Below are 120943 nucleotides of genomic sequence, written 5' to 3'. Positions count from 1 at the left end.
GTCTAGCATTGCCGGATTCTATTTGAATGTTATAGCCCTGAAGGGATATCATTATGACACTTAAATGCTGATCCAGACAATGTGAGAAGAATCGAGTGTGTTGGTTGTGAAACTGGTTACCCGGTTAGATGGGCTCATCTGGTGAAACTGGAGCGTAAGGAAGGTGTCCCTGCCAACCGTCTTTAGGTGTCTTGCAGGTGCCAAGTTAAGGCGATTGTGACCCATACCTGTGATGCAAAAAGATGGTTGCCTAAACCAGTCGTGGTCTTTACAGTGCCACTCAGAGCTGGACAAGAAAGGGAATTTGAATCTTGCTGGAACTGAGCTGATCTGCTTGACATGAACTGGATGTTGTAAACCAGTGGTCCTGAAAGTAATTTGGGCACGGGTATAAATTGATCTTTCTTGACTGTTTGCATGTGTGCGTGTGTGTGTGTTGTAACAAACTTGTGGGGTACCCTGCGGGTTACTCCTTTGCTGCTTTCAGGCAAGTAACTTTTATTTACAATAGTCAGACACCAACACTTTCATTTTATAACTTATTGCCCTGTACGGGTCACTAACTGACTCACTTCTTCGCCCCTCTCTAACTATTCCAGAATACTGTGTCCTGCAGGCCGAGGCCTGTACAAGTCCTCCCAAGAGGGCTGAGTCTACGGAAAGGGGTCACCGTAGGCTCTCCCAGCGGTAGTAGCTTTGTATTCCAAGTAGTCAGACAGGCTCCCTCAACTGGCGTGTTTCTGCAACACGGGTAAGTATCCACAGACTCCCCCTTGCTGGAGTCTCTCTGCAACACAGGTAAGGACGGCGCCGACTCCCTCTGCTGGAGTCTCGCTGCAACACAGGTAAGAATAAAGAAGACACCCTCTGCTGGAGTATGGAACGAGCCCCTCTGAAGAAGGGCTCCTGGAAGGCCACTCCTGTGACCCACCTCCAAAAGACGTACCCAACAGTGTTAATGAATAATATCCAGACTGTGGGGAAAGGACCCCGGCAGCCAATGTTCTATTAGATTCCAGAACACACACGAGCGTCCCAGAGTCCACGCCCAATGTCCACACACCTGTATATAATGTATATAAACTAAAATAAAAGAGGATAGATAGCAGATGCAGGTAATGCACATCACTCGAAAATGCCTCACACTTTCCAGACACTGGCCAAACTAGCAAGGTAAATGCTACGTATAGTGATCAACGTTGTGTTTTGTTGTCATCCTATTTTCTGTTATGAGGCTAATAATAAAGGAAAACCAAAATGGTGTTTTTTTTTTCTTTGTGCAATGCCCCCTTTTCCACATTTTTTCTTGAAGAGTTTATTTAAGTTAAATGTCAGTTTTCACTTGCATGCACAGCTAAAAAAAAAAAAAAAAAAAAAACTCAGTAATGCTATTACTTTATGAAAATGTGTCATTTGCCACTTTGTTTACTGCGAAGAAACTAAAATGGCAGGTAAAAAAAACAAGAAAAAAGCGATTCTACTTTTGTACTGTTTATGCCTGAAATACACACAATTTTAAGTTTTGACATCCTCTGCTTTATAGTTAATTCAGTGAAGCAAAATAAAGCCTTCCCAACCTATTCTGGAATATTACAGTTTTACATATAGTTTTAGGATAAATAGTATTGGAAATCGCTTTAATTTCGCTAGATTTTGCTGGGAATTGTGCAGCATGTGATTGGAACATGAAAGTGAAAGTAGTTTTTGTAGTGATTTAATTTAAATACGTTAGCAATATACTTTAGCTTAGGTATTATATTAAGTTATATGATTGATTAACCTATTACTTTTGACCTGGTGACAGAGCTTTTTTAAAAAAAAATCTTGCAAAACATCAGATTTTTGTCTCCAGTATTACAGAAAGTCTTGGGAAGTTGAGAGGGGATGCTGTATGTTTTAAAATGAGAAACAGTTTGGCTTATAGACATACATGAAAAACGTATGTCTATATTTTCTTTATTTTTCATATGGTAAACTAAGTATGCGGCCACCAGTAAGTGTTCAGGCACAGGAAGTTAGCAAAAGAAACTGAGCTTGTCAAAGATCAATTATTTGGCTTAAATAAAAACCTGTTTGGCAACAGTAAGACATGTACCTACGGCACGCCTCTCAAAGATGGCACGGTGGATATGCACTTAAGTTTATTTTCCCTCTGTTTACTGTCATGCCATGTGTTTAATTTATAAACTTTTCATTGACATTTAAACACATTGGAGTTAGAACATGCATATTTAGACACTGTGCTACACTTTTAATCAGGCGCTTAATAAGATGCTTATACAGCATAACGTGATCACTTTACTGACGTGCTTTCATTAATTAACTTGAATGCTTGCTGCAGTCATTTTCAGGACATTTTCTAGTTTTAATAAAATTAAACTGAGTAACATGCTGGTGTAATAGCATTACAGTGGGATTGGTATAACTATTTGTTTGCAAGATGTAATTTGTCAAAAATATCAGGAAAAAATATATTTGCTTTCTATTTATTATTAAATGGCGATCAGACATTGTATCAAATTAAGTAGTTATTTCTGACATGTATTAGTTGATTGGTGCAAGTGTAGTGTTGCAAAGTTCTGTTACTGTATGTAAAGTGTGATTCGATAGTCAGCTTTTCATGACCATTTAAACAACCCCCCCCACCACCAGCGCCCTGTGGCCCCCCCAAGGCCCACCAGAGAGTACCCCTGATTTATAGATTTTCATGAATTCCGTCCTGTTTTATTTCCAGTATTTAATACATATTCTGCATAGCAAATCAAAACCACATACAATTCATCTTAAATAGTCACATTTATTTTCACTTTGGGGGAGGCTTATTTTACAGTGTTCTAATATCTGTTGAAAAACGAAATACAAAAAGTAGAGCCATAATGGTGGATTATTTTCCTGTAAAGACACCAGTTTAAATACAAATAAAGGCAGCTGAGCTACTTCTGTGCTTAGTCATTTCTTCTGGCAGTGGGCAGGGCAGCACGTTAGCTCTTGGGGTTTAGAAGGCCCCTGATGCGTCTCACCAGTGCCTGAATGAATGTATATCGTGAGCGGACCTGGCAATAGAGCCCTTCCACCTCTAGAAGTATCTTCTGAAGCGATTCCCCAAAACTACAAGCCATGTCGTTCTGCAACTGGAAGAGAACAGAGAGGGGCTCACCATACTGCATATTTTTTAAGTTATATTTACAAATAAGGTTTGAATTAATCTGTTATTTAAGCATTTCAAGACACTGCTCCTGATCTTTAATTGAAACAACAACAACAACAACAACAACAACAACAACGACGCTCTCATTTCATTCAGGGCACCAGCATTGGATACACTATGGTGCTCGTAAAGGCCTGGTCAACTTTTGTTGACACAACAAGGGGGCGACAGATGTTACCGGCTTGTTGCCTCGTGTGACCACCCTGGGCAAAACCCTGGCAACGTGTCTCCCACTTAGGTTCTATTTTTCAGGCGACACGAGGGCAACATTTTCAATACCAGCCATGATAATAAGGATACCCCATAACGTCAAACAGTGTATATGGTACATTATGATTCCTGCATTTCACCCAATTAATTATATGTAGTCTATAGATATGCAATACAGTGTGTATGTGGATAAGCTAATGTTAATGTCCACGACTACAAGAACATATTTAAGATATGAATCAAATTTCTTACAATAACTACACACGTGTAGGGTATTTTTACAAATGTTTTATTTTAAATTAATTTACTGTGTATGCGGTATGCCTTTCATTCCTACATTAACCCCCAATCATAGAATCTTCATATATATATATATATATATATATATATATATATATATATATGATGTTGAGATCAGGGCTCTGTGGGGGCCATACCATCACTTCCAGGACTCCGTGTTCTTCTTTACGCTGAAGATAGTTCTTAATGACTTTCGCTGTATGTTTGGGGTCGTTGTCATGCTGCAGAATAAATTTGGGGCCAATCAGATGCCTCCCTGATGGTATTGCATGATGGATAAGTATCTGCCTATACTTCTCAGCATTGAGGAGACCATTAATTCTGACCAAATCCCCAACTCCATTTGCAGAAATGCAGCCCCAAACTTGCAAGGAACCTCCACCATGCTTCACTGTTGCCTGCAGACACTCATTTGTGTACCGCTCTCCAACCTTCGGCGAACAAACTGCCTTCTGCTACAGCCAAATATTTCAAATTTTGACTCATCAGTCCAGAGCACCTGCTGCCATTTTTCTGCACCCCAGTTCCTGTGTTTTCGTGCATAGTTGAGTCGCTTGGCCTCGTTTCCACGTTGGAGGTATGGCATTTTGGCCGCAAGTCTTCCATGAAGGCCACTTCTGACCAGACTTCTCCGGACAGTAGATGGGTGTACCAGGGTCCCACTGTTTTCTGACAATTCTGAGCTGATAGCACTGCTCGACATCTTCCAATTGCGAAGGGAAGTAAGCATGATGTGTCTTTCATCTGCTGCAGTAAGTTTCCTTGGCCGACCACTGCGTCTACGGTCCTCAACGTTGCCTGTTTCTTTGTGCTTCTTCAAAAGAGCTTGGACAGCACATCTGGAAACCCCTGTCTGCCTTGAAATTTCAGGGAGAGACCTTGCTGATGCAGTATAACTACCTTGTGTCTTGTTGCTGTGCTCAGTCTTGCCATGGTGTATGACTTTTGACAGTAAACTGTCTTCAGCAACCTCACCTTGTTAGCTGAGTTTGGCTGTTCCTCACCCAGTTTTATTCCTCCTACACAGCTGTTTCTGTTTCAGTTAATGATTGTGTTTCAACCTACATATTGAATTGAATAGCACCTGTTTGGTATAATTGTTTAATCATACACCTGACTATATGCCTACAAAATCCCTGACTTTGTGCAAGTGTACCTAGAAGAATTGATGCTGTTTTGAAGGCAAAGGGTGGTCACACCAAATATGGATTTGATTTAGATTTTTCTTCTGTTCACTCACTTTGCATTTAGTTAACTGATAAATATAATCTATTAACATATCGATTTTTGAAAGCATTCTTACTTTACAGCATTTTTTCACACCTGCCTAAAACTTTTGCACAGTACTGTATATATATAAAATCTCAGGCCTGCATTCTTGCTCTCGAAAGCCTAGAATTAAAAAGTATTGAAAACATTGTTTAGGATAATGCATACCGATATATTTATTATGTTTGGCATATTAAATACGTAGACCTACTAACTAAATAATTCTACTAAAGTACACCTTTTTTGTTTAATTAAGAAGGCACTAGAGGTTTGTTAATGTAATTAGTACATTTTTATATTGTTGTCTTCCTTCGCATCATGTTGACGTCTCGTGACAGAAACGTGCATTATGATTGGGTTGCATTACGTTGTTGCCTGTGTGTTGCCAGCTGTTCGACTGCATGCTTGTGTCTCGTGTGACCACCACAAACTGCAAGGCAACACGCAACACGCCTTAAGAGAAATTCTCTCTCTGCTGGTAAAGGCCCTCCCAGTGATACAGGATTTTTTTTTTTTCCCATCAAAACAATAAACAATATATTGTAGCGATACAGAAAACACAAGGTGCATGAGGTGCAGCAGGGGTGTGTTTCTTGCAGGGGTTCTGTAACACGAATATCAGCAAAGATCAAAAAATGGCTGGTTTCACTGACACAGATTATTATTAATCTTCAACTGCCTTATCTAAGGCATCTTTCGGTTGTCCCAAATTAGTGCTATCTGGGGTCTGCAAAGCCAGCTGTAATTGTATTCTTCCAGTGATTGTTTAACAGTCACTAGCAATCTGCTAAGCGTGCTGTACATATCACCATGTAGCACTAAAGACTGTCAGACTGGCTGAGAAGCAATAATTAACTGCAAGGAATGGACCCGTTTCAGCATAGTTAATTCCTGTGTGACACAAAACAAAGACATGTACTGTATTACTGTAATGTGGGTTTCTAATTTAAAAGGGTAGGTTGTCTTTTGTTGGTTCCACTCAGCCTGGTTTCCTTTAGCAACAGCAGCAGACACCTCCCTGACCCGTCATTCTTCTTTTACATAAATAACGTTCATTATTTTTAAATCTGCATCGGAATGTGGAAGGGTGGGTTAAAAACATTATTACAGTAAAAAAACAACAACATTTGAGAAATCTCAGACTGTTATTTGAATTAGGTCCTATGCCACAGCAATCAATAAAAAGCAAAAAACAAAAAACCTGATTATCAAGTTACATAACCAACCAGTTAATGCAGAGCAGTGGTTCCCAACCTGTGGTCCTCGAGTAAACCCTATGGCTGTGTTCAGTAGGCAGAGCGCTGTGCCGTGGCACTACGGAACAGAAGCTAGCTCTTATTGAACAGTGTGGTACGAAGACAGAACTTGGTGATGGCGGAAAACACAGCACTAGCATTGTTTCTGGATGAATTTATGGAAGATTGTGCAGAAAATCTGCCGTTTAATGCCTCTATTGCACTTGCATCGCCAGCCAAAACCATGGCTTTAGCGGCAATGAATTTAAACACATGCGAGAGTCCTGTACAGATTGAAAACTACGTTGAGAGCATTGTTCCTCAGTACTGTGATTGTTGCATATTATATGCAAGTATTGCTGTACATCAAAATAAAATACAAAACCTTTTTCAACAATTATTCAACCCAGTAAAAAAAAACTTTCCAAAGTAATTATTTCTTCAACGATTGTTCGAATACATCTGTGAATGACTTAAGTTTATTTGTTTTGCAACCTCAAGTGCAACCTTCTGCATTTCCATGCGCTCCTGCATCTGCCTTTTCTGTTCCTCTGCAAAGTCTTACAATTGAAGCACTACTGTTGTTTTTTTCTCTATAATATGATTATAGTACATATATCATTTTGTTTATAATGCGCTCTTGGTTATATAGAAATATAACACTGCAAAAGTACATGATCTTAGTAAATTTCTTAATGTAGCCGACAGCACAAACAATAATAAGCTGAGCATTTTGAATGTTGCATGCGATGCTGCAGATTCACTTCGTTTAAAAGGAAAAATAGTCAAATAATTACGCTGGTAATTTAAATAAAACTCTCAGATTTTATTTTTTTTTTTTAAGAAAAAGAATGCATACAGATATGTTGGTCAAAGTCCAATATATGGGGAAATTACACCACAGCCTCCGCACTGTACCTACGTCATTTTGAAACAACCAGAGTCAGCTCCTCAGAATGTTAGCTAACATTACAAAGCGCTCTCAGCGTGCAGGTCGTTCAATAGAAAGCACCACGTAACGCTCTGGAGCTCTCTGCCTATTGAACGCTCCCCAGGTCCGCAAACTCCTCCCAAAATTCGGTTAAGCAATTCTTGCAAAAAAAAAACAATTTCTACACAATCACACGTTGTGCTGCTAATATTACTAAACCAGCACGACAAATAGCTTTAACCAAATGGTGTATACTTATAAGATATGTATATAGTCTGCATTTTTCCCCTTTATCTGTTTTCTTTTATTACAGTTGTGTTTAAAAAATTAATATATAGTACAGCTCCCTTTGATGCAATACCAAGCATTGCCTCTCCTGTTTCTTTGAGCCTGCATGTTCACTGCAAGGATACTTCGTCACCGCTCGCTGGCACATTCGTATTTCAATCACAGTGAAAGCCGGATGTGCAGTTGGAAGTAAATTTCAAGCTGGCGATCAGTGAATGCAATGAATTACGTTAGAGACAGATAGATGACGGTTGCGAGGACCAGCACTGGTGCCCCAGTGCATTATTTGTGAAGAGATTTTGTCAAAAAAAACCTTAAACCTGCAAAATTGAAACACCATTTACCTACAAAGCATTCAGACTGTAAAAAAAACAAAGAAACAAAAAATTTTAAACAAAAGAAACAGGAAATTTGCCAAATGACAACATTCCTTGCTGACCTGGTAGCGAAAATTCAAGCCCAGTAATCTCATTAAGTTAGGTACGTTATACAAATACTTTACTTTCTACATGTACTTATACACATACAAATTAGTTTCAAATTGCTGTTGTGAAATAATGCATGGCAAGTGGTCCGCAGGAAAAATCCAAACACCAAAGTGGTCCCTATATTGACAAAGGCTGGGAACCACTGATGTAAAGTATTAACCATAGCCTGTATCACACTTCTGACCCTGTCTAACTGTCAGCTGCGGAGTGAATACTTGACCGAAATGCTAGAGGAATGCATGTTTTAATTACCCAGTAAGAAAGCATCCATGAAAAACTCAAGAAAACCCTGTGATTTTCACTGAAGAAAAGCTGTTTCACAGGTCAGCAACAGTTTTCAGGATATACCCTTCAGTAGTGCAACCAGTCAGGGTTATAAAGACAAGTTATAGCCATATTTGGAGGCTACCAACAGTCCTTTTTACATTATATATATATATATATATATATATATAGGTTTCTAAAGATTTATTAACAATTTGAGGTATAACCTTTCAATATATATTAACCTATATCTGTGAGATGGCTGCCTTCCTGCATATTCTACGTAACATTGTTGCTAGGTAATTCACTCCCATTGGTTCTGGCGTACACCTAACAGCGTAAGAGTTTAAGGTGCTTTGTTGGGATGAAGATGATTAATTATTAAGTAATTAATTTAAAGTCAGATTGTATATTTTTTTCTGAATGCCAGTCATAATTATTTACAGCCCAATTTGTTTGTTTTGTGGTATTAATTTCATTTTGAGTTTTTCCTAGCACATCAATGTTACATTTTTGTACCTGTAAGGAGAGTGAGTGCGCGGTAGTAAAGGAGAACAGAGACCGCGAATAAAGGCAAGTCAGATGGTTAAGACATTTCGTGTAGTAATGTAAATACTGTTGAAAGAGGCAAGATTTAAAATAAACTAAATAAAAAATGTAATGACTTCAATGTTGGGCTTGGTTATTGAATAACTGTAGGCAGCATAGTTTAGACTTCACAGTATACACATTTTAAAAACTCTATTCTGTTGATTCAATGTGAAGTACAGGAACAATTGAAGACACAGCTGTTTTAATTTGTGAGGGCTAAGAAAAGTTGACAGTAGTGCAGCAATCAGCACAAATACAAGCAGCTCTTCCTTCAATGGTCTCCACTGTAATCCAATCAACACCACTGACGCTCACCCGGATGCAGCGACGAAAAAAAAATCTGTCCAGTCGTCAGTTTGAATCTTAAAACACAATTCCATAATAAGACATTTTTTTTTACTAATCTCAATGGAAAAATGTTAAATATCACTACTGGCATTCCATAGATCTCAGTGGTTATAATTTCTTTTCTTTTTCTCTCTCAAAACGCACGCACAGTAGTCAAAAATTATGAAGCAGACAGTTCACACTTTCTAAAAAATGTCAGAGAAAATTAGACTTGCGTGACAGCAATTATGTTCAAAGGACGCAAACTTGGAATTACAGGGGACAATGCAAAGAAAAGGAAGCCGTTACAGCAGCTATGCAGACTGTGTGTTACCTTGCCAAGAACAGCCTGAATTCAGACTTTGGGGATCTAATTATGTTCCAGCGAAGTCAGGCAAGAAACATGTATGTAAAGTAAAATCTCACTTAACAGCCACGTTAGAGTTTACCGTGAAATTAAAAAGCCAAATTAATCCAGATTTTGCTTTCACTGACTTCATAGATCTCTAGTAGAAGTCACCATTATTGCAGCCCCAAACCAAAACCTGTTAATTACTACCAGTACCTCAGTAGTACCACCTAGCTTTCCCTGCATAACTAAAATCGCCTCCATTGACTGCGAGTGTGGTTTCAGCCGCTACAACGCAATAAAAACAGATCTAAGAAATCAGCGTAAAGTGACATGTGTAAAAACCTGCTCATGCAAATGTCTGTGGACACACCAAATCTATCATGAATTTGCCATTGAGAAGGCTTTCCAATACTGGTGCAGTGACAAGAGTTCAGGGTTATGGTTTGAATGTATCGCAGAGCTGCTGAAAATTAAAAAAGGTGAAGCAAATGCATATTGTGCCAAATGCATGTTATATATCATTTAAAATTTTAATTGTATCAATGGAAAAGTCTGATTTCTAGTAAATGATTAAGTAAATGAATGACTACATTAGAAAGGAATGTTGTTCTAAATAAGATTTTAGTTACTGCCTTGTAACAACTGTAATATTATTGCACTATATATGTTATTTAGAGAAGGAAAACCTGAAATGAATAGGATTTATATTTTTATATGAAAAAGCACTTGGTAGGCTATACAAATTACCCTGGAATCTTTCTGGTTTAGTGCAGTGTATGTGCTTTATTGCAAAACAATTGCAAAATAAGCAAGGAAGCAAAATCCATTATGATTAATTTATTACACAACAGTGTGTATACAATATATCTATCTATTTATATTACAGTCATTTACAGTACAGGTGGAATAAAAACCATAGGCGTAACACCCCTTGAGGACTGTGGAGTTTTGTACCTGTACCAGTAGTGATGACAATTATTCCAGTAACTAAAGTTTATTGAAAGGATTAGTCACCAGTGACTATATAAATAGAAAAGCCAGAGAAAACCCTGCTGGGTTTCAGTACCAACGTGCTGTTTAATAAAGATCAGTCTGGATTGTTAAAAATTATCAGTTTTGTGTATCTGTCTGCTAATTTAAATGTTTACATTTTTATTCAAAAGTAAAACAAAAAGAGGCACTAATAATTTCATAATACAAACTGTACTGAAACTTGCTGCACAATCAAGTTGACTTAACAGCTGCATCACTCTCCTCCCGTTTCCAGAACCCCAAAAACTGCCAAGAAAATAGATTTCTACACCTTTGCAGCAATTGAAGCACTGATTTCTTTCAACATTAAAATCTTCTTACCTGATCCAAGTCCTGCTGGCTCACTCGAGAGAGGCCGGAACTTCTCACATCAGTGGCTGGAAAAACTCCAAAGGAATCTGAGAGATATTTAACACACACGCACACACACACACACATGCAATATGAATATATTTTATAAAAATACAAAAACAGCAGAACCTGCAACAAATACATTGAGAATGGAAGACGGTCACAATATTGAAAAGTCTGTAAATGTGTGAACCATTTATTCAATAAATGATTGTATGTGTAATATTATTAATAAAAGGTCTACGCCTCTAACCTGAAGTAAAATAAGAACACCCCAGGACAGCTGTGTAGAATCTGAATCTCTTTTTTGTTTTTTTTCTTGTTTTGGTTTTTTATGGAGCTCTCATTCCAGTTTCAATCAGTTGACCAGTTAGTTTGTAGTGTGACCTTGAATGAAAATACCTTCATAATTGGTAAAAGCATGTATATATGAATTGCATAACCTCTCCTATTAGTATTAGGTCCTCTGCTATTCCTAATCTACATTAATGATTTTGATTCTGGTATAGTAAGCAAATTTGTTAAATTTGCAGACGACACAAAAATAGGAGGAGTGGCAAACACTGTTGCAGCAGCAAAGGTCATTCAAAACGATCTAGACATCATTCAGAATTGGGCAGACACATGGCAAATGAAATTTAAGAGAGAAAAGTGTAAAGTATTGCACGCAGGCAATAAAAATGTGCATTATAAATATCATATGGGAGATACTGAAATTGAAGAAGGAATCTATGAAAAAGACCTAGGAGTTTATGTTGACTCAGAAATGTCTTCATCTAGACAATGTGGGGAAGCTATAAAAAAGGCCAACAAGATGCTCGGATATATTGTGAGAAGTGTTGAATTTAAATCAAGGAAAGTAATGTTAAAACTTTACAATGCATTAGTAAGACCTCACCTAGAATATTGTGTTCAGTTCTGGTAACCTTGTTACAAAAAGGATATTGCTGCTCTAGAAAGAGTGCAAAGAAGAGCAACCAGAATTATCCCGGGTTTCAAAGGCATGTCGTATGCAGACAGGCTAAAATAATTGAATCTATTCAGTCTTGAACAAAGAAGACTAGGACCAGGGGACCAGGGGTCACAAATGGAGATTAGATAAAGGGGCATTCAGAACAGAAAATAGGAGGCACTTTTTTACACAGAGAATTGTGAGGGTCTGGAACCAACCCCCCAGTAATGTTGTTGAAGCTGACACCCTGGGATCCTTCAAGAAGCTGCTTGATGAGATTCTGGGATCAATAAGCTACTAACAGCCAAACGAGCAAGATGGGCTGAATGGCCTCCTCTCGTTTGTAAACTTTCTTATGTTCCTTCCATATTCTTGGATGTCTCTCTCCCAATAACTAGGAAATGAAAGCAGGAGCTCAGCACTCACCCTCTGGACGCCTGCTTCTGAAGGAGGGTCGGGCACTCAGGAGGGTCCTGAGTGTTAGCAGGGGTGCAGTGAAGCATGTAATACTCCAGGTGGCGCCAGAGCACAAACAGGCAGGTCTCAATGATGTCTGAAGGGAATCGAAGGTCAAGGAGTTTTAACACAAACTCCTGGGTGAATACTTCCCATTCTCCTAACGACTGTGTTGTTCTTTTAGAGGGTAACGTTTATGTATCAGTTATTCCAGTCCAAATACTATACTATAGAGGCTGTGCTCCCCTTTATAACTTTGTTAATCGGGAGTCAAAGTTAAGAGATGGGCCATTTGTGTTCCACCTTAAAACAAGAATACTAGTGGAATGACATTATGGAGCAAATTGGAGCCGTATTATAACTAGGGCTTCTGATTTTCGGTTTTAACTGATAAAACCCGATAAAACAACCCTGATACAAAAAAAATTAAATCGGTGGAGAGCCAATAAACACCGGAAAAACTGTGGAAATGGTTAATCAATTCATGTTGACTTTACCCTTGAAATATTAAAAAATAAAATCTACTACAATAATAATAAATACATTTCCCAGCAATGTCCCACCTCTCTGACTTGCATCTGTCATTGATTCGTTCTGAATACTTTAAACCTGACCCAACTACTGAGTGACAGCACATGCCTACATTTCTATTGGAGACTCCACTTGCGATATTTAAAACGAGATTACAATCAGAATGGAGTCTTGTTAGCGGGATTTAAAGCTGTATTACAGTTAAAATACAGAGGGTTTAAAATAGAATTGTGGCGAAACATACAAAAATGCTTACATACAAAACCCCCAGAAGAATGTGCCTGTGACCATAAGCATTTCGTTGTGGAAGACAGCAGAGGAAAGAAGTTACAACTCATGTGTGCAAGTACTGTCAAGTTACTTCTATACATGTTTTGACAGAAAAAAAAAACCAAAAAACGCTCAAGCATTTTGAAAAGTAACCGAAAACACTAAATTTCATACAGTATATGAAAAACAAAAGCCCCGAAAAAAACTATTTACATAAAACTCGAAAACTGCTAAAAATAAGCACTGAAAAATAAATAAGAAAAACAGAAGCCCTAATTATAACCTATTCCACGGTATAAAGGTCACCTTAAAACAAGGGTTGATAAAATGTCAAGATATTTTCATTTTGGTTGTGTTCCTGTCATAGGCGCCAGGTTTGGTAATTTTTGGTGGTGCCCAGCAGGGGTCAGCCGCCCCCTATACTTGCTGTCCGATAAAAAAAATTAAATAATGTACGGATGGATTGGAAACAGTAAAACGCTGAACAGTTTCTCTATATTGCATAAAACCACTAAAACAAATACTTGTTGTCGTTGTACTTAGACTGTTTATTTTATTTTATATATAGTATATATTATTGCTTACGTATGACATACCGAGTTGGAGTACATTGTCCTATAAAGTGGTATATTAGAGGATAAACGACAAAGCTCTGCTGAATACAGTGACAACCAAGTGCTCATGGGTCCATAACCCACAAAAGCAAATACTTCCTAAAATTAAATAAAACAAGTACCCCCTTCTTTTGCGATGTTCTGATCGTTTCCAGGTAAACTGACAACGTTCTGTGTTGCTGCTCTGGCCGCCCAAACACTGTGTTTAAACTGTAAATGATTAAACCAGCATTTCATTTAAAAAACAAGGAGTGTAAACAATACTTCAGAGTCGTTTTAAAGCAACAACACAGACAGAAACAAAATAAATGATATGGTACACAATAGGGCTGTCAGTTAAGCCTCAAAATAGCGATTGATGAATTGGGCACACAAGTAAATATCGATGATTGTACCGCCCACATACATTTTCTCTCCATTCCTCTCCCCGCGACGTTATTATTTTAATATCATTGCTTTTAAGTAAAAGCTTGTGCACAACAACTGAATGCGAGCGGTATGACTGCTCTTCAATTCTAGTGGCCAAACACCTTAACAGAGACTTCTCTAAAAATAAAAACACATAATGTTTGAGTAACTACAATAAGAACCATTCCAAATGTATGCAAATATCATAACGAGAACTTAGAAAATATACTCTTGTCTTATTAATATTACCATCATTATTTGCCACTCATGCTTGTTGGCCAAGATAACTAAAAGCTGCAATTTGTGCACACTACCAGCAATTTAGAGCTAAACTCAAAGTTCACTGTTCAGGCAGGTGAGAGGTAGATTCTGTGCCCCTCATTGACCGGGGGTTGAAAGGTAACAGTAATATCTAAAGGATACAGGAGCAGAGCGACAGCAGTTTTGCCCGGTTGTTGATAATCTTCACCAGACGCCGCTTGGCCAGGATGTAGCGCTGAGAGGAGGAGATCTTATCCACTCCAGAGGATAGGCTGACCAGGGACTGACACAACTGAGACAGAAACCAGGAACAAGAGTTAAAACACATCAAAACAAAAACACACATTCCACATATTACACCTTACAAAGTAGAATACAAGCAAATCCAAACGGTTATGCTTTAAAGGACACCTTCAAATAGCACACCTCACTCATCAGGAAAACAAGGGTTAATCTTACATTATGAGTCCCTGTGTAATAATTTCAATTTTGTACATCACTCTTAAATGGTAAAAATGTACTTCAACTCGATTCTGGCAGAAAGTGGGCGGTGATGCAGACACATCACAAGAGGCTTCTCTGCTGTCAGTTTAACTCATGTTTGTCATTGAAGTCAGTGCCTGGACTGAAAGGAAACTATTCCGGAACTCATCTGATGGATGAGTGAGGCAAAAAAATAACAGTGTGGTAAAGGAGTTTCGGATTTAAACTTTCATCATATTTCTAAAAAAAGTCTAAGTACTTTAGTACAGATAGTCATACAGGTTTTATCCATGGCTCTTTCTTGCTCTTTTGCAGTGTGTAAATACCGGTGCAACAGAGGCGGTTTAGTCCAGTGGTTAAAGAAAAGGGCATGTAACCAGGAGGTCCCTGGTTCAAATCCCAGCTCAACCACTGACTATTTGTGTGACCGTGAGCAACTCACTTATCATCCTTGTGCTCCGTCTTTCAGGTGAGACGTTGTTGTAAGTGACTCTGCAGCTGATGCATAGCTCACACACCCTAGTCTCTGTATGTCGCCTTGGATAAAGGCGTCTGATTAATAAACAAAATACATTTCTGTTCAGTATTAATGTCGATAAGTATGTGATTAACACATTTAGTCTCTCTTGTTAAGGGACCAGCAAAAACATTCATATTATGGAGGAGTCTATGCCACCGCTTACTACTCTTACTACTAGTACTACAACAGGTATTCATATTTAATGCATATACACCATCCACTGAACATGTCTGTGTATTATTAAATAAAAAGAGCATGTTTTTTCTTTATTCTGTTTACATACAAAGCAGGGAGCTTTGTACTTTTATCCACTGCTGGAATGGCATTTGTGCCGTTTCTAAATTCCTCCTAATCTGAAACAGATCGGACGGCCCGTACCTCCTTGACATCGTCTGGGGGAAGGTTCTCCACCCTCTGCATCTTGCTGCCACTGCCAGTGGCTCTCATAGAAGCAGAAGAAGTCGGTTGCCGTCTGTTTGAGAAGGTAAATGATGAGCCCCATACAGGGAACGTGGGAGTGTGGGACTCCTGTCATCTGGACATCGAGAGAGAGAGAGCAAAAACATGAGACGTGCTGGTGTAGCATAAACGAATTAGAAATGTGTGTTGTGAACCCAGACTAAGCTTCTGCCATGGTATAACAAACTGCACCATTTCGGAATATATAAAATCAGACACTTCTGTTTGTGGCGCAATTATCGGCAAGAGATAGCTACTACAGTAACTACGGTACATGTGCTTACACAATGCTAGAAAATAGGACATCAAATCAGTATTAAAACCTGACATTTGGCAATGGCATTTTGAATTGAATATCAGTCGACTTGTGAATGTATCAAGTGGCATAAACAGCTCACAGTGGTGAATGGGAGTTCAGATTATCCATAGTGGATTTTTTCCACTTATGCTTTACTCCTCAGAGAAAACATCCTATAAAACGAATTCTAGAGGTACCATGTAACTGCATTGAAAAAACAACGCATGGCACCTGATAATGTAAAATATTACTTCAGAATATACTTTTTTTTTTTTTTTTAACTTGAACTACATTATATGTTTAATCAATGCAGACCTTTTTTATGCATTTTCATTACTGATACTGTTCTGAAGGTAATGAAGGATAACTGAGCCTCACCCGCTCTGGGTCCGTCCCGGCTCGCTTACTAAGACATTGTGGGGCTAAAGAGACACACGCTGAACTGGGATTCAAGGGAGCTCTGGAGAAGCAGGGACTGGCAGGACTCCATAACGTTGGCACAAATCTGTGGGGGGGGGGGGGGAGAAAGATGGAGTGAGAGAATTAAGTGAGTCTGGACGCAAGACGCTGAACAGCGGTCACCCCTCTGCTTGATTTAGGGGTTGATTTGACCAAATCACAGCTGAATTTTTTTCAGCTAATATATCATTAAAAAAATAAATACAAAAAAAGCATGAGAGGGTGTGGCAATGTGCCCTGCCCTTGTGTGCGTTTATATGTTGTATGTTGCGTGTGGTGTGTTAAATGTTGGTGTATTGTAGTTGGTACACGGGATATAAATGGGTGTGTGCAGCACGAGTATTTAAATTGTATAATTGTATTTAGGCACGGGATTGCACTATCACTTCACGTGCATATAAAGTATGTAATAATATGTGAGCACGGGGTTGCATGTAATGAATTCACGTGCTGGGATTCGTGAATAATTAATTAGTAATTGAATCCCAGCAGAACAGTATATATAGAGACACGTAGCACTCACTCGGGGTTGGGTGTTCGTGAGTGGAGAACGGGTGAGAGAGAAGGAGAAATTAAAGCTAAAGTAAAGATAACAACTGCTACAGCGTGCTGGAAGTGCCAGCACGGTACTTGTTAACGTTCGTCCACTTGTTTTGTGTGTTAGTACGTTTTTGTTTGTCTCTTTATTTTGGCGTGAAGTGCCGTGTCCTGTGTTTTTGTTTCAAACCTTTTATTTTCTGTTCTGTCTGTTAATCATTAAATACTGAGCGCGATCACGCGCTCAGCTTCACCAAAACCCCAAGTCTCTGTCGTTTTATTTCCTGCTTCTGGTCTGACACCACCCACCCCGGCCGTCTTTGTGACACGTGGAATTATACAATTTAAATACTTGTGCTGCACACACCCATTTATATCCCGTGTACCAACTACAATACACCAACATTTAACACACACCACGCAACATACAACATATAAACGCACATTGCCACAGAGGGGCAAGTTAAAACTTATAAGAAATATGATTGGATACCCTTCAGGGACAAGCAATTTACAGTATTAGACAACCCACCTGGATTGCATTAAGCACTTCTTTTTATGGGTAATCCTGCGATAACCATGGTTCCCTTTCAAGTTGAAAATAACCATCAAGGTATGGGATATTGCCGTCAGGCAGTAGCGATTGGCTGAGCTTTATAGCAAAGCTGCCGTGTCTTCTCTCTTTTGTCTTCAGCATCGGTAGCGGTAGGTACTAGAGCCTGTAACTGTCTGTACTCATTGAGCTTAGGCTTGAGAAGCTGTTTTTTCCCCCTTCTCCGAGTTTATTTCAGTTGCATTTATTATTGGTTAAATTGGTTATATAATTGTGTATATATATTTTATATATTACTTTATATATCCTTTCACACTTTGCTTCGGCATCGCGTTTTTGTTTAACCTCGTGGTCTTCGTCTTTTCTTTATTAGTATATTATTCTGATATTAATTGTGTGTTTTTTGGGTTTTGTATATATATTATATATTTGTTATATATATATATTTTACTTGGACGCGCGCCGTTGGCCTTGGCCACGCGTGTATTGCAGCCTCGGTCTTGCCTGGCTAGACCGCGTGTGTAGGTGGAGTCTGCACTGCAGCCCTCTATAATCTTCCACTGCTGTGTGTTCCCCACCGCGTGGTAGCTGTACCAAAAAAAACAAAACAAAAAAAAAAATCCCTTTTCACCATTAAGAAGACGACCACAAAGCACAATACTCCTTTAAGCACCAAGGTAAGTATTCACCAAATAAGACACTGTACCAGCACTAGCGTCTCCGCTCTGCGGGTCAGCTGACGCTTAGGCATCTTGTGCTAGCGTCTCGATGCTCGGTACTCACTCTGCGTGGTGTCAGCGCTTCGGCGCTTGGTGCAGCGCTTCGGCGTTTGGTGCAGCGCTTCCACGCTTGGGACTCAGTGCTCGACGCTCGGCGCTTCGACGCTCGACGCCTCAACGCTACACGCTCGACGCTCGGTGCTTTGACGCTACACGCTCGGCGCCTCGACGATACACGCTCGGCGCTTCGACGCTACACGCTCGGCGCTTCGACGCTACACGCTCGGCGCTCCGACGCTACATGCTCGACGCGTCGATGCTCGACGCTCGGTGTTTCGACGCTAGACGCTCGGTGCTCGACGCATCTTCGATGTCGTGCTCGATGGAAATGTCGGGCTTCCATCGTTGCACGTCTTGCCAGGCGAAGCTGCCTGCCAGTGACCCGCACAATGAGTGCGTGGCATGTCTTGGGCCAGAACACGCCGCATCCGCGCTGGCGGATAGGGCTTTTTGCCACCGTTGCGCTGGTTTTCAGACACGCACCCTTTGGCAAAGGGCTAAGAAATCAGTGGGTGGGCACTCTCCCTCCTTGGGATCTTCCCACACCATCTCAGCCATGCCGTCGTCTACGGCGACGCCGCCAGGGCGACTGCAGCTCTCCACGAGCCTGACCTCCCAGATTACAGCTGGTCAGAGGTCCCCCACCAGACGTGCTAGAGCTCGCAGCCCCTCCCCTTCTAGCGTATGCCCTCGTCGGGAGTCTAGGTCGCCCTCCAGATCGCCTCGACGTAGAGGACGTTCTCGTTCCCCTCGTCGCGACAGGCGATGCAGAGACAGGTCAGGGGTCGTAGAGCTCACCTCCAAGATGTCTCAGTTCATGGAGATGATGATGGGACAGCAGTCTCTTCTCATGTCCCTAGCTAATGCTCAGGCTCCAGAACAACTCACTGGGCCCGTCGCCAACCAGCCAGTGGCTCCTCTACAACCTCCAGTGGCTGTTTCCCTTCCACTGCAACCTCAGGACTGGGATATCGATGCCATTTCCAGGGATGCATCTGACATCCTGGAAGGGGACAGTATAGGGGCTGAAGTAGCCTCCCAGGTGATGGATACTGACGACCCTGTGTGGTCTGTGGTGGAGAGAGCAACCCGCCACTTGGGCATCGATTGGCCTGGGACAGAGCTTCCCCGGCGATCTCTGTTCGAGTCGCCTTCAGCCCAGTCCCATCAGTCCAGGATGCTTCCGGCATTCCCGGACTTTGTTAAAGAGGTGCAGTCTACTTGGGGGGCTCCGGCCTCTGCTCCTGCGACGTCTCGCAAGGCTTCGGCCTTTACTCTGCAAGGGGCTAGTGAGGCCGGTTTAGCGTCCTTTCCACCGGTGGACGCTGCGTTCGCCGCGTTAGTGAAGACGCCGACACTATCTGGGCTTACTAAAGACCCAGCTTGCCCCAATTAGCAGTGCAGGACCACAGAGATACACCTCAAAAAAGGGTAATCTGTGGCCACGGAGCCAGTTAGACTGTCTAATATAGCCAGTCTACTGACGGTTTACCAGGCGGCACTCCTTCGAGACTCAGTCAGCTGCTGGTGAAGCTAGCCCAGCTCAACGCGCGGGCTCAGGGCAGGAGCATCGCGTCTATGGTGGTGGCCAGAAGACAGCTCTGGCTCTCGCAGGCAAGAGTGCAGGAGCCTGACGAGGCCCCTTTGCTAGATGCTCCGATTACACCCGGACACACATTTGGTCCGGCGGTGGAGGAGATGTTGCAACGCTCCGTCAAGGCGCGGGAGGCATCGCTGCAAATGGCTAAGATGTGGCCACATAAACAGTTCCAGTGGCCTCAGGAACAGCCATGGCGTAGGACACCGCCACAGCAGCAGGCGCAACCACGGGGTAGTGGGACCTCCCCCGTAGGTCCGTCAGCGCGCGGCCAGCCTGGGTTTGCAAGATCACGGCGCGTAGAATGGCGCCCTAGAGGAGGTGGCAGGTCACGTCCTCGTGGCTCTGGCCAGGCCCCTCGTGAGCGAGCACAGCCAAAGCAGCCCTGAGGCATCCAGGCAGCTATTAGCCCACCCTTACACTGTTCTACAGCTCCAGTTCTGGCAACAATGCACCAATGATATCTGAGTGCGCAAAACTATACTCACCGGGTACACCCTTCAGTTCCGGTTAAACCCCCCCCCCCCCCCCCTTCAGGGGAGTGGTGGTAACTGCAGTGAAGGACTCGGTTCAGTCCTCAGCTCTAAATGTGGAAATACAGGCATTGCTCAAGAAGCGTGCCATTCAACAAGTAGACCCTGCTCTGATCGACCAGGGGTTCTATTCCAAATACTTCCTAGTGCCCAAAAAGGATGGCGGGTTCCGCCCTATTTTAGATCTGCAAGTACTGAACAAATACCTACGGCGGTTATCGTTCAGGATGCTTACGCACAGGCACATCATCCAATCAGTCCGACACGGCGACTTTTTCACCTCCGTGGACCTGACAGATGCGTACTTTCACGTTCCCATCTGCCCGGGTCACAGGAAGTATCTGCGTTTCGCATTCCAGAGCAGGGTGTACGAGTTTTGTGTCCTCCCGTTCGGCCTGTCACTAGCTCCTCGAACCTTTTCCAAATGTATGGATGCCATTTTAGCTCCCTTGCGGGCTCAAGGCGTCCGACTGCTGAATTATCTGGACGACTGGCTCGTCTGCGCGCAGTCGAAGGAGCAGTTGGCACAGCACACAGTGATGGTTACAGACCATCTTCAGCGGCTAGGTCTGAAGGTCAATTCAGAAAAGAGCCGCCTCGTGCCGAGCCAACAGACCGAATTCTTGGGTCTGCATCTGGACTCGGTGTCCATGTCAGCGACCCTGTCGCCACAAAGAGTTGCCTCGCTGGAACGGTGTCTCTCCCTATTCAGGTTGAGAGAAACAGTCAGCATGGAGCTGTGTCAGCGCATGCTGGGGTTGATGGCTGTCGCCTCGCAAGCCCTTCCTTTGGGCTTATTACACCAGAGACCTCTGCAGGCCTGGTTCAATGCCTTCTCGTTGCATCCGCGGAGAGACAAACACCACAGGTTGAGGGTATCCCGAACCTGCTGGGAAGCACTGCGCTGGTGGAAAGTTCCGTCGAACATCCGCCAGGGCGTACGCTTGGGTCCCATCTTCCGCAGGGAGGTTATTACGACCGACGCTTCCAACCACGGTTGGGGAGCAGTCTGGAACGGGTCGGGGACTCGCGGAGTGTGGTCAGGACCCTGGAGGTCGGCCCACATCAATGCTCTGGAACTCAGAGCGGTGGACCTCGCCCTTCAGCGGCTTGCGGTCCCCCGGTCTTCACCGGATGGTAACACGGCTGTTGCTTTGGGCACAACCGCGTTTAGCCTCTCTGCGTGCGGTTCACCTACCGGGCAGAGTCAATTACGCAGAGGATCTCCTGTCCAGAGGAGGTCCTCTTGCAGGCAAATGACGTCTTCACCCTCGGGTGGTAGAGCGCATCTGGGACTGGTTCGGCACAGCGCAAGTCGATCTCTTCGCTTCGCGAGAGACCACGCACTGTCCCCTATGGTTCTCGGTGAAGGACCTCGACAGCTCCCTAGGAGTCGATTCACTGGCTCACGAATGGCCGCCAGGGATCCTGTATGCATTTCCACCGATTCCGATGCTCCCCGCCTTCTTGTAGAAGGTCACGGTAGAGCAAGCGACAGTGATTCTGATCGCTCCTCGGTGGCCTCGGAGGATATGGTTCCCGAGTCTGGTGCAGTTGTTGCACGGTCGCCCGAGGGAGCTCCCTCTGCGAGCGGACCTGTTGTCCCAAGCCCAAGGAGGGCTATGGCACCCAAACCCCAAACTCATGCAGTTATGGGCTTGGCCCCTGAACGGGAGCGCCTGTCAGCCTTAGGGCTTTCGACGGCGGTTATATCGACCATTCAGAGTGCGAGAGCGCCCTCTACTCGGTCGCAGTATGCGTATAAGTGGCAATTGTTTCAGAGTTGGTGTCTGGCTGAGGGCCATGACCCGGTCTCCTGCCCTATGGCACTGATATTACAGTTTCTGCAGAAGCTGCTAGATGAGGGGAAATCTCCCTCTACATTTAAAGTGTATTTAGCCGCTATTTCGGCTTGCCATGTACGCATTGACGGGTTATCACCTGGTTGCCATTTTCTGGCATCTCAGTTCCTAAAGGGCGCAAGACGCTTGCGGCCTCCAAGGTCGACCAGTTTACCGTCATGGAGCCTTGATGTGGTGCTAGAAGCCCTTACCAAGGCACCGTTCGAGCCTCTCCACAGTGTGGATATGAAGTTCGTGTCTATAAAGACTGCGTTTTTGGTATCAGCAAAACGCGTGGGCGAGTTACATGCACTTTCGGTGCATTCATCATGTACTCGTTTCGCAGGAGACGGTTCTAACACAGATGCTCCGTCATTTGGAGCATCTGTGTTACACTCTATGACGCCTCAGGTTGCGGACGTGTAGAGTGGTTGACAATATGGTGTGACTATTCCACCTTAGGACAGGTGTCATTGCGAGCATAGACGCTGAGGCGCAGCTCCGCATATGCGTAGATGTACTGCCTACGCAGTTGCGTTATGACGTAAGTCTGTCCTACTGCCGAGAATCCTCCCTCGCGACGGCTTGGGTACACTGTTCCCATACCTTGATGGTTATTTTCGACTTGAAAGGGAACGATAGGTTGCGGATGCAACCCCGGTTCCCTGAAAGAGAAAATAACCATCAAGCCGCGAGGTCGCTCCGGAAGCCTTCACGGCCTGAAGAGCAAAAGAGGAAGAGAGTCTCTGCGCGCTGCGTGTATTAAGCTCCCAGGGGGGCGGGCTTACACGGCAGCTTGCGCGGAGGCCTATCGGCAGCTTTGCTATAAAGCTCAGCCAATCGCTACTGCCTGACGGCAATATCCCATTCCTTGATGGTTATTTTCTCTTTCAGGGAACCGGGGTTGCATCCGCAACCTATCGATGTAGTTGATGCAATCCAGAAGGGTATCAGATTCGATTTCTTATACGTTAACATACCTCTCTCTTTTTTAATGATGTTTGCAATCATCAGGTTTAATTATAGGCCCAAAAGATATTTCCTAACATTGTATTATCAGAATGTAAGACCACAACAGAATTCACAGTGATGCACCCTCTATCAATTTAAATGTTATTTCCATGGTGAGTAGGAGGCAGATTGTGAACAAGATGGTGGTGAAGAGACCTCCACTGCATGCAGTGTCACTCCTCAATGAATGCTGTACCTTTGTTAACCTCTCCACCTGATTACAAGGGGAGACAACAATGAAGGGAAATCTGTCTCATGGGAGATGATACCCCTCTACCAAAGAACTTTCACTGGAGCACGGGTCTGAAGTCAGTCCCTCTGTTTTTGTCATTTTATAGAATGCTTCACAAATATAGGTCTAAACATTCTGCCTCAAATAGTCATTCCATGGTTTCTAATTCTTATACAGTATACCTGCTGCACTGTATCCAGCTGAGGGACATACCGTTCAAAACTTGGTCCATCATCGGACACAAATTCAGAACCTCTCACTTGGGCTATATATTTAAACACATAAATGTAATAGTGCAACGAACACATTGTGAATGGAAGATATTCATAGTTCTGAAATGTCTGTAAATGTTCTTGCTGGTTGTGCTGTTTTTATTTGAGTACTATTACATTAATTTGTTTGTTAAATATAAAGCCTAAGACTGATTCAGTTTCAAATAGTATTTCCTTCAGCTGGATACAGAGCACGAAGTATACTGTCTAAGAAACCACAGAATGACAATTTGTTTAAGGTCATTCACACCTAAATTTTAGGGACAGTTGCACCACACTGCACATTGTAAAAATCAAACTAATTTGCACAAAATCACAAAGCGAGCAGACTGGATGAGCGACTACCTGCTGGATGGAGGCTTCCATCATCTCTCTCTGGTCTGCAGAGTCTCCCTGGGTTGCTGTTTCCTCAGCCAGCTTCATCTGTCTCATTCGCTCTGATCCTGCAAAGCGACTGAGTAAGGATAGGCACTGGCGCTGAAAACACAGAACAAGAAAGTGGTCTAGAGTGTGTGGCACAGCAGTGGTGCTGAACAAGCACAGCAAGGTTAGACACACAGCCCATGGTATTCAATCCCAACACAGAGCTAAGTATTACTACCACTTCATAGATCTCACACTTTCCAATCTGAAAGAGCACACATATATAGAATGCTATTTTTTACTTCTATTAGTGAACACAGAGTTGGTGAAAACCTTTTAATTTTTGCGACTGCATTCCTATATTTGCCCTCGAGTAGTACACAGTGAAGTGCCTGCATGGAGCAATCAATCAGAAATAATACTATTAAAAATCAAAATCACCTATAACATTATGTTTTCATCATTCATATGAAAATGCAAGATCTAAGAAATGATGGTAATACATATTAGGTAACATTCACTGAAATGATTTTGTTAGCTGTGTTAATATTTTAAAATGGAAGCAGAATAAAAGGCTAAATAGGGCATTAAAACAGTTTGCAACAGTGTTCATTAATGAAAGTGTCAATATACTGTCTATTACACGGTACACTTGCAGGTTTGACCATATTTGTATTTTACAATAATGAGTCCCTTAACATGCACTTAGAATTTTGTTTGGAGAAGTTGGAAGTTCCTGTTATTAGTTACAGTAAGGGAGCTGCATGCTAGTATCCACTTTACATAGTCACATTGATCTTCTGAGTCAGGCCCAGGGATCTTAAACAACCACAAGGAAGACTTCATGCCAATTTGCTGGTAGACATATTCAACGTAATGGAGTGAACAATATATGGAAAGTTACCTGGAATCGGCTAATGTGCCCCTCATACTCCATTAGGGATCCGCTGTTAACATCCTGGCCCAGGGTCCACAACAACACCTGGAGCACGAAACACACAAGTTAGGTGAGAAAAGAACTGACTGACATACAGCAAGGGGTCAAGCAACCATCATCACAACATCCGTCATCGATGGCAAATATGTTGCTGTGAAAAATCCATGGAAAACGTCATCAACCCCTTTACAGCTGACGTCGGCTATGTTTGATTCTTTTATACATCCAAAGTAATATCAATAAAAAGACACAAATACATACAATACACAAATATATTAAAAAGATCAAGATCTTTATATTATAATAATAATGTCATTACAACTAAAACAAGTTCACCTCAGGACGCAGATGACGCTGATCAGCAGTTTTAAACCCGGAGAGGCTTGATAATGACACAATGGAATCCAAAAGGGCATTCCATAACCCCAAGGCTGTGCCAAAGAAAGAATAACGACACAACTGAAGAGACAAGGACTGATGGTCAGAGCAGCTCTGTAGAGGCCTCTCAGCCCAGGTCTATTACAAGCACAGACTGACACAGAGGTAGAACACAGTGAATGCAGAACCTTACAGAAATGAACAAGAATAAAACAGGACCTTCTGCCATTTAATGGTTTTAAGAGAAGAGCGACTAAGCAGGTTATCATAAGTAGAATCCCAATTCCGTTCATTCAATATAATCCTACAAGCACATTTTTGCAGACTTTTTAGTACTGTATTTTTGAAATGAGTCCCAGACAAAACAGTTGTACTCTAAAGTAGGTCTTACTAAACTCTTGTAAAGATGTGAAACAACATTTGGAGGGGCCTCTCTAAAGGAACGAAAAATAAAATTCTTCTCACTTTGACACAAATATAACTGGCATAGTGTGTCCAGAGCAAGTTATCAGAGAGACTACACCCCCCCACCCCCACCCCCCACAAATGTTGTGTTGGTGGATACACTCCGAGGCCACCAAAACATTTAGTTTGAGAACCACTGCACGAAGCGACGCAAACAATGTTCCAAAACAGAATACACCATTTCTCAGGGAGTTTCAATGGTAAAGAAAAAAAATCTACTGAAGCTGCAAAAAGTTGTTCACTTACGTACATTCTATGTAAAGCTTTATTATTACCATAACTAGCTATAATAATATTCTATACTGTCTAAAGTTTTTTTGTAATTATGAAATTAATACTAAAAGTATGGTTTATATAGTTGATTTTTCGTTTAGGAAATGGGACAAAAATATGTACACATGTGTACCAATGTAATACACAAATACAATATCGGAAGCAGGGTGTTCCACTATGATTTAGGTGTATATATTTCTTTATATAATTATGGGCAGACATATAAAACTAAGAGAACTGCAAAATGTAGGAAGGGGTCTGCAGAATGTAGGGATGTAACATGGCAGTACCTGTGCTGGACAGTGCACTGACATTTTAATACAGACACAACAATACAATATTTAAAGTCTTATGTTTAAAGTTTTGCCACTTCCATACACTTTGTATAGCAACTTGCAGGTAGAATACGAAAGGAAATGTTCCTTTTGTTCTTTCTTTTTTTAATATACTATACTACTTTTAAAGACAAAGACAGAAAATGCTTGGGTATCGAGTGACAAGATATTCAGTACCCTGTGAAAGTCAGATGAGTGGTTATGAAAATATAAATTGGATGAGTGAATATGAAAAAACATATGAGTGACATATAGATAGATTGGTACCTTCCAGAATATTGCAGTCAACAAGAAAACGCATTTCTCAGCAGAAGCATATGCTTCATTAATACTTTTACATTCAATAGAATCACTCCAATTCATTCAATTCATCAGTTAAAGACGGAACTGACAATCCTGCTACCCTTGGCTCTTTCTGAAAGCAAGCCCCTGTACCTGGCAGCACCACTTTGCTGATGATGCCCGTCAGTGGAGACAGCTCCTGTAGGGAGCCGGCCGTTACCTCCTGGCAGCGCAGAATGGAGTGGACTGTGTCAGAGTGGACAATCAAGAACTGCAAGAGATTAGGAGGGGTAGATGTGAGGCTAGAGAGACAAGCAGTTTTATTGAAATCTGTGCATTTGTATTTTCATTTAAAGAGGACAACATGTTGTCGATCTGCTTCAAAATCTGTATAAAAAAAATCTGATGTATCATTTAAAAATAGCAGACTGATAGGCCATGTGGTAAATGTCTTTGAGGTGTCTTGGACCACGCAAACCCCTTCTAAATATCTGTGCAGTATCCTACCACTGATTTTGATTAGCAATGTGTAGCTTATCCTAAGTTATTCTTAGTCATGTTACTTTTCATGATAATATATTTTTTTTAAATCCAGTAAATCATGTATTTACTTAAGTATTCAAGTGAATTCTTACTTGCATATATAAATACAAAAATACCCAATTGATCATATTTATATTCAAACTCTTACCTGTGCTGCAGCCTGCTGGTGCTGTGCGGTACTGGAGGTGAGGATGTCTTACCTGTGCTGCAGCCTGCTGGTGCTGTGCAGTACTGGAGGTAAGGCTGTCTTACCTGTGCTGCAGCCAGCTGGTGCTGTGCAGTACTGGAGGTGAGGCTGTCTTACCTGTGCTGCAGCCTGATGGTGCTGTGCGGTACTGGAGGTGAGGATGACCTGGCAGAGACGCAGCACTGGGAGGAGGATCTGTCTGTAGCGATCGAGTGGATTTGGAATAAAACCCGAGGGGTCCCTCTGTCCATACACCCTGCTGAGAAGAGGGACACCACACTGAACATTCTCCTGCATTTGACCTGTACCTCTCTTAAGACCTGGACCTGGCATCGCCACCAGACCTGGGCTCAATCACAATTGTTATTGTGTCAGTCACTGAAATTACAATGTCATTGTAATTAGTTGAATCTTGGCATGTCTGCATAGTTGTAATTACACACCTTTCTAAGCTTAATCATTCGCATTTCCATGTTGTGTTTCATATTAAGCGATCGTTATCCTCGTATTTTCAACCACTTTCAGTGACACCCATTTGTTTGAAAAAATGTAAGTTATATAGTATGTTTCTGTATTTGTACCTGTGATTATTGCTTGGTTATTTAGAATAAATAAGAGTAAACATGTTAATGTGTGTAGTTGTTTATGCTACTCTAGTATAATTGGAATTACTGCAGCGTAATTGTAATTGAACAAAATATAATTAATTCCAGCAAACAATGTGGCTGTAATTGTAATTATTACCCCAGGTCTGGTCCACACTGCATTGGAACTCACACACAATATAAATGTACTGGGGGCTAGCGATGCCATTCACCTGTCAACATCACTACTACATGTTCTTTCTTACAGGGTGAAACATGATAATAAAGATATAATAGCCCGATATTGATGTGATACAACCATTTGACTTTGTCTTTGTATCATACAGCTTGTATTAGATGGCTTTCATCATATAGTTTGTAACTGCTATAGTGTTTAATTATCTCCTAACTCTAAATTAGAAAAAATATAGTAGTACCTGGCGTTGCCCGGGGAAATACAATATTTCATGCATGACAAATTGGGGAACGGTAGCCTTATGGTTTCCTGTAAGTTACCGATCTTGGGTGTCGCACAATGCCCTTTCCCTTTTTTTTTTTTTGGTTTTTGCCATTTTTAAATTTTTATTTATTTTTTGGTTTTGTGGGTTTCTTTAATTTAAGATACATGGCTACTGTAGTGACCCAGCAATGGGGTTACTAAATAAAGTACCCTGGGGGTCAAAATTTTGGATCCAAACATAGCTCTCGACCTTACCCTGGATGAAAGAGGAGGCCATGCAAAGTTTGGTTGCACTGGCTCCTGCGGGGTGTGAATGCATAAAGGAACAGACAGACAGACAAACTTTCTTCTTTATATATTAAGATAGGGTCCTGTGCAATGTACTAACATTAAGTCCTACTCTGACCTCTTGTGGATATCAGCTTCTTTGTGAATTTGCCAGAATCAATACAATACGTATGTCTATACTGAGTTATACCACAACTGGATAATCGGTTTAAAAAAAAAAAAGAAAGTTGCAAGTGTTAAATATGTACATATGAGCATCTCCAATCTCAAATGACCTAGGAAAACAGCACAAGCTCTTTCAGTCAATAGGTGTAAGAATCCCAGTCCCTTACCTGTGAGAGTCTCTGGACGCATGTCATACACCTCACACTGCACCAGCTGCACAGTCAGCCGACAGTGAAGTAACTCTGCTGCCCCCTGGTGGAGGGGAGAGAGGAGTCAGAATGAGCAAGGAAGCAGGCTGACTGTTCTGTCAAACCTTCATGAAAGTTTAACAAACTCTTAATGTGTAAACCATGTCAATATTTCAGTCAGTATACACTAATGCTATAAAAAGAATATATTATACACTGACTCGCTAGAACATTACAGAATACCCTTAATATCTGTAATTAGACTATAATAGTAAAAGCACTGGTTATCAATCTCTCAGGAGGGCCCACACAAATAGATACACAGTACTGATAACCAGTGTGATCGGCTCTTTCTCTCACCATTTTCGACTCATAGATGTAGAGGGCTTTAAGTAGTGGAGGCTGGGGGCTGAGCAGACTCTGCAGGGCCAGGTCCTCTTGTCTTAAGCTTTCCACCAGGACCATGAGGTAGCCGCTGTTAGACATCTACAGCAGCCAGTGACACTGTTTATCGATGGAGACGATACGGTATAGCACAGCAAGGGCCAGCATCTAGGAAAGAAAGGCATTTTATTACATCTACACTATATTCCAACAATAAGAAGGGCATGTTTATCCCACAGCTTTCTAGATATCTGGTTATCCTATTTTTTTCTGGATTTGTATGTATCCTCTAAACATGGAAAAGACAATGCAACGGTTGTAGTACAACAGTGATAATGACATTGCTGAGGCGTGTTCCTCTATAATAAATCAAACTTTGTTGTTCAAATAATGCCCTTAACCTCCGGTCATGTAATTTATTGACTTGGGAGTTCCATTATTATCTTCTAACAAGCCACAGCAATGCTATTATCCCTTAAATATAAAACACATTAAAGTTGTCACTCTAAAAAAATCAATTTTGAAAGCAGTGAAACCAGACTGCCAAAGGCAAGGCATGAAAGCAGCTCTTAGTTAGGCTGCTGGAGCTCTGCTGTGTGTCCTATCTGTCTCCAGAGTCTCTGGTTCATCTGGCTTCTGTGCAACCTGCAAGTAATAGAGCAGAGCTCCATAGAGGTGAGCATGCAACCGCTGGAACCCTCCACCTGCAAACACAGGAAATACCTTCAACAGCATGCGAAAATACTGGAAACACATATTACTATATATACACACATAGGGTCCCAAAAATAGAATCATATACACCAACTGTAAGCTTTTATGAAGACGTGGACCTCAAACATATATATATATATATATATATATATATATATATATATATATATATATATATATATATATATATATATATCAAGTTTATTTCTACTGTATTATTATTATTAATTATTATTATTATTATTTGTTTATTTAGCAGACGCCTTTATCCAAGGCGACTTACAGAGACTAGGGTGTGTGAACTATGCATCAGCTGCAGAGTCACTTACAATTACGTCTCACCCGAAAGACGGAGCACAAGGAGGTTAAGTGACTTGCTCAGGGTCACACTATGAGTAAGTGGCTGAGGTGGGATTTGAACCGGGGACCTCCTGGTTACAAGCCCATTTCTTTAACCACTGGACCACACAGCCTCTTATGTAGGGGTCAATATCCTGAGAGACACAAAAGAGCAATCAAAAGGACTGCTTGTGAGGCCCCCCAACACCCCATGACTCCTTAAATGACACGGCTTGATTAAAAGAAGTTGCATTCTTGGATTTTGAGAATGAATTTGCCATTTTGCTATTTTTTATTGTTGTTGTTTAAAATAGTATAAAAGGCAAACAAACCTTTTTTATTATCAGTTATCTTGAGAATAAAGCAAATAAACTGACAACTTTCTTTAACCTAGAACAGTACCAGATAACATGTTTTAAAATGAAAATACATATTTACTATAACACGTGTTTCTTTTAAAAATGCACATTTGAAACTAGCGAATGGAAATACAAAGAAATATAAGGATTCTTTTGTTAGCTACAATTACTTTAAGAGGAAGTGGACTATCGAACCAAAGGTCTAAATCTCATCGTCCAAATAGCAGACATTCTGAACTATACTGTGAAGTCTGCAGCTCTGGACATACCAACCCCTATCCAAGAGATTTCCTACCAGTACAAAGGATGAAGTCCAACAGTTTTCTGAGGATGAGGTGCAGCGCAGAGTTGGTGATGGAGGCAAATCCTGAGGTCGTGATCCCCTCTGTACGCACAGACTGGCTGAGGTGGGCAGTGAGGGTGAAAACTGCGCTAGCTACCACTGGTGAAGAGCAAGGGGAGCAGTATCAGACTGGTGTGAGCGGAGCAGCAAGGGGAGCAGTATCAGACTGGTGAAGAGCAAGGGGAGCAGCAAAAGGGAGCAATATCACATGGTGAAGAGCAAGGGGAGCAGTATCAGACAGGTGTGAGTACAGGTAGGTACTGGACCACAGGTCTCATTTCTAGGATTTATCACTTAATCCAAAAACACAGTTAGTTTTATGCTTTAAAATAAAAAATTGAGATTCCGTAAGCAGAAGGGCACAAAAAGAACCTGCAGTGCAAACGCTGAATAAAGTCCCTAAGACACATGTATGGCGTGTGACAGCGAGAACAGTGTGTTCAGAAAAAGCACAGATACCAATATGAAAGTGCATCCTTTGAATTAGGGATGCAAGTCGGTTATGATCAGTTAAGTTTTTTTATCAATTCTTTCAGCTGTTTTTTCGGTAAAACCAAAATGAAAGGTCAAAACCAAAACACCGAACTGCATCTGTGCAGCCAAGGAAACAGGACATAAGTTATTGCACACATGCCATTTACTTTTAAAACTGTTAGATGAGCGCCATACAGTGTTATTGCATCACTCATACCAATGTATTATAGAATTAGACAATGTAGAAAGAATAAAATTAAGTATTATGAAACAGACTTTTTTATTATTATTTTCCTGGTACCCCCATTGTTACTCCGTTGTAAGTGTAAGTCACGTCTGAGTAGAACTGCAGCTCATGGTTTTCAAAATTCGAATTATTTAATCAACATGCTAGCTTTAAGTGACTGATGTTTGGCAGCATTTTGATGAGGAAATATTTATAATTGTCACCTAAACTGATGTCAGCAAAAAACTAAAGCTACAACTCAGGCCCACTCAAAAACTTCCAGCTTCAGCTTTTCATTTTTTAGGATGAATTTCTCGAACAAAGGGTTTAAGTTAGGGTGTGCCTGCTAGTAGCACCAGCACCTTTCATCAACAAACCATTTTAGAAACCTAAAAAGAAAACAGCCATTTGAGGCCATAGTTATTCCTACTGAGAGCTGTCAGAATAAATCATAACACTTGATTTATGTTATCATATTAAAATTATGCGACTATGAACTGTCAACTGGATAAGGGCGTCTGCTAAGAAATAAATAATAATAATAATAATAATAATAATAATAATAATAATAACATGCAGCAGTGTGTGTGATGAGCTCCTGAAAACGCCTCCAGCTTAGTGCTGAAATCACCTGTCTGTGTCATTCAGTTCGGAATTTTATGCAAATTATGGTTTCAGTTCAGGAAAATCGTAATCTTTACATCCCTTCTTTGAATATTCATATTTTAGGACCCAAAGCAACACAAGCAAAAACAACTCCAAGTAAAAGATTGATACGTTCCTGTGTGATGGTCAGTATAATTAAAAAGTTGGTATAGAATATTAAAGAATAAGAAATGTCAATGAAATGTTTAAATCACAATTAGACAGAGCTACGGACAGACAGGCACCTCCATCTATCCCAAGATCCTGAAAAAAGTTAATATCCACTTTCATGACAACTGGATAAGCGATTCTCCAGATACACACAGAAATGTAAGTGTGCCGTGCAGAAACCTCCATATACCCTGACAATCTGATACTCAAAGATGTTAGTCCCGAGTCTGAAAGAGCCGCTCAGTGAAGCCCACCTTGTCGTGCAGGTCCAGAAGCAGGTCCCTGATGATGAGCTGCCTGTCCTCAGTGGGGATGAGGTCCTGGGGGCAGGCAGTGAGCACCGTCTCCACCAGGTTGCGCTAGAACTGCAGGGTGTGCCGCTTGGCACTCAGGCTCTGCCGCATGCGGGTCCGCTCCACAACGTGCTGCAGGACCAAGTTCACCTCCTTAACAAAGACAACAGAACAGCTAACATCTGTGCTACACAAACAAGGAAAGACAGCAATACAAGTGAACTACACTGAGCTTAGACCAGCAAAGCTGCTCTTAGGGATTTTAATTACACCTTGCTATTTTTGTTTTGCTAACTGGTTACACCAACAGGCTGAGTTACAGTAGGTCTCTTTTGTTCCCCTATTACATAAAATAACATTAAAAAACCAAAAGAAAACCTTAAGAATAAGTACCTTTACTGGCCATTACTATTTTATGATGTTTGTAATTATTCTGAATGGTTCTTATTGCAGCTGCTCAAACAGCATTTTTTTCAAGCTGTTTATGTGCTTTCATCTGACTTCACCCGCCACCTTGATTCCTTTTGTTTGCTGGATGTGCACTAGTTGGTCTTATGAGTATAAAGACATTGATATATCTACAGCAAGGAACTAAAAAACTAAAGAGCAGCTCCTGGCTTACAGAATGGTATAGGGACAGTAAAACAAACTTTCACTCCTTAAAGATACAAAAAAAAAAACTAAACATACACACGTCAGATAAATTAGTAGTGAATTTTTAATTAATGTATGGTGATTATATTGTATATACATATACAATTAGGTTAAATGCATGGTTTCTACAGATATTTTTTGAGGTGTGCAATAATACATGTTTTAGATGTCTTTTACACCGTCAACAATGGCATATGAGGTCGTTTAAATCTATATTAGCCACTAAGGTATCTCATCCCAACAGACACTGATCCATCCCAATGGATAAAGAGTTTTAACCGCTCTGACTTGCCTCCAGCAGTAAAGGCCGCTGTCCAATGGCTGCCATTCCCTGCAGGGCATTAACTTCTGCAACCAGGACTCTATGAAACAGCTGTCAATCAAAAGAGGAGGAGATACAGCATGAACAAAAGATACTTAAATACAGAATAATCCACTCACCATGCCAACTACTTCAGGTGGATAGGGTGAAAATAGTCAAGAAATGTCATTGTAAAATTAAGCAAACATTTAGAAAGTTTACAAACGAGAGGAGGTCATTCAGCCCATTTGGTTGTTAGTAGCTCATTTGGTTGTTAGTAGCTTATTGATCCCAGAATCTCATCAAGCAGCTTCTAGAAGGATACCAGGGTGTCAGCTTCAACAACATTACTGGAGAGTTGGTTCCAGACCCTCACAATTCTCTGTGTAAAAAAGTGCATCCTATTTTCTTTTCTGAATGCCCCTTTATCTAATCTCCATTTGTGACCCCTGGTCCTTGTTTCTTTTTTCAGGTCAAAAAAGTCCCCTGGGTCGACATTGTCTATACCTTTTAGGATTTCGAATGCTTGAATCAGATCACCACGTAGTCTTCTTTGTTCAAGACTGAATAGATTCAATTCTTTTAGCCTGTCTGCATACGACATGCCTTTTAAACCCGGGATAATTCTGGTTGCTTTTCTTTGCACTGTTTCTAGATTAATTTGCAGAATTGTGTTATGATAAGCTTATCCCAGGAATACCTTCACAACATCAACAGCTTGTTTAGACACATTTCCATGTGCATCAGGAAACCAGTCAGTAAAACTAAATCTCCTCTTGTTCCAAATCAAACTGGGAATGCTGCCAGTTCCAATCCAATCTGCACCGGATGTTACACAAGTAAAACATCTCCTTTATGTATCACAATTCAGCCTACATCATTGTTTCTGCAGTTGGAGATTTAAAGCCTGCCTTTGACATCTGTTACATTGTAAACTCATTAATTAACTCTTTAAGGACCGCGACCGTGTTAACACAACCATACTTAAGTGGGCTTCTAGGACTGTGATTGTGACACGTTTGGTGGAGACAGTTTACAGCAGCCAGGCAGAAACAAAACATCACAAGAACTTGTTTAGAGCAAATAAAAAAGGGGGAAAACTATAAATCTGATGTATTTGACTTACAATTATATTAGAACATTTATCCTGTCTCATGTTTTAATATATATGTTTTTACAACATTTATAAATATCAAGAAACGAGTGGATATAAGCATATGCTATTTCATGAACTAAATGTATTATTTTATTTATAAATATTTATTTTGAGAAAATAAATCGAGAGTAGTGTCCATTAATGCTTACCCTGAGAATAAATGTGTATTACGTCATTGCAATAAGTCAGGTGAAACAATGTCTTGTAATCTGCCCAAACAACAATATTTTTCAGCAAGTACTGTAAGGTCCCTCGGGTCATAGAATAACACGTTTTTATAAATGTATCTCTAAGCAGAATACATTATAAAAATTACTTAAATAAAAAAAACAACACAAATATTATGTTGAAAAAAAAAGTTTGTATGGTTTCTGAAGTACTTATAATGTTCCCCAGAGTGTTCTGAAAAAAGGACACCATTTGCAAGATGCTATTGTAAAAAATAGATTTTTAGTGAATTTGTATAGGAAGAGAGTCAGCTACAGCCAAAAAGCGCCTGGTCCTGGGGGAGCATCCCACTGAAAAATGATTGGTCCTGAAAGGGTTAACATTATTGTTATTATTATTATTATTATTTATTTCTTAGCAGACGCCCTTATCCAGGACGACTTACAATTGTTACAAGATATCACATTATTTTTACATACAATTACCCATTTATACAGTTGGGTTTTTACTGGAGCAATCTAGGTAAAGTACCTTGCTCAAGGGTACAGCAGCAGTGTCCCCCACCTGGGACTGAACCCACGACCCTCCGGTCAAGAGTCCAGAGCCCTAACCACTACGCCACACTGCTGCCCCACTTCCACACATCCACCATCAGTTGGAAAGATTGAGTTCTCCCAGCCCACAATTCTAACTGTGGCCAATTTAAATCCATTTAATCTTGATCTGCTGCAGGTCCTGGTACTCTTCCGCCTAGACTACTGCAACTGCCTCCTGGCCGGCCTCCCTGCATCTGCCACCCGTCCGCTCCAGCTCATCCAGAACTCCGCTGCTCGCCTGGTCTTCTCTGCCTCATTTCTCCCACGCTACTCCACTGCTGCGCTCACTCCACTGGTTCCCGATCACCAGTTCAAAACGCTTGTACTCGCCTACCGCCTTGACTAGACTGCACCCAGCTACCTCCAGACCCTCATCTCTCCCTACACCCCAACCCGACCTATCCGCTCCGTCTGCACTAGAAGACTGGCTGTACCTCCTCTACGCTCCCCTGCCTCAAAAGCCCGCTCATTCTCCACCCTCGCTCCGCAGTGGTGGTACGACCTTCCTATGGATGCCAGGACTGCCCAGTCCCTCACCACCTTCCGGCGCCTCCTCAAGACACACCTCTTCAGGCAACACCTGTAAAACTCAACTCTTCCCTTCTGGACTATATATTCGCCACATAAAATAAAACACAAAAATACGCATTAAGTTTTTGATTTAGAGCAAGGTTTGCATCACTTTTCTACAGTACTAATACTGTTAATATCTATACCCTGGTGTCAATTATAATATTAAATACAATTACAGCAGAATTACAAGGCTGTTTTGTTCAATTACAGTTACAATCATGCTGTCATAATTATACTAAAAAGTAACAAACTACACACATGAATATGTTTACTCTATTTATTGTAATTAACCCAGCAATAATCACAGGTACAAATACAGAAGCATACTATCTAACTTATTTTTTTCAATCAAATGGGGTCACCAAAAGTTGTTAAATACAAGAAAATTGTTGAATGACAGATAAATGTGCAACTGAACTGTAATCAATCAATTATATAGTTTAACTACAATTGCAATATATTACGAATTGCACAATTACAATTGTGATTGACCCCAGGTCTGGTGCAGATACTGATGACTGTTCACTCTGTTGAACTTGTTTTTGCCAGCAGGTATTATAAATGAAACAAGTCTTTTAAAAAATATACTTAAGAAAATCTGCCCCTCTTGTTTGCCCAAATCGATACCATTGATTGCCAATCGATGGAAATTAACTTCAAAGTTTAGTGAATTCAATGTCGCTTTGAAGCAAATTTTCATTTCATTGCTGTACAGATAGGTGGTGCCATAAACTAACAGATAATATGCTGTGAAACTAGCAAATACCACTGATTTATCGGCTATTTCCTTAGGCCTACATTAACAGCTAATCAACCATTGCGTAAGCTGGGAGATGTCTTTTTTGTCAAGGTTAGTCAGAGGTTCAAATCAAATTTATTTGATATCAAAACAGGTAAAAACAAGGTAAGACACAAAATCGCAGATAAAATAGGAGTGGTTTTAGTTAGTTTGATCATGACAGGTTCTGTACTAAAATCACTGTCAGATGGTTATTGATCGGTACAAAACAATTAGACTTTGAACTGTGCTGTGTAGTTAACTTTTTATTCCATTTAATGAATGTTAACATGGAACCGCTCTGGTTTTTCAAGTATCTGTTCAGCCCTGGTGGCTCAGAATGTTTTTTGCATCCAAATATTTGTCAAGCAGTGACTGTTTGAATAGCTGAATATTTATCCCAGCGCAAACAATTTGCAGTGCATCCAAACAAAAAGGTAAACTGTAGTAAAAAGCAGGGAGGGGTGCTAACCTGAGCTCCAGGGTGAAGGTCTTGCTGCGCCAAGACTGGATCAGGGATCGTAGTGAGTTAGCAATGCATCTCTTCCCATCCCAGTAGAGCAGGACAGCGACCAGACCACGAGTCAGGCCAGGGAAATGAGCCTGCTGGTGCTCTCCTGGCATCAAAATAAGAGAAAGGAGGAAGGAACCAGGGAAAACACAAGTTCAAAATATACGCCACTTTATAAAACTAACAAATAGCAAGTATTATTTTCATTTTTTATGTAGGTGATGAGTTTTCCTTACTGTGTAACATTTGATAGAGAAAGCCACATCATTTTACCAGACAAATGCTAGGGTGAATTTCATTGATGATTTTTATTTTGTTTTACTTGGTATATACTAGAGTTCTAAATAACAAACGAGACTTGCTTTTTTTGGCTTTAAAAGATGTCTTGTACAAAAAAAAGTAATTGTCTGCAGTACTGAAGAGTGAAATTAGATCCATTTAGTGTTATGCAATACGGACAGGGATAAATGACCTGGTGTGTTCTGGCACACATAACCCCGCCCTGCCCATCCCCGTTACCTGCCAGCAGCAGCTCCAGCGTGGCCAGCTCTCCGATGTTGAAGAGGTCGCTCAGGATGAAGGCCTCGGAGAGCAGCCGGGTCCCCTGGTGGCCCTGGACGGAAATGCAATCTGCACTCGCCTTCCTCACCTTTTCCTTCTGCTCGCTGCTCTTGGGCTGCCATGAGCCATTGCTTTGTTACATGTTGCAATTCGTGTACAATAAGCTGTAGCTTACCACAAGCCATTGCTTTGCTACATGTTGCAATTAGTGTATGATTTACTTTACCTTAACCTTAGGAAGTGAAGATATAACAGACTACCTGAAAATAACGCATTATCTTAATCGATGGACCTCTGGCATGTGTCATTTCCACATGCTGCTACCAACTGAACGGTACCAATGGAAACTGATCAAAGGACATTTTATTATGGGTCTAAAACAGTAAATTCAACTCTTAGCAGGACAGAATGGATTCAGTTACAGAAAAAAAGACTGTATGGTTGAATTCAGTTTCAATTTTTACATGCTGTCGATTCACGTAACTGCCCACTTTAACCATGTTAAAGAAAACAATTACTGTAGCGTTCAAAAGCTGAAACAAGATTTTTTCACGAATCTCCAAAGCCAGTTTGTGTGCGCTTTCTTCTTGTTTCTGTCTCGGGTTAACACGGTGCAAATATTACTTTAGCATGGACTGAGAAAACACGACAAGAACTGCTTTTGGAATACTGTTTTGTAAATTGCCTAATATTACAGTGCTTCGTTTTGCAATAATTTTCACAAATTTTCTTTGTGTATAGCATACGTGCAGTGCCGTTCTTCAGTGCTTTAGACACACTGATGCCCCGACGTTAATAAAGCAAGAATGTAGTATAACGACTCCCTCTGAGATACAATATTTTTTATATCCTATGGACCCTATATGAGAATCTCTGTCTGTACATCAGTCCAACTGCATTACTCATATATCTTGAAAAAACAAGTTATTCCACACACAGAAGAGTGATTTTAATATACCAACACCTCATTTGTTTACCTAATGACATCTAGGTCAAACATTGTACAATGTATCCAATTTTCATTACACTAGTCATTGCCACGTCTTATTCTATAGTTACTATTCTCTATATATACTGTTGATATCGGCATGATAGCGTTATACTAATAGCGCTAATCTTGAACTTACAGTTGTGGTGGGGGGTGTACGTTACTGCATGCACATAGCCCTCCACTCAGGGTCGTTATACAGGTAAAACATTACAGACATGTGCATATGAAGTAAATTGCAAACCACAAGTAGTTTTTCTATTCTGTCTATGATTTGGTTTTTTGAAGTTCGCAACACTACCTATACAAGTAGGTATTAGCAGTAAGAATAAGGAGGCGTGTTGTAGCAGGTTTTATTAACAGCTGCTAAATATATCTCAGAAATTATATGGTGAAAAGTCATTTAACCCTTTCTTCCAAGTCTGTTATAATGAATCCGGGTATCTCTGCCTCTATATGAAAGCATTACAGTGGCTCTATCACTTCGAGTGGTGTTACTTGAAGGCAAGACCGTGACAACCCTAGGAACAAGAAGAGGCTACTTCTAAACTCGACTTTTAATAATACAGGCCTGTTCTCTAAAAATACATAGTATGATCTGTTACTTCATTGTGATTTAGTGTGTGTGTGTAAACTTCCCACGTAGCGAACCAGAGTAACTGAGAATTAAGTTTCAGTTCGACACACACACATAGCCCACTTACGTCTAACAACTCGTAGCTTACTTTTTACATTCATGTTGCGGTGGGTAGTACTTTTTTAGGTTTCAAAAACAACACGAATTCTGCACGGTGCCTCTTCCCCGCCCCATGTTGTTGCAGATGGAATGATCCACATTAACCTCAGTCTGTGTTTGATGCACCGGTACGGAACGACCACGCCACAGAGCAACACAAATATAACCCAGTTACGGAATAAATTAATCAGCGTAAAATAAAGTAACCAAGTCGTTATTAATTTAAAAGCATAAATTCAAAAACCGCCATCTGCCCTTCCATGTTTGGAGGTATGAGACACAGGCCCGGTTTTTGGGATGGAACCGCATAACAGTCTCGCGTTTTGATTGGTCCATGTCTGTCACATGAATATGTCGTCACACGAGTGGAAAAGCGTGCAGGCATTTTTAACATTGTGATCAGATAGAGAGAGTGATCTGCTTTCCACAACCTTACCATTAAAATATAATGTTGTATTACACTGTACTGATATTACAAACTATGAGGAATTACTTTATATAAATTATCATGTTATGCACGAATGTAAGAATTGGCTTTCTGTGGTGGTGTACTTTTTTCTTTCAAGTAGCATATATCTATAATCGTTTTTGCGATATATTTTAAAATAAAACATATACGCTATTGCAGTTTTGTTACAGGATACATTAGTTTATCTCTAATGTAATCACAGTTTTACATATAGACTGCCCCTGTTTTCATTTACGTCCCAAATTCTGGGCCGCTTTACTTTTCAGATAATGTCCCAAATTCTGGGCCGATTTGGTTTGCAGATAACATCCCAAATTCTGGGCCGCTTTGGTTTTTAGATAACGTCCCAAATTCTGGGCCGCTTTGATTTTTAGATAACGTCCCAAATTCTGGGCCGCTTTGGTTTTTAGATAACGTCCCAAATTCTGGGCCGCTTTGATAACATCCCAATTTCTGGGCTGCTCTGGTTTTCAGATAACGTTCCGAATTCTGCATTTTCGAATTCAGGCCAGTTTTTGAGATATTCTGCTTAGCTGACAGCCGAGTTTCTAAGTCATGCATGCACAGTTTACCATAAACTGGACCGTTAATTCATTTAAGAATACATGAATCAAAGTTAATGTATTTTTTACTCTCCTCAGAAAACATTTAGGAACATGGTATACCAAAAAAAAAGAAGGTCATCTCATTTGCTTATGTAATGTCCATCAATATATAGTGAGGCATAGGGGTTTATCAGAACTTCTGGGTTTAAGAGACCAGTGCCCTTCAACAACTTCAAATAAATCCTATTGTATTGTATTAGTCAGCATTTCCCTTATCTATTCCTGATCATTTATACTGTAGGTCAGGGGTTTTCAACCTTTTTTTGAAACTGTAGCCCTTCTATCTGGAGGTTTCAGCTCGAGTACCCCTTTACAATTTTCGCTCAACTGAATGGTACCTCAGTTACAATAAAATGGAGAATAATCTGATGACCCCCCTTCCCCCCCCACGTTTATTTAATAAATCTGGGTGACAAACTGCTGGTTTAGGACAAAACAACAAATCATTCCAAAAACACTTGAATCAGTTAGGCACTACTAGTCTGACACTACAGGCCTTTAAATTGCAGTACCAATTTGCAAGTTGCTAAGTGGTTGCGTTCCTCAAATTTGCACTGCAAAGTGATATCTTAAAGAATAGGGTATATAGTGCATTTTTTCGCCTCCCCTCGCTTTTGGTGCAAAACTGTGCTCCGATACACTCAGGCTGATACTGTGATCACAAAACACTTGGAATGGACTTAAATGGGTGCTTCTGTACTCTTTTTAGATGCACAACAATCTTAGCTAAAGAAAATGGGTTCCTTCGAGTTCGTAAGACCCACGACCGCCATTAGCTGAGCCTTACCCCGATGGTGTTTTTATAATGGGATTTGCCATAGGGAAGGGGGTGGTCTCTTATCGTACCCGTATCTCCACGACCCCTGGGCCAACAAACTCAGGACATTCTTTGCGTGCACAAGAGTCTTAGCTAATGAAAGACATCAGCCACAGGTTCAAACGTCACCCCACCGCCAGATGGTGGGCGTTGCCCCAAAGGGGTTTTATAATGGGATTTCCCATAGACATTTTTCAGGGTGCTGTATCTCGGGTTCCGGGGGTCCCCAAGACTTGAAAATCGGTATGGAGGTCCACCTCGGGGCCCCTGTCGATCCCTCCAAGCGACGTGTCCCCAGCTAGAAAGGACACCAGTTTAGACTTTTTTTGCCAACCTGGAGCTCAAAAGCTATTGGAAATACAACCTTGACATGCCATCATGCTGAAAATGTGAAAATTTGTTGAAAATGTAGCATTTGAAAACGGGTTGCTCCCTGTGGAAGAGGACCCCCAGACATGACCCTAGGAAGTTCAACCCGATTTCTAGGCCCCGGGGTCATGGAGATATGACCCCAAAAAGGGTAGTTTTTGGACATTTTTGACAGAGCGTATCTCGGGTTCTGTGGGGGTTAGGAACTTGATTTTTTTTTTGCGTTGTGGCCCCATGGGGCCCCGCACAAGGAGTCACCATTTTCATGGTTCAAATGCCAGGACAGCTTGGCAAAGTGAATTTTTTCATCATTACATGAGTTTTTGGGTGAACCACCACACCTTTTTAGGGGGTGGTTTGGGGTGCTCCCCCGAGTCTATATCACTTTGAATGGTGGTTCTACGTGCTCGGTTTCGAGAGATATGCCTGAAAATGTGTTTTATAACACTGCCATAGACATGAATGGGGCTGAATACCCGAAAATATATTTTGCAAAGAATTGCTACGGTGGGTGTATGCGTGCAGGGGTTGCATGGTGGTGTGTGCGTGCAGGGGTTGCATGGTGGTGTGTGCGTGCAGGGGTTGCATGGTGGTGTGTGCGTGCCAGGGTTGCATGGTGGTGTGTGCGTGCAGGGGTTGCATGGTGGTGTGTGCGTGCAGGGGTTGCATGGTGGGTGTATGCCTGCAGGGGTTGCATGGTGGGTGTATGCGTGCAGGGGTTGCATGGTGGTGTGTGCGTGCAGGGGTTGCATGGTGGTGTGTGCGTGCAGGGGTTGCATGGTGGTGTGTGCGTGCAGGGGTTGCATGGTGGGTGTATGCCTGCAGGGGTTGCATGGTGGGTGTATGCGTGCAGGGGTTGCATGGTGGTGTGTGCGTGCCAGGGTTGCATGGTGGTACACGTGTGTGGGGGGGAATTGGAGTTCAGGTTTTGCGCACAAGAGGGGCGGGGAAAAGACTGGGAAGCGTAGGGTAAAAGAAAAATTACTACAGTCATTTATTTTCACTTTCGACTCCCAGTCTCCTTTCCCTCACTTTATGATTTTATTTTGTGATTATTTAATTATTGTCAAAATAAACGGCCGTCATCTACTCACAGTTGCAGTCTCATTTCTGTCCAAAAAGAACCTGAAACACTACAATATATTGATGGACGTTACATAAGAAAACGAGATGTCCTTTTTTCGGAATACCACGTTCCTTCCCAAAAATGTGTTTTAATATTAGCCTTTAATAAAGGAAAACGACTGCTTAAATTAATTTTCATGTATCTATTTCAGTGCATTGTAGTTTCTTCATATAATAAGAAATGCGTTTTTTAACATTTACATTTTTGTTTTTTTCATTAAAAAAAAAAAAAAAGATTTCTGGGGAGAGTAAAAAATACATGAACTTTGATTAATGTACTAAGGGTTACTCTCAAATGAATTCACGATCCAGTTTATGGTAAACTGTGCATGCATGACTTAACAGCTGTCAGCTGATTCCCCTAAACTGGGCTGAATTCGGAAATGCAAAGCGGCCCAGAATTTGGGACGTTATCTAAAAACCAAGGCTGCCCAGAATTTGGGACGTTATCTAAAAACCAAAGCGGCCCAGAATTTGGGACGTTATCTAAAAACCAAAGCGGCCCAGAATTTGGGACGTTATCTAAAAACCAAGGCGGCCCAGAATTTGGGACGTTATCTAAAAACCAAAGCGGCCCAGAATTTGGGACATTATCTGAAAAGCAAAGCGGCCCAAAATTTGGGACGTAAATGAAAACAGGGGCAGTCTATATGTAAAACTGTGATTACATTAGAGATAAACTAATGTATCCTGTAACAAAACTGCAATAGCGTATATGTTTTATATTAAAATATATCGCAAAAACGATTATAGATATATGCTACTTGAAAGAAAAAAGTACACCACAACAGAAAGCCAATTCTTACATTCGTGCATAACATGATAATTTATATAAAGTAATTCATCATAGTTTGTAATATCAGTACAGTGTAATACCACATTATATTTTAATGGTAAGGTTGTGGAAAGCAGATCACTCTCTCTATCTGATCACAATGTTAAAAATGCCTGCACGCTTTTCCACTCGTGTGACGACATATTCATGTGACAGACATGGACCAATCAAAACGCGAGACTGTTATGCGGTTCCATCCCAAAAACCGGGCCTGTGTCATACCTCCATGTTTGACTTAAACCTCACAATCTGACACGGCGGAAAACCGCGGTTGCCCAATGCGTGCCTAGATAGAAAATAAATAATTCGCTTTTTTAAAAATAACTACCTCACTGACAATTCGCTTTACGTTAACAGGCTATATAAATTACAAGATGGTACTTCATTCTATGCAGACATAAGTGCTGTAATTACATGAGGTCAGACAAAATGTACTGCTCTATGTTTTTTTCTTTAGGCGAGGTCCTGTGATACTGAGGCTTGGAAAGGGACATTCTCACTGCCTGTTGGGAAATGTAGTCACGAGGGGGGGGTGTTGCAGTGTTGTCAATTCATTTGGCCCAAAAAAAGCATTTTTGATACGATTTAATAAAAGACAACGCAACCTTCAACATCAAGAAACAAACCACGTAAAAGGCAGTTCATTGTCCTTTTAAGTAGAAAAAACAGACAAAATGTTTACACAAGTATATAAAAAAAAATACAGGACGAACTCATATTTCAAGATGATCTGTTTGGGAACCGAAGTCTGTCATGTTTCCTTCTTGACTGCTTTACGTACACACGCTGACCATGGAATGAAGATAGTTAGATAGAGAACAAAGTCGCAGGTCAGCCAGTGAGCCCTGTGTAATATCGTATATTTATATATCATAAATCAGTGTATATTCTCTAAGAATGGCAAAAATGCTGAAAATCATTCAGACCCCGAGGAATCACTGGAAGAAGTCTGTGTTCGGGGTCTGTGTAGTATCCTACGGGGGGCATTGGCTCTATGATAAACACTTGTGAATAGGCATTTTGCATTGGTCAATAATTACAATCATAATTTTATTACGTTTTGAACATAAGTACTTGGTAATTTCTGAAAAAAAGTGTACTGCAGTATCTTTCCTATTAGCTACGTTATTTACTTAGTGGCTGCTTATAATATACTTATATATTCATATTATTAAGGGGTCCGAGTAAGCAAAGATGGGCAAAAGAATCTCCACTCGCTGCAAATAGTTTGTGTTGGCACTGTGTCTCCTTTTTAACACCCATTCGCCTAGCTTTCATGAACTTAAAATGAAGACGTTTCTTTAAAATAATTTATTTTAGTTCATGAAAGACAGCTTCAGCCTCCAATTTGATGTGACAGTGAAGGTAGCTGTTCTATTGACAGCTGACTGACAGGTGTCTTTGGTTATATTTTCAGTGACCATTTATTGCGGAGGGCAGCATGACAGGAAGCTTTGGTGAGAGATTTATTTGGTTTTTTTAAAATTTTTAAATAGATGAAAAGTTAAGGAGAATAGTTTTAATAAATCAGATATTTACATTTACTTTAAGTTTATTGGCTATAAAGACATTACATTTTGAGTTATTAGAGACCATTCAATTATATATCCCACTCCTCTTGTATATTATTTGTGTAATACCCTGATGTATTATACAAATAGTTGATGTTTTATTTATTTCTTTACAGAGTAGACTTTTTTTATACACATTATACACCGTTTTTGTTCTAAATTATAGGCAATTATCTTTAATTTTTCTTAATTTGTTTGGGTTTTCTTCTGTTTAGAAATTTGGCCAGCAGCTGATCCCAGCGAATGTGCAGCTTAAAAAAACCAGCATCATCCTCAACCCCGCAGCCTGCAGTAGGTAAGCCGACCGTCACGAGGGTTCCTCGTTTTCCGTGTCTATTTTTGAGGAGCTTACAACGCGCCACAATAAATCACTCCCCTCCTAGAGTAATGTATTTGTTTCTTCAATGAAACATCTTGAAACCTATTAATTCTCAGTTTCTGCCACTTGATGCAATAACGAGCAGATATACCCAAGTAAACAAAAAAAAAGTGAATTAGTTTCATATCAACTTCTAAATGAAACCCCCAGTGTACTAACCAGTTATTCAGTTGTATATTTCTCTTTTATGTAGAATAAGTTCTAAACTTATTACCAATACAGTACTGTTATTTTCTTTAGTGTCTCTCCTGGCAGAATTCTCCAATAAGGGCCTAAGGGGCTTCCTACATGTCTTAATCATTTGGTGCTTGTCCGACAGGGTTTGTGCTAGACATGATCCAGACCCAGCTTCTCTGCTTACAGCCTTATATGTCTCTGCCCCTGCTACTGTGCATTCAAGTCAGGCTGTGTTTCAGAGTCAGAAAGGACAAATACATTGAAAGACAGGTTTTTACAAGAATTTCTGTCTCCCTCTCTTCCCAGGAAAGCAAGCAGTTTTTCTGAGAAAAATGCAGGTCCCATATTACACTTGGCAGGCATAGAGGTGACACTAGTTAAGGTAAAAGGAGATCAAGCATACATTATTTCCTGTCAGTAACCAACCAGCTGCTTCCCCAGATGACTGACATGCTTTGCAGCCAGTAAGATGTTTTGACCGAAAAGACACTGCTGGGTTGAAATGACCTAGGAAGTATGTTATGTGGATCTGTTTGCGCCAGCACTTCCTGCATCATTTTACCTCAGAAGTGTCTTCTGAGTCAAAGCATGCTACAGGCTGAAGGCTTGTTAGTCAGTAGGGAAAGCAACGGATTGGTTATTGACAGGAAAGAAGCCAGTGAAGAGGTGGGGACAGTTTCACCCTCCAGGTGAAATAACCCATGAAGTGCAAGACGGTCTAAAAGCTTGGCTTGTAAACAGTTATTTCTATAATGTAATGTAGTACCAGATGTCGTGTTTTAAAATGAAAAGATATGTTTCTTTTAGAACTGCACATTTGAGACCTATATAATGAATGGATGTATGTAGTGGAAAAATGTATAGAACTATTTTGTTACTAAGTTACTTTTAAGTTGGCACATTCTCAGCCAGTTTTTAGTCAAGTATACTGAAGCCCCAGACTATAAAGAATATATTAGCCTGTGAGATTAGCAGTTTTTCTGTCACTGACCCTGCACTTCCTGTCACCCTCAGGATGGTGCTGGTTTCTACAGCATTGACAATGAGGAATACAAGGCCATGCCGGTCGAGGTCACACTGTTGCCATGGAAACTTTTTCTGCAATTCCGCCCGTAAACAGGAGTTGCTGAACTAGGCACAAGGCATGAAAGGAAAGGAAATCAGAAGAGTCTACTGAAGCAAAACTCCTTAGACTTGGTAGTGAGATGCATACGCAGTGTTACTGTACCCTGTATATGGTTTTGCCCACTATCCCTTACACAGACGTTGTATTCACAGTCTTTGGATAAGATACTTGAATAGCCAGTATGCATGCTTTCCATTTATGATCCATATCAGAACGTCCAGTTTTGCTTGCATGAGGATGGGCTTCATATTCTGACTAAAATGAGTTATTCTATTTGGGCCGGGCCTACTTATTAAGACTCCATTGATTTCTCTGTGTCTGAGAGGCTTACTGGTTCTCATTTAAGGGTCTGTAAATGATGGATCCTCATTGGCTGAGGCTGTTAAATGTAACCTAAAAACATCTGGTTTCAGACTCTGATCACTAATTTTGGATTATTTTATCTAAAAGTAGTTAATCAGTGTCTGTGAAACTAGCTGTAAAGGTTTAAACTAGCATATACAACTTCAATGCGAAAAGTTGAGTTTATTATGCCATCTTTGTTTAATTCAGTGGCTTTTCACACCATATTCAATTACAGTGGTTTACAGTGTGCCAAGACTATAAATGAGGAAACTTTTTGCTGAATGCAAGATCCTCCTGAAACAGGTCAATTTGTTTTAACGTTTAAGATTTTTGTTTTCGTTTTACTGTCTTACAGCCTTACTTCAGATTCCCTCAAAATAAATTTAGACTCACCGAAGAATTTTGCCTGAATATTGAATGTTAAGATATCTTCTTTTTTTTTCTGTGTATCCTAATTATTGTCTTATTTTGTAATGTAAATATCATGCATTGTAAGATGATGTACTGTATTTTGTATTAAATATACAATGTATGTCACCATCCAACAAGTATTAGGACTGATGAATAAATCCTAAATACCTCGGTATCCCTGAAGAGATTTTTATTGTTACACCAGTAATTTCTGCCAGGGGGAGTGTCCCGGTGTGGTTCAACAGCCATGTGGTGTGCAGGGGGACTCGTACTGTACAGTCGCCTTGCAACTCTACAGTGCCCCCTACTGGACAGATGCCTGGTGAACTCAGTCAGACACCTGCAGGGCTGGCAATTCCACTCTAGGAGACTGTATCCACTGTCAAGCTCCTGGGTATAAAGAGGCAATTGGCTTACCGAAAGGATCGGAGGTTGTCCACTGACCTTCAGTTCTGAGCGGTTGTAGGGAGTTGCTGTGGTGAGGGAACATAATTGGACATTCTAAATTGGGGGGAAAACGTAATGAATGTAAAAGATGCCTGCCAGAAAGAAAAATGTCTACTGCAGACTTAAAAATAAAATGAAACACAACAGCTTTTAGAATTATGAAAAAAAATTCACAGCTTTTATTTATTTACATAACTTAATGAAACAGGTTTGTCCACTCACTTGAACCTTATGAAACTCATTAGCAGATCATTTTTTATCCTTTATCTGCTTTAAATATTATGTTTTGCTGAATCATCCCCATCTCAAATACCGTAAAATATTTCCATTCAGTTTCAAACTTTTCCATTCACCCACATACAGTACATACAATTACAATGGAAATATGTGAATATAAAAACCTGGCTACTGGTACACTTTGGTTAATTTGTTTTTAGTGGGATGTTTATAAAAGGTCAAGCAGCCAAATAACCAGAAGAGTTTAGACTGGAAAATAATTTTTGTTTTAATTTTACAGACAGTTATGTTTTGTAATTTAGCTTAACAGCAAAGATTAATTGGACTGTATTTTCTTTCTTGCAGCTTGATTCATCCAATATTCAAACTAGGTATTTAATAGACTGCAGGTAAAAAGGCCCTTATTCCTGACCCAAAAGCAGGCACTGGCTACAGCATATCAGGGAAATAGCATGGAAATTACATTTTTAACTCTTATAACTGTTTGAAATAATGAAGCATTTTTCCTTATTAATGTTGCTCCTCCCCATATTCTGCTCGGATAGATTGCACTTGTGGTTATTTTCTAAGTTGGTTCCCTGGTCCAACTCTAGGCCATGTTTCTCTGCAGTCCTTAGTGGTTGCAAATTCACTGATGTAAGTGGTCAATCTGGCCTTCGTCTATCACAGGGTTCTTTTGTTTTTATTATTTCACACAGAATACCTTCATACAAACAACTTTGAGTAACATGCTTATGGTGAACTAATGGCAGAGGCTTTGCTGCTTTACGTGATATTACATTTATTTGTTGTTTGTGACCAGCTGAAACGCAGCCTGATTTGAATGTAGCAGGAATGGAGAAATCCAAGACTGTAAGCAGAGAAGCTGGGTGTCAAGCATATCCAGCACCAGCCTTGACGAATTTCCAGCAGAATGACCCTAATCCGCTCCAAACAAAGACTTTATTCAAGAGGTGAGTGATTTATCACGGTACTTTGTGCACTCCTCAAAAACAGACACCAAAAACAATGAACCCTAAATCAGCCAGCTAGTAAAACCCAGTGCACATGTGCAAAAGAACATCACTCTACACAATCCCTCCAGTTAGCTTTAAGCCTAACTGATATAAAACCTTTACGCAATCAATGTAAAAATTAAAAACACATACAAAGAGAACATAATCACACAACAGCAATGACTGTCACTTCAGAGACCAGATCAGTTGACAATACCACTTCCCCACAGGGAGAGCATCAAGAAATAAATATATTGTTTTTTTCTTAAAACATTAAATAAATATGTTTTCCCTTGATATATATATATATATATATATATATATATATATATATATATATATATATATATATATATATATATATATATTTATATTCACAAAAGCTTGTTCCAACAAGTCTCCCCAAGGTACTTTACAGTTCTTTTGTGCTGCTTGTACAAGGTATTTTAGAAAGTTGGTACACATCACATTTTGTTACGGAGTCAAAGGGTCAATTTATTATTATTTTTTTCAAGATTGTTTTAAAGAAACCCCAGAAATGAAGATATGATCCTGACTTTCCCAGGAAGGAAAATGGTCCAAGATAAGAATCTTTCCTACAAGTGACATCCATAAATTAAATATTTACTATGGAAGTTATTTTAACCTCTGATGGAACTACCATAGGGTTTATTTTCAGTAATGGACTAGTCTGTTGTAGGGATGGGGCGAATACAGCGGTTCCGGATAATTTTCCTTTAAGGTCTCACTGAAGCGACACATTTCATTTGAAAGCCGGTTAAACTTTTAAATCACACAATTAGGTTGTGCTCCAAAGTGCTTTCAATTAAAAACACATTGTCACCTTTTAATCTGTAGACAGGTGAGTTTCGCGTGGCCGAAGCAGATCCACATTATAAACACATAAGCATAACAATAGTGTGTAACATCTTCAGGTAGGGTTTAAAAAAAATAAAAAATAAACTGAACCGACATTTAATTTGAACATGGTGACGCTCTTGAATTATGTCATTAGGTTCTGCAGAGTGCTTTCCATTCAAAGGGAATTGTCGGCTTTTAACTGGCCAGTTATCATCGTGTATGTTTTGCCTCATCTCAATTTAAAACTTTTAAATCTCAACATCAACAGATCGAAGAATTGTAACAAGATGGATTTTTTTAAACCCTACCTGAAGACGTTACACACTATTGTTATGCTTATGTGTTTATAATGTGGATCTGCATCGGCCACGCGAAACTCATCTGTCTACAGATTAAAAGGCGACAATTTGTTTTTAATTGAAAGCACTTTGGAGATTATACACACAGCACAACATAATTGTGTGATTTAAAAGTGTAACCGGCTTTCAATTGAACTGTGTTGGTTCAGTGAGACCTTAAAGGAAAATTATTCGGAAATGCTGTATTCGTCCCATCCCTAGTCTGTTGCAATATTATTTTTCTATGTGTACTGAATGAGGTCCACTTGTGCAATTTTGCTAGCTTTTAATGCTTTGCATCCATTTTTAAAACAACATCATACTTATACAATATATACATACTTCGTGATGCATCACATCTTGCAATGCTAATCAACAAACTGAACACTGAAGTTGTTTAACAATGGCGCTCACATTAAGCAAATTACCCCAAAAACAGCCTGCATAGGATTCGATACACAGGAAAGAAATATGAATGTAACAATAAACAATTTCTACAAATGTAAGCTTAGTTAGTTAAAACAGCTTTCATAGCAAATATTTTATTTTTGGCCGTCACTCGTAGGCAAATGTATCATATTGTAGACCTTTGCTTTTTCTTTTTCTAAAACAGTCATGTGCAAATGTATTAGAACACCTCAACAGTTGTCATTTATATCCTTTATATATGTACCTGCATGAAAACCTCTGGGGGTGAGAATTTCAATTTTTTGTCAGTAATCAGTGATATAGAACAATAGGCACTCATGTGGAAATGTTCGACCACTTTGTGATTTAATTAGACATCTTAAACACCTTCTAAGTCTCGTGCATTTTATCATTTGTGGCTATGTATTCCTTTTCTCTTACCATTATAAATTAATTGCATGTGTAGCCTATTAAAGTCATCATTTAAATTAGACAATCACTAATTTGCCTATTTTGACAATTTTCCAAGACGTTCATTACAGTGGTCTGATTTCATATGCACAACAAATCAAAACAACAGAAGCAAAGGGGTGTTCTAATACATTTGCACACTACTGTATATCCAATAGCTTTGTGGATACAGGTCACAGACACTGAGCCACAGTCACACAGAGGCACACAGGCGGACAGCCCCTCAGCTCAGGGGCAGCAGGGGTTGTCTATGACCAGCATGACATCGATGCCGTACACCTCCAGCAGGTCGATGAGGAAGCTGCGGTCTCCCTGGGGGTCCAGCCCCATCCCCCGCATGTGCTCCTCCGTCAGCGTCTTGTCCTGGCTGGCCGACACCTCCGACAGTATCTGGAATATCCGGTTATTCTGCTCCATGAAAAACCTGGAATGCAGGGCATGTCAAAATACAAAACACAAAACCAATCACATGAAAGTCATTAATATATTCTGTAACACATTGATCACAAAATGGTGGTGCCAGAAAACCCCTAAAGTGTGATTACAGTAGGAACGCCTCCACTAAGTCCCCCGTTGCTGAAGGATAATACAGCGATGTCGTTGACATTAGATCAAATTAGTGCAGTATCATTAAAAAGCAAGTCACGATGCTCTAAAATCACTGTAATCACATGGAAAACTGACATAATGTACATGCCAACAGACGTCCACATGCAGATTCTGATACATTAATTGGACAAACAGTTCTCGAGATATAGGAAAGATCTATAAAGTGTGACCAAAGTGCATATTGCAGGCTCCACTATATCCAGGATAATAACTACAACATGGGGGTTTAATGATCTACATAGTGGCTAAAAACACTATATATGATTAAACAAAAAAATCGATATGAAAATCAGGTTTGTAAACTTAGAACAAGGGTATTACAATCTGCCACATGCGCTTCAATTAGAAGTCTTGTTTGAAGACACTGAGACTCTTCTCAAGAAATTGTATAGTTTCTTTTAGTAAGTCAATAAATTAATTGGGCATTATTGATATTTTTACAATAATTTATTGCTCTTCCAACCACACACAGCATTGCATGACCCTCCCATGTAAACCACAGCTACTTACAGAATGAAGAGGTCCTCTTCATTGGAGCTACAGTCCCGGTCTACCTCCTGGGAGTAGAGCAGCATCTGCCTGTAGGGAAAAGCCCAAGGGCAGGAGCTTGTTAAACACAACCCAGTTACTGTACAACCACCTTCCATGTGCATTTCAATTCCACTGCGCTTGTGGGACAGGATCAGGCCGTGCATATAGAGTACATTAATTATTTCATTACAAAAGACGATTTAAATATATTTTGTCCACTTCTGTTCAGCAGAAACCTGGTGTAGCAAATACTACTGGTTAGATCAGCCAAAGTGTCTTTATATTAGTAAGCGCCAGCCTCATCTGGAGCACTGCAATATATTGCCAGGAATACCAAAGGAAACTTGATCCAAAGTGGCAATCACTCGATGGTGCTGGATCTCACTTCTCTGAAGGTGTGGCTGATCTAGGAGAGCAGCTTCTGAACTCTGGAGAAAGCCCCTTAACAAAGACTCATCAAAAAATGAAAAAAAATACCAGTGTTTGAGCAATTTCAATAAGAACCACTCAGAACAACTGCAAAAGGTCAAAAGGAAAGAGGACGGTATAAAAAAAGTAAAGTGTCATTTGAAGCTATTTACTTTTACGTTTTTTATGCATTATTCAGCAAACGTGAATCAGAAGCATCTCTCATTTATATTTAAAGCGTACTTTGCCCAAATTTATAATATTCAGCAGTAGGCTGCTGTACATTTTCTATTTGATTCCTTCATATTATATTATGATATTCAATGACCCTTCACATGTTGTGTTAATTAAGGTCTGAATTAAATCAAAATGTATGACCTTGCCATTGCCTTTACAGTGGCTATGGCACCGCCATAAGTTTGATATAATCAAGTCCCCAAACGTAAGTACGCCATTTCTAATTAATAGTGATAACAAAAATAGGTTAAACAAATGCAGCAAAGGAATGAACCAATGAACATTTTGGCCATTTATGGCACCCAGGGGAGGATAATGTTTCATGATGTACATAATCTGCAGTGCAGTCTGCACTCCGACTGTTAGTTGTATGAAGATGAAATGTCATTCCAGGGCAGCCCCTACGCAGATTAGCATGTTCTGTGTTCCGGTACCTTTGTTCGCTGAGTTTACGATACTTGTCTCGGTCGGCACCATTTATCCTCAGCAGCGGTTGCAGGTTCTCGTGATGCGTTCTTACATTCTGATTGTCCACATATACATCATACAGACCCTTCTTCTCCTCAAAAATCTTCTCTGTCGTACCTGAGAAAAAAACAGATGCCAACTTATGAAAAGAGAAAATAGTAGCATGTGCCGAGCGTAGAGAGGCAGACATTTCTGCTGCTAGCCCCTAGAAATTAAAAGGTTCTTAAGCTCTGGCAAGCCAATTACCTCAATTTTGCTGTTCAATTTATAATTTTGCTAATTGTAAACACACTGCATTTAGAAATTAAAAAACCTAAATAAAAATATTTCAACACTTTTTTCTTTTTTTTTTAATTTGAAATTCTATTTTTTTTATTAGAAAATTGTGTTTTAGGATCTCTTACTTGTTTTTTACTTACATTGTTACTAGTCTGCAACTATCAAAACATAAAATGCTGTGTAGTATCCAATAATTCATTATTTAAACCTCAAAACCCATTTGCACATACAGTAATGGGAAGTGTCAGATTTTGCCTATTGCTGGTGTTTCTTCGTACCCACATGAGTGACACAGTCATGATGCCCACCATGTTCCACAGAGAAGTCTGTCCTTCAGTATTCACAGTAGACGGGATATGCAGACACTCGACTTCTTTTAATGCATGACTGTTCTGTGGTAAATTCCTCTCGATATTTCTAACAAGCCAACCTCGACCTTTTAGATGGAGGACAGTCACAGTAAAAGTGTTCAAAATCACAGAGGAGGGGGGGGTGTAAAGTTACGTTTTTGTTTGTCTTGAATCCACAACCCTCTCTCCCTCCACATCAACCAAGACCCTTGGTGTCACCCTCCCCCCTCCCCCCTCTTACTATTATTATTTGTTTATTTTATCCTAGGCAACTTACAGAGACTAGGGTGTGTAAACTACGCATCAGCTGCAGAGTCACTTACAATTATGTCTCACCCGAAAGACGGAGCACAAGGAGGTTAAGTGACTTGCTCAGGATCACACAATGAGTCAGTGGCTGAGTTGGGATTTGAACCGGGGACCTCCTGGTTACAAGCACTTTCTTTAACCACTGGACCACACAGCCTCCTCTTAGCACATCTCTACTCTGGCATGCTCCTGTCACTTCTTCCTCAGCAACATATGCAGAATTCGCCCCTTCCTCACTGACTACTCCACACAGCTCCTAGTTCAGGTCCTGGTACTGTCCAGCCTTGACTACTGCAACTCCCTCCTGGCCAGCCTCCCTGCCCCTGCCATCCATCCAGTCCAGCTCATCCAAAACTCTGCTGCTCGCTCTCCTCGTTTCTCCCACACTACACCGCTGCTCCGCTCTCTGCACTGGCTCCCTATCGCTGCTCGCATCCAATTCAAAACTCTTGTCCTCACCTATCGCTGTCTTGACCTTTCTGTTCCCTCCTACCTCCAGACTATCATTTCTAATAATAATAATACATGTGCACATATACCACCACTAAACACTATTTACAGGGTCCACCCCAACTTCCAACTAACAGCTCAAAGGCATTAGTCTCTTGGCAAAGGTAAGTATATATCTTTTTAGGATTAGTGTTACCACCCCCTGGTGGTAAAAGCTGGTATACCATTCTCTGCGATTAGAGTTCAACGGTCCACCCGCTGGGCTACCCTGGAACCTTGACTTCTTCACGGACCAACCAGGTAAGTAATAGGTTAAAGCTTGTTTCTTGTTCAATGTTTCCGGTGATTGCAGGGTGCTGATTGTGGTTTCCTTTCTCTTCCACAGGTTCCTGAGAAATAAAACAGTCCAATCCCAACAATGTAGTTTGTCTTTTCTTTGTCTTTGCTTCTGCACTTAACACCCAAAAACCATGCCAGTATTACCAATACAAATAGTATCAAATGTGAGGTTCAGAGTGGTAGTCACACTGTTTGCCTTGGTAAACCGACAGGTCCCGTGTGTCTTCTCCAGTGATGCTCAGTCTGGACTCCTTGTTTGTCATGGCTCCCTGCCTGACACTTTCAACACTCTTTCAGACAGGCCTTGAAAAGACCAGGTCCGCTGTTTTTTTTTCTTCTTTTTTTCCTTCTCAGACAACTCACACATTTCAAATTTAAGTTACTCTGCATTTTCATGGTTTATTTGCGCTAATAATACACAATTGTAAGCTAACCAAAACAACAAACAATACAGCCTCAGTATTTTCTTCTTGGGTCTCAACGGTAAGTTTTGTCTGCACCCTGCATCCACCGCAGCTCTTCTGGCTTGCCTCCCCCTTCTGAGCCCTGCCAGTTTCCTTTATTCTTAATATGGGTGGGACTTCCTGTCCCCAAACCCAATCTCTGCCTGGCTGGCTGGCTCAGAAGCTAGCCATTAAACCACTGGCCCTATTCACAAAGCTCACCTGTGACTGATTTAAAAGACTTCTTAAAGGTTGTTTTGATTAATTAAATAATGTTTGCTATTCAAGAATGTTTACTAGACTCTTGTTGCATTCTTTAACAATTAAATCTTTCATGAACATCAAATGTCATTTAATTCATGTCCTCATGGCCTTGATTTTAATTACTGCTCATTCCAAGTTATTATTCTGACAGTTGGAAGAGTGGTTCATAAGCTATACTTAAAATCTCTATTCACTAAATCTCTATTGACGTACATAGGTAACACACATTTCTAGAGTGTTGAAAGATACATTTTTTGTATTAAATTCTACTACATTGCTTAGCGGATGCGGAACTTCATATAGGTAAAGTAATTCTTCAAATTAAGCTGTTTAATGTGGCTTAATCCTTTGCAGTCCTATGTTGGACCAGGTCCGACATTACAATTATTCCTTTCCGGTCCGATGTCGGACCCTGTCCAACATCATCAAAAAGACGTCAAGCACAGGTCTCTAGCTGTTTTTTCTCCAGGAAAAAAAGGAGGGGGATCTGAGCAATACACATAGTCCTTTCACCACAGACATAACACGGACATAAACAAACAAGATAGCTGCTTCCGCTTTACTTTTTGAGATGTTATAGTAATAAAATAATGACTTGGATAGCATTATTGAGGAGTTTGGCGATATGGGGTGGGGCTGGAGATGCAGTACTGAGTGTCCTGTTGCTATGCAATGCCTTTTAAACCTGTTTTACTGTGAATAAAATTACTTTTAAACAGCGTGTGTAAAATAAACCGTGCATGTGAAAATAAATTGGACCTTACGCGCCTGACAGGTGCTGAATAAATGGACCACAAAGGGTTCAACATACTTTTCCATACATTGTACTTGGTATTGCATCAGTGGAATAACCACTTGTACTCCATGAATGCTCGTGGAGTATCTTTTATATATGTGTACTGTGAGGAAAGGATTGCGTCGCCTTTAAGAAATGGCGGCGCTAAGGAAGAAACTACACAACCCAGAAATCCGAGTGTCAATTAATGGGGTGGGGTTTCTGGGTTTAAAAAGGAACAGGGCAGAGCCATAGAGGAGAGAAGTGTGGGGAATACGGCCTGGTTGTGCTGAAAGGAAATAGCGTGCAAGCTCCAGTGTGTTGGGAAACAACTAAAAAGAAAGAGATCACAAGGTAAAGCTATCGTTTGTGTTAAAATACAGTCGGCGTTTAGTTTTTTTCAAAGTGCGGTTTTTCCTCTTGTTGAGGTAGCCTTTTGTTTGTTAAAGCTTATTTTTATTTTCTGTTGTCGGGGTGCGAGATAGTGTACTCCGTAGCAATTTAAAAGAGACCCGCGGTATTCTGTGCTATGCGGTTGTGCACCGCCACAACCATAGTATGTTGTGCTATATGCTTTATAACCCGGAGAGGTATTGGTTATTTACGTGGTGCTGAGACAGTAAATAATAACCAGAAAGAACGGGCTTGTGAGACTGGAAGTGCAAGACATTGTTTATTCATAACACAGACACAAGATACTTTGCATATAATGAATACAGGAAAAATGGACACTGGCTTTTAGAAGAAGCACAATTTACTTTTGTGGATGACCGGGAGTTGGCTGCAGGAGTTCTCTCTCCACAGCCCGGATATAACTTGTTTTATCCTTGTTCACTTCTCTGGACGTCTGGGGTTATCACTGTTGTGTTCTTGGAAGTCTTCATTAAAAACAGATCCATTCTTCTACTTACCTGTGTTACAGGACCACTCCAGCAGAGGGAGCCTGTCTTGTTCTTACCTGTGTTACAGTACTACTCCAGCAGAGGGAGCCTGTCTTGTTCTTACCGGTGTTACAGGACTACTCCAGCAGAGGGAGCCTGTCTTGTTCTTACCTGTGGTACAGGACTACTCCAGCAGAGGGAGCTCAACCTACACCTACCGGTGACTCAGGCTAGCTCTAGGGAGGAGAGCTGGCCCTGTTCTTACCCGCGGGCTGACTCACTTCAGTCGGAGGATCCTTGGACTTCTTTTGCTATCTCCCTATCCTGATATAGCTAGAGAGGGTTGAAGAAGTGAGTTAGTCAGTGGCCCGTACAGGGCGAGAACCGTGACAGAAACTGTTTATTTTATGTAAATATTGTAAATAAAAATTACTTGCCTGCAAACGTATTGAGTCTGTGCCAGTTGGTGGAACGGGAAAGCAACGGTTCAGCAGCACGTGTCTACTGGATCGTTTACAGTACAAATGGACGGGTACTAGCAGCAGTGTATTTAATAGGAAGGTGCATATAATTAGCAGCCATCAAAGTAGCACCAACAAAGGAGTAATGTGCTGGTGTGTCTTTGTTAAGTTAGAAGCTCAGTGCATTTCTGTACTCACAGGCTACATACGAGACCTCATTCTCCAGCACTTCGATGTCAGCCACGTTGATGTAGAAGAACGGCCGAAACTCTGGCACAGAGACCCCGATTCCGGGAAGGGACACATTCGCCAGACTGCAGCAGCCGTACACTGAGAGGAAGACCAGACTTTATCACTGTGCTCTCCTTTATTTCACTGCACATAAAACAAGAATAATTCACTAATATTGCTCCTTTTAATGTAATTTCCATCTAATACAAACTTTCTGATACAAGCCAACACATACAAAATATCTGATAAAGGAGACATTTCAGTATCAAATCAATATCAGGGCCTATTATATATAATAGGGAGGCTGTATGGTCCAGTGGTTAAAGAAAAGGGCTTGTAACCAGGAGGTCCCCGGTTCAAATCCCACCTCAGCCACTGACTCACTGTGTGACCCTGAGCAAGTCACTTAACCTCCTTGTGCTCCGTCTTTCGGGTGAGACATAATTGTAAGTGACTCTGCAGCTGATGCATAGTTCACACACCCTAGTCTCTGTAAGTCGCCTTGGATAAAGGTGTCTGCTAAATAAACACATAATAATAATAATAATAATAATAATAATAATAATAATAATAATAATAATAATAATAATAATAATAATACATTACATAAATATACAAATGTGATTGGAAGATGTTTGCTCTGTAAGAACTTAACAACAACTCAACCCTCCCACACTGCACTTGTTTAAAGGTCCTCCTACCCCTGTAACAGACGACCCCCACAGGAGGAGGAGAGAAGATGAGGATGCGTTTCCGGAGCAGGGCGAATTTCCACAGGACGATCATCTGCTCCCCGAAGAACTTAATGAACTGGGACATGCAGCCGGCCGGGTGTGTGATCTGTTGGGAGAGACGTTTAAAACCCTTTTAAAATGTGTTGCTAGGACAGTACAGTGAGGTTATGAAGGTGTGCCAAAACATCACACACTGACTGCCTCCCAGTGCTCAGCTCTTACCACTTAAGCACGTGTAACCCTGTTACAATTCTTATGTACAGAAGGCAATGGGATTAGGAAATGAGTGTTAACAGGAAGTCCCGCCTTGATTGACGGTAGACACCCTGAGAAGGAGATGAGAGCGTCCATTTTGTAAAAGTCGCATGGGGAACTCGAGATTCTTGATTGCTGGACCAACTAAAGTTTATCTCACTCTAAAAAGCTTTTGAAGAAGTCTTTAGACCACAGACCGATGACGATTTTCTTTTAAAGAGGAAAAAAAACCCTGGTGAGTTTCTACATATGTATTATTGAAACGAGACTGTTTAATTGTCTAACGTGGTATTGAAAAAAAAAATACTGACGCAAAACTGGTATCTGTATTAAAGATAAGGAAAGTATATATATATTTTTATTTTATAAAAATATAAAATAAGAGTATATTTAAACGGTTGATATTTGCAAGGGTATTGAATTCAATTGTGTTTGTATAAAAAAAAAACTAAAAAAACCTAAATGGTGTATTTTTATATATATATACATATATATGATAAATATATAAATTCAATTGATATTGATATACCGATTTTCAAATTACTTTAAGCAAGTTAATTTTGTAAATGGGATAAAAGAAAATATCTGATAACTGTGCAGTGCATATAAAAAAAAAACACTTACAAATTATGTAAATAGCAGATCTGTTGTAGACAAAGACAGCAATGGAGGTTAAAAGCTTGTGTTAAACGTTGCATAGCAATATGTTTTATTAAAAATATATATATATATATAAATATATATATTAAGCTAAAGAGCAGTTCATGTTATTTTGTATGTATGCTAAAGGAAAGTGTTCATTTAAAAATTAAGCGCAACTGAAATTGTGTTGCTGAATTGCAGTAGTAGTTTTTTGTTTAAAAGAAAGCTGCAGTTATTGCAGTAGTTATAGCGTCTTAAAAAAAAAGACAAATTGCTGAATGTACATAAATGCTGTAATTGGTTATTGTTCTGTGAATTTTGAACCCTGTTAGAATGACTCTCAATTTTCTGACTTAGGTCGGGTTTTTTTTTTCTGGAGTTGAATTCTCCTGCAAAGGAGTGACGAGCCTACCTTATTGAAGATACACTGAAGATTTCTACCCTGGAATTTATTATTTTTTTCCCCTTTTCCTGGAATTTCTTTTGGATTTCAAGGGACTGTTTCATTCTTCTCGAAGTTCTAAAGAGTGGTAGGAATATCGACTCATACTACATACACACCAACAAGGACATTGGTTTTAATTAGAACTTCTTATTCCAAACTAACTGTATTATTTTAGACAAGAGGTACTGAATATATGTTTATATGGTACACCTTTCTGTCTTAATAAATGTATGCTAGCTGTTAAAAAAAAAAAAACACTGAACATTCTTTTGTTAATTTCTCGTTATACTAACCGCTCATACGAATCTAGAATTATAAGTAGCCAAAGGTGGGTTACATAAATTTTGGCGAGCCAGCCAGGAGAGGGTTACTAGAATAATTTGAAGTGTGAATAATTGACAATTGTCATAAAACATATATGCTCAGTGTGTTTTGCTTAAGCAGCCGACTGACCCCAATAATTGTGCTACTCATATTACATGTGTTACCCTTCTGAAGTGTTTCATTGTAAGGAAACTCACCAGAGGCACAGTTAATTTTGCAATTAATAATATCTAGCTATTAATTAAGAAAATGAATACCATAGATAAAGAGAATATCAAAATCCCTAATTCTGTTATAGTTAGTGGACTGACTAGCACTGATTTGGATGAAGAAATAGCTGATTTCCTAAAAGCTTATGGATCAATTTCAAGAGTAATAAAAGTCACTGATCTTGATCCTGAGTTTAGTGGACAGGTCATTGTTGAATATGAGCATGGGCTTGCAATCCAAGCTCTTGACCCTGATCTACCATGCCACAGGACAAGTTCTATTGATCCATGCATCACTTACCACCTGAGGACCTTGACGAGTGTTTACACAAGTAAAATTGGTGACAATACAACACGATCTTACCTCCGTGAATTACAGGGAATAGCAAAATTGAGTGGTTTAAGTTTTGAAGATGTCCTACAAAAAGAACTAGCGAGGATGCAAGGTTCCATAGGAGCATCAACTGACAGCAGTGAAGAAGCTGCAGTGCATAGCCCATCATCAAAACCTGATGATCTGTTATTGGCAGTGCCACCCAGTGTTAGCCCCCGTGCTGGGCTGACAGCAGTGCCCATCCTAAGGGACCCCCTTACTGATGTAACCCACACTCCATTAAAGCTCGGGGATGTCGCTAATAGACCCATTTTATTGAATTCTGATCAAATGAACCCTCCTGAAGTCCAAAGATTAGTAGTGGAGCATATTGTAAAGAGTGGGGAAGTTGCATCTCAATTCCCCGCACCTACTAAGCTTAGAACCTTCTCGGGTAAATGCCCACGGCCAAACCATGAAGTTGACTATGACACATGGCGCAACAGTGTTGTGCTGCTATTGAAAGACCCTACTGTTTCAGATGTGCATCGAGCCAGAAGGATTTTAGAGAGTCTTCTACCTCCAGCAATTGAAATTGTTAAGCCCTTAGGAGCAGAAGCAACTCCAAGAGCCTATTTAGATCTTTTGGATTCTGCTTTTGGTACTGTTGAGGACGGAGATGAGCTCTTTGCTAAGTTTCTAAATACACACCAAAATGTTGGGGAGAAACCCTCTGATTACTTACACAGACTGCAAACGATATTGATTGCCGCAGTGAAAAGAGGTGGCATTGTTCCAGGCGAATCTAACCGACAGTTGCTAAAACAGTTTTGCAGAGGGTGCTGGGACAATTCGTTTATTGTTAACCTTCAACTGGAGCAGAAAAAAAATGCACCACCTTTGTTTTCAGAGCTTTTGTTTCTGCTACGCACTGAGGAGGATAGACAAGCTGCAAAAGTTAGCAGAATGAAGCAACACCTTGGAATTTCTAGAACAAAAACAATATCTAACCCCCAGTCTGTATATGCTTCCTATTTAAATGAACATGACATTACTGATCATGGTCCCGAGGTCTTTCCAATTGGGACTGAAGAACTAAAGAAACAAATTGCTGACCTTCAGAAACAGCTAACAAGTTTGAAAGCTGCAAATGACGAGAGTTGCAAGAAAGCTTCTCACAAGGCGTCCCAACAAAGGGGTGAACAAGCACCAAGAAATGGTGGCTGTAGGAAGCCATGAGCAAAGTGCAGTAGCAGATGGGAAACCCAGACCATGGTACTGTTTTAAGTGTGGGAAAGATGGACACATTGCGAGGTCTTGTAGCGATGTACCTAATGCATTGCTTGTTGAAATGAAAAATAAGGAATTGAGAGAGAAGCAGCGTTCTTGGGAAGCCCAGCACAGCTTCTCTAACTCTCCACATTTAAACTAGGATCAGTTTCTGTTGAGGGACAAACAGGAACTTGTCAACCATCACGTCCCCACCAAGGAAAAAAACACAGATCGACGATACATTCGCATCTTGCACAGCAAGAAGTCAAACTGCCTAAAGGGTTGGTTGGTCCAAAATGTACAGCTAGTATCCGTGTAGCTGGTGTAGCTTGTAATTGCCTTCTAGATACGGGGTCACAGGTCAGCACTCTATCATTGTTGTTTTATCAGAAGAATTTGCCAAACCATAAAATTTGGCCTTTGAACAATCTTCTAGAAGTTGAGGGGGCAAATGGTCAGTCTGTCCCATATTTGGGATATGTTGAAGTAAACATGACATTTCCTAAGGCGATTACAGGGATCGAAACCAAAATTTTAACTCTAGTAGTTCCTGACCTTCGCTCAAATAGCCAACTGCCTATATTGATTGGAACGAACACCCTTGATGTACTATATGAGCAGTGCTGTGAAAGAAGAACTATTAAAAATAGCTCAGCTCTCTATGGCTATAAGGGGATCCTGAAAACTCTTAAGTTGAGAAGGAACCAGAACAGCAGTGGCAGACTTGGATGGGTGAAGTGGCGAAGCAACAAACAGAAGGTCATTCCCGCAGGTCAGAAAGTTCTCTTAGAAGGCTTTGCGTGTGTGAACAGCATAAACACTGAAAAGTGGGCATTATTAGAACAGCCACACTGGTCTTCTTTACCAGGTGGGCTTTTCCTGAGTAGCTGTCTTCTCTCTCTACCAACACACCCTCCATATACAGTGCCTTGCGAAAGTATTCGGCCCCCTTGAACTTTGCGACCTTTTGCCACATTTCAGGCTTCAAACATAAAGATATGAAACTGTAATTTTTTGTGAAGAATCAACAACAAGTGGGACACAATCATGAAGTGGAACGAAATTTATTGGATATTTCAAACTTTTTTAACAAATAAAAAACTGAAAAATTGGGCGTGCAAAATTATTCAGCCCCCTTAAGTTAATACTTTGTAGCGCCACCTTTTGCTGCGATTACAGCTGTAAGTCGCTTGGGGTATGTCTCTATCAGTTTTGCACATCGAGAGACTGAAATTTTTGCCCATTCCTCCTTGCAAAACAGCTCGAGCTCAGTGAGGTTGGATGGAGAGCATTTGTGAACAGCAGTTTTCAGTTCTTTCCACAGATTCTCGATTGGATTCAGGTCTGGACTTTGACTTGGCCATTCTAACACCTGGATATGTTTATTTGTGAACCATTCCATTGTAGATTTTGCTTTATGTTTTGGATCATTGTCTTGTTGGAAGACAAATCTCCGTCCCAGTCTCAGGTCTTTTGCAGACTCCATCAGGTTTTCTTCCAGAATGGTCCTGTATTTGGCTCCATCCATCTTCCCATCAATTTTAACCATCTTCCCTGTCCCTGCTGAAGAAAAGCAGGCCCAAACCATGATGCTGCCACCACCATGTTTGACAGTGGGGATGGTGTGTTCAGGGTGATGAGCTGTGTTGCTTTTACGCCAAACATAACGTTTTGCATTGTTGCCAAAAAGTTCGATTTTGGTTTCATCTGACCAGAGCACCTTCTTCCACATGTTTGGTGTGTCTCCCAGGTGGCTTGTGGCAAACTGTAAATGACACTTTTTATGGATATCTTTAAGAAATGGCTTTCTTCTTGCCACTCTTCCATAAAGGCCAGATTTGTGCAGTATACGACTGATTGTTGTCCTATGGACAGAGTCTCCCACCTCAGCTGTAGATCTCTGCAGTTCATCCAGAGTGATCATGGGCCTCTTGGCTGCATCTCTGATCAGTCTTCTCCTTGTATGAGCTGAAAGTTTAGAGGGACGGCCAGGTCTTGGTAGATTTGCAGTGGTCTGATACTCCTTCCATTTCAATATTATCGCTTGCACAGTGCTCCTTGGGATGTTTAAAGCTTGGGAAATCTTTTTGTATCCAAATCCGGCTTTAAACTTCTCCACAACAGTATCTCGGACCTGCCTGGTGTGTTCCTTGTTCTTCATGATGCTCTCTGCGCTTTAAACGGACCTCTGAGACTATCACAGTGCAGGTGCATTTATACGGAGACTTGATTACACACAGGTGGATTCTATTTATCATCATTAGCCATTTAGGTCAACATTGGATCATTCAGAGATCCTCACTGAACTTCTGGAGAGAGTTTGCTGCACTGAAAGTAAAGGGGCTGAATAATTTTGCACGCCCAATTTTTCAGTTTTTTATTTGTTAAAAAAGTTTGAAATATCCAATAAATTTCGTTCCACTTCATGATTGTGTCCCACTTGTTGTTGATTCTTCACAAAAAATTACAGTTTCATATATTTATGTTTGAAGCCTGAAATGTGGCAAAAGGTTGCAAAGTTCAAGGGGGCCGAATACTTTCGCAAGGCACTGTAAGTTACCTGTTTTTTTAAAAAATGAGACCGACCATGATGTGATTCTCCCTGCCAGTTGCATCATTGCTGACTTAAATATACCGCATCGTGTGATCAATGGCGCTTTTGGTAAAGGAAATCAGTGTAACAAGACTGATGTTTCACTAGCAACCAGTTACAGTGCATCTGCTAGTCAAAAGAAAACAACTGAGAAGACTGAACTTACTTTTGATTTTGGTGACTCTCCACTACCTGAAGATTGGAAAACCAGAATTTCACAGAAATTGGGTGAGATGTCTGATGTTTTTGCATGTCATGATATGGATTTTGGACACACCTCTAAAGTGAAACATCACATTAAACTTAAAGATGAGACTCCTTTTAAACAGAGACCACGTCCAATCCACCCACAGGATCTTGAGGCTGTCCGGAAACATCTTCAGGAGCTGCTAGATGCAGATGTAATACGAGAATCTGAATCTCCATTCGCATCACCAATTGTGGTGGTTCGAAAGAAGAACGGAGATGTCAGGTTGTGCATTGATTATAGGAAACTGAATCTACAGACTATAAAAGAAGCCTATGCACTACCAAACTTAGAAGAAACTTTCTCTGCTCTAACTGGATCTAAATGGTTTTCCGTTATGGATCTGAAATCAGGATATTACCAGATTGAGTTGGAAGAGGATGACAAGCCAAAATCTGCCTTTGTATGTCCCCTTGGATTCTGGGAATTTAACAGCATGCCTCAAGGAATATCGAATGCTCCCAGTACATTCCAATGTTTAATGGAGAAGTGTATGGGGAACATGAATTTGAAGGAGGTGTTGGTTTTCTTAGATGACCTCATTGTTTTCTCCGAGACACTGGAGGAACATGAAAATAGACTTCTATGTGTCCTACATCGTCTCAAGGAATATGGGTTGAAACTATCACCTGAGAAATGCAAGTTTTTCCAGACATCTGTACGTTATTTAGGACACATAGTGACCCAGAATGGAGTTGAAACTGATCCAGAGAAGGTGTGTGCTTTAAAAACCTGGCCACGGCCCAATAACTTGAAGGAATTAAGATCCTTCCTTGGATTCTCAGGTTATTATCGAAGGTTTGTCAAAGATTATTCTAAGATAGTTAAACCTTTGAATGAGCTGACTTCTAGATACCCTCCCATCAGAAAAGGGAGTAAGAGGACAAAGCCAGGTTGTAAATACTTCAATCCCAAAGAGCCGTTTGCTGATCGCTGGACACCTGCTTGTCAACAAGCGTTTGACTCCATCATTGAAAAACTTACCTCTTCTCCTGTCCTTGGGTTTGCTGATCCAAGACTACCCTACATCCTCCATACAGATGCAAGCACAAGTGGGTTGGGAGCTGCACTTTACCAGGAGCAAGAGGGACAGATGCGTGTCATTGCCTTTGCTAGTAGGGGATTGTCACGAAGTGAAGCCCGGTATCCAGCCCATAAATTGGAATTCCTTGCCCTGAAATGGGCGGCAACAGAAATTTCATGATTACCTGTATGGTGCGCCTTTCTCTGTTATAACTGACAATAACCCGTTAACGTATATATTCACTTCTGCAAAGTTGGATGCAACCAGTTACCGATGGTTGGCTGCTCTTTCTACTTTTTCATTCGACATTAAGTATAGGGCAGGAAAACAAAACATGGATGCAGATGGACTCTCAAGACGACCCCACGGGACCTTGGAGGATGACATTGATTCACAAGAAGAAAGTGACAGAATTCAGCAGTTTACATCCCATCATTTGAGTCCACCAGAGAATGTGAAACTCTTTACGCAAGATGCAATTAGAGCAGTGTGTGATAGACATACCCTTCAGAGAAATGGGGATACAGAAGAAGACAAGTTTAAGCTTATCTTAGTTGAATCCCTTGCTCTTGAACCAGAAGCAGTCCCTGATTGTTTTGATCAAGATGGAGTTAGTGATGGACAGATAACTCTACCAAGGATGTCAAATGTAGATTTGGTTGAGCAACAAAAAGAGGACCCAGTTATTGGAAGAGTTATCGCCTTAATTGAGTCTGGGGATACATTTCCCACAACCTTAAAGTATGAGTCCCCTGATTTGCAATTAATTTTGAGACAATGGAATCGTCTGGAATTGAAACATGGCATATTGTATAGAAGACGTCTGGATGGAAAAGAAGTTTCCTATCAACTTGTTCTACCTGAAAAGTTGAGATCAAGGGTGTTGGAGAGCTTACATGATGAAATGGGACATATGGGTATTGAACGAACTCTTGACCTTGTTAGATCAAGGTTCTATTGGCCGAGGATGGCTGCAGCTGTGGAACAAAAGGTGAAAACTTGTGGTCGATGTGTGAGGAGAAAAGCTCATCCTGAAAAAGCTGCATCTCTGGTGAACATTCGTACCACCAGACCGCTAGAATTAGTTTGTATGGACTTTTTGTCATTGGAGCCTGACAATCGTGACACTAGAAATATCTTGGTCATAACTGACAATTTTACAAAGTATGCTGTTGCCATCCCCACCAGAGATCAAAAGGCAGCAACTGTAGCTAGGAGTCTTTGGGACCATTTCGTTGTTCACTATGGTTTTCCTGAACGTCTACATAGTGACCAAGGACGAGATTTTGAATCCCATACTATACGTGAACTGTGTGCATTTGCTGGAATACGGAAAGTAAGAACCACACCATACCATCCAAGAGGGCATCCCATAGAGCGTTTTAATAGGACGCTTCTGAGTATGCTAGGGACTTTGAAGGAAAAAGAGAAAGCACACTGGCGTGATTTTGTGAAACCATTAGTCCATGCCTATAACTGCACGAAGAATGAGGTGACTGGATTCTCGCCATATGAACTGATGTTCGGAAGACAGCCTAGGTTGCCCATTGACATCGCGTTGGGCCTACAGCCAAGAGGAGTGGAACCCAGGTCACACTCGCAGTATGTTAAAAATATGAGATCATATTTGGAAGAAAGCTACCACATTGCCACAGAGAATGCTTTGAAATCAGCCAAAACGAATAAGAAAATATTTGATAAACTAGTCCGAGAGTCTACTTTGCAAGTAGGAGATAGGATCCTGGTCCGTAATGTCAGTTTATGTGGAAAACAAAAGATTGCAGACAGATGGGGAGCCGACATCCATGTTGTTGTAAAACAAATGGGTGAATTGCCGGTGTATGTGGTCCGACCAGAGAATAAAGACGGGCCTCTCCGAACTCTTCACAGAGATCTTCTGCTGCCCTGTGGGTTTTTGCCTGCACTGGAAGAGAAAGAAACCACCTCTGGGAAGACACCGGTTAGACGACCAAGGACGCGGCAGAATCCTTTCCAGGATGGAGAGAATGAACCGCTACATGTGGAATCTGATGATGAAGATGAATACCCATTGTATTTGCACAAAAATCCCTCAATGAGAGATACAAGAATCATTCAAGTTCATGATTTCTATGACCCAGATAGACCTACAGCTGTACCGATCTCTAGAGAAGAACAAGCGCATGCAGGTTCAAGTTTAAACCCGTATGCTGAAAGTTTTCATCCAAATGCTGCTGAAGCGAGAGAAGACATTGGAGACTTACCTGAAGTGAACCCAACTTCTGCTGAAGAGCAAGAAGATGACATCGGAAACTTGCCTGATATGAATCCAACTAATGATGAGGAGCAAGAAGTTACAGGAAACTTACTGGAAGGCTTAACTGATGTGAATCCAAGTGATGATGATAAAAGAGAAGAGTTTAATGGAACAAGAAACATAGCCATATAAATTGAGACAAAGAATACAGAAGAGAATAATCCACCTTGCTGGGACATTAATGACACTTCTGTACGTCGATCCACGAGGTCGCACAGAGTGCCAGATCGCCTTGAGTACCAAGAACTAGGGAATCCCCTTTCCTCAGTCATACAGTGTGTATTTTATGGATTGAGCACAGCTATTATAAACTCATTAAATGGGTAGGAACATCCTACACATATAAAGAGTCTGATTCCTGATGCCTACCAGGTTGTTTAGGTAATTGCCATGTGAAAATGTGAAGGGACTCACATGTATTCAAGAGGGGAGGATGTAACCCTGTTACAATTCTTATGTACAGAAGGCAATGGGATTAGGAAATGAGTGTTAACAGGAAGTCCCGCCTTGATTGACGGTAGACACCCTGAGAAGGAGATGAGAGCGTCCATTTTGTAAAAGTCGCATGGGGAACTCGAGATTCTTGATTGCTGGACCAACTAAAGTTTATCTCACTATAAAAAGCTTTTGAAGAAGTCTTTAGACCACAGACCGATGACGATTTTCTTTTAAAGAGGAAAAAAAACCCTGGTGAGTTTCTACATATGTATTATTATGAAACGAGACTGTTTAATTGTCTAACATGTGGTATTGAAAAAAAAAATACTGACGCAAAACTGGTATCAGTATTAAAGATAAGGAAAGTATATATATATTTTTATTTTATAAAAATATAAAATAAGAGTATATTTAAACGGTTGATATTTGCAAAGGTATTGAATTCAATTGTGTTTGTATAAAAAAAAAGAAAACCTAAATGGTGTATTTCTATATATATATATATACATATTTATATATACATTATATATATATATATATATATATATATATATATATATATATATATATATATATATATATATATATATAAATTCAATTGATATTGATATACCGATTTTCAAATTACTTTAAGCAAGTTAATTTTGTAAATGGGATAAAAGAAAATATTTGATAACTGTGCAGTGCATATAAAAAAAACGCTTACAAATTATGTAAATAGCAGATCTGTTGTAGACAAAGACAGCAATGGAGGTTAAACGCTTGTGTTAAACGTTGCATAGCAATATGTTTTATTAAAAATATATATATATATAAATATATATATTAAGCTAAAGAGCAGTTCATGTTATTTTGTATGTATGCTAAAGGAAAGTGTTAATTTAAAAATTAAGCGCAACTGAAATTGTGTTGCTGAATTGCAGTAGTAGTTTTTTGTTTAAAAGAAAGCTGCAGTTATTGCAGTAGTTATAGCGTCTTAAAAAAAAAAGACAAATTGCTGAATGTACATAAATGCTGTAATTGGTCATTGTTCTGTGAATTTTGAACCCTGTTAGAATGACTCTCAATTTTCTGACTTAGGTCGGGTTTTTTTTTTTCTGGAGTTGAATTCTCCTGCAAAGGAGTGGTGAGCCTACCTTATTGAAGATACACTGAAGATTTCTACCCTGGAATTTTTTATTTTTTTTTTTCCCTTTTCCTGGAATTTTTTTTGGATTTCAAGGGACTGTTTCATTCTTCTCGAAGTTCTACAGAGTGGTAGGAATATCGACTCATACTACATACACACCAACAAGGACATTGGTTTTAATTAGAACTTCTTATTCCAAACTAACTGTATTATTTTAGACAAGAGGTACTGAATATATGTTTATATGGTAGACCTTTCTGTCTTAATAAATGTATGCTAGCTGTTAAAAAAAAAACACACTGAACATTCTTTTGTTAATTTCTCGTTATACTAACTGCTCATATGAATCTAGAATTATAAGTAGCCAAAGGTGGGTTACATACGCAACCTCTCAGTCCATAGCTCTACTCACTAACACACCCTCAGGTCTAACTACAATGCAACACTGCCACCCAGATCCTCAGGTCTAACCACAATGCACACTTCCACCCAGACCCTCAGGTCTAACCACAATGCAACACTGCCACCCAGATCCTCAGGTCTAACCACAATGCAACACTTCCACCCAGACCCTCAGGTCTAACCACAATGCAACACTGCCACCCAGACCCTCAGGTCTAACCACAATGCAACACTGCCACCCAGACCCTCAGGTCTAACCACAATACAACACTGCCACCCAGATCCTCAGGCCAGGGGTGTCGGAGCCGGGAGGGCCACGGGGGCCAAGGCCCCGTCACTTTTTAACATAAGAAACATGTGCACAGTGGGGTAAAAAGGCGCTCGTACAGCACACAATATTTAATTGCGGTTATACTCTGAGAAAAAAAGAGGCAATAATTAAATCATACAAGCACCTACCTTACTATCCCTAATGTCTAATGATAGTGCAGCTTTCTGTGCCTACCTTCATTTCAGGGTGCATGCATCTGTTGATGGAAGGCAGCCAGTGGACTGGCTGGAGGGAGGTAGCTGCTCCATTCCCAATGGGCAGGACACCCTTCTTGTCTTCATAAAAAGCCTCTAACTGAGTATAGTGCCCCGGAGACTCCAGCTGATGCCTGCAGCAAGACAGTTAAGCATAATTACAATTCAATCTTCCTACAGCTTTAATCTCAAATGGACTTATACCCACATTACTGACCTGTTGCTGTCATCCAATTTTCTATCAGTGATTCATACAACATGACTCTTCTGTCGGCGCATCACTATTGTTCTAAACTCCAGCAGTGGTTATACAACCACAATTAGTTACCGACTACAGCTTTGGTAGCTTTGTCAATGACTTAAGAGAAATTATTCATTTTTATTTAACCCTTTGCAGACAGCCCATTATAATTTCACACAGTCCTGTGACAAGTTATTATTATACAAGTTGTTATTTTTTTTCAAATTATCATAAAAAGCTTAATCAGACTTCAGACAATCAAACACCAGTTAGTCCGGTTTGTAGTTCAAGATCGATATTTTTATTTTGGCGACCACAATGCATTCTACAAGTACAAAGTATTACCTGACAGCATACTAAAATCACCCAGAATGTTTATAAACAAACACAACATTTACTGTAGTGAAATATCTGTGTGGCAAACTTCAGGCATGGTGAACCAATCAAAATGTATTTCACTAAAGCTCCTAACCAATAGAGTTTAGTTTTTGGATGCAGTGCATAATTTCAGTATCTATGGTTGCAGTGTTTACTCAAGATTACCGTAGACCATGGCATCAAAGTGCAATTCTTTACTGGAAATGTTTAGAAATCGTTTTGCAAGACCCAGAACGCTTACTGATCCAAGAAATATGGTAGAAGACATTTTTATAGAAGATGTTGATGGAAAGAATGCCAGAAGGAGAAGAGCATCTCCTGGATTATGAACTTCTTCACACTGATATGAAGATTCTGAAGAGCCTGTGAATGTTCCAGTTCTGCTTGTTTAGTTTTCATTAGATGTTAGTTATGTGAAATAAGCCCTGGTTATAAATATACTAATGTGTGTAAGGATAGTACATTGTCCAATTTTTTAGTGTAGGTTAATGTGTTACGCTTACAATATTGCATCAGACTTTGCTGTTAGTGTTACCTTTTTTTTTTTTTTTTTTTACATTAATAGTCCCTTTTTCATTTTGCCATTTATAAATTTGGTCCTATGTAGTATATTACTTGTATAGCTATTACTTAGTTATTCTAATGTAGTATTTATTTATATTGAAAACGTGTTGTTGTTTAAATATTTTATGGACAAAGTGCACTTTATATTCAAACTAGGTCAGTGTGGGTATACTTGATTATAGAATGAAACTATTGTTTATTTAATAATCTGCAGAGCAACAGCTTTATAGGAATGTATAATTGTGTATATTTTAAGCAGATATGTATACATGCCTGTGGCGGAGTGTCCCGCCCATATATATATATATATATATATGTACACTGTGTTATTATGATTTGTATTATTGTTTGCGGCGCAGATCAATGTGCCTCGTATTTGTTATTGTTTTTATAGTTTAAAAACCTCGTGAGGATGCGTCACTGATCAGCTAGTGATTTATCTGGCTAGCTGACAGTCACGCATCCTTATTAAACTCGTGCAGACGGTGACCATCTCCCGAGTTAATTCATTGATTAATTTTTGCTAATCGGGAGATGGTCACTGTATATAAACCTGCAGCTCTCAACCCTCAGAGAGATTGTGTTAGGAGTGAGAGCGGAGAGAGCGAGGAGAGAGAAAACGAAACTTAGAAATAACTGCTAAGCGTGCTGGTTTACACCAGCACGATAATTATTTGTTTATTTGTTTGGCCCTTGTGCCTTTTTGTTTGTTGTTTGTTTAAATCTTTTGTTTATTTTATTATTTAATAAAACACTGAGCGCCGTTGCGTTCAGCTTCACCCACCCATTCATTGTTTATGTGTCGTTCCTTCCTGGTCCGTGACGTCATCGCAGCAACAGCTCGGCTACAATGCCCTAAAGTTATGTCATGTCAGTTGGCCCTCAAAATGGTAGAATTCTCACCGTCCGCAAAGTGTTAAGACTATAAAGGTTCTTAAATGTAATACATTTAAACACATAGTATTTTACAAAACATTGAAGCGAAAAGGCCCTGTTTTATGAGTCAATATCTCAAAGTTTTAAAATGGAATGGTTAAAGTTACAGCCCATTTGAGATGTAAACATAGTACAGTATCTCACATGCTTTTATAGAAGTGTACGGATTTTAAAACTTTCCTGACCTTGTAGCTCTTTAGCTTGGCACGTGGCCCTAATTACACTTATTATTATTATTATTATTATTTATTTCTTAGCAGACGCCCTTATCCAGGGCGACTTACAATCGTAGGCAAAAACATTTCAAGCGTTACAATACAAGTAATACAATAAGAGCAAGAAATACAATAACAATTCAATAATACAGCAGGTAATAGTGATAGTTACATCAGGATATGATTAAATAGTGATAGTTACATCAGGATGTGATTAAATACAAAGTACTACAGGTTAAAAACTTGGCAGATTACAGTATTATTCTGAAGTACAGGATTAAATGCAGTAAAATAGGGGCTGATAAGAGCAAAATAAAGCACATTTACATGAAGGGTGATAGTGTCCCAGGATACAAACAGAGGAGTTCTACAGGTGCTCTTTGAAGAGGTGAGTCTTAAGTTGTAAGTGACTGGCTTATGTTGGAGTGACTGGCTTTTTATAACTCAGTGCAGAGTGACCTCGGAGGGATTAAAACCTTTGTTTCTGCTTAATAAGCTGTTTTGAGCCTATGTACAAACCATAATCAAACCAATTAAAACTGGTTCTAACTTACTTTTGTTAAAAGTGACATGCTATAACTTTAGGTAAGTGTCACAGAATGCATAATAACACACTACTGGAACATGTGGGCTTTTTCTCATAAACAAGCACCTTGTACACATTGTTCCAGTTAAACAGCACAAGCTCTTATTGTTTCATCTGCCTCGGTTCCTTTTCATTATACAACCTGTTACTTATGCTTCCCATTTAAATGATAAAGTGAGAAATCAAACTGTCTGTGAACATTGTGTGATTTTCCTGTGTTTAATGTAAGCTCTGAATCAACACGGTTAATAAACTCTTAACACTAAGCTGTACATAGCTGGGGCACATCATTAGTTTGCAATCACCAGTCTTGTTGTTCGACCTTGTGATGCATGGGTATACGCTGCCTGTTAGAATTGAGCAAAACTCATAGCACTGTTCTTAAATGTAACTTCTTGTTATCTGGGTTTCTGCTGACATTGATAAAGTGAAGAAGAAACGCAAATGTTAACTTTTAATGTGTTTTGTCTCACACCATGCATCATGCTAGGGAAATAAGACCAAATTTGGTCATGTTACGTAAGCTAGCTGTATATCTGTTCTGTACCAAGTAATTTCTTAGCTCAGCTCAATAACATTTACACTGATACCAGCTCAGAAAATGAACATCTCTGATGCCATGAAAGGTGGGCTCAGCTCAGAAACATCTACACTGAATTCAGCTCATAAAGCTCTACACTGATGCCAGTTCAGAAACTAACATCTCTGTGACATGCCAGCTCAGAAAAAAGAAAACATCTCTGATGCCATGAAAGCTCAGCTCGGCTCAGAAGTAAATAACATCTACACTGATGCCAGCTCAGAACACCATCCACTGAGTCTTGTGTGTGAGATCACTGATGCATAGCCTTTGATTTGCTTTGTTCTTGTTTGCATTTTGATTCCTGAATAAAATATTTTTGATTGACTTTACCTGAAGAAGATTAATTATTTTTAAGAAGAAATCGAACCTCCTACAGAGGTGAGGAAAGAACATCGGCTTGACTAAAACATTTTTATTTGCAGTTCATTTCAATCACTATTATGCCATTCAAAACTCTCCAGGTTTAAAATAATTGTAGTGACTCGATTTTCATTGGTTCGCAATTTTTAAGTGACTCGACTCGAGTCATAGTCTTTATAATAAAATAACCTGCACGATCAGTTTAATTTTCGATAACAGCAGCCGTTCTTCTGATGCATACAAGCCCTGCCTCATTATGAGTGAGAGGATCATGTGACAACAGAGACAGAGAAGAGATTCCCTTTCAAGTCAAAGACGACCACCAACATTATGTATGGGATATTCCTGCCCTTGAGGTAGGTAATGCTGAGCTCTCTATATCAGAGTTGTCGAATGCCCCTTCCTGGGATGACGCACTCGGTCCCGCCCACCGAGGGTATAAAACCGTCACTCACAGGAAGATCTCCCTTTTTCCTTCTCAAGATGGTAAGGTAAGACCTCTGTGTTTAGCTGAGTGATAAGAAATAGCCCTCGAGTCGATTCGGGTCAGTTGTATTTCCCTAGCATTCGTGCTCAAAGCTGGCTGCCGCTTTCCTGGAATCAACGATTCTTGAAAAATGACCGAGTTCTTTTATCTTTCTGTCTTTCAGCGGCTTCCCCGACTGGTGGTGGCCTGCTCTTTTTTACCTGTCTGTCGTATGTAAGCGACTGTCTGTGCAGTCATCCGCGAATGAGTTGTCTTTTCTTCTTGAGAGTAACAGTATCCTCCTCAGGGCCAGGCCTGGCCGTATCCTCGCTGTCGAGTGACCCAGCCGTGCTCTCCTCCTTGGGGCTAGATACTGACGTATCCCCGTTGTCGAGTGGAGCCGCCGGCCAAACCTGACCGCTGCGGTGAGTTGGTTCATGTGCATTCGGTGTACTCTCTCTCTCTCCTTCACTTCTTTCTCATTAGAAATTGTGATATTTTTGTCTGAATAAAACATCACCCACCGCGGCTTCGGCCTCTGTCCCCCCCTGGTACACGCTCCACGCTGACTCCACGCTGACTCCCTTCCTAGCATCTCAAATGCAGTACACAGTGCGCTTGGGACGCACAGGTTATTGCGTAAGCACTGCTCAACCTAGCACATAGCTCACGGTGCTGCACAGTATCAGTGAAAACAGGTTACTCGGTGCGCACGGGGCTCAGCATACCTTGCTGTAACGCTAATGAGTGGACTTACCAGTGTTCAACGTAGTGCGAGCAGTGCCTCAGTGCTAATGCACAAAGTCAGCACCATATCGGGGTCCCTTCCCTCTACAGCCTGCAACTATGCTGTGCCCCGCTGTCGAGATGCTTACGCCGGCTTGTTTCAGCCCGCCTACTCGGTGGGCTGGTAAAAGCAAAACAAAATCAGTTACCTGCATTGCCGTGGTAACTATTATTTTTACCTGTACAGCTTGCGTGGAGTGTGTGTATTTTTGTTTCTTTACTGCCTTGCAGTTTAGAAATAAAAAATAATACAGCGTTATTTCCACCGGGACCCAGCCCTGCTGGCCCCGCTGTTGAGCGGCTTCTGTTGGCTTGTCTCAGCCCGCCTACTCGGTGCGCTGTTTAAAAGCAGTCACACGCGCTGCCGTGGTGACTGCTATTTTACCCTCACAACCTTGCTGTTGTGTGTGTGTATGATGTGTTTTTTCTTCACTGCCCTGCAGTTTTAAAAATAAAATGTGGTATGATATCCACCGGCAGCTCTGGTGCGCCCCGCTGTTGAGTTAGATACGCAGGCTTGCTTTAGCCCGCATACTCAGTGGGCTGGAAAAACAAAACAAAATTATTATTATTATTATTATTTGTTTATTTAGCATACGCCTTTATCCAAGGCGACTTACAGAGACTAGGGTGTGTGAACTATGCATCAGCTGCAGAGTCACTTACAATTACGTCTCACCTGAAAGACGGAGCACAAGGAGGTTAAGTGACTTGCTCAGGGTCACACAAAGAATCAATGGTTGAGGTGGGATTTGAACCGGGGACCTCCTGGTTACAAGCCCTTTTCTTTAACCACTGGACCACACAGCCTCCTATCAGTTAACCGCGTTGCCGTGGTGACTGATATTTTTGTTTCAGCCCGCCTACTTGGCGCGCTTGGTCACCCACCTGGCATGGTGAATGTGTTTCTCCCATAGCCGAATGGCTGGGTATAAGCCTGTATGTTCCTATTACTGCCTTTGCAGTTAAAAAGAAATAACAGGTTGTAGCTCCTTGAGCCTGTGCTCCACCCTGGCATAAGCTATGGTTATCGCCGCTCTGCACCATGGTGCAGCACCGTGTGCTCCCTGTGGCAAAGTGCCCCGCCCCTGTGTGCATTTGTGTGTTCTGTGTATGTATGTATGCGTGCGTATGTTAATGTTGGTGTATAGATTGGTACACGGGATATAAACGGGTCTGTGTTTCACGTGTGTTTAAAGTGTATATTTGTATTTAGGCACGAGGAGAGCACAAATCACTTCACGTGCTGGTTAAATGTAATATGTGAGCACGGGGTTGCACAGAATTAATTCACGTGCTGGGATTCAAGTGAATAATTAATTAGTAATTGAATCCCAGCACAACAGTATATATAGATGCACAGTTTCACTCAGTCGGGGTTGGTGTTCGGTGAGTGGAGAACGGGAGAGAGAGAAGGAGAAAAGAAAGTCAAAAGTAAAGTAAAGTAATTAGTGTTTTCACTCACCGTGTTTGTCCGTTTGTCTGTTCACTGTTTAGTCTGTTTTGTTTGTCTCTTTATTTTGGCGTATAGTGCCGTGTCCCGTGTTTTTGTGTTTCAAACCTTTTATTTTGTTATTAAACGCTGAGTGCAGCCATTGCACTCAGCTCATCACAACCACCGTCTCTTTGTTTGAATTCCTGTCTGGTCTGACGCAACCCACTCTGGCCGTCTTTGTGACACGTGGTGTCATCGTGGGATAGCCGCGCCTCCAAGCGTCAGACCAGGAGGGGTCTGGAAAAAAAAAAAAAAAAAAAAAAGTCAATGGCAGAAGACGCCATCAAACTGCGGGGCTGGTTCCTAGAGAATGCTGGGCTGGAGGCCCAGTCTCTGCCCATAATCGTCCGGGCCCTGTGGATGATGGACAGTGAGAGATGGGAGGCCTATCAGGAGGAACACACCCCAAACACTTTGGAGGAAGGTGTGGAGTTTCTCCTCAGCTACCTGGAGGCAACGATAAAAGGAACAGCAGCCCAGGTAGCAGGCCCACCAGCAGAGGGTGAATGCCTGCTGTCCCCATCTCCACCAGCAGAGGGTGAGTACCTGCTGTCCCCATCTCCACCAGCAGAGGGTGAATGCCTGCTGGTTTTGCCTCCACAGCCCAAATGGGAGGAGCCTGAGCGTCCACAGCCCAAATGGGAGGAGCCTGAGCATCCACAGCCCAAGCGGGAGGAGCCTGAGCGTCCACAGCCCAAGCGGGAGGAGCCTGAACGTCCTACGCCTGAGTGGGAGGAGCCCGAACATCCTACGCCTGAGTGGGAGGAGCCCGAACGTCCTACGCCTGAGTGGGAGGAGCCCGAACGTCCTACTCCTGAGTGGGAGGAGCCCGAACGTCCTACGCCTGAGTGGGGGGAGCCCGAACGTCCACAGCCCAAGAGGGGGGAGTCGGTGCGTCCACAGCCCAAAAGGGAGGAGTCGGTGCGTCCACAGCCCAAAAGGGAGGAGTCGGTGCGTCCACAGCCCAAAAGGGAGGAGTCGGTGCGTCCACAGCCCAAAAGGGAGGAGTCGGTGCGTCCACAGCCCAAAGGGAGGCAAGTCGGGGCTTCCACAGCCCTGGGACCCAAGCCACCAGCAGAGGGAAAATGCCTGCTGGTTCAGCCCCAAGAGCTGGAAGGGGAGGGGTTACAGGCTCAACCCCCTGAAAATTTTTGGGGGGGAGAAGGGCAGGATGCTGGTGTCCCCCAGCAGCCTCTCGCTATGCTGCTGAAGGCAGCACGGCGTGCACATGCCCAGCCGCCACAGCAGAGGGAGCCAGCACCGCCAGGAGCAGAGGAGCTGGAGCTGCCTCTACCTCCACCACCTCCAGGAGCAGAGGAGCAGGAGCTGCCTCTGCCTCCACCACCTCCAGGAGCAGAGGAGCAGGAGCTGCCTCTGCCTCCGCCACCACCACCGCAAGGAGCAGAGGAGCAGGAGCTGCCTCTGCCTCCACCACCTCCAGGAGCAGAGGAGCAGGAGCTGCCTCTGCCTCCGCCACCACCACCGCAAGGAGCAGAGGAGCAGGAGCTGCCTCTGCCTCCGCCACCACCACCGCAAGGAGCAGAGGAGCTGGAGCTGCCTCTGCCTCCGCCACCGCCCGGAGCAGAGGAGCAGGAGCTGCCTCTGCCTCCACCACCGCCAGGAGCAGAGGAGCTGGAGCTGCCTCTGCCTCCACCACTGCCAGGAGCAGAGGAGCTGGAGCTGCCTCTGCCTCCACCACCGCCAGGAGCAGAGGAGCTGGAGCTGCCTCTGCCTCCACCACCGCCAGGAGCAGAGGAGCTGGAGCTGCCTCTGCCTCCACCACCGCCAGGAGCAGAGGAGCTGGAGCTGCCTCTGCCTCCACCACCGCCCGGAGCAGAGGAGCAGGAGCTGCCTCTGCTGCCCGTACCTCCGCAGGGAGTACGGTGGCCGGAGCCCCAGAAAGGGGAGCTGCCGGCCACGAAGAAGGGGGAGGAGGTCTGGAGACCACTTTCCCCAGCAGCAGTTTCGCTGCAGGAGTTCTTGTGGCCGGAGCCCCACAGGAGGGAGCTGCCGGCTACGAAGAAGGGGGAGGTCGGGGGACCACCTGCCCCCGCAGCTTTTTCGCTGCAGGACAGGACCAGCATGCTGTCAGCCGTGCCACTACCGGCAGGGGAGCTGACAGCATTTCCAGCCATGGGCCCACTGAAGCCTCCCTTCCCAGCCCGAGACTTTGGCCTGGACTGCTGGGTATTTAAGGGGGGAGGTGGCCGTTGAGGCCATGTGTGCTGCGCACAAGGGGGGGTATATGTGGCAAAGTGCCCCGCCCCTGTGTGCATTTGTGTGTTCTGTGTATGTATGTATGCGTGCGTATGTTAATGTTGGTGTATAGATTGGTACACGGGATATAAACGGGTCTGTGTTTCACGTGTGTTTAAAGTGTATATTTGTATTTAGGCACGAGGAGAGCACAAATCACTTCACGTGCTGGTTAAATGTAATATGTGAGCACGGGGTTGCACAGAATTAATTCACGTGCTGGGATTCAAGTGAATAATTAATTAGTAATTGAATCCCAGCACAACAGTATATATAGATGCACAGTTTCACTCAGTCGGGGTTGGTGTTCGGTGAGTGGAGAACGGGAGAGAGAGAAGGAGAAAAGAAAGTCAAAAGTAAAGTAAAGTAATTAGTGTTTTCACTCACCGTGTTTGTCCGTTTGTCTGTTCACTGTTTAGTCTGTTTTGTTTGTCTCTTTATTTTGGCGTATAGTGCCGTGTCCCGTGTTTTTGTGTTTCAAACCTTTTATTTTGTTATTAAACGCTGAGTGCAGCCATTGCACTCAGCTCATCACAACCACCGTCTCTTTGTTTGAATTCCTGTCTGGTCTGACGCCACCCACTCTGGCCGTCTTTGTGACACTCCCCTGTACTGCTCTTCTGGTTGCCTACCACAGCCACTCGAGCCTTTGTATCCACCCGGTGTATGCTATGTGCTAACTCAGGTTGTGTTGACTTCACGCGGTTAAGGCTGGGCGACTCTCAGTCGGCGCCCTCAGTGTTTAGATGCTTCATGCCTCAGTGCTTAGCGCCACAGCATGTGAATAACACCTACACTTGGTGCCCCGATGCTTCGGTGCACCAGTACTGTATTCTACCTCACTCAGTGTCCTCGGTGAGTCTACACCCTTGGTGCCTGAGTGCTTCAGTACACGGCTGAGCTGTACGCGGCGCTGGGCCTGGCCAGGCAGCAGGCTCAAGCCCTTGCTGTGGCCCTAGCCCAGCCGGCCCCGGAGCTGACCCCGCCTGCACCGGTGGTTGCCCCGGATGTTACGTGCTGGCATCTGCCATACTCGCCAGGCTGTCCGGCCGGGCGAATAGTTTATCACACTGGGCTGAAAGAACGTGGATTCCACGTTGCTAATCGTCTAGTGCACAGGAAGTATCTCCGCTTCGCCTTACAGGGGAGCGTCCTGAGTTTTCTGTGCTGTGGTTCAACCTCTCCTTAGCCCCCCGCACGTTTCAAAGTGCATGGATGCCATTCTAGCTCCCTTGCGGCTGCAAGTGATCAGGGTGATGAATTAGCTGAACGACTGGTTGATCTGCCCAGTCGCAGGAAGGAGCAGCGGCCCACACAGTGCAAGCCTACCTGTCGGACGACAGAGTGGCTGCCATTTGCAACTGTCTGGCCCTGTTCAACAAGGGTTCACAGTATAATTGGTGTTGTGTTAAAAACTATTGGGTCTGATGGCCTCGGCTTCATCACCCACCCAACTAGGGTTACTCCACAAGCGCCCGATCCAAGTGTGGCTCAGTGCCTTAGCCTACACCCCAAGCGTGACAGACACAAATCCCACCTCAGCCACTGACTCATTGTGTGACCCTGAGCAAGTCACTTAACCTCCTTGTGCTCCGTCTTTCGGGTGAGACATAATTTTAAGTGACTGCAGCTGATGCATAGTTCACACACCCTAGCCTCTATAAGTCGCCTTGGATAAAGGCGTCTGCTAAATAAACAAATAATAATAAACAAATAATAAATGGCATCTAATGTTTATAAAGTGACGTTTCACCAAAAACCTTTTGAAATGTAAATAGTGAACTTTTAATTGACTAAGCGAGTGCTTTGCTGACTTTTGATTAATATTACAAAATAAATCAGAGGGAGGTCAAGTTGAACAAACACATATTTAATTTGCAGAGTTAAACATAAATGTTCCATTAACAATGACTTTCTCCGCTTTCACTGACAAGACCCCCCCCCCCCCCCCCCCCATTTATTCTTAATGTTTCACTGAAGTTAATGTTCTCGCTCAGGGGGGGAATTCTCAACAAAAAAGTGCAGGTACTCATATGCGCAGCCGGTACACAATACATTTATGAATACAAAATAAGCCTTAAAAAAATAACTGATAAAATCTAACCATTTTAATCATAAACAAAGAAGCTGAAAATACTGAAAGCTTTGTACCCTCTGCTTGTATCACTCGGTCACGTACTGTAATATAGCACTTAAGTTAAACCTTGAATGATAAGTATTAAGAAATATTACATTGTTTCAAGATATCCTAAAGGGGGGGATGTTACACAAAATGTGTATAAAGAAAACAACTGTGCTATAAACAAATGATACAAAAAGATCCAAGTCAAACAATGCGCAATACGGGCTGAAATACCCCTCTATTTTTTAATGTACCAGGCACTACTCTTAAAAAAATGACTTGGCCTTGGCTACATTGATAACCTTGGATTAGAATCCTGTTTTGTTTTTTGTTTTTTTACAGATTACTTATCCTACAATATATTCTGTGTGCTTCTCTGTTGTGTTTCTGTGTAGATAGATGAATTATAACATGGTCTATTCCAGAAAAATGTTTGTATATTTCAGACAGAAACAGTAGAAAAGTATGCATCAGGTTTTATATATGTATTTATTTATTTTTAATCTCTGGCATTACACATTCTCATAAAGTAATATCATTACTGTGGTTTACGTATGCCTTTACACGCAAGTGCAAACTCAGATTTAACTTAAATAAACTGTAGAAAAGGAGGCATTGTACATTTACAGTCCTCATAACAGAAAATACTATGATCACAACAAAACAAAACGTTGATCACTGTGTGTGTGTGTGGCTGCTGGCTGTCCCCAGGACAAATGATATGGAGCATCTTTCGGGTTATATGTTGGAGAGCAAGCTTTTTAAAGTCCTGCACCTACCTGACTTGGTTCTCAAGGAAGTGCATGTATCTGTACAGCAGGGTGTAGGAAGGAGACAGAATCCCCACAGACTTCATCCGAGCCCCTCTTTCCAGCGCACTCTCCACCGGCATGTTCGCAAAGCACGCAAGCCCAAAGTAACTGCCTTTGCGGAAATAGCTGGAGAAGACAGGACAGTAATACAAACCAGAAGTTGTGAAATTCTGAGCGTGTTTTTGAGGGGACATGATGCTACAGGCACGCAGACTAGTAACATACACCCCTTGACACAGCTGTAAATATAAAAGTAGAAGTACACTCATACTAAAAGAAAATTATTTGACAAACATTTCGACAATATGTCTTTCTCAATGTCTTCAATGTTGAAACTACAGCTATCTTGAACAGCAACACTGTAATAGTAGTTCAATCTTATTTTTTTATTCATAATAAGTCCTTATTATGCCACTGTCCACAATTAACAAAAGTGCAATAAATTATGCATTGCTTTCAATTTCAAATACACAAGACTGTAAATATGAACTTAAAACACCAAAAAAGCTCCAGAAACATTTATATACAGTCTGTAGGGTGACAACGTACCCTTATACCTACAACATATATCAGTTGAACGTTTTTTCTCTCTACCAATATTAGCCCTGGTGTACTGTTCAGTGTGGTGCAGTTTTTTGTAGAAATTGTCTTAAACATGAAAAACAAGAAAAAACGAATCACAAGAATACATTAATTAAAACAACAAATAAAAATGTTAAAGGGGTTAAACATATAAGGGCAAACTTACATGAAGTCTGAAGAGATTCTATGGGATCCGCTGGCCATAGACTTAAACTCTACTCCGACCAGGTCAGCGTCCTGAGGCAAACACCATTCCACTATGTTACCTGGCAACAGAAAAAGAAAGAATCACACCAGAGCTAGCCTGCATCATACAGCTTTCAAACTGTCACACCGTCCAGTGCATTCTTTGTATGCAAGGCCTGCCGCGCTGAATGCAGAGCTGTAGAAGTTCAGTAGTTAGGTGAACTCGCTCCTGATTTCCTTCTGGTGTGAAGAAAACTATAGCAAGCAGTCCGGCGCTAGTGTGCTTTCCCACAGTATTACCAGCTAGTATGAAAACACTATTACAGGAGATGGTGTTCCTGTTTTGTTTGTGCCAAGCATGGACTGGCACAATTCAACAAGGGCATATTGAATTGACTGCTGATACTACAAATGCTTATTCTAGGTTATCTGTTTGTTTGGATGATGTTGTTTGGATGACTAAAAATTATTATTCTACTTTTGGTAGGCACTAGGAAACAACTTCAAACTACATCACTATCCCTGACCTTCTGTGGTCGTGACATTGTTGTATCCACTTCAATCAGGAATCTGGGAGTAATCTTAGATTCGCCTCTTAGTTTTGAGACTTATTAAACATAGAGTTCGCTCTTACCTTTTATAGAAGGATGCTGAGATTTGATCCATTCTTTTGTAACATCACGTATTAATTACTGTAATGCATTGTTGATTGGGCTGCTTTCTCACCTGGTGATTTGGTTACAACTGGTCCAAAATGCAGCTGAATGAATATTGACTGGTACAAAAAGGACTGAGCATATTACACCTTTTTTGGAAAATTTTCATTGGCTGCCTGTCAAGTTTCGTATTAAATTTAAGATCTTACTCTTGACTTTTAAGGCTGTTTGAAGAATGGGGCCTACATATTTCTCTGAATTGCTGTATCCCTATATCCCTAGATGTCAACACGCTCTTCAAGTTTTAACATAGAACCGCCGGATTTTCGAACTACCTAGAACTGCCACGTGGGTCACTGTGACCCATACATTTTTAAATTGCTTCGTTATGAAAATTAAAGACAGACATACTACCGGATACAATTGAAAAGTTTTAGCCTACTCATGAACATCATATCAAAAATTTGCATCGCAGAAACACCATATTTAAATGGAAAATTAAACATAAAGGCATTATTTTTAAAATGAGCGCATATACAGCACGACTACAAACAGTGAAAAAATATAACAAAATATACATTTCAAAAGAAACAGATATGTACATATACCCGGGTACAGGTGTAAACGGGTACATGTACACACAAAACTATAAAACCAAAATCATTGTTTCTAATACTACATAAAAAGAAAATATAACACTACTTCCGGTATGATGACTGCAATGTACTCTATGGAGGAGCGTACACGTCTGCCAGCTGACTGTGCCTGCATCCAGGAGCTGTGTTAACATAGACGCAGTTCCATTGAACACTATTGTGTAAACACGTGTAAACTGGTACATATAAACCTGTAAAACCAAAATGTTTTTTTTTTCTAACAGTAATATAAAAAAAGAATATATAACATTTCATATTAGGCACATAAGTTGTTATCCTACCTGTCATTTCAGTTTGCTGTGTGTCTACTTTCAAGATTAAATATTTCCTTCTGATATATTTCCAGTTGCATTTGTGGAGCAAAACGAAAGATTGATGTCTCCCAGGTACATTGAAAAATAAGCAACTAGGCTTTCACTGAATTTGCATCTTGAGAAATCCACAATCATAGCAATCTCTGTCTCGTAGTCAGTCTACAAACAAAAAAAGGCTTGAAATAAAAAACAAAAAACACGTGTGCTAGGTGGAGGGGGCGAGTCTTGTTTGCTGCATTTACAAAAAAAAAAAAAAATAGAATATCTTAGGTTATATTAAAAAAAAGATTGTAATGCATGGGTCACATTGACCCACGTGGCGGTTCTAGGTAGAAATGTTTATAACTTTATAATTTTTGCGATTCTGGCTATCAAACGTAGGGTTGCCAATCGTTCTGGTTTTGCCTGGATTGTTCTCTTTTTGAAGTAGCTGTCCTGGGAAGTCTGTAAGACTTCTGGTGTCCCGGTTTTTTGTAAGCCAGAGGTGGGAACCCTAATCAAACGCGGTCTGGAACCCTCCCTCCCCCCGGACGGCGCTCGGCCAATTGTGCGCCGCCCCCTGGGAGCTCCCGTCCTCGGTCGGCAAAGGAATAGCCTGGACTCGAACCGACGACGTCCAGACTGTAGGGCGCATCCTGCACTCTACGCGAGTGCTTTTACTGGATGCGCCACTCGGGAGCCCCCGTAATTTTTAGTATTTTAATTGTTGTAATTAATGTTTTAATTTTTATTTATTTTGTAAAGCACTTTGGGATGGTTTGCCATGAAAGGCGCTGTATAAAAATGAATTGATTGATTGATTTTGTACCACATCCACCAAGTTAGAATTGTCCATTTTTTTCTTGATTTGTAGATATAGCTTCATTCATACAGTATGTTATGACCCTGTCCCAGGATTAGCCCTATTTCTTGTAGTATATGACCACAGTCCATTCTTTAGCACATTTATTATCCCTTGTGGGTGACGCATATCACCCCACCTATGGTAATATAGTTCCAATAAGAATATACAGTGCCTTGCGAAAGTATTTGGCCCCCTTGAACTTTGCGACCTTTTGCCACATTTCAGGCTTCAAACATAAAGAAATGAAACTGTAATTTTTTGTGAAGAATCAACAACAAGTGGGACACAATCATGAAGTGGAACGAAATTTATTGGATATTTCAAACTTTAACAAATAAAAAACTGAAAAATTGGGCGTGCAAAATTATTCAGCCCCCTTAAGTTAATACTTTGTAGCGCCACCTTTTGCTGCGATTACAGCTGTAAGTCGCTTGGGGTATGTCTCTATCAGTTTTGCACATCGAGAGACTGAAATTTTTGCCCATTCCTCCTTGCAAAACAGCTCGAGCTCAGTGAGGTTGGATGGAGAGCATTTGTGAACAGCAGTTTTCAGTTCTTTCCACAGATTCTCGATTGGATTCAGGTCTGGACTTTGACTTGGCCATTCTAACACCTGGATATGTTTATTTGTGAACCATTCCATTGTAGATTTTGCTTTATGTTTTGGATCATTGTCTTGTTGGAAGACAAATCCCCATCCCAGTCTCAGGTCTTTTGCAGACTCCATCAGGTTTTCTTCCAGAATGGTCCTGTATTTGGCTCCATCCATCTTCCCATCAATTTTAACCATCTTCCCTGTCCCTGCTGAAGAAAAGCAGGCCCAAACCATGATGCTGCCACCACCATGTTTGACAGTGGGGATGGTGTGTTCAGGGTGATGAGCTGTGTTGCTTTTACGCCAAACATAACGTTTTGCATTGTTGCCAAAAAGTTCGATTTTGGTTTCATCTGACCAGAGCACCTTCTTCCACATGTTTGGTGCGTCTCCCAGGTGGCTTGTGGCAAACTGTAAATGACACTTTTTATGGATATCTTTAAGAAATGGCTTTCTTCTTGCCACTCTTCCATAAAGGCCAGATTTGTGCAGTATACGACTGATTGTTGTCCTATGGACAGAGTCTCCCACCTCAGCTGTAGATCTCTGCAGTTCATCCAGAGTGATCATGGGCCTCTTGGCTGCATCTCTGATCAGTCTTCTCCTTGTATGAGCTGAAAGTTTAGAGGGACGGCCAGGTCTTGGTAGATTTGCAGTGGTCTGATACTCCTTCCATTTCAATATTATCGCTTGCACAGTGCTCCCTGGGATGTTTAAAGCTTGGGAAATCTTTTTGTATCCAAATCCGGCTTTAAACTTCTCCACAACAGTATCTCGGACCTGCCTGGTGTGTTCCTTGTTCTTCATGATGCTCTCTGCGCTTTAAACGGACCTCTGAGACTATCACAGTGCAGGTGCATTTATACGGAGACTTGATTACACACAGGTGGATTCTATTTATCATCATTAGCCATTTAGGTCAACATTGGATCATTCAGAGATCCTCACTGAACTTCTGGATAGAGTTTGCTGCACTGAAAGTAAAGGGGCTGAATAATTTTGCACGCCCAATTTTTCAGTTTTTTATTTGTTAAAAAAGTTTGAAATATCCAATAAATTTCGTTCCACTTCATGATTGTGTCCCACTTGTTGTTGATTCTTCACAAAAAATGACAGTTTCATATCTTTATGTTTGAAGCCTGAAATGTGGCAAAAGGTTGCAAAGTTCAAGGGGGCCGAATACTTTCGCAAGGCACTGTAGATCCAAAAGGGAGGAAAACATTGGAACTGAATGGATATCATGACAAAGACAATAAATAATTTGAATTTGGAGTTTTTTCTGAATAAAAACCAATCATAATCTAAGAGGAATGTAATATCAGATCAAATGGTCTGTCAACCAGTAAAATTGTTCAGATGTTTTAATGGAACTAGTTTTTTTTTTTTTAAATGTAGTCGTTGCCATTTTTTTTAGAATGTCCAATTATTTTGCTAAGCTCAGCTCAACGCTACCAAACCTTGCGCTGACTTGGGAGGGGCGAAGACGAACACACACTGTCCTCCGAAGCATGTGCCGTCAGCCGACCGCCTCTTTACACACTGCAGACTCAGCATGCAGCCACCTCGGAGCTACAGTGTCGGAGGACAACGCAGTTCTCGGGCAGCTTACAGGCAAGCCCGCAGGCGCCCGGCAAGACCACAGGGGTCACTGGTGTGCGGTGAGCAGAGGGCACCCTGGCCGACCTAAGTCCTCCTGGAAGTCAAGATGTGCTGTATTAATACCAGCAGAATAAGGTAACCCCAGGTTCAAGCAGCAGTTGTGATGGTGACCAAACATGTTTGAGCGGCCTACTGTTGTGTAAAATATTTGCTTAAAATTAAACGTTGCATTCAAGAAATTTTGAACAACGAAAAATAAAAACACACTTAAGGTTTGTGTGTTGCACACATGCATTAACAAAATGCCCTGAAAACTTAAAATAAAGAAAATAATTATAACGAAGGGCAGAAATGCAGCAAAAGGTCTCTGAAAATAGTTTTCTTTGTGAACTCCAAGAAGCCAATGTTGCCTTTCGCTACTCAAACCGTAGGGTGTCTAAATAAATAATAATAATAATAATAATAATAATAATAATAATAATAATAATAATAATAATAATAATAATAATAATAAACTTTTTTGTATAGCGCCCTTAAAAGCAGTCATCTCAGAGCACTTCACAGGTAATAGTACAGCAATAAATAAACAGATTATACATAAAAAAGCACAAGGAAATAAAACAATCATAAAAATGCCTTTCTAAAAAAGTAAGTCTTAAATTAGCTTTAGAAACACTCAGAGAAGCTGAGTCCCTGATCTCTAGTGGAATAGAGTTCCATAATTTGGGGGCATAGCAACAGAAGGCCCTGTTGACCATAGAGCCCAGGCGAACAGGCGGGACACACAGCAGTCTGAGGTTGCGAGTGGGAGTGTAAAAAGATAAAAGATCTGACAGATAAGTCAGAGCTAGCCCATGAACAGCCTTATATGTCAGCATTAAAATTTTAAAATCAATTCTAAAAAATAAAGTGTTGAGTCAGAATAGATTTTCATTGTTTGTTGCATCTTTAGCAGCCTCATCTGAACCAGATATATTCGCTTACATTGTTTACCTTCAGGAGACTGAGGATGATTTAATTGCGCAAAATTTCTCAAATATAAAATGTTACGTTAATTGCAGTCATCAGCTGCATAGATTACCTATTCAACAGAATGGGGCAACAAACAAGTGAGTACTAACATAAGTTACTATTTTAATATCACTTTAGTGTCTTAACAAGTTGTTGTATTTTAAGCATTAGGAGCAACCAACCTAAAGTGGCACCCAACAATTGGATCTGACAACTATTTTATTTTTGGCCTAGGAGCCAGTCTGGAGCCCTGTCTAGGTTGCTGGTTGACAAACATACATCATTTTTTGAATAAATAGTTATAATTAAGTATTTTTCTTTCTGTGGCCAATAGTTATCTTTATATATGTATCAGTAAAATTACACAACGCCATGTTGTGTGTGCAACAACTTATGTATATACAGTCTGAAGCCTACTACAGAGGTTGGGCAACAAAAAAAAGATTCATCTGGGAAATGCTGCACACAGTTTTCTGTAATCAGGACTGATTGATTTGTTTTACCAATCTCTCACATATACAGCCACACCAGCATCTCCAGCTTTGTCTAAGTGTGCAATCTGTATAACAGACTAGCCCTCATAACTTGCAAGCAGCAACAAAGAGGAACCACTCTCAACATGACATAAGGAGATAGGCTTTCTGTGCCCCACTGAAGAGGTTTACTCCCTTTCAGGATACTACCTGATTGGCTGACTTGCATTAGTTTACCAAGGGCAGGTTAAGCCAGTGGTGACTGTCAGACAAAAACATGGGTACTTCTAGCTCTGCTTCAGATTCTTTGTCAATAGAGCCTTTAGAACTTTACAATGACAAACCGCATGCAGGGTGTTCAGAATGGGAGGTTGAATTCTACAACAGCAACAATCTTGTAATTATAAAGCCGCATCCGTTCCGAATGTAGGGTTAGAAATTAACTAAGGGCTAATATTGATTGAAACTGAATTTACCACACAAGTTGTAAAATAGATTGTGTTTGTGTAGCATCAGAACAACTAGGCTATATTAAGAATGCTGTTTAGGAGAAGAACCAAGTTGCAGTTTGACATGCAAGGTGAAAGAGAAGTGAGTGTGTGTCTAAACTGGCTGCACTTTAGTGAGGTGAAAGAGAAGCACATTACAAAAGAACTAAAATAAGAGACAATTCAATAATAACTAAATAGTCAAAACGACAGAATGGCCAATAATAGAATGCCTTTAATCTAGATTTTAAAACGTCCAGTGAACCAGAGTCCTTGACAGAGAAAGGGAGGGAATTCCAGTCTGAAGACTACTGTACAACAGACAGAAGGCTGTGTAGTTACATTTCAAAAGGAAATTCAGTTACAGAAAATTGGCACCAGCTACAATGATGCAACATCTAATTTGCAATCTACTGTTGAAGAAATGTCTAAGATTACAACAGACGTTATATTGTACATGAGTTCTATAGCATGAAGCATAGATAAATACACAAACTTGCCAAAAAATGAATGTGATGACCGCATGCCATTTGATCCATTAGACTTACAGTACATTCTGAAAGCTAGGGGTGTTTCCGTTTCATTTCCTAATTGTTTAAACTTCAAGATTAAAAATGTTTAAACTTTAACATATTGGGAATGTTTGTACCCAACCAGGAAAGCCATCAAAAGAAACCCTTTTTATAAATGACTGCAGCACGTATTTGTGAAGAACTCGATGTTGAAAAGCATTTCATGTTATATTTAAATTGAATATGAAATAAATAATAATAATAATAATAATAATAATAATAAATTATTATTATTATTATTATTATTATTATTATTATTTATTTCTTAGCAGACGCCCTTATCCAGGGTGACTTACAGTCGTAAACAAAAATACATTTCAAGAATCACAGTACAAGTAATAATACAATTAAGAGCAAGATAAATACAATGACTTTGGTTCTAGCAAGTACAAGTATGACAAAATACAATTCAATAACGGAGCAGATAAGTGTCAGTGATAGTTACATCAGGATATAATTAAATACAAAATACTACAGATTAAATGACACTTGACGGATTACAGTACTCTAAAGTACAGGATTAAATGCAGTAAAATAGGGGGCAGATAAGAGCAAGTAAAGCGCATTTAAGGAAGAGTGATAAGTGTCCAGAGGGAAAGAAAATAGGAGTTCTACAGGTGAGTCTTGAGGAGGCGCCGGAATGTGGTCAGGGACTGGGCAGTTCTGACATCTGTAGGAAGGTCATTCCACCACTGCGCGGCGAGGGTGGAGAAGGAGCGGGCTCTGGAGGCAGGGGAGCGTAGAGGAGGTAGAGCCAGTCTTCTAGTGCAGGAGGAGCAGAGAGATCGAGTGGGGGTGTAGGGAGAGATGAGGATCTGGAGGTAGCTGGGTGCAGTCTGGTCAAGGCATCTGTAGGCTAGTACAAGAGCCTTGAACTGGATGCGAGCGGTGATCGGGAGCCAGTGGAGTGAGCGGAGCAGTGGAGTTGCGTGGGAGAAGCGAGGCAGAGAGAACACCAGGCGAGCAGCGGGGATCTGGAAATTACAAACGCTAAGGCTAACACCAATATTTGACCTGTGTATTTTTGTTAATGAGTAAACGTCTAGACAACATTTTAAAATACTTGACTAACGTTTGAACACTGTAAGCAGTGTGAGAGTTGTGTGCAACTTTTCAGCAACAAGAAGGCTCTGCGGCACTTCACAAGGGGCATGATAGCAGGAGCCCGTACAACCTGCCTGGCACTCGTGGCTCTATTGACTAATATGTCGTTTGCTGAAAAACCCTTGGTACAGTACAACTGGATCATGATGCATCAAGCCTGTAGGTGTGTGTAAAGTGGGCCAAATCACAGACACACTGGTGTGGAGTAGTGGTTAGGGCTCTGGACTCTTGACTGGAGGGTCGTGGGTTCAATGCCTGGTGGGGGATACTGCTGCTGTACCCTTGAGCAAGGTACTTTACCTAGATTGCTCCAGTAAAAACCCAACTGCATAAATGGGTAATTGCATTTAAAAAAAATAATGTGATCTCTGTATAATATGAAATAGTGATATCTTGTAACAATTGTAAGTCGCCCTGGATAAGGGCGACTGTTAATAATAATAATAAAACACAACCGTTTCCACTCATAAAATGTGTCAGGTGACTAGGGATGGGAATTTTAAACATTTAAATATATAAACTGCAAAGAAGTGGTTAAACGTTGAATAATGTGACAAATTTCACCAAACGCATAATTTTTAATATATTAATTTTAATAATTTCATGCTGTAGTGGGCGTGGCATGATATGGTATCAACTCCACGGTGTAAAAGTTAATGACAAGCGTTTTTTTTCTGAAGTTTGTTATATAATTTTAATAAAATGGCATCCCTGTGAATATGTATTAATTCAATATTAATTCAAAGAACGCATATGTGCAAATAAATGATGTATAGGCTTTATACCAGTACACTTTTACACAAATCGTTTGTTAAAAAACATGTCCTTGAGATCTATGTAATTTATCAACAGAAGGTGATATTTAAAATGTATATGTATGGATTTCCAGTTTGTGGCACAAAGCCCTGAACAGTAGCATTAATATAACAATGTACTGGAATTTGTGCATTTGATAGATTCTGTAACACATGCAGCTGTGTTTTTGTATAATTAATTTTGTTTTATTCTTTGTTTATTTTATTCACTTTGTGCCTCCAGGTTCAGCACAGGTACATATCAATAGTGCAATACAAAGAGAGACATTTACGAAGATAAAAAATAATAATACTAATGCTTTTAAAAAGACCAAATTCCCATTGGGCTTTTCTTTTTAGATTCTATTGATTTTTTTTTAGTATTACATGCAGGACAGCTGTTATAAGATTGTTACCTTTATTAAAAATGTGCACGGATGAATCTTAAATTAACCAATCAAAAATTTGAATCGAGTAACCGTCCTAATTTCAATATATATTTTGGTGTGTACGTGTTTTTTTTTTTACTTGGTAGTTAAGTCTTTGTGATGTTAAAACGTTATTTGCTTTTTTAGGGTTTTTTTGCTTCAAAAATACTAACCAGGGCTGTCAGTATACATTAGAATATAATATAAATAGTGTGTGTGTATGTAGATATTAGTGGTGTAAATCAAACCCTGACACTGACATCAATTATCTTGCAAATTCTCACAGTGATTATCGATCATTAGAGTTAAAATGCTTAAAAAACAAACTAAAAAACTAAAAAAAACTAAAAAACATCCCTCACAGTAACAGTTTAAAGGAACAATAAGTCCTCTTTTTATACAGCACAGAATAAAAAAACTCATTCAAACAAATCCTGATGTTTTAAGACATGTTTGATAAATACATTGGCATTTAAATATAGCACTCTCCAATTTTCATATTCCTGCCGTCACTAGCCTTTGCCTTGTTTTGTGTAAAATCTGACTAATTTCCAGTGTAAGCATAACAGTAAATTAAGAAGAAAAATTAACCCCACTGTCCAAAGGAGAAAAAAAACAAGGTTTGAAAACTAAATTAACATTATGGCCTATTCACATGGAAATATTTCGATCTCTCTTTTTTTTTCAATTTGCTGTTGGTTACAATTGATGAATTGACCCAGCTTCTGCTAGCGAAAGCAGCAGTCCCTTCCTGCCGCGACTGCAGAGATGCATTTCACTTTTTGCTGTCATATTTAATAAAATCTTTACATGACTTTGCATAGCCACTTAGATTTGCATTATCTTCAGTGAATACAACTGTATCGTCATTTTTCCAAGCAGTACGTGAGAGGTAGCCTACCCTTTCCTGCAACTGAACTTTCGACAGCGACAACTCCAGTTGATCATTTTATTTTATGTTGAATATGTATAATATGTGTAATATCTCTTTCATACATAGAGGAGGCTGTGTGGTCCAGTGGTTAAAGAAAAGGGCTTGTAACCAGGAGGTCCCCGGTTCAAATCCCACCTCAGCCACTGACTCATTGTGTGACCCTGAGCAAGTCACTTAACCTCCTTGTGCTCCGTCTTTCGGGTGAGATGTAATTGTAAGTGACTCTGCAGCTGATGCATAGTTCACACACCCTAGTCTCTTTAAGTCGCCTTGGGTAAAGGTGTCTGCTAAATAAGCAAATAATAATACATGGATGTTGATTTATTATTAATAGACTTACTGCCCCCATCGCAAACAAGATATGTAGAATATCTCTTTCATACACATATAGGCCAAATCAATCTACATACCACGTCGCAACCAAAAACGCATCACATACTGGCGTGCTGAGAGAAGCGTTTCTCCCACGTGGATTCGCTTACACTTACACAGTATTACTCAGGCCCTACCTGTGTTACACGGCTGTGAAAAACGTGACACAGGCCATGAAATTCATTCTTCACCGTGAAAACTGTGTATTTTGTGTACTTTTACCCTGCACTTAAATCCAATTAAGTTATGTGTGTAACCTTCCAGGTTCCTGATGTGATTATCAGCTTGTTTCAAAAAGAAAACTGGACAGGATTTATTGATTGACACAGCAGCCAATAACCACTCTGGGCTCGCCTCACGAGGTATGACACAGGCCCGGTTTTTGGGATGGAACCGCATAATAGTCTTGCGTTTTGATTGGTCCATGTCTGTCACATGAATATGTCGTCACAGGAGTGGGAAAGCTTGAAGGCATTTTTAACATCAGAGAGGAGAGAAAGAGAGAGAGAGAGAGAGAGAGAGAGAAGAGAGAATAAAAATAAAATATTTGCTTGCTTAATAGACGTTAAAAAAGCTTTTGACTCAATTTGGCATGATTATTTTACAAACTTAAGAGGTGTAGGGGGTAAAGTATATGAAATTGTTAAATCTATGTATACAGAAAATAAATGTGGGGTTAAGGTTGGCAATAAAATAACACAATTTTTCTCACAAGGGCAGGGAGTGAGACAAGGTTGCAGTCTGAGCCCAACACTTCAACATCTATATGAATGAGCTAGCCACAGTGCTGGAGCAGTCTGCAGCTCCTGGCCTCACTCCACATGACACTGAAGTTAAATTCTTGCTCTACGCAGATGCCTTGGTCCTGTTGTCGCCCACAGAGCAGGGGCTGCAACAGAGCCTGTCACTGCTAGAGCAGTACTGTCAGACCTGGGCCCTGGCAGTAAACATGAACAAGACCAGAGTCATGATATTCCAGAAGAAAGCCAGATCTCAGGAAAATAAGTACCACTTCATCCTGGGCAAAAACACTTTAGAACACTACACACACTACACCTATCTAGGCCTAGAAATCAGCGCGTCAGGGAGTTTCAACCTGGCAGTGAATGCACTAAAAGAAAAAGCATGCAGGGCATTTTATGCTATTAAGAGCAAAATTTATATAAAGATCCCAATTAAAAAATGTTGAAAGTGTCATCCAACCCATTGCCCAGTATGGCAGTGAAGTGTGGGGTCCTCACACAGAGCAGGATTTTAAAAAATGGGACAAACACCCAACAGAAGCCCTGCATACAGAGTTTTGCAAAAGTATCCTGCAAATACAAAGGAAAACTCCAAACAATGCATGTATGGCTGAATTAGGCCAATACCCACTATTGATTAATATCCAAAAAAGAGCAATTAAATTTTGGCTCCATCTAAAAAATAGTAACATAAACTCTTACCACCATAAAGCCCTGCAATACCAAGAGTAGAGCCCAGAGAAGAGTCCCCTCAGCCAGCTGGTCCTGAAGCTCACTGCACTAACCCCAACCAGCTTCAGGACAGCTCCACTCTTACACATACAATCAGAGTCAAACAAATTATAGCACAAAACAAACAAGAACACCTTATTCATTGGGACACACACACTAAAACGCAAAGCAAACTGGAATGCTATCGGGCCCTAAAACGATACCACACCCTGGCTGAATACCTGACCAGGGTGAAAAACAGTAAACAGAGACAGACCTTAACAAAGTACAATTTCAGTGAGCACAGCCTGGGGCCATCGAGACCGGCCAACACAGGCAGACATGGCTGCCCAAAGAGGACAGGCTGTGTGATCACTGTCAGCTCAGTCAGGTCGAGACAGAGATACAGTTTTTACTGCAGTGCACAAAATATAAGAATATAAGGGAAGCCTTCTTCCCAAAAATACAAAATCTCTGCACAGATTTCCCAGACTTGCCAGACCGAGAAAAACTCCCCATCCTCCTCGGAGAGCAGACAAGCTATATAGAAGTGGCAGCCCAGTACATAAGCGCCTGTCACAGCCTGAGGGACAGGGAGTGACACTGAGGCTCCTCACACAAGGAGGAGGGAGGAAAAGAAAAATAAATAAATAAATAAATAAATATATATATATATATATATATATGTGCGTATATACTGTATGTATATCATCATCATATTATCATTATTATTGTTGTGATGTGTTGTTTTTGTTTTATTTACATATGTTTTAAATGTTCATTGTAAAGATGGAATTTACCCATCATTGCTTTGGCAATACTTGTAAAAAATCAGTCATACCAATGAAGCACTTGAAATTGAAAATTGAGAGAGAGAGAGAGAGAGAGAGAGAGAGAGAGAGAGAGAGATCTGCTTTCCACAACCTTTCAATTAAAATATAATGTGGTATTTTGCTGTACTAACATAACAAACTATGGATGATTACTTTATATTAATTATCATGTTATGCACGAATGTAAGAATTGGCTTTCTGTAGTGGTGTACTTTTTTCTTTCAAATAGCATATATCTCTAATTGTTTGCGCAATATATTTTAATATCAAATATTTTACTGTTTTAGTTCCCATGTGTCCTCCTGTCGTACCCCATAAGTCCACAAATCATGGGCCAAGGAACTCGGGTGTACTCTCTTTAGATGCACAACAGTCTTAGCTAATGAAAATTGGTTCCTTCGAGTTCATACGACCCACGACTGCCTTTTGGCGAAGGTGTTTTAAAATGGGATTTCCCATGGGGCCTCCACACAAGGAGGTTTCACGGCTCGGCAAAGTGAATTTTTTCATCATGACTCAAGTTTTTGGGTGAACCACCGTGCCGTTTAGGAGGTGGTTTGGGGCGCTCACCTGAGCTTGAAAATGTGTTTTTCAACCCTGCTATAGACATGAATGAGACTGAACACCCAAAAATATTTTTTGCAAAAAACTGCTACGAAACTGGGCATGTTACATTCAGGCTGGTCCCCTGAGTCTAGAACCATTGAATAGTGGTTCTAGGTGCTTCTGTTCCAGAAATATGCACTAAAAGTGATGGTTTTAAGCATAAGGCGATAGTGTGATTTGTGCCACCTAAGGACAGGTGCTTCTGGATTCATTATCTGCATGTACTACAGGTGCTCTGTATGTGTGCAGGGGTTGCATGGTGGTCTGTGCATGTAGGGGTTGCATGGTGGTGTGTGCGTGCAGGGGTTGTATGGTGGTGTGTGCATGTAGGGGTTGCATGATGGTGTGTGTGTGCAGAGGTTGCATGGTGGTGTGTGCATGCAAGGGTTGCATGGTAGTGTGTGCGTGTAGGGGTTGCATAGTGGTGTGTGCTTGCATGGGTTGCATGGTGGTGTGTGCGTGCAGGGGTTGTATGGTGATGTGTGCATGTAGGGGTTGCATGATGGTGTGTGTGTGCAGAGGTTGCATGGTGGTGTGTGCATGCAGGGGTTGCATGGTGGCTGTATACATGCAGGGGTTGCATGATGGTGTGTGTGCAAGGGTTGCATGGTGGTGTGTGCATGCATGGGGTTGCATGGTGGTGTGTGTGCAGGGGTTGCATGATGGTGTGTGCATGCAAGGGTTGCATGGTAGTGTGTGCGTGTAGGGGTTGCATAGTGGTGTGTGCTTGCATGGGTTGCATGGTGGTGTGTGCGTGCAGGGGTTGCATGGTGGTGTGTGCATGCAGGGGTTGCATGGTGGGTCTATGCATGCAGGGGTTGCATGGTGGGTCTATGCGTGCAGGGGTTGCATGGTGGGTGTATGCGTGCAGGGGTTGCATGGTGGGTGTATGCGTGCAGGGGTTGCATGGTGGGTGTATGCGTGCAGGGGTTGCATGGTGATGTGTGCTTGCAGGGGTTGCATGTGGATGTGTGTGCAGGGGAATTGGAGTGCAGGTTTAGTGCAAAAGAGGGGTTGGGAGGCGAGGGCATATAAGGGGGTGCAGGGAAAAGACTGGGAAGGGTAGGGTAAAAGAAAAACTACTACAATGATTAATTTTCACTTTAGACTCCCAGTCCCCTTTCCCTCAATTTATGATTTTTTTTTGTGATTATTTAATTATTTTAAAAATAAACGGCCTTCATCTACTCACGGTTCTGTCCCAAAAAGAACCTGAAATGCTACAATATATACATTACATAAGCAAATGAGGTGTCCTTTTTTTTGGACTACCATGTTCCTTCTCAAAAATGTGTTTTAATATTAGCCTTTAATAAAGGAAAACGACTTCTTTAATTTTCATGCATCTATTTTAGTGCAATGTAGTTTCTTCGTTGTAATAAGACATAAGTTTTTTTTAACATTTACATTTTATTTCCGTTTCTTCATAAAAAAAAATGTTTCTGGGGAGAGTAAAAAATACATTAACTTTGATTCATGTACTAAGGGTTACTCTTAAATGAATTCACAATCCAGTTTATGGTAAACTGCATGCATGACTTGGAAACCTGGCTGTCAGCTAAGCAGAATATCCCAAAAACTGGTCTGAATTCGAAAATGCTGAATATGGGACATTATCTAAAAACCAGTGCGGCCCAGAAATTGGGACGTTATCTGCAAACCAAATCGGTCCAGAATTTGGGACATTATCTGAAAAGCAAATCGGTCCAGAATTTGGGACGTAAATGAAAACAGGGGCAGTCTATATGTAAAACTGTGATTACATTAGAGATAAGCTAATGTATCCTCTAACAAAACTGTAAATGTGTGGAAGATATATATATTTGATATTAAAATATATCGCGCAAACGATTATAGATATATGCTATTTAAAAGAAAAAAGTACACCACCACAGAAAGCCGATTCTTACATTCGTGCATAACATGATAATTCAGATAAAGTAGTCATCCATAGTTTGTTATATTAGTACAGCAAAATACCACATTATATTTTAATTGAAAGGTTGTGGAAAGCAGATCACTCACTCACTCACACTCCCTCTCGCCTCTCTGATGTTAAAAATGCCTGCAAGCTTTCCCACTCGTCTGACAACATATGTTAAAAAATCTACAATTATTATTATTATTATTATTATTATTATTATTATTTATTTCTTAGCAGACGCCCTTATCCAGGGCGACTTACAATCGTAAGCAAAAACATTTCAAGCGTTACAATACAAGTAATACAATAAGAGCAAGAATTATTACTGCAGCGGATCGTGTTCAATAATTTTGTATTCTACTGGTGGCAAACTATTTTGTACAGCCTGCAGTGTTTCTTTGGATCACATACGTCGAGCTACGATCCAGTGGCATTTAGACAGACAGCAATCAAAAACGAAAAAGGCTGTGGATAGTGCATTGCTGCAAAACGAAAATGTACAAAAAAAACTCTTTTTGAAACAGTGGCACGTTACAATATAGTAATGTTAAATATTAGTTTCGCTCAAGACAAACGGCTACAGTTGAGACTGATTTAAAACAAAATATGTATAAAATACATTAGCAAAGCAGGTTACTCTTGATTCTGCATCATCATCTTGTATTTGTTCACAGACGCATATTCTCAGTAACTTTTAGAAGAAACAACACAGATTACGTTCTTGACAGTAAGTTAACAAGACACATTTTTAATTTCATGGAATATTCTATTTCATAAAAATATTAATCGATTTGTTATCGTGTGGTCCCAATCGATAAATAATTTGATTATTATCGTTATCGTTACAAGCCTAGTAGATATGGTTTAAATGCTGACACCTGCATAGCATTTGGTTTAGGCTTGGGTACCATTCTCCTATTGACTGCAACAGTCCCATCTAGTGAGCTGGCATGAAAACAGTCTGCCAGTAGTGTTCGGTCTCTCCGCTTGTTAAAAATTAACCAGCCCTCTGAAACCTGTACACAACAACACCTGATACTGCAGCCTGGTGCTGCCAGCGAGTCACGTGATGCATAGTTTATGTAGGTCCAGGAAATTGAACACAGGAAAGATAGGCCCTACAGTATGACTTCAAACAAAACAGTTCTCAGGACTGGAAAACTGTAACCTACATGTCTCAAAATCTGGCATTAAATAAAAAAAAGCTTAGAGTAAACTTGATTTACCCTTGCTTAAGGAGACCAATAAAAACCCATATGAAAAGCCTGCTTCTGGAATGAACGAATGACGTTTTTCAGTAGATCAGGATGCAGGATGCAGGCTGGGCTTTAAAATTACAAGAGAGGGATGGAAGAAACTCACACACTTTTGGTTTCATGGCCCTTGGATTACCTTTCCTTACCTAGGTCATCCATGATTACTGCTAACTGGAGTCTGTCAAACCACTAGTTAGAGTAGCAATTCAAAAATAATCTTCGGCTCCCGACCAAATCATTCGGCGCACGTGGGCGCGAACATTCTGCAGCCCTGGATTTTGGTGCCAGATTTGGCTATCCCTGAATTTGGTCCTCTTAGGATGCAATGAGCCAACAGTGAAGCACAAAATCTAAGAAATGGGCGATGGTAATGGGTCTGTACAACCCCAAACAATATAGTTCTGTCATAAAAAACAACAAACACGTAGAAGGGAAGTTTGCTTATGGCAAAATCACACCAGTATGTGCTTACCATGATTATGCTCACAGACCTAGGCAATGGTACAGGTTTTGGAGGCATGCTTTGTTATAACACATGGATGGAAATAAGACTCCTATTGTATAGCAGTTTTATCCATTCCGGGTTTTAATACTTGATTAGCCACAGTGCACAGGTAAAAAGCTCAGGCGAGTCTTATTAAACGCATAGTAAAACCAGGAATGGATCAAACTGCTATGCAATTAGTCTTATTTCCATCCTTGTCACAATCTGCAATTTTGTGTTTTCTCCCTGCCCCATTTTGAAGGCATACATTTCACAGAAACAACCTGACACCCATACAAATAAACATTATTGCGACCTTGAGTTCTTACAGCAGTGCCACCGATCAGGTCACTCAGTCGGACATAATACAATGCACATGTCACAGTTCTGAACTACAGAATGAACCTTTCTGTAATAAGAACATTGATTAACATCCAAACACTAAAAAACTCACTCACACTTTGACTATGCTGCATCCGATTGTGGTTACCTCAGCATAAATTATTGTGAATTTGCCTGAAACTTGTTAGGTATGAATGGCCAGAATCTAATCTTTTGACTGGAGTTACTTCAGGAGTAACCTGTTCCTCTATTACTGACCCACTTCTTTACAGCAGCCACATGCAAACAGAGCGAGGTGAGAAAGGGAAGCTGCTAACCGTGATCCTGTCTACACTGACCCCTTCAGAACACATACCATGAAAAACAAAGTACTAGGAAAAGATTAATAATTATGCAGAGACTGGTGAAGTTTCACTCCACTTAGACCCCTTTGCTAAGTAAATACAGTAGCTTTGTATCCCTGACTAGATTATCGTCCCCACTTCAAATACAAGTTGTGGTGGTAGTGGTTAGTGCTAGTGGTTAGGGCTCTGGACTCTTGACCGGAGGGTCGTGGGTTTAATCCCAGTTGGGGGATACTGCTGCTGTACCCTTGAGCAAGGTACTTTACCTAAATTGCTCCAGTAAAAACCCAACTGTATAAATGGGTAATTGTATGTAAAAATAATGTGTAAAAAATAATGTAATTGTATGTAAAAATAATGTGATATCGTGTGACAATTGTAAGTCGCCCTGGATAAGGGCGTCGGCTAAGAAATAAATAATAATAATAATAATAACAATAATTATAATAATAATAATAATAAAGGGGAAGCCCTCTCACAAGTGCAGTGGTAACCACGTATCATCTATCATTTACCACCAACGAAACACTGGGTGGGACGTTTGCTCTTCATTTTCAGAAGTCAAGTCACCGTTGCAGAAACCAATCAGTTGGGCAAATGAGTAATAAAATCATATCCAGTCAATCTGCATCGGCAGTACTCTAGATGATATTTGGGGTAGCACTGCACTTGCCCATTAAATGTTTGCCTATTTTGGACTCTTCAGGGACAGCACAATATTTAGGAATTTCATCATGGGTGAGGTAAAGGCAACAAATGACCCCATACTGCATTTATTTGTCTGAACCACAAACCCTGTGGGTGTCCAGACAGGGACACATTCACCTGTCTTTTGGTGTTCATATTACTTCCAGCTGAACTCTTCCCAGTCAAATCCAAAGTGAATGAAAAGCTAACAAATAAACCCATGTAAGAAACATAGAAATTTATGACAAACACATCTATTCGGCCTCTTTGATTGTGTTGGTAGGGTTTACTCTGCAGATTCACTTTTCTGAACCTGTCTGCATTACATTACTGTATTTGGAAATGTGTTTCACTCGGTGAATACATTCCACTACTACATTTCTGTAAATTACATCGCGTACTTACTTTATCTCCCAGTAGCCTAAATAAAGACAATACGTTGTTTGCTCTGTGTGTACAAGTGGTATGCTGCTTCCAGGTTCTGATGGGGAATCGCACAAGTAAACAGTCAACAGCAGGGCTTGGATACAGTAGCAATGTGCAGTAGTTGTTTTTTGACATACACATGTAATTAATTATTTACAGAGCAATACACTTCTCCAATACTGCGTTGTGTCTTTCCAGTCTACCTTCACACCACTGATGCTATGCATAAATGCCACATTGTTCATAGTGATAAAGAGTCATTTTCTTACCAGATCTGGTATCAAATGTTACAACAAAAACAGCCACAATTTGGTCCTTTTCCTCCCACTCGGGTACACTTGTCGCAGGCTCCTTTTCTGGGCCTCCCGTCTCCCTGCCCGTGAGTCTGGACTCTCCTTTCACGGGACTGTGTGCATCCGAGCCCGGCCCCACTCGCACAGTGTCTGCGCTGGCAGCAGAATCTGCCTCCCCGCTAACAGCTGCCGATAGAAATGCACCTGGACATCCGGGGCTTGTGCTCCAGCCGGTCCCTGGCGCAGTGCTGCCAAGTGCCCTACAGTTGGCACCCCTAGATACGTATCCGCGCTCCGGTGGCGGTGCTGGTGCCGGTGCGCCGGCAGGGATTTCCTCCCAGTCCAGCAGTGGAGCTCGGTCCGACTGCTCCACCATTGCGCGATACCGGCTCACTTACAGTAGATCTCGGGCTGGAGTGGATTGTGTTATGTGTTGTTGCAAGTGTTTCACAGTGTAAGAAAAGACTGTATATCAATAGAAAAAAAAAACAAGTGGGAGATGGTGACTGGTTATGTAACTTTTTTAGATGACGACTCCCCTTTCCCTTGTCGCTCAAATCTATTCCTCTCTAGTCTCAAGCCAGATGCAGCTTGAGGCTGTATAGTTTCCACGTCAGCTGAACACTCACTTCCGTTAACACGAAGCACTGTTCTGCAGGGACGGTGCTTCGTTCTATTTATTGTCATTTTGTGTTCAATATCTTACGTTTAATAACATTTAATTAAAGAAATAACACACACTGCAAATTGCACAAGTAATACAATATATGGATTGCTTTTTGGTTACAGTTTCGGCGACTGCAACAACGTGCTAATATTGCTAGCAATAGATACGGTCTTTTTTTTTTGTCATGTGACTATGCCATGTTGATAATTTTCAGGTAAAAAAACCCTTCTTTTTCTTGTTTATAACGGATATGGTTTACTGCCACCATCTGTATATTTTCTGACAGGTCAAAGGTTCATCAGCTGGTGATAATTATTGATCAGCCATGCATCAGTCAACCAGTTGGCACAATCAGTAAACGAAGTGGGCGGTATTTAAGAGCGCTTTAAAATATGCATACCTCGCGCAAAATTCAAGTTTGATGCAAAGAGAAAGCGTGGGAGAGCAGGTATGGCGTTTTAAAACAATTTCAAGCAAACAAGCAAGGAAAAAAAAAACAAACACAAAAAACAGTAATTGAATGTATTTGGCACACAGTGTTAATAACGTGTTCTGGCCGTTTAACCCTTGCAAACATGTTTTCTCAAAATTAGGTTACAATGTCGCTGTTTTTAAGTGCAAATATATTTAAAGTTGGTGTATTTTTTTTAGCATAATACCTTTAGCATAATAGTATTTTGAATATGTACACGTAGGAAATGAAACTATTTCCTGACTAAACTTTAGATTAAAATGTTCATGTAAATAAAATGACCTAGTCTGTATCCCTAGTGAAATTAGGACAAATAATGACAATTCGTATTTTAATTACAGGTACGTTAATTGTGTGTTCTTACTCTCTGAATATTTGCAAGTGTAAGTTATGTTTGTTTTTAAATCTAAATTAGCTCTTTTAATATAGTGGTGTGTATTGACCACATTTTCAACAATGGCAAACTTTTTAAGTAAGTCATTTAAAACATGACAAAACATAAGTTGTAATATTTTACAAATTTAAAAAAGGGATGTTAAATAAGGCCCGTTTTGAGACTGAATTGGCTTCCTGGTTCGGTCATAAATAAACCTGGCAACTCTTGGAAACCCTATGGGGACACTCGACATTAAGAGGAGAGTCGGCCTTGGTTTAATGTGACCTTATTGACAGTGTTGCTCTGTTTGATGTGATTTGTTTCCTACGTTGACACATTTCTTTTATATGCAGTTTCATCCTAATCTAAGGCATGACAAATAAATTCTGCAATTACTTGGTGTATGTAATGCTTACATAGCATGTGGACATTTTGCTGTCTTGCAGGGCCAATTTCAGTGTAAGGTAATGAAAATGTTTCCTGTATGGGAGATGTTTTGACGTTGTCTCCTGTCCCCTGTAGATCTCCACTCTGACGAGATGAGCAGCATCAGATTCGGCGGCAGTATTATCCAGCAGCTGAGCTTCTCCAGCGGTGGTGAGGAGGACAGCTGTGACAGCAGCTTGGATGACTGGAGTTCCAGGGAGAACAGTCCCAAAGCTGGATGGCGGATGACAAAGGAATGCCAGTCTCCCAGGGCCTCTGAGAACAAGGAGGACCTAACTGGGGAGCTCAACCTGGGCTCTGCCTCCCCCTGCACGCCGCGGGGAAGCCGCAGTCCCACCGGCGACTGCCATGGCACCCCCTTGCACTACGCCACCTGGAGGAAGCTACGTCTTTGTGATTCTCCCAACACTCCTAAAGTAATGCAGGGCAGGGGGTCGGTGTCTTAAGTTGTTTAAAGATGGCTCTTGTATTTAAAAAAAAAAAAAAAAAAAAAAAAAAAAAATGCATTTAGTAGTCTGGAATGCAGGATTAAATAACCAGAGGATCATATGCATGATTCTGACTATGGTGTTGAATCCTGCACCCATTTAACTGTTTTGTGAAGTGTGTTGCTAAGATTGTTGGTGGGTCAGATGGGTGTTTCAGTAATTATTGGTAGAATAGGTTAACAATCAATAAACGGATGGAGCCACCAATTTGCCCCAACAAGCTTTAAGATCTGTTTTGCAGTAGTGCCCTGCCTAGCAGAGAATATATACTTTTCAAAAATCTTATGTATATTGAGGGGTAGTCTCATAGTATAGAAATGTATTCCCTGTTTAGGTGGGTAAGTGAGGAGAATCTACAATTTCATGACAATCTTCCTACTAACATTAATGACCGCAAATTCATATTCATTTTAGTAGTTTTGTAGAAGAATAGCGGCGAATGTTGTTCATAGAATTGGATACAGTACATGTATCTTGGTGACCCGAAAGCAATTCTATCTAAAGTTTTTCTTTTTTGTAATTTGCACAATGTAGTTGAGTATCGTATTTCTTTACTTGGACAAAATGTCTCTGCTCTCCAAGAGAAGATACTGAAGTCATGGCTTGCAAGTCGAGGGGTGGAATGAAGGTGTTTCTGCAGCTTCATCTTTACTTTGCTGTACCCAAGTAATTGTTTGTCTTCCTCAGAGCTTGTTATCAAAGGCGAGGGTTCTTGACTCCAGCAGTAAATTTTGCCATGGTCCACGGTTACTGAGATTTACTGCCGGGTCAGATCCAGCCCCACCAGCCCGCGTACCTTCTGTGAACGTTAACCCCTTCACTCCCGAGCCCTTTAAGAAACCCAATGAACGGCACAAGAGGAAGAGCATGGAGGATGACGATGAGGAGGGCAGGTACAGTGCCGTTTCTCTCGGGCATCTGCTAAATCCCTGGCTTGGGTTGAGTAGACTAGGTCTCCACTGATTGACTCATTGGGTTGTTCATTGCTGTATGTCCTAAATTACCCATTTACCTCAAGCTAATGGCTGTCTGTAATTACATGTGAGGGTCAACTGGCTTGCTGGCAAGAGCTTGAATGATGCTAGGCTATGCTTAGATTCTTGTGCACCATGAGACGAATAATCGTATCCATAGATAGTAAGGCTCTTGTAACTTGTAATTTAGTTAGAAACATGTGTACAATTGGAAGTTACATGTGACATTGAGGTGTCAAAAAGAAGTCTAGGATTTTGACACCTTTTCCTGTTTTGAGCCGTGTTATGTACTCTCTTAACCTGCCCTGAGAATGCTCAAGTAGCAATACTGTCATGAGTTTGATAATGCAACATGCCATTTGAGTCCAATATTCATGGAGTTACTTTTCTTCACTAAATTGTGCTTTGTCCTTTTTAGAGATGAACGCAAGAGATCTGACGAGGAAGATGTATTTCTGCCTTCTAAGGTAATGCAACTCAACAACTCTAAAGCATGATAACTTGGAACTGCAGTACAGGATTGAATTTATGGTTTATGGCTGAACTTGACCACTGTGCACTGAAGCCATGTCCATATACAAAGGGTTCATATCTAAACTCAGATTTGAATAGCAAAAATAGCCATTACAAAAATCATTCCTAATCACAACTCTGACAGCTGTTGATTTGCAGCACTGACTCAACGATGCCTCAACAAGCTCCGACAGCTGGTGAGCTAGCCAATGGAAAAGATGTTGGCGTCCACAAGTGTGAAACTGTAAATATTCTGTATATGGAAGATGCAGATAATGAGTAGTCAAGCTTCATTCGCAGTACTTAAATGATAGATATAGATAGATATATATATATATATATATAAAAAAAAAAAATGTAATGCTTTTTAAAATCTTATCCATTCAATGAAGTCTTCCAGACCTGTGCGGCGGCATTTACCTTTCTGTGATGTTTCTGTTGACTCAACACTGACAACAGAGGTTGTTTAGGTATGCAGCCAAAGTTAAGCCACAAATCTGATGCTGCTGCTGCTCTAAACCTACAGAAAAGTAAATCCTAGTTCCTAGCAGATATCATGTCTTAAAATAAATACAAAAATGTGTGTTGCAGTGAAAGTTTATGGAAGTATTTTGCTGGCTATAATTTAATTACTTTAACCAATTACAATTTAGTTACTCTAATCAGGAATTGATCCATTAATTATATTGGTAACTTGTGGAATGGCCAGAGGACATGAGTTGTGCACCCCATGTGTAATGGAACTTGAGACCATTGTTTTAAACACTTAAAAGAAATGTCTAAAATTCTTGTGTGTGTATATATATGTATATGTGTATATATATATATATATATATATATATATATATATATATATATATATATATATATATATATATATAATATAGTTCTTCTGAATGCTTCTGTTGGCCAACGAGAATTGTAATTTGGGGAAGTACCTGTAGTAATCTACTGCCTACGTTTTCCATAGATAAATTAATCTTCCTGATGTAACTTAAGAAAAAGGATGGTGAGTAAGTAGATTCAAGAAAATGCACAGAGTCCTTTTCTTCAATCAGTTGTTAGGTTTATTGAAATATGCAGGGAGTCTGGTCCCAGGTACAGGACAAACGGAATACTCGTTCTTACAATTGTTGCATGACAATAAATACCCTTCTGTATAGATAGTCCACCTCCTCTTTCTCTAACACTTAACCAATAGAAAAGGTACAACACATTATCCTGTTACCATATATTTCATTTAGTGTGTGTAGTCTAGTGTGACAACCTCTGAACTCAGTGCATTCTTCAGACCCCTGGTGCCCCAAAAAGGTCCATACATCTGGCTTTTGTCATCTTCCTTGTTCCTATCTCTCCGTTTTGCCTGAGACCCTTTGAGTCCAGTGGCATTATCTCTTATTCTCCCTGTGAACCTTTGGGTCCAACGGCAGTCCCTTGGAGCCTTTTAGCTCCTTTATGCTTTGTATTCCCAAAAGTCTTAGAGCCTGGCTCCTTCTGGTCCACAGCATTGTTATCTTGTTAGCTTGCAGTCAATGTTGGACAAGAAGCTTGTAGACGCAAGGTCTCTTCTCAATTGTTAGCAGTACATGCAATTTGAACCAAACAGTCTGCTATCTGCAATATTAGTCTCTTTTCAGAAAAGAACACCAGTATAGCTCTGCCAGTCCACATGCGTAGCAAACTGCTAATCAATTCTCGATCCATGTTTTCCAACACTTCCTATCTTAATTGCTATACAAAAAACATTGTTTTACTGCTCTGCAGCTATTCCATAAGATCTGACCATTTTGTCCACATCAGTTACTGTACCATATAATGGTAAGGGTGTCACAGCTGTGACTATCTGGCCATCTTTATCTTTTAAACATGTTTTTGTTGGTAGTTTAATTTCTTTTCTATTGTATAATGGCACTCCAGGGTGTGTGTCATTGTGCGATATTGCCATTTATCGTCACCTTGTGCCTCCTAACTGCCCCTATGAGTGGTGGTATTCTACAGTGACAAGACTAAACCCCCATCGGATCTCTCTTAGATGGTTCCAGTACACGGGTGTTTGTGTGCTGAACCTTCTCTTGCTCTTTCAACTCAGCGGTTTGCTCTCCATGAGAACAACATGGTGTCTCGATACGAGACGGAGTTCCTGGAGCTGGAGAGGATCGGGGCGGGCGAGTTTGGGGCCGTCTACAAGTGTGTGAAGAGGCTGGATGGCTGTCTTTATGCCATCAAACGATCAAAGAGACCCCTGGCTGGCTCCACAGATGAGTGAGTGAGGCTTCTACTTGCATGTTTTGGAGGAACAGAACTCCCCTCGACAGTTTATGAAACACCTTTTAACTAGTTGGTTGGTTTGCTGTGTGTACTTGTACTGTTTGTAGTTGCTGTAATTTAACTTGGGTCATTCATTTTTCATTTGTGGTTGACACACCAACAAGATGTAATTTAGAAAGGGTTCCTGGGTAGGTTGTACACATGGAGAGATTTTTGAAGCTTGCAAAAATGTCCATTTTGATCTTGGCACTTCCCCTTTCTAAATAGTATTGACGCTTTAACATCTTGTGAAAGGAATAAATAAATTCTCAGTTTTGTTTTTTTTATTTTTATTTTTTTAAATGTGCTCTACCAAACTTTCTCCTTTCACCCTGCTCGTTGTGTCTCTGCAGGCAGCTGGCACTGAGGGAGGTGTATGCCCATGCTGTCCTGGGGCATCACCCCCATGTTGTACGCTATTACTCCGCCTGGGCAGAAGAGGACCACATGCTCATCCAGAATGAGTACTGCAATGGTAAGGCACTCGTGCTCATCCAGAATGAGTATTATTATTATTTGTTTATTTAGCAGACTCCTTTATCCAAGGCGACTTACAGAGTACTGCAATGGTAAGCCTTGTGTTCTTTCCTGGGAATTTATCAGTAGTTATTGGTATCAAGGATGCTACTTGCCTGCTTCTATTCTTTGTGAAAGTGAACTCTGTAATACTGGTGAAGTTAACTGGTGTCAATACTTCAGCATGTTAAACAGACAGACCCATATTGCACTAAAATCTATTTTATTTGCATAAATTATTATTATTTATTTCTTAGCAGATGCCCTTATCCAGGGCGACTTACAATTGTTACAAGATATCACATTATACATTATTTCACATTATGCAGATATCACATTATTTTGCATACAATTACCCATTTATACAGTTGGGTTTTTACTGGAGCAATCTAGGTAAAGTACCTTGCTCAAGGTTACAACAGCAGTGTCCCCCACTGGGAATTGAACCCACAACCCTCCGGTCAAGAGTCCAGAGCCCTAACCACTACTCCACACTGCTGCCCTTCCGGATGTAAATGCATTGATTTTCTTGGTGTAAATCAGGATTTTCATTTGTTTTGGGTGAACGTAAATATTGTCCTATAGCTTTTGTAGAACGCAGGAGTTTTTCTGGGTTTTTAAAAAAAAAAAAAAAAAAGGTATGAAGGACCTTGGTTGTATACGAATATTCAACAAATTTATTTTTGCCTTGTGGTAAAATGGAGCAAGTCATTAACAGCTTTTTAGATTGCCTGCTTTGTCTGAACACTTATCCTTGTACTGTACAGTGTGGAGTAGTGGTTTGGGCTCTGGACTCTTGACAGGAGGGTCGTGAGTTCAATCCCAGGTGGGGGACACTGCTGCTGTACCCTTGAGGAAGGTACTTTACCTAAATTGCTCCAATAAAAAAAAAAAATTGTACAAATGGGTAATTGTATGTAAAAATAATGTGCTATCTTGTAACAATCGTAATTCGCCCTGGATAAGGCTATCTTCTAAAATAAATAATATATGGTGGGGGTGCTGTTGTCTTCAAGGACAGGTTGTAAAAGGTTGTTTTTATTTTAAATTTCCAGTGAATTTACACAATCTATTAAATCCTGGCTTGGTCTGATTTTATTTTTTATTATTTTAAATGTCAGGTTTATTTGTATCGAATTTTCTGCTGTCTGTGCTCATTTTGTTATGACATTCCCAATCATGTATTGTCCTCCAACCTCAAATAGTTTATTGCCTTAGTGAGGACGAGGTTGATCTTGCTGCCTATGTGAAATAAACTCCCTTGACCTCATTGTTTTGTGGTGCTGCTTCTCCTCAGGTGGAAGTCTTCAGGACGCCATTTCTAGGAATGCTGTCGAGGGGCACTTCTTCCAGGAGCCCGAGTTGAAGGAAATTCTCCTGCAAGTGTCCATGGGGCTGAAATACATCCACTGCTCACGCCTGGTGCATCTGGACATCAAACCTAGTGAGGAGCAGGGCTGGGGCTGTTTTTCACTGTGCTAGATGCTGAAGGCAGTTATGTTTTTAACTGTGCTAATAGGTTGGCCCATTTGGAGGGGAAGCTTTGAAGAGTTTGGATGGTTACATTAAAAACTAAATTTTCTAAACCAAATATTGTACAAGTAACGAACAGCCAATGCATTGAACAGTATTCTAAAACCACTGGAGGCATAAAATGTGTAGACACTTCACAAAAGCTTTCAAATAAAACTAAAAACATGTGCATATTATACATGGTAATATATTAATTGAGAATTGGAACTATTTGTATTTAAGCATTTAAATACAAATGTGGTATTTCTTGACTACAAATAGAGGACCTATAGTCAAGTCAAGCATGTGTTAATGGGTAGATACCTTTTGTGAGGCTCTAAATAAGGAACGTTGCAATTAATCAACCATGATTTGTTTTAATTGGGGCTTGCAAAATAATCTATGGCGATCAATAAATTGTTGTATCTCTTGTAAAAACCCTCTGTTACCCATAGGTAATATTTTTGTGTGCCGACGGGCCGTGCCATTGTCACACCTTCGAGGCGAGGAAGACGAGAGTGAAGAGGAAGATGGTGAGGACTGTGCTACAGATGTGGTTTATAAAATTGGTGAGCGCCAGGTTTTAAATCAATGTATTGGCTTTTTAATATTCCTGGTCCCCCTTGTATTGTGCTGATAATTGTGATTCTCTTCATATTTTATGTTAATAAAGGACATGCAAATATTTCAAATGCAATGTATATTTCAAAGTATAAAATACAAAATATAATGTCTTCAACAGAAAACAATTGCTTGGTGATCTTGCTAATAAGAGGCAATGGATTTTAAAACATTAGTAAGCAGTCTAATATTGAGACTTTTGGCGTTATATTATATGACTGTAATGCAGCTTTGTGTAGTGTAAAAAATATATATTTATTCTCAGGTGACCTGGGTCATGTTGCCTCCACCTCCAGTCCCCATGTGGAAGAGGGAGACATACGCTTTCTAGCCAGTGAGATTCTGCAGGAGGTAACTCTCTCAAATTTGTCAAAGGCTGTTTTTACACATTTGGTGCACTACATTGCTATTGGTAACTTTGGATGCTGTACTTGGGTCAATGATTTCTTATTGTACAATAAAAATAAACACATTTTACAGACTTTAAGATGCAGACTTCATATTTGCTGTGTTATCCACTGACGTAATGTGTCCTTGTCCTTGGCACTGACTTGTGACCAAATATGCATATTGTCGTTTGCTACATTAATGTTTTTTGGAGGGAGAGGGAGGACGACTGACTCCATTGTAAACAAATCTAATCCTGGTTATACTGCAAATTGAAACAACCAGTTGGTAGTTCCATGATATTATTGTAGTTGCTCTTGCTCCCTTTCTCTCGAGGATTTCTTGCACCTTCACAAAGCAGATATCTTTGCCCTTGGTCTGACGGTCATACTAGCGGCCGGTGCAGAGTCTCTGCCCAAGAACGGGGAGGAGTGGCACCAGCTGCGTCGAGGCAACCTTCCCACAATCCCCCAGGAACTCTCCATGGAATTGCACAACCTGCTGAAGGTAAAGGGGGGCTGTGGCGGAGTGTCCCGCCCCTATATATTTTTGTTTGCGGCGCAGGTCAAAGCGCCGCATGTTTGTCGTTGTTTTTATATTTTAAAAACGTCGTCAGGATGCGTGGCTGATCAGCTACTGATTATTTAACTAGCTGGCAGTCACGCATCCTTACTAAACGCGTGCAGACTGTGGCCGAGGGGTAAAGATAATTAACAGCTAGTTAACCCCTCGGAGTAGAAGAACCTGCAGCTGTCCGTGCTGCGGGGGAGAGTGTACAGAGGAGAGTACGGGGAGCGGAGAGAATAAGAAAAACAACTGTTCAGTATCGTGCTGGTGCTAAAACCAGCACGCTTATTTGTTTGGCCAACGTGCCCTTTTGTTTTTGTTTGTTTAAATCTTTTTTGTTTTGTTTATTTAATAAAATCAGCTGAACGCCGTCTGCGAAGAAATAAACGCCGTAGCGTTCAGCTTCACCCACCCATCCACTGTTTTGGTTCTGTTACTTCCTGGTCAGTGACGTCACCACACCTCACCACTGCAGATATGGGAGGAGCCGTCTCCAGCGGCAGATATGGGAGGAGCCGTCTCCAGCGGCAGAGGGAGAGGAGCCGTCTCCAGCGGCAGAGGGAGAGGAGCCGTCTCCAGCGGCAGAGGGAGAGGAGCCGTCTCCAGCGGCAGAGGGAGAGGAGCCGTCTCCAGCGGCAGAGGGAGAGGAGCCGTCTCCAGCGGCAGAGGGAGAGGAGCCGTCTCCAGCGGCAGAGGGAGAGGAGCCGTCTCCAGCGGCAGAGGGAGAGGAGCAGCAGGAGCTGCCTCTGCCTCCGCCACCTCCACTAGCAGAATACGTGCTGGTTCTGCCTCAACCGCCGTGGGAGGACTGCTTGCCCCTCCCACCTCCACCAGCAGAGGGTGAATACCTGCTGGTTCTGCCTTCACCGTCATGGGAAGGACTACTCCTGCCCTGCCTCGCACCGCCCAAGGATGCCTGCCTGTTTCTCTGCATCGCCTGGAGAGCCACCATTTACAGGGTACGAAGGAGAAGTGGAGCTCCCGCTGCCGCCTCCATGGCCAGGGCTCCCCTCCCGAGGGTCCGCTGCTGCTGCTGCAGTCTCCTCCCGAGAGTCCTGTTTTGCCTGGGGTTGCTACCAGTCCTGCCATGCGGTAGGAAATACTGTGGCTGTAGCCCCATGAAGGGCAGCTGCCGGCCACAAAGAATGGGGGGGAGGTCAGGAGACCAGCTCCCCCCGCAGCAATTTCGCTGCAGGAGAACAGATGGCCGGAGCCCCACGGAGGGGAGCTGCCAGCCATGAGGGGGGGGGGGGGGGGGGGAGGGGGAGGTCAGGACCACCCCCAAAATTTTCTTGGCCAGAGGAGCCGGCCTGTGTGCGGTCCATCAGAACGCTACGGCTGTTTGGGTGGGAGGAGGGCATCCCACCGTGGCCGCCACCTTTGGCCCGTTGCTGCCCCTGTTCCTGGGCTGGGACTGCTAGCCGGGACTTTGGGGACTAAGGGGGGAGGTGGCTGAAAAGGCCATGTGTGGCAGAGTGTCCCGCCCCTATATATTTGTATTTTTGTTTGCGGCGCAGTTCAAAGCGCCGCGTATTTGTTGTTTTTATATTTTAAAAACCTTGTCAAGATGCATGGCTGATCAGTTACTGATTAACTAGCTGACAATCACACATCCTTCCTAAACGCGTACAGACTGTGGCCGAGGGGCAATAAGATAATTAACAGCTAGTTAACCCCTCGGCCAGAGTGTAAGAACCTGCAGCTGTCAGTGCTGCGGGGGATAGTGTACAGAGGAGAGTACGGGGAGCGAGAAGAATAAGAAAAACAACTGCCAAGTATCATGCTGGTGCTAAAACCAGCACGCTTATTTGTTTGGCCAACGTGCCCTTTTGTTTTGTGTTTGTTTTAAATCTTTTGGTTTTGTTTGTTTGTTTGTTTTTATTTATTTATTTAATAAAATCAGCGTAGCGTTCAGCTTCACCCGCCCATCCACTGTTTTGGTTCTGTTACTTCCTGGTCCGTGACGTCACCACACCTCACCACTGCAAGCCATCCTGCCACAGGGGCACTGTTAAACGATTTGCTTTACCAAACAAATGCTAAAATACTTCTGGTGAGCTAGTCGTTTTTTTTTTTTATATGGCATGGTTTTTGTCTTATTAAATTATAATTATCTGGCTAATAACGTATCAAGCAACACAAATAGTATTGGTGTAGGTTCATAATAGGTCACGGGGGTCATAGTAAGCCTTCAGCTCTACAAATCAATGTTAATCTCCTTCAGCAGTTCTGCCAGACTGTGTGGTAAGGAGCTTGTGGCTTGCAATATGTCTTGGAACAGCTGAAATCATTCTTGTTTTTATAGATATAGGAGGGGAGTGTCCCAAGTCTGAGTAAAATGGAGGGGGAATGTTATTTCATTCAGATGTTGGGTAATTTTACAGAATTAGGTTTTTCATAAAAAGGGCAGTTGATTTAATTCTCCCAAAAACTATAATAATAATTAGTTTTCAAATACATGAAGTACACTTTTTTTTATTTCTTTTTTTAAAATGACTTTCAGAAAATTAACACTTGATATCTAACCAAAACATAAAAAAAGGCTAGCAAATAAAAGGATCAGTTCAAATATGTGATGCCTACAAAAAGGGTTAAGTTGAGCAAAACAGTGGTACCAGCTTGCCATGACTTGCCACGTCCTACCCTGCATTAATACAGGTCTGAATTCGGTTTGACTTGGTCTGTTAAGCATCTACTATGAAGGAATAGCAGATCTGGTTTGAAAGGATTTGTATAATGCCCTTATCTTGGGCCCTTCATTTGTGGGTCATTGTCAGGATGTGAGTGGTGTGGGGAAGAAGTGAATGTCCAAACAGTTACTTGTCAGTTTCAAATGGTCTGTAAAATTTAATTTATTAAATACAATCCGCCACTTCTACCAGCAGTGGTATGGGAGAGTGAATATGGCGGATTTGCAGTCTCAAACACACATCCCTTATTCCAACACGTCCACCTTTGTGCACGGAAAAGTGCTCTGGGGGTTGGCTGTGCTGTGCAGAGGCAGTAGTGCTCCCAGGTGACGGCTCCCAGTCCTATTCATCCTCTACAAACAAACCGTAGCACTCCGGCGCATTAGTTTGTGCTGCCAAACTCCTCCCTGTGATCCGCATGGCACCATGCTTTGTCCAATCATTGCATGCCCCCCAGCTGATCACAGTAGAACTGTTTAGCAGTCTTGCAATGACGCCCTTTCTCAGGTGGTTGATTTTCCGGTTCCGTCCTACCATCAAGTCTGGCTAGCTCTGTGAAAGCGTACCACCAACTTTGTCTCACGCCCATCCTGGTCGGGAGATTAGACTTGCAGCTCAGATTCTTTCTCTTCTCGTCCCAGTCCTGAACATACTTCACCCCCACTTGATGAGTGACTTTGTTTTATTGTCATCCGTAGATGCTGATCCACTCGGATGTGTCTCTCCGGCCCTCTGCCTCGGGGCTGTGTCGGCACCCGGTCCTGAGGAGAGGGACCGGGAAGACTGCCGCCCAGCTCCTCAAGGAGCTCAAAGTGGAGAAGTTCAGGACAGCCATGCTGGAGAGGTGCGTAGCTTTTCTACATCCTTGGAGGGGCAAAAGCCAGCCTTGATAGCTGGGGCTACTTAATGCTTGATAATCATTTGTAAAAGTACATAAAGAAATACCCAACATTATACTATGTATAAAAACCTATAAATTCACCTGACATGAACACTGGTTGGGTGTTTAGTTCTAGGATTGTCAAAGCAAAACCCTTCTGGGTCACCAACCTGAAGTTTGGCACATTTCACAGGACTGCAGTCACTTAAAGGAGCCTGTTAATATTATTACTTCCACTAGGGGAGCTGTTAGTTGGCTTTCCAACACTTTACCTTTTGGGTTTTCTCCAACTGCAATTTAGACATGCTTCACACGAATACCCATTTCAATTAGTCAAACCCCAATTGTGTTGCAATATGGTGCTGTATGAGGATCACCTTTTGGAGACGTCTTGTTGCTAATTGTACAGTATCTCAGACTAGTAGATTTTGTTTTCATATTTTATGTATTTGAATTAATTGAGCATGTATTTGCATTTGGGCTGGCAAGCTATTAAAAAAAAAAAAAAATGCATATTTAATTGATACAATTATTAAATCCATGTCCTTTTAAGTTTTGTTTTATTACTGTTGGTGTTATCTGAAAAACAACCCAGCATAAAAACCTTGTTTTAGTATTTCTGGATCCTATTTGTTGGTCCCTCCCTTCTCTTTTTTATTTTTTTTATTTACAATCCAGCATTTATTATTGTTTGAACCTCCTGCTAAATCACAATGGAATCTGTGTTATTACTTGCCTTACTGCATTTAAAATGATCAGTTTCCTTTTACTCAAACTGATCTTCATTGCCGTTTTTAAATAATTGTATGGTCTGTAGCAGAAGTGTATTTTGAGAAGTGAAAGCATGTTTATCACGCAGGTGGTACAGCAGACTAGATGCACTTCTGCAATACTGGAACTCAATTTGACAGTATATACAAGTAACCCTCTTTCTAGCCAATGAACCGTCCAAGGTTGTGTGTTTTGTTTTTTTTGTTTTTTTTTTTCTGTTTTTGTTTTTTATAAATAAACTTCCCATTCGCAAGGCCTTCAGTTTGAGTGCTTTGCTATATAATGCGGTTCCGTGACCTAATTTTTATATTCAAACAATGACGACACTCATTCAATCCTGACATCCACTCGAGTGTATTAAAATGGTGTCTAAACTAATTACGGTATGCTAAGAGGGACAAGACAGGAGTTTGATTTAACGTGCATTAATCACAGAAGTTAACTGCGATTAATTGACAGCCCGAACTTGAATACCGTATAACAAACAGTTGAACAATGAATAGTATTTACATTTAATGGGAAGTAGTATTGTATACCATTTCTAATTATTACCCATGATGTGCACCAATATGTTTTATCAATTTTTAAACCCATTTCATCAAAGGAACTTGCCCAAGACAAATTTAACATACTGTGGGGGGCAGCAGCGGTGGAGTTTGACTCTCCATTCATTTAAATTCTGTACTCCTCGTGCACTGTGTGAACGAAACGTGTGCTAGCAGGATCCTTTTTCTCAAGTAGAATATGACAAGTGACACCTCTAGTGGCTGTAGTCCTGTTTCAGGAAGGCATGTGACTAATTTTAAGATCTATGAGTGTCATTTTTGCTAAAACTAGATTTCAAGAAGCGGATGCATGCCAAATCCAATAACCATTAACCATTTCATTTAAAATTAATAATTCAGTACAACCTCCTTTTTTATGATGCGCTGCATTATAACATTGCTTCATTGAATTTTGTTGGGTACTGTCTTGGCATGGAGACATGGGCTTGAACTGGACTTATTGCCCAGTTCATGATTCCATGCCAAAACTGGTGCTTAAGCTTCCTTCTGACTGTATCAATCCTATTTGTCGTAAAGCCTGACCGTAATGTGTGACTCTGCAGCATTGCTCACCAGTGTATATCCACAGAGTAACTCACTTGCCCTCCTCCCTCCTTTCTCAAGGGAGCTGAAAGAAGCACGTCTAGCTGCCTCATCCCCTCCTAAAGACCCCCGCTACATTCGGAACGCCAATCGGCAGCATGACTCCGCCCCTCGCCAGGGGGGTAGACGCCTCATTGGTGGAAAGGCTGCACGTTCCATGAGTTTTAACTGTGCTGGACACTGAATCTTGCCAATATAAAATTCTATGGTGCATCACCATCTTTCTTTTTAAGCTGAACACTTCGCTGACAATACATGCAATGGCAATTTAAATTTGTAAAGACCATTGCCTTGGGGCCACAAGGTATTGTCAAGACCACAAATATGCTGTTTTTGTCTGGAGCATGCTGTAAGTGCGTGATCAAACAGCCTATGCAAAATGAGTGGGGATTTGTTTGTGTTGCTTCTTGCCACAGTAATCTATGAAACACATGACCTGTTTTTATGCTTTATGTTTTTAAGGGAATCTAACTGGAAACTGATGTGCAGAAACATTAGCATTGAGGAGCAGTGTCTTGTGGTGGTTAATCTCTCTCTATTTTAAAACATTTTAATGAATTGCTTTTAAATATTTTACATATCTTGTGTAAATAAAGTTTTATATATTTTAATGTACTATTTCTCAATACTTGATTCTTTACCCCATGTGACATCTTATGCCAAGCCGCACTAACCTCCTACAACCTGTATATTGGATTTGAAGTTCGGGCAGCATAGGGGAGACTAATTCTTGTTCCATTTTCATCCAGTTAGTTGGTGACCGACTAATTGGATGAAATTGATTTGGTTGGTTGTTAATTTGCAGATACATTTACAGTAGTTCAATTCACATTTAACTGGAGCTGAATGTATACACTCACTAGGGTGGTTTTCTATTGTATTTACTAAAAATGTTGGCACGTTCTGAATTGTTGGGCACAAGGGTTTTATAATCTTGATAAGTTGTTTTAACACTGATGGTTTAATTGCACTATCTGGTATGTTGTGGTGGGTGTTGGTTTTTTTTTTTTTTTTTTTTTTTTAATTGTGTGTATTTTTAAAGTAGATACAATACTTGTCCATCAGGGCTCTGCATAGTTTAAAATTCCCCAAGTTCTTTTATTTGGCTATTTTGTGTCTTAGATCATTTTGTATAGTTGCTAGTGAATGTCTGACCTATTTTATTTTTTCAGACTGGGGTACACCATACTTTTTAGTGATTGTGTACAAAAATGTAAATGTTAATTACTTTAACTGGAATTGTTAATGTGGGAAGTGCACAGCGATGACTGTAAAGCAGGGGTGCACAACCTTATTTTTGTGAGGGCCAGATCACGAAAAAGACAACTGGCCAGGGGCCAAAATGCATATT

General features: G+C 40.9%; 3 protein-coding genes and 1 long non-coding RNA gene across 7 annotated transcripts; 1 reads left to right on the top strand and 3 right to left on the bottom strand.

The window, feature by feature from the left end:
- Positions 1–2783: 2783 nt before the first annotated feature.
- LOC117414545 (nuclear pore complex protein Nup205-like) lies at positions 2784–29846 on the bottom strand. The gene is made up of 13 exons (XM_034024317.3): positions 29721–29846; positions 29340–29424; positions 27793–28019; positions 27099–27216; positions 25549–25643; positions 25180–25257; positions 24258–24389; positions 16477–16603; positions 15720–15876; positions 14501–14630; positions 12225–12351; positions 10817–10893; positions 2784–3131 (listed from the first exon to the last, which is right to left on the bottom strand). The coding sequence occupies exons 1-8, from the start codon at positions 29844–29846 to the stop codon at positions 16505–16507; spliced, it is 960 nt and encodes a 319-aa protein (XP_033880208.2). The 3' UTR covers positions 2784–3131; positions 10817–10893; positions 12225–12351; positions 14501–14630; positions 15720–15876; positions 16477–16504.
- Positions 29847–34253: 4407 nt separating this feature from the next.
- LOC117415826 (uncharacterized) lies at positions 34254–40642 on the bottom strand. The gene is made up of 3 exons (XR_004546462.3): positions 38565–40642; positions 38007–38151; positions 34254–34335 (listed from the first exon to the last, which is right to left on the bottom strand). It is a non-coding gene; the product is annotated as an uncharacterized LOC117415826 (long non-coding RNA).
- A 10112-nt stretch (positions 40643–50754) lies between these two features.
- LOC117414931 (DENN domain-containing protein 11-like) lies at positions 50755–105064 on the bottom strand. Its single transcript, XM_034024787.3, has 9 exons — positions 104233–105064; positions 84748–84847; positions 83967–84125; positions 72180–72333; positions 60053–60191; positions 59319–59450; positions 54536–54686; positions 53436–53504; positions 50755–52740 (listed from the first exon to the last, which is right to left on the bottom strand). The coding sequence occupies exons 1-9, from the start codon at positions 104630–104632 to the stop codon at positions 52545–52547; spliced, it is 1500 nt and encodes a 499-aa protein (XP_033880678.1). The 5' UTR covers positions 104633–105064; the 3' UTR covers positions 50755–52544.
- A 201-nt stretch (positions 105065–105265) lies between these two features.
- On the top strand, positions 105266–120207 carry LOC117416099 (wee1-like protein kinase 2). 4 transcript variants are annotated; one of them, XM_059026772.1, is made up of 13 exons: positions 105328–105371; positions 105737–105778; positions 106294–106634; positions 107394–107599; positions 108099–108147; positions 110283–110455; positions 110854–110975; positions 112314–112460; positions 112984–113097; positions 113415–113500; positions 113873–114043; positions 117492–117637; positions 119614–120207. In XM_059026772.1, exons 3-13 carry the CDS (start codon positions 106311–106313, stop codon positions 119774–119776), a joined length of 1701 nt encoding a protein of 566 aa, XP_058882755.1. In that variant the 5' UTR covers positions 105328–105371; positions 105737–105778; positions 106294–106310; the 3' UTR covers positions 119777–120207. The 4 variants fall into 4 exon arrangements, with proteins under 4 accessions (XP_058882756.1, XP_033883041.1, XP_058882757.1 ...); XM_059026773.1 differs by lacking the exon at positions 105737–105778 and having other exon boundaries at positions 105266–105371; positions 112984–113061; XM_034027150.3 differs by lacking the exon at positions 105737–105778 and having other exon boundaries at positions 105266–105371.
- The last annotated feature ends 736 nt before the right edge of the window (positions 120208–120943 follow it).

The sequence above is a fragment of the Acipenser ruthenus genome, chromosome 7 (assembly GCF_902713425.1).
Source record: "Acipenser ruthenus chromosome 7, fAciRut3.2 maternal haplotype, whole genome shotgun sequence".
Taxonomy (NCBI): Eukaryota; Metazoa; Chordata; class Actinopteri; order Acipenseriformes; family Acipenseridae; genus Acipenser; species Acipenser ruthenus.
Note: the sequence above shows the minus strand (reverse complement) of the source record. Positions and strands in the feature narration are given on the sequence as shown.

What these genes read in the sequence shown, in the direction of transcription:
- LOC117414545 (XM_034024317.3), bottom strand. Translation starts at nt 29,846, where the DNA reads ATGTCTAACAGCGGCTACCTCATGGTCCTGGTGGAAAGCTTAAGACAA. An exon ending in ACCATCAGGCTGCAGCACAG is followed by an intron (nt 27,217 to 27,792) that starts GTAAGACAGCCT and finishes AATCTCTTGCAG; the next exon opens with TTCTTGATTGTCCACTCTGA. An exon ending in GGCACATTAGCCGATTCCAG is followed by an intron (nt 24,390 to 25,179) that starts GTAACTTTCCAT and finishes CTGTGTTTTCAG; the next exon opens with CGCCAGTGCCTATCCTTACT.
- LOC117414931 (XM_034024787.3), bottom strand. Translation starts at nt 104,632, where the DNA reads ATGGTGGAGCAGTCGGACCGAGCTCCACTGCTGGACTGGGAGGAAATC. An exon ending in TTCCTTGAGAACCAAGTCAG is followed by an intron (nt 72,334 to 83,966) that starts GTAGGTGCAGGA and finishes GTCTTGCTGCAG; the next exon opens with GCATCAGCTGGAGTCTCCGG. An exon ending in GCATGCACCCTGAAATGAAG is followed by an intron (nt 60,192 to 72,179) that starts GTAGGCACAGAA and finishes CTCTCCCAACAG; the next exon opens with ATCACACACCCGGCCGGCTG.
- LOC117416099 (XM_034027150.3), top strand. Translation starts at nt 106,311, where the DNA reads ATGAGCAGCATCAGATTCGGCGGCAGTATTATCCAGCAGCTGAGCTTC. An exon ending in CTGGCTGGCTCCACAGATGA is followed by an intron (nt 110,456 to 110,853) that starts GTGAGTGAGGCT and finishes GTGTCTCTGCAG; the next exon opens with GCAGCTGGCACTGAGGGAGG. An exon ending in CCAGTGAGATTCTGCAGGAG is followed by an intron (nt 113,501 to 113,872) that starts GTAACTCTCTCA and finishes CTTTCTCTCGAG; the next exon opens with GATTTCTTGCACCTTCACAA.